We start from the raw sequence: 122,195 nt of genomic DNA, 5'->3' as shown, positions 1-122,195 counted from the left end.
GATTTCCTATCATACAGTGCTTACAGCAAGGGAAGGTGAGGCGCAAATTATTTGTCATTTACAGCAGATTAGAGTGCGCCTCCAGGTGAGGTGATGACAATACATGAGGCTGAGTTTTCAGTTTTTTCAATGTGGTTGTCCAGGCGACTAAGTTTTATAATAAAACATTTTATTAAAAAAAAATTGGAATCCTGTGATTACTTGCAGTATTAGTCACTGAGGTTATTATAGATCTACATCCCATATGTAGAAATAGACATGTGATGAATAACCACACATATTTCTGTGTCCTCTACTAAAATAAATACAATGGCCCGTGCCAAAGTGTTTATAAACCAGCAGGTAACTATTTCAGCCTCGCTTTAAGGCCGGATTCTGAACTCAAAAGATCAAAACCTGACACTATATATAAAATATTGGAGATTTTTTACCCATCAAACTCTCAAGTATCCCAGCTACAGTCCTGCAGCGGGTCAGGTACCCTGGGGGGGATTTTCAGGTGTGGGTATACCTGCGGGTTGCAGGTCGGGTTGCGGCTCTAATCTAAATTTCTCATCTTGTGTTATATTGTCTATATTTTACTCCTTTTAAAGTTTTACAAAACGTGTTTCTGTCCCTGCCCACTTTTGATGGTCACTTCCGGGTTGCAGCACCATTACTTCCTGTTTGATGGCGGTTGCGGGTCGGGTTGTTTATAAGGCAGGTTTGGGTCAGGTCCGGGTCTTAGAAATTGGCTCCAAGCAGGACTCTAATCCCAGCAGTTCACAAAGCCCTATTTTGTACTACAAACAGTACTACCAACGTCCTATGCACTTGTCACGTGTCCATAACAAAATGTCACAGCTGTAGGGGTCAGAGCTGTGGAGTCGGCAGCAATTTTGGGTGTCTGGAGTCAGTCGCCAAAAATGTACCAACTTCTAAAAACTGAACACTGAAAATAATCAGATCAGATTTAAAGGACAAGGAAAGTTAAAATAGAATAAGGCTAGAAATGCTGTATTTTGTGTACTAAATATAAACATGAACTTACTGCACCACAAGCCTAATCAAACAAATGATTTATGCTTTCAAATATGGCCACAGGGGGTCACCATCTTGTAACTTTGTTAAACATCTTTACAAGACCAAGACTGTGCACATGCTCAGTGTGGTCTGGGCTGCTTAGGGATCGTCCTACATTATCAAAACAGCACAAGTCAAATAATATCTGCCAGAAACCGATACAGCAAGTTTATAGTTTTTGTATTGTTTAATACAAACTTTCTCCAACTCTGCAGAACAAGTGGCTGCAGCAAAATAATCCTCCAAATAGAATCCCAGTTTATCTGTTTAAATCTGGCTCCATGATCTTTGTCCCTGCAGCTGGAGTTGGAAACAGTAAAGGGATGAAAAGGCAAAAATAAAATCCAATACAAATCTCTACACAGTCGCCGGCTGCTCTACAGGGAAACAAACAAAGCTGCTTGAGTTCTGAAAGTCTTGGAAGTAAGGCAGGGGCTCCCCCTGCTGTTCATAAGTATGATTGTTTCCCTGCAGAGCAGTTAGGGACCATCTGACAATTCCTATCCACAGCAGTAAATAAAGGGAGAATTTCACTGCATACAGTCAAGTTTCTTATAAAAACGGTACACTTTTTTAATTAAAGAATATTGGAGATAGATTTCTTTTTCATTAAAGAAAGTAAAAATGGGATTTTATTTTTTTGCCTTTACATGCCCTTTAAGAGCTTCTATGAAGGAGGATATGGCAGAAGTAATTCTGTTTCTAAGGACAATACTTTAGTTAATTTTGGATTGTATTTAACAGCTATTCTACAGCTATACGTCAGGTTCAATTAATTTTTTTTTTCTTCCGATTGTTTTTGGTTTATGTAGATTGATTTTGGTTTAGAATTACCATTATGATTTATATTTCTGAGCTTTGGCAGTGATAAAATACCTTGTAAGTTGTGTACTTAACTTCTATCAACATGGAAAATACATTAGTATATTACAGAAACAGTAACCAAAAAAGTAATTAACATATAATTTACTGTTAGCATGCACTGTATGTTTGCTTCAGAAACACTACTATAGTTTATATAAATAAGCTGCTGTGTAGCCATGGGGGCAGCCATTCAAAGCTGGAAAAAAGGAGAAAAGGCACAGGTTACATAATACATAACAGATAAGCTCTGTCCAATACAATGGTGTTTTATCTGTTATCTGCTAGATAACCTGTGTCTTTTCTCCTTTTTTCAGTCGGAGTCAAGAGTCGAAAGATTTATGTACAGACTCTACAGCCCTGGTAGGGGTAACAGTGGAGGTAGAACAGGTGCAGTCTGCAAGCACCCACCTTAAGCACCCACCTTACCCCCCACTGTGGAAATGGGAAAGGCTCTTGGTAGAAGCGGCTCCTCCACCATTTCTGTGTAATGAATGTTGCCACAGTCACCGAGTATGTTTGTAAGGCAAGAGTATACCCTGGGGCTGCACAAATGAAATGATCAAATACAGAATGAGATCTAATTTCTGGAAACCCTTCATCAAGAAAGCTCCAATAAGGATTCAGTATATTTTAGTTGGGATCAAGTACAAGTTACTGTTTTATTATTACAGGTATGGAATCAGTTATCCAAAAACCCATTATCCAGAAAGCTCCGAAGGCCATCAGCCATAGACTCTTACATGATTTTTTTATCAAAACAATCCAAATTTCTTATAATGATTTCCTTTTTCTCTGTAATAATAAAACAGTAGCTTGTACTTGATCCAAGCTAAGATATAATTAATCCTTATTGGAAGCAAAACCAGCATATTGGGTTTATTTAATGTTTACATGATTTTCTAGTAGACTTTATGAAGATCTAAATTACAGAAAGATCTGTTATCCAGAATACCCCAGGTCCTGATCATTTTGGATAACAGGTCCTATACCTGTACAGAGAAAAAAAAGGAAATTGTTTTAAAACATTTGATTTGATTAAAACAGACTCTATGGGAGGCGACCTTCCTGTAATTTGGAGGTCTCTGGATAACAGGTTTCTGCATATCCTTATATAATGCTAATGACAAATGTTGACATATACAATAAAAAGGAGGCAAATCTTCTTACTTTTTAAAAGGCTGATCAATTCAGTTGAATAAAAAAAATTCAATCAGATCGTTGTATGAGGCCTACGTAGAGGAACCCTGTGAACCTTCTGATGGAATTGTCTAACATTTCTGACTGATTGGCCTAAATGCCTCCTTACACTGGCCAATAAGCTGCCATGTTTGACCACTCTAGGTCAGGCTAAGATCTGTGCGGCTTTGGGAAGTGCACTTTCTATTACATAAAGCTAAAAACAACACAAAATAATAGAGAAAGCAAATCTTTAATTAGCTGCAACAAGGCTGGATAATCATATGGATGAAGTTTATGGTCTCTCAAGTCTATTTGCTGATCTTTTCTTCATTCTTTTATAAAGATACTCTTTCTTGTCTGTTTCTCCAATTTCATCCCCAGGGTCTGTATTTTCTCCCTCTTCGTCGCTGTCTGTGTGGTTCATTCCTGTCTCACTGTCCTTATTTTCTCCAGCCTCCAACTCCTCCCGTGCAAATATTTTGCGGAAAGTGTGGAGTTCCTCAGGAGAAACCCGAGCAACACGTGCCAAAAAGTCACTGTCAGAAAGTGCCATGACCTCCTTGAGCTTGGGGTTAGAGGTTGGGGAAACCCCCTTCTTATCAGGTGGGAGGAATCTTCCCAAGCGCTCCAGAAACTGATGCCGGACTCTGACCTCATCCAGTGACGTCTGGAATAGGCCGCATGTTATGATGTCTTTGTGGTTTGCACCCATCCGGAAATATACATACTGCAAAGGTAAAGAGCAAGTTGACTTTCCAGCTAGTTAGTGGCTTTCATGGGCAGATCCACATGTTTTAAGCAGAGCAGATATGACATTCCTCTTGTGGCCCCAACCTCAGAGGGGACACCTTGCCCATGAAACCCCCTGAAATAAATTACTTACACTGGGACAGTTCTTTGTTAAACTTGCAAAGAGTAAACGGGAAATGAAGAAAAAACGGCGGCTCCCCAGGCAAGTACCTCAGAATGGTTTACACAAGCCCAGGGCAGAATATTTTCTACCTCCTACAGCTTTAGCCTGTGACCCCCAATAGATGAACTGGTCTTTTAAGCTCCATTGCGTAAGCCTGTACCTTAGTTAGCGTATATCATGCAGCATCACAACTTGAAAATTTACTTTTCAATTGAATTTAGTTTTTACATTTCGGGCTAAACTACACAATTACAATAGATGTCAGAGATAACGTTTACAGGGACATAGGGGTTGTTACTCCTATATTTATATACTCAGGAAGAGAACATCCCAGCATGGAACCAATGTCAGCCATCCAGCCAATCCGTTGTACAATATGATCTGCTATATCTGTGACAGCAATACATCCCTATATGTTATGCATGTGGACACATATATGTTTGGCAGAGAATATTAAATGGAGAAACATTATATTTTGATTGCTCTAATCAGTGTCTAGTATATTGCTGCATTAGAACATTAATCTTCTTCCTAGTTCTTGTCATTTACCTGAAAAGCCTCTTCGAGGTAGCCGGGGTCATACGTCAGGGCTTCTGGGGAGAATCGGAGGATGTCGCACACCTGCTGAGCTGTGAATCGGCATTGCTGTCTGAGGCATTTAGCAGCTGCCAGGACATAGGAACGAGGAAGGGAGAGAAGAGCTGGGCATCTGGTGAGAGATCTCTGCAGGGACCCTTTAGAAAAATGATCAGTGCAACTACATGTTACATCAGCTCACTAAATTCTGTCTGTATATTCTGCTTTCACTACTGCTCACAGGCCACGGGGTGCAGTGAATGGGAGATATCACGTCACACAAACAAATAATGACATTTTTAGAAAGTGATAGGTGTCTGCTTTACTGATGGAACAGAATAAGTCACAGAATGATACTAGAGTAGTTACTCCCTCTTCTGATTGAACAAACACATTGCAGTAACAAAGAGCAGAAACTAATAGCGTTGGTGTTTTACTCAGCAATACAAATTATTGCCTGCAAGTAACATGATATTTAGAAGCATTCCAGTAACAGTCTATATATGATAACACTTCAATTAATAGAAACCTGTTCAATGGTATAGCCCTCTATCCACTGTACTGGGAAGAGCTATCTGCTTCACGTGCATTGTGCTGCTGCTGTACCTGTATAATATCCCAGGTCATGTAAACACACACACTTGTTGGGACTAGTAATGTGCGGGTCAAGAAACTGACCCTAACCTGCAAAATCTTAAATGGCACCCAGTCATAACCCAGCAAAATGTAGTCATTTTAAGACCCGCATCCAACCCATACACACATCTTCTCACTATGTGAGCAACTCTGGATCCAAAGCAGGGAATCTTCAGGAGGAGAGTACTTCCCCTATGTGACCTGCACCCAACACTAACCCGCAATGGTTAGTTAAATTTCAACCTGCCCAACTGGTGGTCAACACGCGGGTCACTGAAGGGTTTTGGGTTAACCCACAAATTGAGACTCATAGCTGTTGTTTTATCCTGCGTTGCAAACCCAAATGTTTCACTGCACAAAAGCAAAACAATTAACACAAGCAGTAAATTGCTTGGTAGAATTAAAATCCACAAATCCTGCCAAAAGGGTTGGAAGGGGACAATATTTACTTACCTTCTCCCAGCCCAAGGCTACGAAGATTATCAGCCCTGTCTCTGAGTTCTTTTACAGTTGTTTTCCGTAGCTCTTTACTTTCCTCCAACATCTTGAGTGTGGCCTGGGGAGTCAGTCCAATGAGGAGCAATTCTTTAGTGCAGGACACTATGTGCCGTGGGTCACCTCCCCTGGGTTTCAGAGCCAGGATTCTTTCTGCTTGCTCCTCATTAAACCCTACATCTAGAAGTTCCTGGGCGGCAACAGGAAGACCAGACAACGACAAGTGCCGTGAACCTAAGATGGAACTAGGCATAAAGCAGCGACGGAGAAAGAGGGAGACCTAGGAAGGCAACAAGGTATCAGTAAATAACAAAATTGTGCGAGGGAACAGCTGCCAATAGGAATACAGGTAAAAGGCAAGAAGGCAGCTCCATTACACATTAACAAGTAGGGAAACCATTACATTGGTTGTACCTTATGATGTCTATTCAGACCCTTCAGCCCTAGTTGTCAGCTTATCGTCCCATGTATACACCTTGCCCAACTGCCTCCCTGACAGAAATTTTGCCAAAAAACGGCCCGAGGAAAAGGTTTAAATATCCCGACGGGGGGAGGATCATATTAGCACAATGATGCGGTGCTTTCCTGACAGGCCAACCTGCGCTCCATCTGTAAGGAATTCTATGCTACCTATACTGAGACACAGTGTTGTTGGCTTCACGTAACATATAAGAACACCAAGAGAAGGAGAATGATTGCCAAAGAACAGGGTCACTCGTGTGCGAGTCTTACACTGCTTATTGTTATTTTAGGCGTGTAGACTGGCAACCTCTGGATTCTGGTAAATGCCTGGAGAGGTGCTATCTGGGCCTCTGTGTATTCCAAATTAAAGAGCTTTCTTTGAATTAAAGTCCTGACCTGCTTCTCTCTATGGCTTTCCTCGTTCTTTATCTTTTTCTTCTCCCCCAGGGGAACTCCACAAAGTAAACATAATTTCGAGCAACTTTGCAATATGCTGCTGATCTGTCTGACTACTTTGCTGAGCTGGCTGACTACTGTTACTTTGTATCAACAGCCACCTGTCCTCAGCCTGCATCCTCCAAACCCCACAATTCCCTGCACACGTGATTTCAATAAGGAAAGGAACATCCCAGTGCAATGCATTGTGGGTTATGTAGTTCCTGCATGCTGTCTGTAAGCTGTGGAGAAGTTGTTACAATTTGTAACATCAGTGTTTAGTCCCTCCTTCCCTGCCAGGATTTCAAATGATGCAGAAAGAGAAGAACTGCTAAACAGCTGGCTTTCAGCATAGCAAATTGCATTTATTTATACTTTTTGAAGAAACAGGTAACTGTGATGGGTATATTAGGGGTTTCTGTGTTATGTGGGCCTCTTTATCAAATTTTGAGCTGCAGCCCTTTAACCTTAAATTGTCTTTACATCAGGAGTCATTTTGTACATTGTCTTAGGTTTTCTTTACTGTAAAACTCACACTGGTCTTTAACTTTTACTGTTGTCTGCAAATAAATCATTTAAAATCAAAACCCTATGGATTCTTTCAGCTTAGGAGGGATGTTTTATTATAATTAAAGACCCTGTGCAAAATGACATTCACGAATTTCGAAGCTTTCTGGACAATGGATCCCATGTCACATGTCACACAGTAGTTCACAGGTGAATCAGTGAGCAGCACATTCCTTCATGCAACAAGGTCAATGCATCGCAAGTAGTCTATCTGCCACACACTGCAACTATTACATTCTGCTCAATGCAAACCGTGACCCCAGTGACTACTTGTCACTACAAAAGCCGCTCACGGCGACACATTGAGGACGAGAAGTAAGGTTGCACAAGCTCACCATGTTTCTCCTCCACACTTCCGCCTCCGCCGCGCAGGAAAGCGCCTCTGTGATGTCATCAACGTGCGACCGAGTGAGGAAAGGCACGTCACGTGATAGCTTCCCATAAACACAGGAAGAGAAGGTGTAAGTGGAGGAAGAGAGTTGAATGAAGGTGGGTGTCTGTGAGAAAGAATGTCACTGGGCTGTAGTCATTCACTCAGCTGGGCAGTCACAAGCACAATGGCTGTCAGTTAGGGGTTTATTTATTCAGGCTGTGTGCCCTGTTTAGTGTCTATAGCTTTACTATGTCTATATTAGGGGGTGGTGTATTTATACAGTTATTGGGTGTCATCCCTTGAGCGCAGGTAAGTGACAGCAGTCAGAACATGTGAATAAGTAAAAATGGAAACAGGGAGCAGCTACTGGGGGTTTGGGCTGCTACAGATTCCTAATCTATATGATTTAGTGTCTAATTCGTTGTTGAGCTTTAGTTCTCCTTTAATCCATAATACACTCGGCTCACCAATGGATCTTATTCGTCTTATAGTTTCCCTGCATTAAACTGATATTTATAATCCTGGTTCCTATTGAGGGCCGCAGATTATTTGTCTTGGCTTTCTGCCTCCTGAGAGTATCACGTTCAATGAATAATTCAAACAAAACGGAGCCATTTTTACGTTTAGTAAGTGTAATTATAACCATGCACATTACTACTGCTTATGACTTGTATTGTGACAATGACGTTTTGTCTTTACAGATATTAAAAACAGTACAAAGCAGTGCAGATATGGCAGAAGTGAGTATGTCATTCATCAAGCCAACATATATCATATCATATATGAACAATACATGTGTATATATTTGTATATTTAGTGCTACTAGTGTATGCAGTTCTGTACCTCAGAACAATTCATTAAAGGGGCTTCCAAACATTTTTTTTTTTACTTCAGTTTTCAGATTTCAGAGAAATAAAGACTTTTCTCAATTACCTGCCGTTATTTATTTTTTACCCTTTTTCCAAAATCTAAGTTTAATGTCCCTGTCTCTGTTTTTTGAGTCTGGCAGCTCAGTAATTCAGGCGCAGACTCTAAACTGTTAAAATTTTGCAACATTTAGTTTGAGACATTTCTCAGCAGCATCTCTGGAGTATTAGGAAATATTGTATCAGTTCTAACAGCTGCCTTTAATGAAACGCAGGAATTCTGCTCAGCAGGGACAAAGATAAGAAAATGTATCAATATAGAACAGTTTGGGGGGGGGGGTCTGCGACCCCCTGCCACAGCTGTTTTAGAAGGTGAAAAATGACACTTTACACGTCAATGTTAGAAAAACGGTCACAAATAGAAACTAGAAAGTAATTGGGAAAAAGTCGTTATTTCTGGTGATCTATCTGAAAACAACTTGTTGTTTGAAGGTGAACAACCACTTTAATAGATCAAACAGGGGTCAATACAGTAATAAATTCAAAAAATATGTTACCTTAAAGGAGAAGGAAATTATTTTGTGCTTGTGGGTGCCAAAAGTTAGGCACCCCCAAGTGATCATATTTACTTACCTGAAACCCCTGCACCGGCTCGGGGTTATACCAGTGGGCACCACAGAGCGTTCCTCTTCCGGCTTCTTCTTTCTTCTAGCGGCTGTGCATGCACTTTAATGAAGAATTCTGTTATTTCGTTCTGCTGTGCATGTGTCTGCCCTGGGAAATTTGAAGAATGACGATCACTTAGTGGTGCTCATTGGCAGAACCCCAGGTTGGTGCAGTTTTCTGCTGATAGGAGCACTAGCCCGGGTGAGTAAATATAACCACTTGGGGTGTCTTAATTTTTTTGCACCCCCCCCCCCCCGATGAACTGCATCAGTACTTTGGCTGCTAGATGGAACACTAATATTAAAGGAACTGCTCATTGCAAAAATAAAAACTGGATAAATAGATAGGCTAGATAGGATAGATATAAATGTTTCTAATATAGTTAGTTAGCCAAAAATGTAATGTATAAAGACTGGAGTGACTGGATGTGTAACATAATAGCCAGAACACTACTTCCCCTATGCAGCTTTCTAAGCTGTTACCAGTCCATAACCAAACAGTGACTAGAAAGGGGCCACATGGGACATAACTGTTCAGTTAATTTGCTTTTGATCCTGAACTGCGTGCTCAGGCTAACTGAACAATTTTGTCCCATGTGGCCCCCCTTCACGTCTCTGACTAATGTAAAGGAGGAAGTAGTGTTGTGACTATTATGTTAGACATCTGATCATTCCAGCCTCTACAGAACGTATTTATAACTATATTGAAAACATTTTTATTACTCAGACAGGATAGTTATTGTTACTTTTCTTGTCAATTGTATTTCTTTCTCTATTTACAAATAAAGGGGAAAGACATAAGCACAATACATTGTATTTATATTTGAAAAAACAAACGATTTTATTTTGCATAGCCTGTCTGTTTACCCAGTTTTATTTTTAATGACACCGCAGCATAAATCGAGTGCTCTCACCGGCTGTCTCTTCTCTTGATGATGTTTAGGAACTGGAGAATGAGTAAATAGGTTGAATCTGATAATATGATGATTTGCTGTGGGTTACAAAATTGATGTGAATATGATTTTGTATAACTCTACCATTTGTTTCATTGCTAGGAATTACGGAGGTTCCTATACAAGAAGCTAACAAGGTTGGTTACCAGTTTAGATTTAATTTTGGTTATTTCAATAAATTAAAACATTTAGACATTTGACTAGATTATAAGGGTAGTTTGCAGCTTGTTCTGAGATCAGAAAAGGCAGAATTCAAATGGGTTGTCTACTGCCCAGAAGCTTTAATTCAAGCTTTTTTTTATTGGCACACTGTCTCCGTCATGACCCACATTTATCTCCAGGTTTGGGGTCTCCGTACAGTTACCCCTCCTTTAATCAGCCTCTGGCCTTGATTCTGTTTGCTCCAAAAAAGGAAATACAAAATACCTGGACCTCTTCTTATCTGAAGGTTGGAATCCTGGTACTTTTGTCAAGGTGTTGGCCTTATAGACAACTGGAAAGTCTGCCTGTGATTGGCTGCAAGGTTAATGTAACTGTATCTAATCACAGAGGCAAACGTTCTCTATCATTGGCTGTAACTGAGGGATTGAGGGTCCTACAGTAGATCTGTGTGGCACATCTTATTTTTAACTCCTGAATAGCTTTTTGAGATTAAAGTGTCATTTGTTTTGTTTCAGAAGAATTAATGCACGAGCCTGTCGCATGCACAGAGCAGCCATTCTAACCAGGAATGATTGTGAATATCTGTAGAAATAAGTCAAATCAACTGGACTTGCTGTGTTTTTCTTGAAGACGTTTCACCAGTCATCCAACTGGCTTTCTCAATTCAGAGTAACTTGTAAATAGGATCTTTCTGGAATAAATACCCTGGAATGTTGCTCCAATCAGCATAATCTGTTTATCATAATCAGCGAGGAGTTAGGTGTTGATTGTATTAGCATGACTGGAGCTTTGAGGTGTTATTAAACCTTTCACTTATTTCTACAGATATACCATGACCTGGATGAATGAGAATCATCACAAGCAATTTCATAGTGAATTTCTCTTTTGCTCTTTCTCTATGTACATTTCATCCAGCCTGTAATGTGCAAATGATTGGCTGACTCATCCACTAAATACAGGCTTTACACTTATTTATTATCTGTTTGTAGTGTTGAAGGGCTCCATGCTATTGTTGTGTCAGACAGAGATGGGGTGCCAGTTATTAAAGGTAAGGCTGAGTGCACACAATGCTTTTCATGTGTTTTTTCTTCCCTTGTGTACTGTATAACAAACTGTAACGCCAACAAATTTAAAGGAAAACTATACCCCCAAAATGAACACTTAAGCAACAGATAGTTCATATCATATTAAGTGGCATATTAAAGAATCTTATCAAACTGGAATATGTATTTAAGTAAATATTGCCCTTTTACATCTCTTGCCTTGAACCACCATTTCGTGATGGTCTGTGTGCTGCCTCAGAGATCACCTGACCAGAAATACTACAACTCTAACTGTAACAGGAAGAAGTCTGGAAGCAAAAGACACAACTCTGTCTGTTAATTGGCTCATGTGACCTAACATGTATGGTTTGTTGGTATGTTTGGGAGTACAGTGAATCCTATGATCCCAGGGGGCGGCCCTTATTTTTTAAAATGGCAATTTTCTATTTATGATTACCCAATGGCACATACTACTAGAAAAGTATATTATTATGATAATGGTTTATTTACATGAAGCAGGATTTTACATATGAGCTGTTTTATGCAATATCTTTTAATAGACACCTACATTGTTTGGGGGGTATAGTTTTCCTTTAAGTGTTTTAAAATAATGAAATTATCATTTAGCGCAGGGGTCCCCAACCTTTTTTGGCCTGGGGACCAAAAAAGAGCCAATTTATTTTCCAAGGACTGGGGGGGGGGTCGGGAGCGGGGGTCGGGGAGGGGGTAGGGGGGGTTGGCGTCCAATTTGGGTGCACCCAAATGCGCTCATTGTTCGACGGCCCAGTTCAGGACTGTCCGCGGCCCGGTGGTTGGGGACCCCTGATATAGCGTTGCCCTGTACTGTTATTTGCTTCAGAAACACTACTATAGTTCATATAAACAAGCTGCTGTGTAGCAATGGCGGAAATTGAAATCTATATGTCACAGGTTAAATAGTGGATAACAGATAACACCATTATGTTCTACAGAGCTTATCTGCTATGTAACCTGAGCCTTTTCTTCTTTGAATGGCTGCCCCCATTGCTACACATCAGCTTATTTATATAAACAATAGTAGTGTTTCTGAAGCAAACACAGCAGTTGACATAAGATGTCAGCACATCATGTTTGGGGTTAAGAGAAAGCTGTAACATGTAGTGGTATCTTCATAAATGTAGATGCATTGAGCTGCACTTAGGTTATACCTGTCCAATCCTCTTATTTATCTCATAATGTCTGTGATCAAGGAAACCTTTGTTACTGATACCTTATCCCTAACGCACCAACACTTTATACAGTATATGAAAATGATACAAATGTTTTTATTTAATAAGTATGGCCAATTTATCTGCCAGAAACCAACTTTGCTTGTGATTTTTCTGTTCATCTCATTTCAGTTGCCAATGAGAATGCCCCTGAGCAGGCATTGAGACCCGCCTTCCTTTCTACATTTGCACTTGCCACCGACCAGGGCAGTAAACTTGGTCTCTCCAAAAATAAGAGCATCATCTGTTACTACAGCACATACCAGGTAATTGTTCATTTTCAGCAGGTCTAACCCAGGCTCCAGATTAACCTAGCGATCCTTGTCGATTGAGGAATGTGTGATCTAGTTGGCTACCGAATATGTGACTAGCATGTACAGAGTTTATGCATAAAAGGAACTGTACAACTACATGTTGATAATACCCTACACCAAATCTGAGCCTCCCTTATTTAGCCTGAATTACTTCTGTGTTCTTCTTTTGTTTGTTTTTCTTTATATAGGTTGTCCAGTTTAATCAACTGCCTCTGGTAGTAAGCTTCATAGCCAGCAGCAATGCCAATACAGGTAAATAGCCCATATTTTATTGCTGTGCACTGATTGCCATTACATATGTAAACATCTGTCTAAGCAAGGGCTATTGGGGTGCAAATTAAATTGTGCAACCCCAGTTGCAGGACCTACCAGCTTGCATACGACTGTTAGCTGGTGAGTCCCTAAAAGAAATTTGTAATTCCATAAAAAGGCTTATGGAGTACAGGTATGGGTTCTGTTATCCGGAAACGAATTATCCGGAAAGCTCCAAATTACGGAAAGACCATCTCCCATAGACTTAATTTTATTCAAATAATGCAATTTTTTTAATGATTTCCTTTTTCTCTGTAATAATAAAACAGTAGCTTGTACTTGATCCAAACTAAGAGATAATTAATCCCTATTGGAAGCAAAACCAGCCTATTGGGTTTATTTAATGTTTACATGATTTTCTAGTAGATTTCAGGTATGAAGATCCAAAAGTATGGAAAGATCCGTTACCCAGAAAACCCAGGTCCTGAGCATTCTGGATAACCAGTCCCATGCCTGTACCTGGAGCAAGAGTATCCTTATTGTACTATAATATCACAACATGTTGTACTGTTTATCAGAACATGTTTAAACAACGGTTTAGTTGCCCCATGTCTAGTGACCAAGAACAATCATATGTTTGCTTTTGTGTTGCTGCTACTCTCACTGCTGATTGGTTAGTACTAGGGATGCACCGAACCCACTATTTGGGAATCGGCTGAATCCCCGGTGAAATATTCGGCTGAATACCGAACTGAATCCTAATTTGCCTATGCAAATTAGGGGCAGAAAAGGAAAAAGTGGAAAAAATTCTTCTTTTGTGACGAAAAGTCACGTGATTTCCCTAGCCACCCCCCCAAATTTACATATGCAAATTAGGATTTGGTTGGACCAGGCACAAGGATTCGGCCGAATCCTGCTGAAAAAGGCCAAATCCTGAACCGAATCCTGGATTCGGTGCATCCCTAGCTTGTACAGGTTACAAGTTTTTACCTATTCATATGCAGTGAAACCTCAATTTTACATCCCCTGATTAAGTTTTCCCTCATTTTACATTGTTGTTTTGGGGTCCCATATATTATGCAGAATACATTTCCCTGATTTTTACATTTTCCTGGATTTTACACCAATTTTTTCTGGTCCCCTGAAAAATGTAAATTGGGGTTTCTACTTTACTACCCATATGTCCCTAAAGGCCTAAGCAATGGGTCCAATAATCAAAAGAAACCACAAAACGTTAGCTTTTGATATTCTAATAGCACTGCTGCAGAGTTTATGTAAATAATACTTAGGACAGAATATTACTTGGCATATTTCAGCCAGTCACTGCTGGTCCTTCACTCAAATGGCAGAACCTGTGTCAGCGATGGATTTGGCATTTTCAGCCCATAAATTCCCAGGACTGAGAAGAGCCAGTCCCAGCACTGTCACATATTTCCCATTTGAGTCAATTGCTTTGCTAAAATATTCTGCCATAGCACAAAGCTTGTCCCTGTCACTGCATAACCTCCTAAATATCATCTCCATTTTGATTTGTGCAGGGCTAATTCTCAGCTTAGAGAAAGAACTCGGCTCCTTGTTCAAAGAGCTTCGTCAGGCGGTGATCTCTTGATGTGGACCATCTCATGTCACACTTTTTTTTTGGAACTTAAAGTAGGAAAACAAGATGCAAAATATATTATTTTGTAAATGTTGCACATTTTCAGTATTCCCATAACTATGAAATTCTGCTTTCCCGTTTCTGCAAACTCCACTGTTTCTCCCTGCTCACTCCTAGCATTTGCCTCATGTACTTGTCATACAGCAGCTCATGCTTTAGCAGTGTATATATTATAGTACAGTACAGTATATATGACTAGTATATATGAATAGTGCAGGGCCCAGACTGCAGCCCTTTGTTTCAAGACTCTTCAAGGCTCTTTTGCTAATAAAGTGTAGTCATTCACAGAAACCTTCAGAATACTTCCCATTGGCACTTTGCGTTATTTTCTTTTTAAAGCAGTTACTTTCTCAAAACCCTGGCATGCTTCAGCTGAGAAACTTCAACTTTGCTCTTATTTGTAGGGGTGGTTTACTTTTACGTTAACTTTTATTTTGTTATAAAATGGTCAATTCTAAGCAACTTTTCAAATGGTCTTCATTTTTTTTATATAGTTTTGGAATTATTTGCCTTCTTCTGACACTTTCCAGCTTTTAAATGGGCTAAGCAAAATGCTCTGTAAAGCTACAAATATATTGTTATTGCTACTTTTTATTACTCATCTTTCTATTCAGGCCTCTCCTATTCATATTCCTGTTTCTTATTCAAATCAATGCATGGTTGCTAGGGGAATTTGGACCGGAAATTGGCTGAAATAAGCTAAATAAGTCAAAAGCTACAAATAAAAAACAATTGCAAATGGTTTTAGAATATCACTTTCTACATTATACTATGGGGGTTATTTATCAAAGTCCGAATTTCTCTTAATATATTTTCTGAAAAAAACTCAAGACCAAATCCGCACAGGTTTTTTGGGCTTATTTCTTAATACACTTTCCTGGAAATTTTGTTTGCAGGGAAAAATACGTGAAAAAAAGTTTCACAATTTTTTCGGATTTTTCACCTGAAAACTCAAGTATTTTGCCTAAAAACTCCAAAAACTTCAGGGTATTGCCAAAAACCCAGCAAACATCAAAAAACCATTGGGACTTCTCCCATTGACTTATATGCAACCTCGACAGGTCTGAGATGCCGGATTTTCTGATTCAGACTTATCCATCCTCGGGGTTTAATAAATTCCAAAAAAATGTGATTTTTTTTTAAAATTCCAGTTTTATCAAAAAAAATCACGAATTTTTCATGATTTTTGCATTCGGAATTTATTAAATGACCCCCTAAAAGTTAACTCAAAAGTGGAAACCCCCTTTAAGTAGAGTGACAGCTCTAGGGAGTCGTAATCAACTTGATCTCCACGTGTCGCTTGTCTGGATCACTTCTAATTGGCTGTTGTCATTGTATACATTGCGTTTAGGACACAGGCTTAAGAATTATTTTGAGGAAGGTATGAAAACCTTTATCATGTGAACTCATGAAGTTTATTATAATTGTATATTTCAATACTTTAATAAATGGGCACAAGGAGCAAGACCAACATCTGACTGATATTCTTGGCTTCTTTTGTTTTATATATATTTTTATATATATATATATAGATATAGATAGATAGATATAATTTTTTGACTGGGAGTCTAAGGAATCAGATACAACTGCCTATGTACAAATGTGTATGTTACATTAAACACGCCCAGGCAAAGATGATACAACAAACTATTCTGTATATTTCAATTTATACATAAAGCGCTATTCAAAAATTCATAAAAGCAGGCACAGATTGAGAATATAAGAGAGGAACAAGAGAAGGGAAAAGGTCAACTCATTTGAGGTGCACAAAATATTTGCTTGTAACGTATCAGTGTTACTGCTCACAGAGTAGCCCAACACATAGTTACAAACAATACACACACAGAGGCTGGAAAGTGTCTCTATTATATTATTATTATATGAACTGGCACGGATAATGATCGCGGAACAATAAATAGAATCTTATTAAACAGTAAACAAGGAGGATGGGCTGAAATCATGGGACCTCTTGTATAATAGTTAGGGATGCACCGAATCCAGACTTCGGTTTGTGATTCAGGCAAGATTTGGCCTTTTTCAGCAGGATTCGGGCGAATTCTTGTACCAGGCCCAACTAAATCTGAATTTGCATATGTAAATTGGGGGTGGGTAGGGAAATCATGTGACTTTTCATCACAAGAGAAGAATTTGTTCCCCTTTCCTGCTCCTAATTTGCTTAAACAAATAAGGTACTCGGCCGAATCCCAAATAGTGGATTCGGTGCATCCTTAGTAGTATAACTCCCTCCCAGGCAAAATTGTGTGACATGGAAAAAGAGAGTTTTTATTTGTCAAACTGTGACTTGATTTTCATAAAAGAGCCTTGGAAGGGATGTTCCATCTAATTTAACTTCTAATGTAAAATATTACAAACTAAAACAATCAAGTAGTCCTTGTAGAATAAATGTAACTTCATTTAACCAATGGACGGCACTTGTTCCTTCATATAAAACGGTTTATGTATAAAGTGGGTACAAATGTGGAACGCTGGGGTAATTTGCCCCTTTTCTTTTCCCCCCACCCACAATGCACTTTGCTGCACCCATCCTGACACTTTCAGCAGAAGCAGCAGTTTATCACCTTGCACCCGTCTTGTAAGGGGAGTGAATATGAGGAGCTCAAGGGCTTCCAGGACTCTCAGCCTGTGCCAGATATTCAATCTTGTGCCAAATGCAGGTGGCACTGCCATATGTCTGGGCACAAGTACAAGCAGCTTATTGAGAGGACTAGTTGCACAAGTCTGTCTCTAGAACATATTCCTGCCCATAGCAAATGGTCATGTGGTGGATTTGTAATAAGTTCAGATGCATCAGTGTAGTCAATACATATCTTGCTGGTTAGTACATTAATACTCTGACAACATGTGGATTTTATATGTGAATCCAATTTAAAGAGACTAGAAGGCAAATATTATGTAACTGTCAGTAATATTGTTATTTTGAACAACTCCAAAAGCTCCCCACGGCCGATCCACATTAACAAGTGCCTGTTAGTGCACATGAGACGGATTTGGGGCTTTTTTTAGTTGAAATTCATCCCATGTGCAGTAAATGCTCAATGATTACAGACGTTTAGCCACATCTGCATATAACTGGCACTAACTGTATATTCCCCAAGAGGAACTGAGAACTGGCAGTTAGTATCTTGAGTACATGGTCAGTGTATAGAACTAATGCTGAAACACAACCAGGCAGGGGCTGAGGAAAAGTGACATGGAAGCAGGCAAATGTAGATATACACAGAGAACAAATCCCCCCGTATTCACCCAAATGTTTGTCTGTGCAGTAATGGAATGTTTTGATTGGGCAGAGCGGCTGGAGTAAAGCAGAATATGCTGGTGGTACAGATCTTTCTCTTCCCTAGATTGGGGGACACCATATTCACCCAAATGTTTGTCTGTGCAGTAATGGAATGTTTGGATTAGTCAGAGGGGCCGGTGTAAAGCAGAATATGCTGGTGCTCAGATGTATTGTTGCTGCGGATTATAATAAAGAATATTACAGTAAAGCAACTTCAATATCTTATATAGGTCTATGCTGGGACCAGAATGACACAGATTAGATAACAATATACAAAATCTGTATCAACAGAATCTTTGTGAAATGCATCAAATTCCTTTAGCAGAAAAAATGGACCATAAAACCTGTGCCTAGATGTAACTCCTTAAAGTAAAACTACAAGAATGCAGTAAAGGAAAGATCTCTGATTTTGTGCAAGGTGGCCTAGTTATTGACAAATGACCTAGATTTTCTCCTTTTTGGTTTATACATTTGCAGCAGCTCCTAGAAATGTGTGTGATAGGAAGCAACTGATATCAGTCTGAATAATGTGCTGGAAAGTATTATTACTATTCCTGTGACAGCCAATTGTGCTTTGAATCAATAGGAGTCACAGATCACTTATAGGCAGTGGCCGCACAAGTGTAAGGATAACAACCTCCTGTCTTTCAGCTGTGGTTGAACTACAACATTTATAATCTATCAACAGCTGGAGGGTTACAGGTGGTCTATCCCTGCTTTAGAGATCCAGCAAAACCCTGGAGAAACCTAGCAATGTCCAAAGCATCAGGTACTATAGATTACCCAGTAAATTCTGGGTAGAGTTGTGTCTGGACCATATTTTTATAGTATCTTCCGCACATGACTTGTAAGATACAATGGCACATTTAGATCAGTTCAGCTTTCTATTCATTCAGGGTACATTTTACACAAGTCACTCTGGATTATTTTCAAATTCTTCTTTCCATTCACTTTTATAACTGTCTGGGCACAGCCCTGATCCATCATCATCTGTAAAATAAAATCAACAATGATCAGTTTATTGGACTCGTTACTGCTTGACTTCTGCTCTCCCCACCATGACCAGTGATTTTGCTATTGCTATTAGTGATGGGTTAGTCAAATGAGTTCTTGACAAGCAATTGTTCCCTGCAGCAAGTCACAGACAGGTATTGGGCTAAATTCACTGCCAGCCCAGTTGGGACCCCTGTCTAGTGATGAACGAATTTATTCTGCAGCCATGGATTCGAGGGCCAAAATTCTGAATTTCATCATGTGCAAATCTTTTTCGTTAAACCGCAGCGGAAAAATTATAGGCGAAAAAGTCGCCATAGGAAAAACTCATCTTGACTTTAATGCATTAGGACAAAGAAGTCGCCATAAGAAAAACGCCCATTGACTTTGATGCCTTAAGACAAAAAAACTTTGCTATAACAAAAACACCAATTAACTTTAATGCATTTGGAGAGAGAAATTTTCGCAGTTTCACAAATTTTTTGGCGAAGCAAAAGAGGACAGATTCGCTCATCACTACCCCTGTCCCAACCTAACAACTGATAGCGGACATGGCTTGCCTGTGGTTTTAATATACTTTTGCTTCACTCAAGGTGATGGGCAGGTTGGATACAGGTATAGAAATGAAAGCTGAATAAGTGTCGGCCTGCACAACACTAACAGCTAATACCACTCTCACTACATGAGAAACACACCGACTATAGGTCCCTATTATATAAATACACAACGTTGGGTCAGTTTTATTAGGAACCAATTAACCTGCCCGTATCAGGAGCCACAACTTGTCAGATATGTATTACATTTTGTGTCTGCTTAAAACAAATCCTTATTGTGTGACATCAGATCATAATTCAGGAAACAAATATCTAATGAATGTGTTGTCCAAACTGGGTTGCAGAATAAGAAGTGACTGGAAGAAGGATTGTCAGGTACAGATGCATAATCACCTTTGTGGGAGCTAGCAGGTGGATAGACCTCCTCCCACGTATACTCTGCCAGATTTATAGCTTGTGTCACCCATGGATCCCTGAGCAGTTCATCCAGAGTCATGCGCATTTCTGGGTCACGCTGTAGAAGACCAGATATCAGAATCTGCAGCTCTATAAGGGCAAAGATGGGAGTAGATTTAGATGAAATGCAAATAACACCAATTTAATTAAAACCTAAGCTTCAAAACAGAACAAAAAAACAGTAATTTTAAAATATTAGTAGAAATGGATGAACAATATTCGTTCCCGCGTGCAAGTAGTAATGCGTATTGTAGACCTTACAAACACTTTTTTTAGTTCAATTCTTTTCAGATTGTTCACCAGAAAGAAAACATATTTCAGTTGCTTTCCTCATGAACCTGTCTCTGGAGTCTCCGTCTGACAGCTCAGTAATTCAGGTGCAGAATCTGAACTGTTACAATTTGCTGCATTAGTTGATACATTTCTCAGCAGCATCTCTGGAGTATTAACAACTATTGTATCAATTCTAACATCAACTCACGTATCAACTTATGTATCGACTTCTCACAAATAGGAAATTGAAAGTAACTGGGGGAACAAAAAAAGTTTTTCTTCTAGTGGACTAGCTGAAAACAAATGAACTGAAAAAAAAAAAAAAAAAAAAGTGTTGAAATGTGAAATACCCCTTTAAAAAGAAAATGTGGTTATTGCCCTGGGCAGAATTCCAGAAGCCTCAACAAGGAATATTTCAAGTTCCTTCTAATGGGATTCCTGTTACCTTGTGATACATTCAATGGAGGGTTTAGTTCTGCTTCCAATATCTCTTCAACTTCACAGAAAGGATTTTCCCCAAACACGAGGGTGTACAAAGTCACACCGAGAGACCACATCTCCAGTTCTGGACCTGGGTACCTGCAACCAGCATCAGTCACAATGAGTGTAAGCGACTTCCTTAATCAAACGCACATATCATAAATCATCAGGAGAGCACAGAATGATCAGTCGTTGAACATCTCTGATCCACTGCTTAAAGGGATTCTGTCCGGTTTTTATTTCTAAATTACACTGTTTACACTGCCAATAATTCACTCTACAATATAAAATGTCATTCCTGAACCAGCAAGTGTATTTTTTAGTTGTAATATTAGTGTGTGGGCGCCATCTCATGTTATTTCCCTGGTCATGTGATTTCAGAAAGACCCTGCACTTTAGGATGGAACTGCTTTCTGACAGGCTGTTGTTTCTCCTACTCAATGTAACTGAATGAGTCTCAGTGGGACCTGGATTTTACTATTGAGTGCTGATCTTAGATCTACCAGGCAGCTGTTATCTTGTGTTAGGGAGTTGTTATCTGGTTACCTTCCCATTGTTCTGTTGTTAGGCTGCTGGGGGGGAGGGATGGGGTGATATCACTACAACTTGCAGTACAGCAGTAAAGAGTGACTGAAGTTTCAGAGCACAAGTCACATGACTGGGGGCAGCTAGGAAACCCCTTGTCAGATTTCAAAATTAAATAAATAAATAAAATAAATAAAAAAAATCTGTTTGCTCTTTTGAGAAACTGATTTCAATGCAAAACTATTAACCGATTAACTGTTTTAAAAATGTTTTTTCCCCATGACAGTATCCCTTTAAATGTGTCTAGTCGTATAGTTTAAAAGAAGGCCTCAAGGCCCAATGAGGATCTTATAGCCTCACCATGCTAATCATATACTTTTTAGGACTATCATTTTCATTTAGTTTGTCAACAACCATCAAATTATAGTTTGTAAGTAGGACTTACGGATTTCCCAGTAACACCTCTGGTGCACAGTATTCTGTGGTACCACAAAATGTGGAGAAGAGAGTTCCTGGATGTAAATGGGCAGCAGAGCCAAAATCAACCAGTTTTATACTAAAGTCTGGTGCAATAATGATGTTTTCATCCTTAATGTCCCGATGCAGAATATGTTGATTGTGGAGATGTCCCACTGCTGACACAAGCTGGAAATAATAGAAATATTACTAGAAAAGTAGGAAGTGTATTAGTTAGACAACCAGGGGTGCTTCGCCAATGAGGGGAATTGAGGCTGTCGCCTCAGGCGGCAGCACCCTACTAGGTACCAGGGGCAGCAAAAATGCTGCTCCTGGTACTTTAAGAGCGAATTTCCGGGGGAGGGGGGGCAGCAGCAACTGCTGCTGCCTCAGGCACCTATAGCACTGCCACAAAAGAACTAATGAGGTAAATGTATTCAATAGGTATGTTTTATTAACAAACCATTAAACAGGTTCTTCCCATGTATATGACATTAAAGGACACATAACCCCACCCCCCCCACCAACAAAAATTGAATCAGTCAACAGCCTCTTTGATTAAGGGGATGTTGCAGCCTTACTGTTAACCTTTTAATATCCAGAGTGGCAGGTATCCAAAGATTTCACTTAGAATTCAGTCTCCTCCTCTAACTCACTGTGCCCCTCCCTCAGGAATTTACTTTGGCTGTTGATTTAGGAGCATGCTCAGTTCTGCTCAGGTCAGATTACTAAACACACCCTCCAGTCTAACAGCCAATGACAGATAGCATTACTGTTTCACGCATAAACTCTGCTCTAGCAACCTATTATTTTTCTCCTAACCACCTCTCCTGAGCTCAGCTTAACCATTACAGTGCTCAACCCATGCAGAACTTTTTATCAAAGTATGTTGTACCTGTGTAAACCTGCATTCTGCATTGCATGTACTTTACAGCATACATGTCTCAATGTTACTGATGATGTGTCAGAGGGAAAATGGCCGCTGGGTGAAAGCTGCTATTTGTTTTAGGAACATGTGATGGCGCTAGCAAATGGACGGGGAATATGCAGTACAAATGTTGTGGCTTGGGTGGGGAAGATATGTCCAACTTATATACATGGTAGGAAAATGTAGGCTTTACATGTCCTTTAAATTTTAATGAATTATACTGTATAACGGAACCACTTCTGGAAATCAGGAGCAGCATATATAAACTATTTGCATTGTGTTACAGAGAAACAATTGTTTACAGATTAGGTATACAATACCTGTCGGAAAATGTAACTGGCTAGTGGCTCATCCAGATTGGGCTGACTGTCAATAAAGTCAAACAGGTCCAAAGCATCGCCATGAAGTTCCATTACAAGCTGGAAGAATATATCATTCTCAAACACGTCCACAACCTGAAAGAGACAAAAATGAGGGCATGCAGTATTGTTCTCCTTCCTCCATATTTAAAGCAAGAGAAGATCGTTCAGGATACACTTTGAGGCCTCAGTCTTTAGTCTACACTCACCCTGATAATATTTGGATGTTGTAACCGTGAGAGAATCGCAATTTCCTGGGTGACCCGTCCGAGTTCAGGATCCTGTACCCAGCAGTCATCAAGCACTCGGTCTTTGCGAATAAACTTTACAACAACCTAAGAAGAATATGAATGAAAACATACTAGTTGTTAATGTTAGTAGAATGGCATGATGCCCCCATATTAGCTCCTCTGAGGAAGGGATTCATGTGAAAGATAACAATTTTTCACCAAAGCTCTGTGTTATTTACTGGTGCTACATAAATACAAGTGTTATTGTTATAATTACACAGTTAAAGGGGTTGTTCAACTTTCAGTTAGCTTTTAGTATGAAGTAGAGAGTGTTATTCTGAGACAACTTGCAACTGGTTTTCATTTTTTTTTTTTTATTATTTGTGGTTTTGAGTTACTTAGCTTTTTATTCAGCAGCTCTCCAGTTTGCAATTTCAGCAATCCAATTGCTAGGGTGCAGATTACCCTAGCAACCATGCACTGATTTGAATAAGAGACTGGAATATGAATAGGAGAGGCCCGAATAGAAAGATGAGTAATAAAAAGTAGCAATAACAATATATTTGTAGCCTCACAGAGCATCTGTTTTTTAGATGGGGTCAGTGACCCTTATTTGAAAGCTGGAAAGAGTCAGAAGGAAAATAATTCAAAAACTATATAAAAAAAAAAAAATAATGAAGGCCAATTGAAAAGTCACTTAGAAATGGCCATTATATAACATACTATAAAGTTAACATACGGGTTAACCACCCCTTTTATATGACTATGAAGATTTTTTTTGAAGATCATCCAGGTCATGGTATATCTAGTATAGGTCAATCTAAAAACAACTGGACTTGCTGAGTAATCAATGAAGACGTTTCACTACTCATCCGAGCAGCTTCTTCAGTTCAACGGACTGGTGTGGGAACTGAAGAAGCTGCTCGGATGAGTAGTGAAACGTCTTCATTGATTACTCAGCAAGTCCAGTTGTTTTTAAAATTGACCTATACTAGAGACACCCCTTTTATATTTTGGAAGGGATACCAAAACTCTTCTAAGCACTGTTCTGGTTATGTTCCGATTATGTTCTGCCCAGGAAAGAATTTTAAAACATCAGATGACTTTTCTCACATCCTGAGCAGAGGAACATCAGAACATTTCTTGGTCTTCCAAACAAACTGTGGCAAAATTACTAAAGGGTGAAGTGACTAACGCAACGTCATTTCAGTACTTTGCTGATTATTAACGGTCGCTGGTGTAACTTCGCTAGCGTAGGAGATAGACTCTAGCGGTACTTTGCTCCCTAATGCCTGGCAAATTTGCGAACTGGCGAATGGACGTAACTATGCAAATTCACGAAGATGCGGATTTTACTGAACTTTACCTCTTGCGCCAGGACTTGCCTTCGCCACCTCAGACCAGGTGAAGTGCAATAGAGTAGATTGAAAAAATGTTTTCTATTTTTTGAAGAAGTCTTAAGTCCCAAAAAACGCTGGCGACTTCATTTTTCAGGTTGCTTCCCCCCTACATTTCCTAACATATGGCACATAAACTATACACTGGGATCATGTGTAGGGCAATATAACAACTCTATTTTATTTTATGCAGGTTTCCCGGGCTTGTGTAGTGTAATGTATTTGCTGCAATATATGCGTCCATTCAACTTTAAAGGAAAACTATACCCCCAAAATGAATACTTAAGCAACAGATAGTTTATATCAAATTGAATGACATATTAAAGAATCTTACCAAACTGGAATATATATTTACATAAATATTGCCCTTTTACATCTCTTGCCTTGAACCACCATTTCGTGACTCTATCTGTGCTGCCTCAGAGATCACCTGACCAGAAATACTACAACTCTAACAGGAAGAAGTGAGGAAGCAAAAGGCAGATCTCGGTCTGTTAATTGGCTCATGTGACCTTACATGTGGTTTGTATGTGTGCACAGTGAATCATACGATCCCAGGGGGCGGCCCTTATTTTTTAAAATGGCAATTTTCTATTTATGATTACCCAATGGCACATACTACTAAAAAGGTATATTATTATGATAATGGTTCATTTACATGAAGCAGGGTTTTACACATGAGCTGTTTTACTCAGTATCTTTTAATAGAGACCTACATTGTTTGGGGGGTATAGTTTTCCTTTAACTTCCCGCCGTATGCAAATTAGCCAATGCAATCGTAACTTTACTTTGCTTGCCGGAGTAACACCAGCGTTCGCAACCCTGGCGCAACTTCGGATTTTAGTGAATTATCATTGTCCTGGCGAATATACACCTGGCACAGTGAGCGAAGCGGTCGCTGGCGAGTTTTCAAAGGTTAGTGAATTTGCCCCACTGAATTCTCCCTCACAGTGCAGTTACAAACTGACCAGCAGGTGGCAATTCAATATATTCACTAGATAAATACAGCTTTGAAACAAAAAAAAAAAATAATAAAATTGCAAAAGTGAGTATTCTGAGCAATTTCACATTCACTTCTCTAAGCTTTATATTTCCTTTAAGAAGAACCATATATGTGGTGGGGACATCAAGAATTCTCATCATAAATATCACGATCACAGACCTGTAGAAACCTTTTTTGTAACAGAAATATTAAAATCATAATTACATTTTCTTTCAATATGCCAAAATCTTTGGGGGGCGCAGCACCCATTTAATGTGATCAAATCACCCATTTGATAGGATCAAGTAGACATAAATGAGAAAACGATACCAACCTCCTCTTTAGCGTTGTCCTTGCCACATGCAGACCACACAAACCCAAAAGCTCCTTTTCCTAGAGGGGAAAGGGTTTGGTATTTCAAGGCATACTGTCCATTGCAGGCACCCAGAATCTGGAGGTCCTGTAACTCTGTACAGTAACCTGCGCTGGCACTGTTACGGATCAGCTGTTGTAAAGAAAGGTCACAAAAAAGTCATATTTTAATCTTTGAAGACTTTAAACTTTTATTTTGCCCATTGCACAGTACACAGATCACTGTTTCTAGTGTTCTAGAACTAGGCATTTGTTTTTTCATAAACCAAATAAGAACACAGACTGAGAACAGTCAAGCCTCAAATCTCTTCATCTAAAAGGGGAACTATTGCGAAAATTAAAATCTAATATAAGCCTTCTCATACAGAAATGAGAAACTTTCTAAATATAATTAAATATTCTGCATTGTTTCTGAAATAATCAAGTTTAATGTCCCTATCCATCTCTCCGCATCTGTTTCTCTTCATTCTCTCTTCATGCATCAGTTGGGTGTCAGATATTCATTGGCAGTTAGATCCAATATATCTTATAGGGGGCTTCCTTTCCTAGCAGATCTATTAGAGCTCACTCAAATAATGGATTCCAGTACAAACAAAATGTAACAAAATAACTGCCTTTTGCACAAATCCTGCATGTAGAGAGACATGATGTCTGGTGATTTTAATAGAGTGAGCTTTAATACATAAGCTAGGAAAGGGAGCACCCTAAAAGATATACAGTCATATGAAAAAGTTTGGGAACCCCTCTTAATTCTTTGGAGTTTTGTTTATCATTGGCTGAGCTTTCAAAGTAGCAACTTCCTTTTAATATATAACATGCCTAATGGAAACCGTAGTATTTCAGCAGTGACATAACGTTTATTGGATTAACAGAAAATATGACAATTAGACAGGGGCATAAATGTTGGCACCCCAACAGAGATATTACATCATTACTTAGTTGAACCTCCTTTTGCAAATGTAACGGCCTCCAGACGCCTCCTATAGCCTTTGATGAGTGTCTGGATTCTGGATGGCGGTATTTTTGACCATTCGTCCATACAAAATCTCTCCAGTTCAGTTAAATTTAATGGCTGCCAAGCATGGACAGTCTGCTTCAAATAATCCCATCGATTTTCGATGATATTCAAGTGAGGGGACTGTGACGGCCATTCCAGAATATTGTACTTCTCCCTCTGCATAAATGTCTTTGTAGCTTTTGAAGTGTGTTTAGGGTCATTGTCTGGTTGGAATATCCAACCCCTGCGTAACTTCAGCTTTGTGACTGATGCTTGAACATTATCCTGAAGAATTTGTTGCTTTGGAGTCCCTGAACTAGCCCCACAGCATGATGGAACCTCCACCAAATTTGACAGTTGGTAGCAGGTGTTTTTCTTGGAATGCGCTGTTCTTCTTCCGCCATGCAAAGCGCTTTTTGTTATGACCAAATAACTAAATTTTTGTTTCATCAGTCCAAAGCTCTTTGCTCCAAAATTACGGTGGCTTGTATAAATGAGCTTTTGCATACAACAAGAGACTGTTTGTGGAGTGAGTGCAGAAAGGGCTTCTTTCTCATCACCCTGCCATACAGATGTTCTTTGTGCAAATTGTGCTGAATTGTAGAACGATGTACAGATACACCATCAGCAGCAAGATGTTCTTGCAGGTCTGTGGAGGTGATCTTTGGGTTGTCTGTAACCATTCTCACAATCCTCCGCATATGTCCTGGGTTTTACAGCAACTGTGCCTGTGACCTTCCATTTCCTGATTACATTCCTTACAGCTGAAACGGACAGTCTAAACCTCAGAGATAGCTTTTTGTAGCCTTCCCCTAAACCTTGATACTGAACTAGGGGAGATTGTGGATGCACACCTAAGGCCAATTTCAAAAAGTTTAAAGCCCTGTCTAAATGATTCAAGTAAATATGCAAGTGCATGTAATTTTGAAACAGGGTTTTTTTTGTTACAAAGTAATGATCATAATATTGATAAGCCACCATATAACGTCAAGGTAAACCCCCACATGGTGGTCCCTAACTTATTTATCTTTAGTCATAGTAAAAAAGGAATATTACCTCTCTGTGTAGTAACAATTCTTTATGTAAACATGGGAGGGGAGGATTTAGCACAGAGTTTGAAACCAAGGCACACGAGATGTTTATATTAAGAATTGGTACTACACAGAGAGGTAATATTCCTTTTTTACTATGATTAGAGATAAATAAGTTAGGGACCACCATGTGGGGTTTTACCTTGACGTGGTATGGTGGCTTATCAATATTATGATCATAACTTTGGAACAAAAAAACCCAGTTTCAAAATTACATGCACTTGCATATTTACTTGAATTATTTAGACAGGGCTTTAAACCTTTTGAAATTGGCCTCAGGTGTGCATCCACAACCCCCCCATAGTTAAACCTTGATACTGAACAATGTTTGTTTTCAGATATTTTGAGAGTTGCTTTAAGGATTCCATGCTGTCACTCTTCAGAGGAGAGTCAAACTTGCAATTGGTCACCTTAAATACCTTTTCTCATGATTGGACACACCTGCCTATGAAGTTCAAGGCTTAACAAGCTAATCCAACCAAGTTGGTGTTGCCAGTAATCGGTATTGAGCAGTTACATACATTCAAAGGGTACCCAAATTTTTGCACAGCCAGTTTTTCACATTTGATTTAATTTCATACAACTGAATACTGCTTTACTAAAAATCTTTGTTCACAAAACACCCCAGTACTCCTAGGAAATGAAAGACATACCACTGTTTTTTTTTTGTTGTTGTTGTTGAAAGTGGAGTAAATTATTATGCAGGCTGAGAGGGGTTCCCAAACTTGGATTATACATATGACACCCAACTACTGCATGAAGACAGAATGAGGAGAAACCAATGCGGAGAGAGGCATAGTGAAGATAAACTTGATTATTTCAGAAACAATGCAGAATATTTAATTGATTGTATTTAGAAAGTTTCTTATTTCAGTATGATGAAGCTTATAATGGCACACAAGTGGTTTCAAGCATTCTTCCTTGCTTAAAAAAAAATAAAAATAAACCCCTCCCCCCTTCTTCTTAGATGATTTCTGGGAAAATTTCAGTATGTGGAATCCCAACCTCATTTTGAGAAGGCCAGTATCCCTGCCACTAGATGTTTTGGGGGTTCTACACAATCCTGCCAGTTCTTTCACACTAACAAATTATACTTTAGTCAGGTTTTTTTTTGTTATGAAGAAGGAGGATCCATGCAGTCACAACACCACTAGCCTTGGGAGGTCAGACAATCGTCTATAAAAAGTTGGTGGTGAAGGCAAAGGAGACATGGCTCTACTCCTAACTGATTTGGACCTCAGGCCATTACATGTGGTGGGCAAAATACCAAAACATTGCTCCATGTGCCATGAGCCTAATAGCACAACTGCACTAAAGGGGATTTGATGAGGCCATGTTTACACTTTTGTAACAATATAATTTCTTTATTTGCCTAGGAGTCATGTCTGGTGTAAAGATACACAAGGGAACAATGAAGGACATTAAAGATAATTTGTCTCACCAAGTAGCATAGGAAATAATAATTACGATTTTGTTCATTCACAGAGAAGCAGATTGGGTAAAACTTAGTTATACTAAGTGATATATTAATCAGTTGTCCAAAAGTATTTATGAAATACAAACCTCTCCCAGGCTGCGCTCTGATTGTTCTAGAAGAGACTGAGAAGAGCTATTAAAACTGGATAGCAAAAGCCTGGTGCGAGCTATAGCGTCTCTCTGACTTTGCAGCAGATCTTTAGACACCCAAACATTAAACAGGTAGGAGCCAGCCGTCCTCTGCACGTCAAACTGAATGACTTGGAGGAGAGGACAATATTAATTATTGCACAAATGTTTATAAAATACAAAGTTCTTGTACAAAACTGAATTCATCCTGCACAGAATGTAACAAGGGGACTGGCAGTGCGGGCGACAAAACGACTGGAGTTTCCTTCCCACTGGAATGGATATTGATATGTTGGGAAAATATATGAATCACATAGTAGTTGAGGCAACTTTAGGCTACTAGGGAAAGCACTGGTGACTTGTATGTTTCCTCACTGGTGATTTATATTAACACTGGAGATAAAGTTTAGGCAATGCACCCCGGATGGCAAGTAACCAAATTCTTTTGGTCGTGGCAGGTGGTTTATTGATCTAACCTGTGCATCTCCATGTACACATCAAATTGGCATAAACCAAAGAGCAGAATAGGAATGGCCATCTAGGGTTCTGCAAATAATCCCTGTGGGCTTCTGTGTAACGGCAGCTTTGAAGTGTGCTTGGGGGGGGCAATAGAGGTGCAGCTCACCAGGGAGTACTCTAGTTTCACAAGGCCAACCACAAATATATAATATATTGCAATGGCACTATGGAAATTTTGTGGGGAATCTTACGTAGGGTAATTATTCTGTTATTAATTTTTAGGGATGCACAGAGTCCAGGATTCGGCCTTGTGCCTGGCCGAACCCTAATTTGCATATGTAAATTAAGGGTGGGTAGGGAAATCACGTGACGTTTCGTCACAAAAGAAGAATTTACCACTTTTTCCTTTCCTGCCCCTAATTTACATATGCATATTATCATTCGGATTCAGTTACGTATTCAGCATTCTGTTTGGTATTCGGGGGTATTCGGTGCATCCCTATTAAGTATTCTTTATAGCCTTGACATATTCCTCCAGCAATTTGCAGAGATTATACATTAAAGGGGAACTATCACAAAAGAAAATGGAATATATGTTTCATCATAATGAAATAACAAATTTTGTAAATACAAACAGTTAAATATTCTGCATCATTTCTGAAGTAATCAAGTTTCTCTTCACTAGCCCTCTCTCAACATCTGTTTCTCTTTATTCTCTCTTCATGCAGCTGTTGGGGGTCAGATATTCATTGACCGTTAGATCTAATATATCTTATATGGGGCTCCTTTCCTAGCAGATGTATTAGAGCTCATACAAATAACTAATTCCAGCACAAACAAAATCTAACAAAATAACCGACTTTTGCACAAATTCTGCATATAGAGAGACATGATGTCTGGTGATTTTAATAAAGTGACCTCTAAAACATCTTCTAGGCAAAAGGACCCCCCTATAAAATATATTGTATTGAATGGTCAATGAATATCTGACACCCAACTGCTTCATAAAGAGAGAATGAAGATAAACAGATGCTGAGAGAGGGATAGTGAAGATAAACTTTATTATTTCAGAAACGGTAGAGAATGTTTTATTGATTGTGTTTAGAAAGTTTCTTATTTCAGTATGCTGAAGCTAATTTTAATTTTCGCGATAGTCCCCCTTTAAGCTTCCTGTTGTGTGGGAGGAACCTAGAGTTCCTGGAGAAAAGCCACACAAGAACATAGAACTCCTTGCAGATATTGTTCTACCTGGAATCCCCCTCTAGATGTTCAAAATATGTCATACCAATTCTTAGCTTGGTCAAATAAAGGATAAAAAAAAATAAATAGATTTTATAATAAATAAATAAAATGTGCTTGCTTACAAAGTCTGGAGCCGTCTCGGTGGTAACAGCTGCCATTGAATATTCCTTCTTGTATTTCACCTCCAGCAAATGGGACTTGCAGCTCCTTGTGACTTAGGTCAGCAGATTCCATTTGCGAAGAATGGGCACTGTCATCTTTTACAGGCGTTGAAGTCACCTGAGATGGAGAGGACTCTTCTCTTGGAAGTCTGTTGTCTGCATCCAGTTCCTCGGCTCTACATGGTGATAGGCTGGGTGTTGGACTATTTCTATTGTATAGATTGACAGGGGATTCAGAACCTTTATCTGTGGACAATGGGCTCAGAACTGTATTAATAGGACATGAGGCAGCAGCTACTTTAGTTTGTGTCTTATCAGGAGAGCAAGAAGCATCAGATGTGCTTTGCGTTATATATTCAGAAAAGGACACAGCTGATACCGGACTGAGGGAAAAATCAATATGTAAGGGGCTAGTAGGTATGGTGTTTGCCCCTGCATTATTTGCGTGGACAGCTAATGTAGATTTTAAAACTGGGCTATGGTGGCATAGTGAAGGACTTGAGATATCAGAATTATTATTAGCAGAGGGTCTAGACTGAGCCACGTTTGTTTTATTCATAGTATGGGTGACGTCTTCGTGTAAAAACAGTGTTTCGTGATGGGGTGCATTATGACAGCCATTGCTCATGGAAATGGTCTCAGTTAGAAATGCTGGGTTATCTGGTAGACGGGTAACCTGCACTGTAATTGGAGGAGACACACCTAAACCATTAGGAGGCTGATGCTTGTCTTTTACAGAAGAATGAAATGGAGACATCACAGAACGGAAGGCTTTTTCTAACGTGGGAATATTGGAGTTGGTAAGCTTTTGGACTTCCTTCTTCTCCGTGTGGCTTCTGCTTAAGCTCAGAGTCCTCAAGCAGTGTGTTAGAGGTGTTATGCCAGATTCTAGATCGTGGTCATGTCCTGCATATTTTCTTCCCTCCCATGGCTCATCCTGTGTAGGGGTTCCAGGAGAAATGCAGCATGTAGGTACAGGCTGTAAGCAATATTCTGCTGGGGCTAAAGAAATTGCCTTTTCCTGGCTATTTCCTGATCTAGGATGAAACATTAAAATAATAAAAGCAATATTTTATATATTTTCCAATTTTCAAATCAAACTCTAAAGGAAAAATCGAGGAAGCAAGGTAAGGTGGAACCGCAATTCAGATTTTCCAGGTAGTGCCTTTATCAGAACTGCTGTGATAACAAGATTTTTGATACTCACCGTTAAATCTGTTTCTCTGTAGTCGAAAGGGGGACACAGGGAACGATGGGGTTAAGCTCCATCCTCCGGAGGCAGGACACTTGAATATTAATTTAAGTGGGCGTGGCCATCAGGCTTACCCCCACACACCATACAATCCTATTCAGTTTGTTCCAAAGCTGCGAACGGACCTTTAACTTGCACTTTAAACGCAACAGGTACAACAGATAACCGGAGGATTAAATGGAAAACAACAGTAGCTCGCCTAAGGGCGGGAAGCCCCGTGTCCCCCTTTCGACTACAGAGAAACAGATTTAACGGAGAGTATCAAAAATCTTGTTTTCTCTGTCGTCTTAGGGGGACACAGGGAATGATGGGGACTTAACAAAGCAGTCCCAACCACAGCGGGGTGGGATCGAGCTTATTTGAGTGTTTAACTTTTTAAGTACGGCTTGCCATGCCTTCCGCCCGAGTGAGGCCTCGGCAGAAACGAATGTGTCAACTTTATAGATTTTGTAAACGTGCCAACAGTCGACGTGGTAGCCGAACTGCAGATCTGTTTCAAGGAAACCGAGTTACATCATACCCCGGAAACTCCCACCGCTCTAATGGAGGGGTCCTTGATTCCCTCAGGCGGTGCGCTTCTCTTCGCACCGGGGTTTGATGGATTGACTCCTTCTATTCCATCTAGATTTGTATGCTTTTGAAACTGCCTGACCCCTGCGAGGGCCAATGGAATAATAAAAAGGGAGTGTAAGTTCTGAAGGATCTTGCCCGATTATTGTACTACCGTTGAGCCCTGACTACATCCAGCTTGTGTAGTTGGCGTTCCTTATCATTTTATGGTTCCGGACATAGGGAAGAACATGATCTCTAGTTTAGCGTGTTGATACCACCTTGGGAGAAACATGAACTGTGCATAGTACAGCTTTGTCTATATGGAGTATTAAGTACGAAGACTCCCATGACGAACACTAAGTTCAGACACTCTCCTGGTGGAAGATATTGCCATGAGGGACACCACCCTCCATGTTATACCTGTATCATCAACCAATCAGCTGTTTAAATGGTGAATCCAGCAAGGCTTCAAGCACCAAGTTGATGTTCTACACAGCGACCGGGTTGTGGAACGGAGGGGCGATGTGGGCTACTCCTTGTAAGATGAGCGTTCAACGTTCACATTCACCAATGCGACTGAAAACAGACTGACAGAGTCGCTACCTGAAGCTTGAGAGAGCTAAGTTTAAGTTCCAACTGTGGCCCTTGTTGTAAAAACAACTGTATCTGTGGAATGTCTGGTTCCAGGAAGGAAAATCAGATTCGTTACAACCTGTAATTATGAATGCCACCGACGAAATGATTTCGCTGATGAATGCTTGTGAGCTTTCAATCTAGTGGCAATAACCTCTTCTGTTAGTCCTCGACTCCACCAGATGGTTGCCTCAACAGCCATCCCATCAACCTGAATAGTCCAGGATTATGATGTAGTATTGGTCCCTGTTGTAGAAGGTTGTTCTGAACACCAGCCGGACCGGCTGTGACACTTAAAACTCCTAAAGAATGGTGAACCAAGTCCTCCGCGAACCGAGCGGAACTACAGTATAAAGACTGCTTAATCTTTAGAGGACCCGTGATAAGATGGGGATCTGGGAGAGAACATATGCTAGGTAGAAGTGCCAATGCTGTGCCATGGCGTCCACACTTCCTTTCGGAATAAAGGAAAACTTGCTACCTTGCAGTTGGAACTGGATGTCATAGATCTATGCTTGGCTGTCCCCAATGATCTCCGAGTTGAACGAATGCCTTTGGGTGATGCTCCCATTCCCCCAGATCTAGCCGATTCCGACTGAGGGATTCCGCTTTTATGTTGTACACACACGGGATGTATATTGTAGACAATCTGTCAAGATTGATCTCTGCCCAGTGCAGAATCTGTCTGACATCCGCCAGCATTCCTTTGACTTCACGTTCCTTGCTGCCGATTTATGTACGCCACTGTGACGTCATTGTGGCTCTGGAAGCATACCGGCTGTCCTGTGGGCCACTGCGTCCATTGGGCTAGCGGTAGTTTTCCGGAACTCGTTCCAGTATGTTTAATGACCATTGTCCGTGTGCAAGCATGTTAACATATTACACCTTAGCACTGGAGACTGATGTTTGTGGACATCACATTCCACTCTGGGATTGGCCATGTTCAAAATGTAGTGTCTAATCCACCACTGCAGCACCCCATTGTTGGTTGAGGAAGGTTAGAGGTCGAGAAGCGATCCCCCTTACTATGTCGCTAGACGCTAACTTGCAGTGGATTGAAATGTATGAGTACAAATGGAACTGCCTCCTATGGCAGACACCATTGTTTACAGCACTTGCATTGCCCTGTTTGTCGTCATCTTGTGGCTGATGAGTAAGAGCTGATTTGATCTGTGCTCAGATTGTCCCAGGGCAGGCTCACAGTCTGAGTTGTTGTGTCGAATCTAATCCTAGGACCGTCATCTTGTGACCGGAGCTAAAGTTGGATTTTTGACCATGTGATGGTCCAACCCTGAAGAATCGACATTGCTCCCTTCAGTTCTTCTTTGGCTCTCACTTCCGATCTGGCCTAGAGGAGAAGGTCGTCAAGTAAGTCATCATGGAGATACCCTGTAGTCTAAGTGTGGCCGATATCCCCTCCATTAACTTGGTGAATACCCTGGTAGTGGATGAAAGTCAGGGGTGCCACATGATAGTGCCTGTTCGAGAAGACGAAGCAAAAGTAACAGTGGCGAGGAGACCATCTTGTGACATGGAGATGTGCTACCTTGATGTCTAGAAACATCATTAGCTGTCCCTGCTTTATTCCTCAATCCCTGGGCGCAATGTCTCCTTTTTGTCGCCCCCTGAACATTATAATAGTTGAGACCCTTAAGGTCGAATGCTGGTCTGACTGCCCCGTCTTTCTAAGAGAATATAATTGAGTACACACTTGGGGATCTCTCTGCAGGAGGTACGGTTACAATTACCTTTGTACACTCCCCTCTTTCCATACATTCAAGGGAAGCTATATATTGGGAAGTGGTATAGTAGCTTTGCATACTGCATCCTCTTAATAAATGACCCCCAAATATTCTGCAGCGCTTTACAGAGATTATACATCATTCAAACAGATTTGTTTGTACCTGCTAGTTTGTAACTTCTTACTCCAAACATGCTTTATCCTGCATTTCTCCTCCTTTCACTCTCATGCTTCATAAAACATTTTTCACTACCTCCTCCATCAAATCCCAGTTCTATACAAATTTCAGCCTCTCTACTCTCCTCTCCTTCCCTCTCCACACACGAAGTTTATAAAGTACTCTGTTTAGCTATTCCACAAAACTCCTCCTTTTCATACAAACCAAGGATTTATAAATCCCACTCTCACTTAGTCTATCTTTCCTTTCTACTGCTGGCAGCTGGGGACATTTCCCCAAACCCTGGCCCTTACCCCATCCCAGTTATATCACGACCTCCTTCTCTCCGGAGCAAATTCAATCAGTACAGAACACTTACTCCTCTACCCAAAAACCCAGTTAATCTTTCATGTGCTCTCTGGAATGCCAGATCTGTTTGCAACAAACTCACCGCTATACACGACCATTTCATTGCAAATTGCTTTAACCTACTTGCGCTTACTGAAACCTGGCTCTCTCCTACTGACACTGCCTCACCTGCTGCCCTGTCCTATGGGGGCCTACACCTTACTCATACTCCCAGACCTGGTAACAGACCTGGAGGTGGGGTAGGTTTGCTTCTCTCTCCCCGCTGTACTTTTAAAGTTCTTCCACCTGTTCCCTCTTTATCATTCTCCTCATTTGAGGCTCACTGCATTAGGCTCTTTTCTCCTGTTTCACTCTGCATTGCTGTTATATATCGACCACCAGGACCAACTGCACAATTTCTGGACAACTTTGCAGCCTGGCTTCCTTACTTTCTTTCATCTAACATCCCATCCATCATATTAGGTGACTTTAATATACCCGTTAACAACATCAACAACTCTTCTGTCTCTAAACTTCTTTCACTAACCTCCTCCCTAGGCTTATCTTTGTGCTCAGACTCCCCCTCTCACTCCAATGGTAATGCTCTGGATCTCATATTTACCAGACTCTGTTCAACCTCCAATTTTACTAACTCCCCATTTCCCCTCTCTGATCACAATATGCTCACATTTCAACTCTCACTAACTCCCTCCTCACCCCCTGCTATTCCCCAAACACGTACTTACCGTGACTTGCAAGCTGTAGACGTGTCACATCTCTCTTCTTCCTTTGACTCTCTTCACTCTAATATCTCAGCCATCTCATGTCCTAATGTGGCTACCTCTGTCTACTATAGTACTCTCACCACTGCCCTAAATAGGCTTGCTCCTATAAAAACTAAACGTTTTTGACCCAAACCACTTCAACCTTGGCATACTGCTCATACAAAAGCGCTCCAAAGACACTCACGTGCACTTGAGCGTCGCTGGCGCAAATCCCGTTCAGAATCAGACTTTTGGAGCTACAAATCCGCCCTGCGCTCCTTTAACACCAGCCTCTTCCAAGCCAAACAAACATACTTTACTTCACTCATTAACTCCCTTTCTAAAAAACCAGCACAACTTTTCTCCACCTTTAACACTCTCCTTTCCCCTTCTCCACCCCCTCCATGCACATCTGTCTCTGCTCAAGATATTGCTGAGCACTTCAAAAACAAAATTGACACTATCAGAAGGGACATTACACTACTCAACCCCCCTAGACTTACACCACCCTCCCTCCACACTGCCCAGTCTCTACTGTGCTCCTTCACCCATCACTGATGAGGAAGTCTCAAAGCTTCTGGCCTCTTCTCACCTTACCACCTGCCCGCTTGATCCAATTCCCTCGAAACTTCTCCGCAATACCAATCCTTGTCTAATCAAAGCCTTAACTCACCTATTTAATCTTTCGCTCTCAACTGGACTGTTTCCTTCTCAACTAAAACATGCTCTTGTCACCCCCATTCTGAAAAAACCCTCTCTTGATCCCTCCAATCTTGACAACCTCCGACCTATCTCTCTGCTACCTTTCATCTCTAAACTACTTGAGCGCCTAGTCTACAACCGACTTACCTCATTCCTCTCTGACAATAACCTGCTGGACCCCCTACAATCTGGTTTTAAGCCACAACACTCCACGGAAACTGCCCTGACTCGACTAACTAATGACCTTTTAACCGCTAAAGCCAACAATCATTTCTCAATACTAATACTGCTTGACCTCTCAGCCGCATTTGACACTGTAGATCACCCTCTCCTCCTCCAGTCGCTTGGCCTTCGTGACACAGCCCTGTCCTGGTTCTCTTCTTACATCACCAATCGTTCCTTCAATGTCTCCTACAATGGAGTATCATCTTCTCCCCTACCTCTTTCTGTTGGAGTTCCTCAAGGCTCTGTCCTGGGACCATTACTATTCTCCCTCTATACTTCCTCCCTTGGCAAATTAATAAATTCGTATGGTTTCCACTACCACCTCTATGCTGACGATACTCAGATCTATCTCTCATCTCCTGATCTCAACCCAGAACTCCTAACTCGCGTCTCCTCCTGCCTGTCCGCTATCTCTACCTGGATGTCGCAACGCTACCTTAAATTAAACCTCTCTAAAACTGAAATGGTTCTCTTTCCTCCAAGAAACACCAGTAGCATCCCCGAAGTATCCATCATAGTTAACAATTCACTATCACCCCCTCTCCCCAGGCCCGGTGCCTTGGGGTTATCCTAGATTCTACCCTGTCATTCACTCCTCATATCCAGTCACTTATTAAATCATGTCACTTCCACCTAAGGAACATATCCAAAATACGATCATTTATCACCCAAGACGCTGCCATAATTCTTATTCACTCTCTCATCATATCGCGTCTAGACTACTGTAACTCTCTTTTAATTGGCCTCCCCCTCCAGAGACTGTCACCTCTCCAGTCCATAATGAACACTGCTGCGAGGCTCATACACCTCAGCAACCGCTCATCCTCTGCCTCGCCATTCTGTCAATCCCTGCACTGGCTTCCGTTACCTTTCAGAATCAAATTCAAATTAATGACACTGACTTTCAAAGCACTTCACAACTCTGCCCCACCCTACATCTCTGAACTCATCTCTATATACTCACCCACTCGCTTACTACGCTCCTCTACTGACCTGCTACTCAACTCTTCTCTCATTACCTCCTCACATGCTCGCATTCAAGACTTTGGAAGGGCTGCACCCCTCCTCTGGAACGCTCTCCCACGATCTGTCCGACTTTCTCCCAACCTTTCTGCTTTCAAAAAATCTCTGAAAACACACTTCTTTCGAGAAGCCTACCCTCACTCTGCTTAACTACCAAACGCAACACCACATACAACACCACATTTCTCACCCACTTACTTCGATCTTGCCCACTCCCACACCTTGTGTATTACTCCCTTCCCTTTAGACTGTATGCCTATGCATAGGGCCTTCCTCACCTCTTTGTACCTGTATTGATTGTGATGTTTGTTACTCCATATATTCTATGTATGTAATTCATGTGATGTAGTTGTATAATCACCGTTACTTTACAGTGCTACGCAATATGTTGGCGCTATATAAATACATGTTAATAATAATAATAATAATAATAATAATAATAAGCTAGTGCCCTTGGGACTGAGGAGATACCGGACATAAGGAATTACTTGAGTAGGATGGGAATAAAGTCCAGATGATAACCTCTCATTGATCCAGGTGTCAGGGGAATAATGGACCATATCTCTTGGGATCGTAGTATTTTTCCCCCGATCCATTCTGACGTCGGATGGAGTATCCAGTCAGGCTGAAGCGGCCTTCAGTGCTGAAGGCTTGTTACGCATCTTGTTGGTCTTCTATGGGGTAAGGTTCCTTCACATCCCTTGATTTGAAGGTGAGACCCTTGTGGAAGTTGCTCCCCCCTGTAACCTTTCACCTTGACCACAGAAAACAAGGTTTTCCTCTTTTGTTACTAGTGGCAGCTCTGCTCTTGTTTTGTGGGAGGAAGGTACTCTTTGTCCCCCGTTGCCTGGGAAAAAACTTTTCTCCAGCTCTCCCCAACTAACCGTTGGTCTTTGAAGGGGAGCTAATTTGGCGTCTTCTTAAGCTCTGATCTGCCTCCCAACTCTCGAGCCTCAGCTTAGTGCGTGCCGCCATGGATAATGCAGAAGTGCGTGCCATGGTTTGTGATTTAAATATGATGTCACAGTAATAACGTGATGCCTTCACATATTATTGTGTGGCAATAACAGGTCCTGTCGGGGAATCCCCTCTTGAGTGTCTTTGATAATGATTCAGACCATGCCTGTATTGTCTGAACACCCAAGCGGAAACTAGACAGGGGCGCAGAGTCAACCCCGCAGACATAGATAGCTCGTAGGAAAAACTCTCGTCTATCTGAAGAGTCCTTGAACACAGCTGCATCATGGACTGGCAGAGTGGTAAATTAGAAGCCTTGACAATGGCATAATTTGGTGAATCTCGTAGTCGCCTAAATATGCATTCAGGCGAGAACCATTCATCCGGAATAAAACGGAGTAATCATTCTTGTCCTGAGAAACAACTGTAGACTCGCATAACCTGCATTGCAATCCCTCTAGTACCCCATTAATGATGCTATTAATCTCATGGAGGTCATCTGCCCGCCTCCTGATGCTCATCTTCATCTGCGGATGAGAGACCAAAATACAACTTTGGTGCTTCAAGTTATTAGCAGTGGTGGGAGATGAACCCACAACCTTTTGGACCAGGTTTGGACCAAAGGCACGCGCTCTATTTCAATAATATTGAAAAGCTATTCAGAAGGCTCGTTCAACCTCTTAGGGGATGAGGGATGAAAAGGGTAATGACTCATCGGAGTTAGAAGGGTTAGGCAGTATCAGCCTTTTGCTCTGCCCGTTTGCACTAACCACTCTGTTAGTGGCCAAATAATCTAGGGCTTTCCGCAATTAATGCTCAACAGCAAGTAATGCCTGCAGAAGGGACAGAACTGGGAAGGCTACACTACCCAGAGAGGAGGGGGTGGTTCCCTTTGATCCAGCTGGATGCGGAACAGCTGGCACCCTCTGCTGACACTGATACAGGCCAATATTCCACCTGTGCAGCAGAGGGGACCTGCCACAGACCTACACGCTTTCCCAGTTTAGGAAGGTAATAGGTGCTAATTTTACCATCTGGAAGCCGGTTTCCCCTTATGCACAACTGCAGGAGTCCATCCTAAGTCGTGGGCAAAATGTCCGCTGGAACGCATAGTGCGTTCCACGGATGCGCGCCTGCGCACGAGCTCGTGCGGCAATTCCCGCTCAGGGAAAATGGCCGCCGGAGAAATGTCAGCTGGAACGCATAGTGCGTTCCACTGATGCACGCCCGCACATGCGTTCGTGCGGCAATTCCCGTGTACACTCCCCTCCTCAGGGAAAATGGCCGCCGAAGAAAATGGCCACAGGTGGAACGCATCCTGCGTTCCACTGAGCAGTCTGGCTTGTTTCCCAGTGCCTACCGACACGGGTCTTCTGCCTCAGGTGAGTGCACTAGAGCATGCTGTGCTCATTCTGAAAACAGACGCTGCTCTTCTATAGGTAGAGCTAGCCAGGGAAACCGTTCTGTGTCGCTCTTCCCCTTTGTTAGTCAGTTAGTATGAGGGACATAGAGGGGTGTGAGTGAGAAGGGGAAAAGGAGGGGGGAAAACCCCACAGACTTTTTGGCAATGTCCCTTAAGCAGGGCCCGTGCCACTTACCCCTCCACACTGGCCAGACCATCTGCCTTGAGGTAGACAATGCAGGAACCGTCTGGGTGGTTGTTATAGCCAATGCTAGAAATTTACCCCGGTGTGCTGCGCCTCGTAGGGGGTTAACCATGTCAAAAATAGGTAGCCCTATTTTGGGTATCACCCGGGTGTCAGCTAGCGCTGACCGTAGACTGTCTCTTGATGTCCATCCTCCCGTGAGCAGGACACTTAAAAAACTGAATAGGATTGTATGGTGTGTGGGGGTAAGCCTGATGGCCACGCCCACTTAAATTAATATTCAAGTGTCCTGCCTCCGGAGGATGGCGCTTAACCCCATCATTCCCTGTGTCCCCCTAAGACGACAGAGAAATGTATACAACAAACACTTTATGAGACCTCACTGCAATGATGACCAAAGAAAATTCCTACCTGGCTGATGAAGTTTGGGGAGTCTGTAGTATGCAACAGGCTGGAGGTTGAAGCCAGTTCACATCAGAAAGTAGATTATGAAATGCATCATGTTCATTGGACTTTTCTACAAGTACACATAGAAACATGTTCAGAAAATCACCCTTTTCGGTACTACTTTGACATACACTTGTCATATTGCCAAAGTTATTTATGGGCAGTTCCTCCTTATCCACAAAAAATGTTCAGAAATAAGCCTTTAGAGCAGAATAAAGTAATGAGCCCTTGCAGCAAGTGTGGCGTCTTTAACAGACATGGCCATTGTACATGCATGTGTACTTAGAAATCTCCTCAACACAGGTCAATAAGATCTGTTGCATCGTCCCCTCAAGACATAGCTTGCAGCTTATTGGTCAAGTCTCTTGTACTCATGACTGCTTGTTCAACCTCAATCCGGCCGAAAATTGCCTGTTTTGAAAATTCTGGCCAACAAGGACTGTATCGGCACGCTGATTTACTAGAATCAAGGATTAAATGTCTTTGTTTTCTGACCTTTAGTTGCATCACTGCTGATCATTTCACTGGATTCAGATCTGTCTCGGGTCTCACCCAGAGGAGTAAGCAGTGGTGAAGGCTCATCTCCTACACTCTTCATGTAATGATAGAATCCTGGTATTAAAAAAGTGATGTTCTGCCAGAAACACAAGAACCATATAGTTAGAAAAACACATGAAAATAATGTCAGTGAGCAGAAAAAAAAATGATAGCAGACAGTCTTCTACAATCAGATATATTAAAGGGATACTATCCCTTTTGTATGTTTCACTCATGGTTTCTCTTTACACTGTATGGAGTTTTGGAGTTTATCATGGGTTTGACGCTTGGTATTAAAATATTAATATTTTCCATTTGCTTTTTTTCTCTTTAACCTGCAGTTTTAGCTTTGCCTAATCAGCCATTGCCTCGTTTCAGGCTGTCCACAAGCTTTCTAAGCTCCCACACAGTATGCTGCAGATCAGGGCTAAGTTTGTCAAATGAGGGGTTTAATTAGACTTTTTATACCAGGGACAAGTGCCTGAGTTTTCTAATAGCCTGTACAGAGATACCAAAAGCTCATACTACCGTGTGCATTCCCCAATACAAAGTATAATTCTGCTGGAAAAACAAGGGACTTACAGTAAGCATGTCGCAGAAAAATATCTAGTTTCAGTTTAGTCTCACCTTCCCCAACAGCTGCGATTGTTCATATCCAAACAAAGAATTTGAGAAACTTCCATTCAGGCCCCGAATAGATCCATCAGGATACAGGGTGATAAGCCCATTAATTGAGGAAAGGATATTTAAGCTGGCACAGTATTCTTTCACATGGGAACCTGCATCAACAGAAGCTTCCGATAAATTCAGACTGAGAGGGAAATTGGCACCATCACGTGTTACACCGACTAGTCCCTGACATCTTAAATTCTGAAAGAAGGCAAAATCAGAATAAATCAATTATCACCCTTCACAATCTGAGTGGCTCTTAAAACATATTAATTGATCAGTAGTTGTGGCTCTTTTACATACATCTCACCCAGTTTTTATCTGAAAAAAAGCAGTATACTGAACCTTACAAGTTATTTATTTATTATTTTTTTTCAACTTCATCCAGATCACAGGGAAAAGCTACATGTTCAAACAAGCACAAATGCAGCAATTAGAATGTGGTAATACGATACTATAGAAGGTGAATGGTTGGCCAAACAGGTGAGCATTTACCAAATGGCCTGTGCACACAACAGAGTTCTGTATTCCATCGTTTTCAGAGGCAGGATCAAAGTAGTGAATTCTTGACTCTTCCTTCTCCCTCAATTCCTGGTGCTGCAGATCCCAAACTATTTTTAAGCTCCCCATGGACGCGACGATTCTTCTTGCCAAACGACCAATTTTTGAGAAGTCCGACCAATCCTTCGAAATTATCGTGCGGTTAGTGGGATTCGAACGATCGTACATCTTACGATTTTTCGGCCGACATCAGTCAGGAAATTGATCGGCCAGGTCAAAAAATCTTTGTCGGTCCCAGTGCAATCTATCTATGTTTGCAGGGCCAAGCAGGCAGCTACTCTTTGTTTTCCTGGCAAATTGGTCTTTTTAGTTGATGGTCAATTAGTTCCGAGAAAATCGTGGTCTCACGATGAGGATCGGATCTTTTAAAAATCTCAACATCTATGGCCAGCTTAACACTGCTATTCTGTCAAGCATCGCAAGACAAAACTAGAGTTAATTCCTTCATAGTGATGATAACTGACAAAGATTTTGGTACCTGTGGTATCTCTCTTCCTTGAGGTGGCATGTTAACAGTTGGCAGCAGATCTGTTATGTGCTGCCCCAACACCTCTTCAGGTTCCATATATCCATAGAGACGTGCACAGGTAGGATCACAGGACAGAATCCTTCCCTAAAACACAAAAGCATTTGTTATCGCCAGAATATCCAAAAACATGGTATTAAAGGAAAACTATACCTCCAGAATGAACACTAACCAACAGATAACATGATATGAACCAAGAGGCCTATTAAAGAATCTGCAGGTCTGACTGTAGCAGGTACAAGTGTGGGAGTAAAAGACAGAACTTTGTCCATTAATTGGCGGATGTGACCCAACATGTATGCCCCTGGTTCATGAGTGTGATCTGTGAACTGTATGGTCCCAGGGGGCAGCCCTTAGTACTTAAAATTGCCACTTTCTATTTAGGATTACCCATCAGCCCATACTACTCAGCAGAAAATATTTCCTAAATGGTGTGATTTGACCCTGCTCTAGCAGTGCAATGTGAGGAATTGTTTCACATCAGAAGCAGCCAAATTAGGGTTGCCATGGTCTGCAAAGAGAGGACATGAAAAAAGTGATTTGAGCTGGCACATAGTAATGCAATGATTAGTTTGCACATTGCATCAGAACCTATTAAATTAGATCACACTAGCGGAATTCACTAAGCAAGGCTGACAGTAAAATCAGATTGGGTTTGAAAAAAAAAAAAAATGATGTCTGTAATATAAAGTATGTCTGTAAGAAAAAGCAATAACCAGAACAAACTGGATACAATATTTTAACACACCAGGAAGGCTTAGGTTCTGTGTAGATGTAGCAGCAGGTAGTTCCATTTACTTGGGATTAAGTAAAATACAGAATGAGCAAAAGGTCCTTACAGAATTACAAATTGCTCGAGATCTACGTTTCTTTAGTAGACAAAGTACTGTGGCAGCCTTTTTAGCAAGTGTTATACAAAAGCCTGCTCTTTGAATTTGTGAGGAGGGTTCTGGCAATGGCTGCAGCCTTGCATGGAAATGGTGCTCCCTGAGGCCCTCAAAGGGAGGATCTCTAAGAATGGGCTATGTGTTTGGAAGTATAGATGTTTTCTTCAGAGATGAACAACACACCTTTTCTGTTTTAAGCTTCTACCAACTTAAACTAATATTTGTGCAGCAAAGTCTGCACTTCCTTTCAACATGTTTGCATTTCCATCATACCAGTTGGCTTTACAGAATTTCCCACCCAGTGATCACGCAGTGCAAAAACTCATGTTTACTGTGATTTACACACTTCAAGGATGAAGGGCCACTAGAATACCATTAATTACATTTCCCATGGTGTGTTTTTGGACAGAAAAAGTGTAATTCACTGGAGCATGGCAATCATTAACAATAGAGTCCAGTGTATACTCCTATACTACTATAAATGCCACACAACCATCTTCATTGACAGACTTCCTAGTAGTCTCTTGCAGCTGACTGGCATTTGAATATTTCCAGACAGCCACAAGGAACTACTAGGAAGTCACTGAAGATGGTGTTGTTGCACTCACAGGAATATAGTACAAGCTGGTGCATTTATCAGCCAAGAGGAGCACCAGTCTAAATTTAGCTAATGTATTCACTTTGCTGGGGGCGCTGAAGAACTGCCATCACCCAGTGAATTACACTTTCTTTGTACTTTACAAGGGATCGAAACCCCAACAAACACAAGTTATATAATACCTACCCACCAATTATTGTCAGCTGGAGCTGTGGCTTAAAGGGCACCTATCATAAATAAACCGAGATAATAGAGCCTGCACTCCAGTTTGGGTAAAAATCCCACCCACCCAACCCAAACATAAAAAGAAATGATTGTGTGGGTTCTATCAGCCTGCACCTGCAATGGGGGAAAGAATATGTACACACTGCAGACCAACAAGAACTTGGGAGGTGATGATTGCAAATGGTACATGACTTTGCATATAAACTGCCATCCTTTAATGTCAGCAATAATGTCTAAGGGCTCATCTTCACAGACAACTGCTGCAGAAGAATTCGGTATAATGCAGCTAAGCTGCTTGGCAAAATAACCTCCAGACTACTACAAAGACTTTAAGACTTCTGTGCAATGGAGCATTTGATTTGGTGGGAAATGCACACACATATGTCTTCTGCATTCTATTCTCTCTGGTCTTACATATTTTTTCCCCTGAGAAAGATCTTAAAGGGCACCTATCACAGCCAAAATCAAACACATATTAAGAATCTGACCAGCGCAAGCTAAACACATTTAATCAAACTACATATTTAGTTTTTTGAAAAAAACTGCAGGTTTTAAAAAATCACTTTCTCTGTCGTCTCAAGGGGGACACAGGGACAGATGGGGTTAAGCTCCACCCTCTAGGAGGCAGGACACTTAGAATAAAAAAGAAAGGGGCATGCCAAGACCATGGCTTAACCCAACCTAGTAATAAACCATTCAGTTTTTAAGTGTCCTGCTTCCAAGGAGGATGGACAAATTCATCTCAAGAATTATTTTGCCAGGATACTGGCAAATGAGGTGTTCATCAGGAACAGGGTTACCTGTATCCTTTGTGGTGTGCCTCCTACGTGGGATGCCCACCGGAGTCACTATCTAGCTTAAGCTATACCGACTTGTCTTCCAGGCATTCCTGCATTCCGTGATGGGAGAGCAGAGGGCCTAACCGGTGCGGCTAAAAATGTGAGTATGACCCGTCTAATGGGTTTCTCTCTGCTGGCTCTCCTTCCCCTTATCAGGAACTCTGTCTTTGCTTGACAGACGCCTTCCCTATACCTCCCCTCTGTTTGCACTGCTCCCTGCGGTTTCCTCTACTGGCCGGGGAAGGTGGTTCTGTGGCAGCGCAATTACTTCCTCCGCTATTTTCATTCTAAGGCGCACCATGCCTGCCTCGTGGTGCGGAAAAAAAGGGAGACGCGCCGTGCGTTCCAGCCCCATGCGTTCCGGCGCCATTTTGTTTTTTTGCGCTCTGGGTGGAACGCATGGCTAGGCGCGCTTTCTAGGAGGCGTTAACTTCCTCCGACTCCTCTCACGTTGCCTACTCCTCGCATCAGAGCACTTCAGGGAGGATTCTTCAGGGGGACCACAGCGCAGCGGACAAGCTCTCCCTACAGGACGCGCATAGGTTAACCCTTCGGTTACCAGATTATAGCGCATTGCAGCCCTTGTTTTTCTGACTCAAAGCAGAATTTCTACAACCATTCAGCAGGTACCACAGACACTGCTTCAATGGCAGAGGGTAAGTCAGGGGGACTTTTCCCAAGGGCTGGGGGGAGAGCACCAGCAAAAGCAGCAGCATAGATTACCTATTTAGCCTGCAAAAAATGCCAGACCAAAATCCAAGGAGGTCAAGGGGAGCCCCTCTGCAAATCTTGCAAAAAGGGGTTGTCTTCCGCTTCTGCCACGGTTGCCAATCCTGATCTTAGTGGCAACACTTCCCCAGCGGTCCCTTCTGGGTCCCCCAATCCAGAGGTTTCTCTTCCAGATCCCTCTCCTGGACCCTCTACGGAACCTCCAGCCCCTCTTTGGGCGCTTCAGCTTTCCCAGTCCTTAGCTTCTTTGCAGAATCTCCCTTCCATTGTAGATACTCTGGGTAAAGCTCTTGCCAAACTGGACCACAAATCCAGCGGCAAACGCAAGAGATCAGAGAAGTCTAAGGGGCACTCTAGTGTCCAGACCCCATCTGAGGACTCTGCTTCAGGAGGGGAATCCTCTCATTCCGAAGGTGAACTTCTCCCTTCCGAAGTTTCTTCGGAAGCAGGGGAGGACAATGAGGAGACCGCGGGCCGCGATGTTCAGCATGACATTGACCGTATTATTCAAGGGGTCATTGAGGTCCTTAAGGTCTCTCCTTCCTCGGAACAACAGTCTCAGACGTCCAGCCTGTTCAAGAGACAACACAAGTCTTCTCTCTGTTTTCCTTCCCATGAACAACTTATCAGCATTGTTCAAGACGAGTGGAATTTCCCTGAACGGAAATTTCAGGCTTCTCGGAAATTTTCGAAGTCCTATCCCTTTACTAGGGATCTGGTGGACAGGTGGTCAATGCCTCCGACTGTGGACGCCCCGGTTTCCAGACTGTCTAAATCCACGACGCTACCCGTTACCGACGCGGCAGCCTTTAAGGATCCATCTGACAGACGTCTTGAGGGTTTCCTTAAAGCGGTCTACTCTTCCGCAGGGTCGACCCTTCGCCCTGTTCTAGCGTCAGCCTGGGTGGCCAGAGCCATCCAGGCATGGGCTGAATCTCTCTTCTCCAATATTCAGGACGGCGTTCCCAGGGCCGACCTTATCGAATCCGTGCGTTCTATAGCAGAGGCATCCGCCTATCTGTCTGACGCCACCCTCGATACCGCACAGATCACAGCGCGTACCTCAGCTCTAGCTGTAGCGGCCCGTCGAACCCTGTGGCTTAAGAATTGGGCAGCCGACTCTAGCTCTAAGAAATCCCTTACTTCGCTCCCCTTCAAGGGACAACGACTGTTTGGTGAGGAACTTGAAAAAATCATTTCTCAGGCCACAGGGGGCAAGAGCACCTTTCTTCCTCAGTCTAAGAACAAGCCTTCCACACAGCCCCGCCGGTCCAGATTTTTTCGGGGTCAATCTACCCGATTTTCTAGAAGATACAGCCCTCCCAGACGCTCCAATTTTCGCTCCAAACAAGCAGACAAGGGACGTCCTTCATGGAAGACTAACAAATTCCACAACAAGACTTCTGCCGACAAGTCTGCCTCAGGCTGACGGGGCACCCCCTCCGGAATCGCGGCAGTCCTTAGGGGGCAGACTACTGCAATTCCGGGAGGTCTGGCTCCAGCATTCCTCCGATGCCTGGGTAAACGAGATCATATCAGAGGGTTATCATCTGGATTTCTCTTCCCCCCCCCCTCGGAAGTTCCTCATGTCCAGACTTCCTACCAATTCGGCCAAGGCTCTAGCCTTCCTGGACTGTGTCCACAAGATGGAGCAAAGTGGAGTAATCATCCCAGTGCCTCCTCCAGAGACATTCTCAGGGTTCTACTCCAATTTGTTTCTGGTCCCCAAACGGGACGGCTCCTTCCGACCGGTGTTGGATCTCAAGTTTCTCAACAAATTCATCAGATCGGTCAAATTGAAAATGGAAACCCTTCGCTCTGTGATACGGGGGATGGAACAAGATCAGTGGATGATGTCCTTGGACATCAAGGATGCCTACCTCCACGTACCAATTTGGCCACCTCATCACCGGTTCCTGCGGTTCGCCTTCAAGAATCGACATTAACAATTTGTGGCGCTCCCCTTCGGTCTTTCCTCAGCCCCCAGGGTCTTCACCAAGCTCATGGCGGTGTCCGCAGCAGCCCTACGTCTCCAGGGCATATCGGTGACGCCTTACTTGGACGATCTGCTCCTGAAGGCCAGGACGAAAGACAAGAGCGAACAGGATCTTCAGAAGGCCGTTTCTCTACTACAGGACTTCGGATGGACCATCAATTGAAAGAAGTCCAATCTCATTCCCAGTCACAGGATGACCTTTCTGGGTCTCGAGTTCAACACTCGTACGCAGAGAGTGAGTCTCCCCTCGGAGAAACAGGAGAAGATCCGAACTCAAGTGCAACTCTTACTTCGGACCTCCAGGCCCACCATTCCTCTACTTATGAAGGTTCTAGGACTCATGGTTTCTTCGATCGAAGCGGTCCCCTTCGCACAATTGCATCTTTGTCCGCTTCAATCCAACATTCTGACCACATGGAAAGGGGGACCCTTATCGCAGAGAATATCACTTCTCAGCTCGACACGGGAGTCTCTCCTTTGGTGGCTCAGACCATCCAGCCTGTCAGAGGGACAGTCCTGGGCGACTCCGGATTGGCTAGTGATAACCACGGATGCCAGCCTTCAGGGCTGGGGAGCAACGTGGGACAGTCGGTCCGCACAAGGTCTATGGTCTCCCGAGGAGTCCAAACTCTCCATCAACATACTGGAGCTAAGGGCGGTAAAACTCTCTCTCCGACACTGGTCACACATCCTCCAGGCCAAGGCTGTTCGGGTGCAGAGCGACAATTCCACAACCGTCGCATACATCAACAGACAGGGTGGAACCCGCAGCAAGGCCGCCTTGGCAGAAGTGCAACAGATTCTACTCTGGGCGGAGGCCAGTTCCGTAAGGCTTTCCGCCATTCACATCCCGGGAGTGGACAACACCAGGGCCGATTTTCTCAGTCAGCACCTCCTAGATCCAGGAGAGTGGGAGCTTCACCCGGAAACATTTGCGGAGATCGTCCGTCATTGGGGGGTTCCCGAGATCGATTTAATGGCGTCCAGAGTCCTTCGCAAGGTGCCCAACTTCTTCGCTCGCTCACGCGACCCTCTGGCAGTGGGCATAGATGCCATGACACAGACCTGGCACTTCGACCTCGCCTACGTCTTCCCTCCTCTTCCCATGCTTCCTCAGGTGCTAAAAAAGATCAGGCAGTCTCACGTCACCGCGATCGTGATAGCCCCTTTTTGGCCCCGGAGAACTTGGTTCTCGGATCTTCAGGAGATGTCCGTTGCACAACCTCTGCGACTGGTTCCGCGGACCGACCTGCTTCTTCAAGGCCCCATTGCTCATCACAATCCGGGCCTCTTCGCTTTGACGGGATGGCTGTTGAGGCCGCCATCTGGAGACGAAAGGGGATAGCGGAAGATGTTATCATCACCATGTTGAAGTCCCGCAAGGCTACTTCTTCCAAGGCCTATCACAGAGTTTGGCGTAACTACTGGACCTGGTGCAGGGAAACCGCCGTCCCCTCTGCTGATTCTTCCTTCATGGACTGTGTCATCCCTCGAGTTTTGTCCTTCCTTCAAAGGGGTTTGCAGTTGGGCCTGAAACTCAGCTCCTTGAAGGTACAGGTGTCAGCTCTCTCGGTGTTGCTTCAATCCTGTTTGGCCTTGGATGACTCAGTCCGTACTTTTCTCCAAGGAGTGGCTCATGTCGCCCCTCCTTTCCGCCCTCCGACTCCGAGTTGGGATCTCAATATTGTTCTGGATGCTCTCTTAGATCCTCCCTTTGAACCTCTAGCATCAGTTTCCGATGACTGGCTCACTCGGAAGGTGGTTTTTTCTTGTGCCGATCTCTTCTGCGAGACGAGTTTCGGAGCTCTGCGCACTATCCTGTGATCCGCCTTTCCTTGTTTTCCACAGAGACAAGGCCGTACTCCGCACGGTTCCGTCATTCCTACCCAAGGTGGTGACGTCCTTTCACATCAACCAGGAGATTGTGGTACCGTCCCTGTGTCCGGATCCCAAGAATGACAAGGAACGAAGACTTCATGGTTTGGATGTAGTCAGAGCGCTCCGGTGGTATCTGGACAGATCCAAGTCCTTCCGCCGTTCACAGTCCCTGTTCGTTCTGCCCACAGGGACTCGGAGGGGCTTGGCTGTGTCCAAGTCTTCTATTGCCCGATGGCTCCGGGAAACCATCGCGAAGGCCTATTTAGCCAAAGGTAAGTCGCCCCCAGAAGGTGTTCGAGCCCACTCTACAAGATCAGTGGGAGCTTCCTGGGCATGGCGCAACTCGGCCTCTTTGGACCAGATCTGCAGAGCGGCTACCTGGTCTTCTGTCCACACATTTACAAAATTCTATTGTCTCGACACGTTTTCCTCGGCCGAAGCCTCCTTTGGTCGTAAGGTGTTGCACTCTGTGGTGCAATAATGTGTCATTGTCTCGCTCCCTCCCTGCTTCTTTTGTTGGGGCTGCTTTGTTAAGTCCCCATCTGTCCCTGTGTCCCCCTTGAGACGACAGAGAAAACAGGATTTTTTGATACTCACCGTTAAATCTGTTTCTCTGTAGTCGATAAGGGGGACACAGGGCTTCCCGCCCTTCAGCGAGTTGGATCTATTGGTCCACAAGTGAAATGTTTTCCTGTTTACCAGTTCTGCAGTTTCTTGTTTATCTTTAGCAGTCGCTTTGGTACTAACTGAATGGTTTATTACTAGGTTGGGTTAAGCCATGGTCTTGGCACGCCCCTTTCTTTTTTATTCTAAGTGTCCTGCCTCCTAGAGGGTTGAGCTTAACCCCATCTGTCCCTGTGTCCCCCTTATCGACTACAGAGAAACAGATTTAACGGTGAGTATCAAAAAATCCTGTTTTCTTTGTCAAATGGGTTCTTTAACTGAGGGAATCCATACTGAGACTATAACATGCAAATTTCAGAAGCATGCTCAGATTGTAGCACTGCCTTGTGTATTCCACCAAGAATGTCTAGATTTAGTAAACTCCTCCACTAGAAGTATCAGGAGATTTCCCTATCTTGTCCCCTGCTGGTGATGTTATTATGCAAATGAAGGGCACACACTAACTTCCAGCAGGTGGCAGCACTACTGAACAGCAGCTAACACAGACGTTTGGCTGATTTGAAAATAGCTTAGAAGGGTTGCTAAGCAACCAAGGAATTTCAACTGAGCATGTGCAGGATTTCAGAGCTACAGTTGGCTGTGAAGATATAGGTAGGAGGAGCCTATATATAGATGTGGGGTAGATTGTAATACTCCAATAAAAACTGTTTATCACAATACCCGTGAGTGCTCTTAACTATTCTATCTATATCTATATCTATATAGTAAACAGACAATACTTACATCCTGTTGGAATGATACAGTAGCTGTGATTTGTTGCACAGTCTCTAGTAATAAAAGACATTGATTCTGTATTCTGCGTATCCACATACACAGTGTGACTGTCTCTCCACCACGACGCACAGCTTCAACCTGATTGCCCAAAAACAATATATTCACGTAGGTCAAAATTATAAAAAAATAAGCAGCTAAAGCATTACTTTACTGAAAACAGGAAATTGTTTATACATACCGTAATTTCTGTTTCCTGGTCACTCTCCATGGCAGCATTCACCAATGGGTTAACATCCCCGTGGGCCAGCGGACAGGACCTCCCCCAATAGTTCAAAAGGTTACACTTCCCTTCTCCCCTCAGTCTAATTATAAAGCTTGTCCTCAATGAGGGTGGGAAACTCCCTGGTGAATGCTGCCATGGAGAGTGACCAGGAAACAGAAATTACGGTATGTATAAACAATTTCCTGTTTTCCCATAGTCACCCATGGTCAGCATTCACCAATGGGAATTACCTAAGCTAAAATGAGGGGCGGGAATAATTGCATAACAGAAATTTTTATTCAACATAGTGTAATACAGATTGCAACACTTTTCTCCCAAATGCTGCTTCTTGGGAGGCCAATACATCTAATTTATAATGTTTCACAAACGTATTGATTGAAGACCACCTTGCTGATTTACAGATGCTGTCAGGCGACACCCCAGCCTCTGTAGCCCAGGAACTCGCCAACGCCCTGGTAGAGTGAGCCTTCAACCCTTTGGGAACCTTCCTGCCTGCCACATTGTAAGCCTTAGCGATGGCTGCAACAATCCAGGAACTGATGGTTCTCTTAGTTGGAGCTTGACCTTTCCTTGAACCGTTAGGAATTACAAACAGTTTGTCTGATTTTCTCCATGTCTTCGTCCTTTCCAAATAGATTTTAATGGCTCTCACTAAATCCAAAGTATGCCATACTACCTCTTCTTCTGACTTAGGATCTGGACAAAAGGACGGAAGAATCACCTCCAGATCTGAGTGAAACTTAGAAACGACTTTAGGTAAGAACCCAAATGCAGGTCTTAACACCACCTTGTCTTCAAATACCACTGTATGTGGCTCCGAGGCTGCTAAAGCAGACATTTCCCCTACTCTGCAAGCCGAGGTTATCGCCACTAGTAGGACTACTTTTAAAGTCATGTTCCATAATGAGGACTTTTGCAATGGCTCGAAAGGTGCTTTTGTTAATACTTTCAAGACAAAAGGAAGGTTCCATGGAGGAATAAAACTTTTCTTCATTGGTTTTATTCTTATTAGGGCATTAAAGAATCTCTTTACTAGAGGATCTTCTGCCCACGTATTACCAGTCAGGGCTGAGATTGCCGATATTTGACCTCTTAATGTACTTGATTGTAGATTTTTCTCATATCCTGAGAATAAAAAACTTACAACCATTGCAGAGGATGGAACCAAAGGATCTTCTCCTTTCCCTGCGACAAACTCCGCAAGCTTTCCCCACACCTTGTAATATTGAGAAGAAGTATTACTTTTCCTTGACTTCAATAACATATTTATAACTTCATCTGTAAGCGAGAGGCTCCTCAATCTTTCCCTCTCAACCGCCAGGCCATCAAAGATAAATGATTGTGCTCTTGTATCTGGATTGCTCCCTGCGACAACCATCCTGGGAAGTTCGGAATTATCATTGGTTCCTCTATTGCCAACTTCTGGAGAAGAGGAAACCAAGGCCTCCTGGGCCAATAGGGAATTATTGCGATTGCCTCTACTTTCTCTCTCTTTATCTTTTTCAATATCCTCCAGATTAAGGGAAATGGTGGGAAAACATAGATCAAGTCCTCCGACCACCTTTGGCTCAGGCCATCCACTGCATAAGTCCCTTTGCAAGGGAATCTTGAATAGAATTGGCGACATTTCTTGTTCTGTGGGGATGCCATGACATCTATCTTTGGCTGCCCCCACCTTCTTACGACTTCCTTGAAAATGTTTTCGTGTAGGCTCCATTCCCCTGGGTCTATCACTGTTCTGCTGAGGAAGTCTGCTTTTAGATTCTCTCGGCCTGGAAGGTGAATCGCCGTCAATCCTTCCAGCCAGCCTTCTGCCCATTGAAACAAGGGTTTTACTTCTTCCATCAGTGACATGCTTCTGGTGCCCCCTTGTTTCACCACATATGCCACTGCCGTGGTGTTGTCGGTTACAATCTTTACTTGTTTGTCTTTCAACAGGTGTGCAAAAGAAAAAAGAGATTGCTTTATGGCTCTCAACTCTAGAATGTTTGATGAAACATTTTCTCCTTTCCAGGTGCCTTGCACGTATTTTTCGCCTATGTGGGCTCCCCACCCCACGCTTGATGCATCGGTGGTTACCATCACCCACTCTGGCTCTTCTAAGGGCACCCCTATTGCCAGGTTCTGCCGACTGCACCACCAAGTTAAACTTGTTTTTATCTCTTGTGGCACCTCTATTTTCTTTTGTAAATGTAAGTGAGGATGTCTCACCTTCCTTAGCAGAAAATTCTGCAAGGGCCTTGTGTGCCATCTTGCCCACCTGACTATTTGACAGGTTGCCGACATGGTTCCCAACACTTTTAAACATTGTTGTACTGAGACACTCTTCTGCTTTCTGAATGTTCTTATCAGCTCTATCACCTTTCTTTGTCTCTCCACTGGAAGACTGACTAGATTTTGATCTGTCTGAAAAAGGGCCCCCAGATATTGAAGAATTTGTTTGAGGTCCAGATTGCTTTTTCCTTCGTTTACTACCCATCCGTGGGCTAGAAGAAATTCTTTCACTCTGTAAGTATGTATCCTGGCTTCGGATCTTGAGTTTGCCACCACCAGAATATCGTCTAGATAGTGATACACTGCCAAACCTTCTTTCCTGAGTTCTGCTATAAGTGTCACTAGCACCTTCGTAAAAACTCTTGGAGACTGGGATAGACCGAATGGTAGGCACCTGAACTGCACATGCAGATCTCCTACTGCAAATCTCATAAACTTCCTGTGCATGCTTGCCACTGGTATATGAAAATAAGCATCTCTCAGGTCTATGCTCGTCAGCCAATCGCCCACAGACACGGCTTGCATAATGGAGGCTAGAGACTCCATCTTGAATTTTCTGGCTCGCAAGAACTTGTTCACTCTTCTCATGTCGAGCACCGGTCTTAATGTTCCTGATGCCTTTTTTATCAGAAAAAGTCTTGAGTAAAGGCCCTTGAATTTTTCCTCTGGAGGAACTAGTTCTATCGCCTTTGACTCGAATAGCTGGTTCAAGTATTCTTGTACCACCTCTGCATTTTCGTTTCCTACTTTGAACACTGACTCGATGAAAAAATCTTTCCTGGGTACAGACTTGAATTCCAGTAGACATCCTGTCTCTATCACACCTTGCACCCAGGCATCTTGAATGGTTCTGGCCCAGACATGTGAGAACTTGGCTAATCTGCCTCCTACCATGCTCTGGGCCTTGCCACCTTCATTGCTGATTGGAAGTAGAAGGGGCTGAGGAGAAACCACTCGATCTTCTTGAGGTCCCCCTAGAGTTTTGACGTCCTGATCTCCACGAGGTTTGCCTAGAATATTCTCGCCCCGGCTTATATTGTCTGGAGCTTTTAAATGTTTTATCCCTAGCTTTTCCATAGCTGGGTTCATAACGGCCTTTCTTAGCTGGATTTTCTTGTGGGAGAAACACACTCTTGCCTCCAGATATTTTCTTTATGATAGCATCTAGCTTTTCACCGAATAACATTTCTCCTTCGAACGGTAGTTGGCATAGGTTAGATTTGGATGCAGTATCTGCTGCCCAAGATTTTAACCATAGTGCTCTCCTGGCTGCCACTGATAAGGCCATGGATCTAGCCGACAAATGCACGAGATCGATTGAAGCTTCCGACATAAACTCTGTCGCCATTTTACAATCTGATAGCATTTCCAATAGCTTTGGTCTCTTTACATTAGATGAAATTGCCTCACCAAGCTCGGACAGCCATACTTTTAACGCTCTAGATACTGAGGTTAGTGCAACCGCTGGCTTACAGGCTGCTCCTGCTGCTCCAAATGCCTTTCTCAGATTAAACTCCATCTTCTTTTCCATTGGTTCTCGAAATAATGCCCCATCATCTACTGGAAGGGTCGTCTTTTTGGCCAATCTAACTATGGCTGCATCTACTTTTGGTGGTGACTCCCAAAACTTCGACTCTTGTTCCTCAAAGGGGTATTTCTTATTGAATTTCCCCGCTGTTTGGGCTCTCTTTTCCGTCTTCTTCCATTCTGTCATGATAATCTCCTTGATGGAAGAATGCACAGGAAAACCTACCGCCTTCCTCCTTGAAGAGGGAAATAGCTTATCTGCTGAAGAGACTTTTGCCGATTCCACCGGAAAAGTCAGGGTTTGTCTGACTGCTTTTATCAGGGGATCAATAACAGCTATATCAAAAGTGGATTCTTCTTCTGATTCCACTTCTCCTTCCTCTGATCCCACCTGTGAAAAAGCTTCGGGATCTTCCGACAAATCTCCTTCTGAGACATCAGACAGTGATTCCATCTGTCTTGAATGTCTAGGTCTCTTTTTGGCATTCGATACTTCCTGGAATCCTTGAATAACTGCTTGTTTTATCACTGAAGCCAAGGACTCCGCAAACATCTGATTTTCCTGCGACATAGAAGTACCAGGTTCCTGACGTGCTTCTGCAGAAACTGAAGGCTTTTCAGGTGACTTTTCTTTTCTTCCTTCTGAGGCAGGAAGGCTGAACATAAATAACAATGTATTAAAATCAAGCCTGCTGTCCTGCATAATTATTCCACTCTCTTAAAACCTCACCTTTTCCCTCTGGGTTGAGAGGTTTTCCCCGTCATACCAGGTTCCATAGTTGAACTAGGTAAAGAGAGTAACATAATTCAGCAACTTTCCTTTTTTACAAAAAGGGGGTTTTTCCAGCTGAAAACTTACATAAAATATCACATACCTGTAACAAGTGCTCTTACTGCTCAGCATACACTGCTTGGCAAAATGGCACCCACAGGAAGTGTGGTCTCTTTAAATAGGGGGAGGTTGAACTCTGCCCCTATGAACTTTATCCCAGAGTGTAAGGGCCTTGCGCAACCTTGCGCCTGTATAAGCGCTACTTTTGCTTTACTTTTGGCGCCGCATCGTCCATTCAAACTTGCGCTGCCTTCCCTTATCCAAAATGGCCGCCCGGCCACTTCCGCCCTTACCTCCTGTCTTCCCCAGCTATGCGTCTCTCCATTACCAAGATGGCCGCCGGGAACTTGCACGCGGACATCATTTCCACTGCCCGCATGCTGCTATGCAAGTCTTCCGCGTCTCTTTCAGCGCGCACATCCCTGCACCGGCTTCCCCTAACCCATTCACAGGGAGGATCGCCGTGAGACAGCACACTGTCCCTCTGCTTACAGAAATCACCTGACCCGCAAGCGGGAGGAGAGATCTTGCTCCAGGTAAACTCGACCCTGCTAACCCCTGAAAGGGGAGCTTTTTAGGCATTTACCCTCCTGTTCCATAGTTAGTCTTCTTCCTATAAGATAATACTATCCACCGGCCCGGACAGGACAAAAAAGACTGAGGGGAGAAGGGAAGTGTAACCTTTTGAACTATTGGGGGAGGTCCTGTCCGCTGGCCCACGGGGATGTTAACCCATTGGTGAATGCTGACCATGGGTGACTATGGGAAATTGCTGCTCAACAATATAGTACCATTGCTATATTGGTACTATATTTCCCCAATATTCCCACCTTGGTCATTGCCCCAGCAAAATATTTAAACATGTTCAATTGAATGCTGGCCGACCTTTGGCCAGATATTGGTAGGGTAGGCCTGTTGGAGTCCCCCATACATGGGCAGATAAGCTGCCAACACAGACTGAAGGAGCCAAATCAACAGCCAATACCTTAACTTAGGTTGGGAAAAAACACGTCCATTGAGTTAAAGCTTTCATGTCTAAATAAAACCTACCAGCTTTAATTTGTTTCACAATCATTTATACACATTTAGCATTTCCCTTCTTGTGCCTGATCCTAAAACTGCACTCCACTGTTTTGAAGTTTACCAGCCTTAGATTTTTTGCTGAATATGGGACCCTAGCTTCCAGCATTTAGGAGAGCCCAGTCTTCTCTACTAACCTAATATTTACTGTGCCATGGGCTTCCATACAATCATTTGATGAACAATTCTAGTGAAGATATATCTTAGTCCTGCAAATCTTGTCATGACTTCAACAGAACCCCTTAATTTCCATTTATTAATTACATTTATGAAAAAATAATGTTTCTTTTAGGATCTTCTCCAACTATGAAAGAGTCAACAATAACAATAATAATAATAATCATCATTCTTTACAGATCTTCACTTCACATTGCTATCAAGTGCAAGCACAATACCCTGAGAGGTTGTAAATGTGAGGGAAGTAAAGTCACAATCACTTGAAGGTGCCAAAAAATTGGCACCCCAAATGATTGTAATCACTTAGCAGACACCCCGGGCAGGTGTTCCTGAAAACTGCCCCAGCCCACGGTTCTTCTCATTGAGTACCACGGAGTCATCATCTTCTTCTTTCTTTAATATCCTGGGGCAGCCACATGCACAGTAGAGTGAAAAATCTGGCTTTTTTGTTTAAGTTCAGCTTTCCACTCTACTGTGCACATGCACTCATGAGAACAAAGAAGAAATAGGAAGAGCATTGCTTTGTTGTGCTCGCTGGAAGAACCCAGGGCTGGTGCAGTTTTCTACCGATTCGGTATCAGGTAAGTGAATACAAATCACCGGGGAGTGCCCAAATTTTATAACCCCCCCCCCAGTAATAGTTGCCTTTCCTTCTCCTTTAACCTCTGGGCTTGATTTCACCAGACTTAGACTAGCCAAATAATTCAAGGAGCGTGCCTGCATTTTTCAGGGCCTTTTAAAACACAACACAGAATTTTATTGAATTACGTTAAGGCCACTTATGTGACTTTTATGAGGAAAACAATTACTTACTACTTCTCCAGGTACCCGTGAAAATCCATCAGCCTCCATAAGTTCATCCTGAAGTGCCTCAGAAACTCTGTGGCTGGATACAGGGATGATTTGAGAAAGACTCATTCCAATCAGTTCAGGACTGCTGTATTCAAACAGCCTGCAGGCTTTATCATTAGCCATTAAAATCTGCAAAAATATAAGCTATATTATTATGGTGTTATAGTGTCCTTTTTTTCTTCATACAATCCGGGTACCACAGTCCCTTATAAGCCAAGACCCAGATGGTTTGTGTGTACATATATTCATATTATACTTTTTGCACACTAAACCCTATTTGGTTAGAAAAATAATTAGTTTAAAGGATAAGTCCACAAAGAATTAGACTGGAACATAAACAGTTTATATATAATGAGATGACATTTCTTCAAAATTGTAATCCTTAAGCTTCAAATCAACACAAATCTTTGTCAAGCCCTTAAATGTTATCATAATCAGTTCTCGTGAGGATGCCCAGAAACCACAAAGAGCCCACCGAGCATGTACAGTATCCCCAAGACAAGGAAAAAGAACAGCCAAAAAAAGAAAGACATGGAGTTATGATGGAATGTGGCGTTAACTGTTAAAAGGCTACTGCAACGCAGGCTGCTAAAATTATTTTTTTTTATTCAGGTGTTTAAGTATTTACACTGAGTAACAGTACAATTATAGCAAATATACAGTCTTGTCATTGCATAGGTTTTATATTTAAGGAACAAACAACATTACAAGTATATGCATAGCAGTCAAAGAGAATATTAAGGTTGTACAGGTATGGGACTCATTATCCAGAATGCTTGAGACCTGGGGTTTTCCAGATAATGGATCTTTCTGTAATTTGAATCTTCATACTTTATGTCTACTAGAAAATCATGTAAACATTAAATAAGCCCAAAAGATTGGCTTTGCTTCCAATGAGGATTAATTATATCTTAGTTTGGCTTTGCTTCCAATGAGGATTGATTATATCTTAGTTTGGATCAAGTACAAGGTACGGTTTTATTATTACAGAGAAAAAGGAAATATAATTAAAAAATTTAAACTATTTGATTATAACGGAATCTATGAGAGAGGACCTTCCTGTAATTCAGAGCCTTCTAGATAATGGGTTTCTGGGTAACAATAACCATACCTGTACTGAAAAGTGAACCCCTATACCTGTATAACACACCCACTAGTAGACATGTTAAGGGGATTTAGAGAGCCACCCATCCCATATTTTAGTAAAGGTTATTTAATAATGTTTAAAAAATAGTTTTCCACTCCTTTTGTATGCATATTGTTCAAGTCTGCATGCCCCATTCATAGCCTATAACCAGGCTGCATGAGAAGGTGCGGTTTCTGATTTCCAATTAAGTCTACGGCCTTGAATAAAGCTTCTTGCCAGAGTGAAGTTCAGACACTGTGTTAACACCAAAAAGACACACTATGGGGTCCACTGTGACCTCCATACCCATCACTGTAGCTATAGAGCCCAGGATATTCAGTATTTATGTAATTTAGGACAGGTGCAGAGGCTTTACAGATGGGACCCAACACATTGCTTGCATCTGATGGAAAGCAGGGACACCTCCGGGTATATTTTGTGAAGTTTTTCTATAGTGTAGTAGGCCCTACGAATTAAGTAAAGTTGGAATGTAAAGTTTTTTTTTTTATATATAACTTTGAGGGCTATTAGAGCCTCTTTGCACTTAACATCTGTCAAATCACCTTGATCTTTTTCCCCAGAGAGTCTTACTATGCAAAGTAGAGAATATGCTTATAGAGAGTATATATTTTACATTTCCCTGGCACCAGTTTAACAAGTGATAATAGTGGATCCTCCTTTATGTTAAGGGGGGGGTTGCTTGTATTTACTTGTAAGGAACTGTTGCAGCCTATCGTATATTAACCATTGTGATGATGGTAAAGAATGCTGGCTTCAATTGGTTGTGAATGGGATCATTAAACCATTAAACCTTATCTTTAAACCTTATCCATTGACTTGGCGTGGCCTTTTTAGCAAGCCTCCAGACAACCACATTTTTCAAGAAGGGCCACAGATTCAGATACTCACTTCTGCGCCTTATTTTGCCCCATCAGTGTTCTCTAAGGTAGAGGTTCCCAGTGTGGGTCCCAAGAATCCATTTTGCATGGTGATGTAGCAGATATTAGCAGGATATCAGAGACCAGGGACAGACATAAGGCTGAATGCATCTGTTCACATGAGGCACCAAGCCACGCCCCTGCTAAAATACTTATACCTAATGGATATCTTCGCTAGTGTAGCGACTCATATGATGCTAATGGTGCCAGTTAACCAACAGAAATGGCTATGGGCATCCTGAGTCAGATACTACTGCTAACTACAGAATATAGACTATACCCCCCACATTTCCTGTACAAAGAGAGATATACGATGTCTCTCTAATCCTGTTGCAATTCCATTCATCACATCATCTGAGGATTTGCAAAACAGTCACCAACATAGATAGTTGCACAATAAGGGATCCAGTAATTTGGAAAGATCTGCTTACCTTACTATTATTGGTGCTGACCGTCAATACAGCTCTGTTTGAGCTGCGAACATAGGGAGGTAGAGACTGATTTGTATCATCCATTGATATTCCATTCGATTCGTGATTAGATCGGAGAAGAATGTGGCTGGTAGCAGCAGAAAGGCTGTAAGAGCTCCAATCGTCTCCTGCAAAGTAAAAAGGATATGCAAGTAAATTTCAGATTCCAAAGAGTTAATAACACAGTAAGGAAATTAAAAAAAAAAAAATACTTTTTGTGCCACAAAAAAAAATTGACCAGTTTCAGTTCATTTTTGTTACCAGTTAGACTTGCAGTATTCCATCGACTCTTGTCTCTTCCTCCGTGTCGTCTTTGTCTTGGACAAGGGATTTGAGGAAAAGACTTGCTGAGCGGAGAAAGTGAGCGCAAAGGAGAGGTGGGAGACTGCTGGAGAACGGAAGCAGCCATTTGGATGCAAATACGGTCTATCAAATAGAAAAAGAAATGTAGAATAAATAAGTGACATTTCCTAAACCTCATTGCAATATATCTATAGCAAAGAATTTTATCGGTTTTGCCAAAGAAAAATGATATCTTGGAAAATAAATAATGTTAAATGTCCACTGGTTTTTTAGCCTATGTGCTGTGAAGTGTCGCTGCTAAGTGAACACAGGTTAAGAGTGATATTCATTACATGCAGAAATATACCTCTGTTTGGGTATGCAGTATTTTCAGGTACCCCCTTCAAGTCTAAATGCCCTTAGACCTCATAAAATGGCTAATTTCTATGCCATCAGAAAAACTCAGACAGAATACAGAACTCGGCACCATGCAAGGGCACTCACTGAGCTCAATCATTTACTTCACCCATACGATGGCCAATTTTATCCAGTTAACATGCTTTTGGAGGGTGGAAGGAAACACACACACACAAACATGGGAGGAACATACAAAGTTCTCAAGAGTCTAGGCATGCAGTTTGGATTACTACAATCCATAAATTACTTTTCACTGTATAAGTTTACTGCAATAAGACAATCAGATAAACAGCCAAATTCCCTTTTACAGCACAACAGAGAACGATTAGACACCACATTAGCAATGTATCATATTTATCATGACTAATACACTGGTGCACAGTTAGTAGATGCACACAGATACTGAACAAGTGTCCTCCCACACAAGTGGCTACTATCATAAACATTTGCAACTACAGAAATCCATTCCCAGTATGATTTAATGGTGCTTGCCACATCTGTCCATACAGAAGGAACTTTTGCACTCGATGGCTGTAACTACATTACCACAATAATACAGCACCAGTTTTAATTTTCCCACTATATCCTATAGAGCTCATTTACAAACGTAAGTGTAAAAATGGAAGAAGAATTGAGCACAGTTTGACACTGCTCACAAAGGTACTTGCACATATACACAGGGCCAAATTAAACTTACAGGCACCTGAGGGCCAGTGCATAAGACTGCAATTTGGGGGAAGGAGTGGCCATTGGATGTTTAGATGGTAAAAATAAAAAAATCACAGGGAAAAAATAACCCAGCTGGCTGTCGGGACAAGTGGCTTGAGAAAAGGCCCTGTGTGGCCCGAAACGTTGCCATGTTTTGAAGTCTGCAATGAGCCAATAAAAGTCACTTTTTGCATTACCAAAACGGATTTGTGTGCTACAGCTATTTTGGACTTTGTTGTAACTGTGCTGGCTCTTCGCAGGGGGCCTTATATGCTGTTTAGCACCAGACACCTGAAAAGGTCTATGGAGTAGCAGGTGAGCGCTCTAATTTTTGTGTGGCAAAGAGTGTATTAGTGATGTGTGGGCCGGCCGGGTCGGGACCAACCACGCACTTTTCTTTGCAGGTGGCGAACCGTCAAATGCCGGCTTCCGACTTCGGTTTATAGAGGCTGCGCATGTTCGCCCGGCCCCTTTTGTGACGTCATCGGCAGGGTGGGTCGGCCTGGGTCTATAAAAGCCACCCGGAAGTCAAATGGGGGCGGGTGCAGGCTAAGGGAGGGCTTGTTAGGGTCAGGGAAATCCCAACCCACACATCACTAGAGTGCATGGTTCCTCAGCTCTACACATGCACAGTACAACAAGACTGTCAAGGGGAAGGGGACGGACTAAGGTCCTGTGTCTAGGCCAGAAATAGACTCAGATTCAGAAGAATTTGGCTGAATCAGAATCCTGCTGAAGAAAGCCGAATCCCGAATTTGGTGCATCTCTACTCATAATTGCACCAACACACACAACTTGCTTTCTGCACTTATATCGAGCAACGTGACAGCGCCATATAGTCCACTTAGTTATTTAGGGTTTTATTCAGCAGCCATTCAGTTTGCAATTACAGCAATCTGGTTGCTAGAGTACAAATTACCCTAGCAACCATGCATTTATATGAATGTGCCTGGAATATGAATAGGAGAGACCCTGAATAGAAAGAGGAGTAATAAACATTAGCAATAACTAACTAACAAACAACAAGTACATTTGTAGCCTTACAGAGCATTTGTTTGTGGATGTTTTTAGGTAGGCCTGTTAATCGGCTGACTTGTCCTGCATGTCCTAATAATTAGCAATTCAATAACATACTAAAAGCTAAGCACCCCTTTAATCTTGACAGCTACGATTGGCCCTTGTGACAGCAGCAATTCTGGAGTACTGGGGGGGGGCAACGCTGGAATACTGGGGGGGCAATGCTGCATTATGGTGAAACCATGGAATTAGCTGTAGAAATTGCACTTTGCTCCCTTTACTTGCAGAGAATATGAAATGACTATACAGAATGTTGCCTGAATCTAGTCCCGTATATCATAAGCCTCAGTTTTATTCACAGTCAGTCTCTCTTATTCTTTGCTGAAGCTCTAAGAAGTGACGCTGAATTTGCAGGGATTCTGGTCTAGAACAAGAGCGCGGATAGTTGGCAGTGGTTCAGATACATATGCACAGCCCTCTCCCCCTATTACTTGCATAAAGCAAATATCTTATATAACGCAGCTTTGTGGCTCTCAGCCTGACACGTGCGCTCTCTTAATCTCATCGCACACAAAGCGCAGCAGGGAAGAAGAGCAAAACAAGCTTAACCGGCACAAAGCTCTCCCTGGTGCGTGTGGTACTGCTCACAGTCCCTTGGCGCAATACATACATCTCCCTGGTTTCAGCAGTGACGGAGAGCCTTCTTCCTCACGGCTACATCTCACTCATCCCCAGCAGCTTCACACTGCTTATGTCATTCATGGCAGATCTTGACTCCAGTTTAGCGGAAAAGGCGGGACTACAGTTTTAAACATACCAACCAATCCGGTGTCCGGATCTACGTGACTGGTAGGCATAACATCCAATCATCATCAGGTCCATGTTGCCTGGAGGTGGCTACGCCTTCCTGTTACCCAGAAAAGAGCGGGCCAGTGGTTGCTATGGACGCCGGTTGTTTCCACAATATTGATTTGCTAGGAGAGTGTCCAGAAGGATTGTTAGTCCACTGTACTTTTGCAATTGAACGGCAGTTCCCAGCATCCACCTTTAGAGATTTTTTAGGGGGGAGGGGAGGGCTTGAGCATGCTATTTGTGCAGCAAAAGGGCTATTTATATTTATTTTAAAATTGTATTTCTGCACTGCTTGTTGTGAATCCTGAGAGATAGCCAAAGTTAGAACTCCAGCAAAGTTAGGCCTGTTAATCAGCTGGCTTGTCCTGCATTTCATAGTTTCCCAAGTCAGAACCATCAGTGCAGAGAATAGTGAGGGCCAGACATATTTGGTTTTCAGTTACAGGTATGGAATCTTTTATCCAGAATGCTCGGGACCTGGGGTTTTCCAGATAACGGATCTTACCGTAATTTTGATCTTCATACCTTGAGTCTACTAGAAAATCATGTGAACATTAAATAAACCCAATAGGCTGGTTTTGCCTCCCGTATGAATTAATTAATTCTAGTTAGGATCAAGTACAAAATACTGTTTTATTATTACAGAGAAAAAGGAAATAAATTATAAAAGATCTGGATCATTTGGATAAAATGGAGTCTACGAGAGACACCCATTCCATTATTCATAGCCAGTGTTGGACTGGGATGCCAGGGGCCCACCAGAAACCCTTGGGCCGTAGGCCCACTTTACAAACTATTATTCTCCTCTCTCATTCAACCTTTTTTTCTTCTACTCTTTTATCCCTACATACTATACTCGATTCTTCCATTATCAAGCCTCATAAAGAAATAGGGAATGATCATGAAATAGGCCTAATGGTTAGAAGCAAGAGGGCCCACTGACCTGGGCCCACTGGGAGTTTTCCTGGTATCCCTGTGGGCCAGTCCTACACTGTACATAGCTTTTGTAAGCTCATTTAAAAATCTCAGCTGTCAATCAAATATTGTCTGCCCCTTCTCTATGCCTTAGGCATAGAGGCGGGCAGACAATTACTTTCAGTATTATAATAGAAAGCAGGACAAATCCAAGGCAGTAGCTATGACTGCAAAGTGGGTTTATTGGGGAAAAATGCTTAATAAAAGCACTTTGCAGTCATAGCTACTGCCTTGGATTTGTCCTGCTTTCTATTATAATACTGACTGTATCAATTTGGGTGTGGACACAGGACAACTTGCAGGAGAATCCACCTACATGTACTAAAGGTGAGCTGCAGCCTATTTATAATTGATTTACCAGACAATTACTTTCACTTTCCATTCAGCACTTCCTAGAAGATGTCACTGCTCTCCAAACATTCCCCCGTTCTCTTCTCGTTTAATTTTGTAGCCAGGGCATGGGGTTGGACATCGGGTCCCCCATTATGGTGCACAAACAAGATTCTGAGATGATGCAAGGCTTGTCTTAATAACAGTGTCCACAAAATGGCTCCTGCATGCTATAATTATGAATTCCCAGACCAAAGGAAACACGATTCAAATAATTTAAATAATGTAATTAAAGTTTACTTTGCTTGACTTATGTGATGAAATAAGATTTTGAATATTTTTTTTGTGATGACGGGTCCCCTTTAAGGACGTGGCAAGGGAGTGATTTAATAGCGGGCCATTTTAATAAAATTCAGAATATATATTGTATATGAGACTATGTGGATCTACAATATATTCCTACATACAGTATATTCTGTACTGATGAAACAGCTTCAAAGCTGAACTTGTTGATCGTTCTGTCTGGAGCATGAAGTTCATATGTATATGTCATATGTACCTGGGCACAGGGGGTAAACCTCACTTATCTCCAGAACAAGGCAGCTATTTGTTCAACACACAAAGTTAATTGTTGGCATACAATTTAATGGTGTCTCACAAGCTTCTGCTAAAACTGCAGTGATATGCACTGGGATCTGGATAAGGAGGTGTGGGTAGCAAATGCAAATAAACAAATGATGCCCGTTATCCCAGTACCATGCATATTTAATGATTTTATCCTGGTCTGTAACATAAAATGACAAGATTACTCAGTCATAATAGGATATTTTTGCTTATGTCCAACATATCTATCTAGTACATGAATATGTTATGCAATGGCATTACTAGGGACCCACCTCAATAAAAGTGGGTGGGGGTTCTGAAAGGTGAATCACATGTCTTTACTGGGGGCCCATCTGACTGCAGTCACACTCTTTACATTTTCAGGCTCTGATTCTTGAAATGTATACCATTTATAGTATTTGTTAAGAATTAAATGGCACCTCCATAAAGTCTGGTTTCCCAATATATGAAGAGCATAGGCTTAGCTTTGTCCAAAGCTGGATCTCCCCATTGTGCCTATATTGAGCTGGGCCATCAGTGCCTTAAAGCATCTCTGTTCTTGGGCTACACATTGTGTGTCAACAATGTACTGTAAATGCAACTTAGGGTGTGAGTGCAACTTAAGGGGTCCAAGAAGACACTGGCACACAGAGGCTAGTAACAGCAGGGTTCAGTGTCTTCTTGGATCAATTGCTGAGGGGGGTGCCGATCCCTCCGACACCGTGCACCAGGCGTCGAATTGCTGAAGGCCAGGGTTGTGCGAGCAGGCTACTCTACATTGCAACTTAAGGGGGCCATACACAGGCCGATTAATGACGTATGATAATTGTCGGGTCTGTAGTATCAACAAGTCAATGGGGTCCTTCCCCAATGGGATTGTTAAACCTGCATAATGGTTATGTGGACAATTTTTAGACAGATATCAGTCGAACTGACCCATTGGTTGGCCCTATACACAGACTAATAAACGGAACAAGTCAGCAGCTTTTATCAGCCTGTGAATGGGTGCCTTAAGTCACACTCATGCCCTACCAGTATTATTGACACATTGGAGCAGTCAAAGAGCAGGGATACATTAATGTACTGGTGGTCCAGAGAAAAAACCCCCATTGGTGGGCCACCAGCAGCCAGTGGCGTAACTAGATATTACTGGGCCCCACAGCAAATTATTTTTCAGGCCCCCAAAATGTTTAGAGGTTGACTTGTTTCTCCAATATTTATTGAAATTGTATATGAATTAGGGCCTCATGGGGCCCCTATACCTCCTGGGCCCCCCTGCAGCCGCAGGGTCTGCTTCATCTACAGTTACGCCCCTGCCAGCAGCCCAAGCAACAAATGTGTGGTAGTGCTGGCCATACCACACGAAAAATAGTTTCTGTTTGTGCTGCCTGCAATAAAATCCCTACTCTGACTAAACTGAATACTCAAAGTTCTTTTGAGGTTCACAGCTATTTACAAAGTTTTGTTATTATGATTAATGGACCACCAACCACCATAAAAGTATAAGTTTGTGTTGGATAGTAGACCAAATCTTTATTGAAGAAGTTCAAAAAAATTACATTTCATTGTCAGCATACATTCTAAGAGTAAAACTGTATTCATTTGATATGGCCTATGTGCTCAAGGAGTTTTCCAAAAGAAAGGTGTCTTGCCATCCAAAGACCAATGTTTTGAGCAAGCTGTTTTACTCTTGGAAAGAACACTTTAATAAATGGTTAAAAGTAGCATTTAAATTTAAATAAGGTCCACCGGGGAATGGGGGGGTTAACATTAAATATTTCATCCACAATAACTTTTAAAAGATGGATGCCAATAGAAATGGTGTGGTACCCTGTAGCACACATAAATGCACGCCTACATATTACGTGAGAGGCAGGTATTGAGTGAGTGCACAAATGTAATGGCTTTTGTTTATAAGAGATCCAGTGTCTACACTAAAGCAGGGAGGGGCTCGCAATGCAGGAAGGCCTGAGATTCTTTGCATGCGTTCCTCTTCAGAAACAGCGACAGGGCGACGATCCATCATGCAACACTCGATTTCTCCTCTCTGGCTACCTCCTATAGAAGGCAGGGAGGAGAAATCAATCGACGCACGATGGATCGTCATCCTGTCACTGTTTCTGAAGAAGAGTGCATGCAGAGAATCGGTACGTAATTTCTTAATAAAAGCTTTGCAAATTAAAAGTATACAGTATACGAATATACAGTGAGACGACGTGGCTCCAGCTAGTATAAACAGCATTCTCACATAACTGTCTTTCTTGTCCAGATGAGTTAGTGAGAGGTGGAATACAGAAGATATGGCATCCTCAGTTGACCTGTTTGGCCGATATGCAAATTGTAGTGGGTCCAGTGAGCGGGGAGGGTGCTCTTGATGTGTGCCATCACAAGTCTCTCGAAGCATTTCATGATGACCGGGGTTAGTGCAACAGGGCGGTAGTCATTCAGGCAGGTCACTGAAGATTTCTTTGGCACTGGAATGATGGTGGTGGATGATCATCTGGCTTAGCGATGTGTTGAAAATGTCAGTGAAGACGTCAGCCAGCTGATCAGCACAGTCTCTGAGCACACGACCAGGAATGTTGTCTGGTCCTGCAGCCTTTTGTGGATAGACCTTGGTTCGCCTCACGTCAGCCGTGGGTAGACAGATGACTTGGTCGGTGAGAGGAGGAGGAGGCTTTCCTCACAGGCTCTTTGTTTAGCGCGTCAAACCGTGCGTAGAACTTGTTCAGTTCCTCTGGGAGTGTGGCGTCTTCGTCGCTACTGCTCCGCGCAGGCTTATACTGTATAACAGCCTGAATGCCTTGCCATAAATTGCGTGAGTCTTTTGAGTTGTCTAAATGATTTTGAATCTTCTGTGTGTACTCCTGCTTTGCTTGGCGGATGGTTTGAGAGAGGTTGGCCCTGGCTATTTTAAGAGCAACTCTGTCCCCTGATCGGAAAGCGGCATCTTTCTCTCTTAGTCGTGCACAAACCTTTGCTGTAAACCAGGGTTTTTCCTTGGCTCTCGTGGTGACAGTTTTGGAGACAGTAACATCCTCTATGCATTTGTTGATGTAGCAGGTCACAGAGTCTGTGTTCTCCTCCAAGTTGATGGAGCCGTTGTGGGTAGCAGCCTCCCTAAACATGTTCCAATCTGTGCACTCAAAACAGTCCTGAAGTGCTTCCACAGCTCCACTCGGCCAGACTGTGATGGTTTTTCTGTCTGGTTTTGTGCGTTTGAGCAGCGATGTGTATGTGGGTGATAACATCACTGTCCGGTGGTCAGAGGAACCTATGTGGGCGCGCAAAGGCTGTATAGGCGCCGCGCACAGATTTTAATAGATTTATCAGACAGCGTAAAGGCTGAAATGTGGATTTATTATAATAATAATTGATATGGCTATTGCTGATACACAGATACCGCTATCAACAGCTGGACACTTTTTTAGAAGGTAGAGCTGAGACTAGAATTTTACATATTTCTTGGTAGTAAATAGATAATTTTTCATCCAGCTGCAGGTAGACCAATCACTGCGACACTATGATTTGTTACAATGGGTTACTACCCAGGAACACCTTTGCCCAGTGTTGGTAAAAGTTAGATAAATAATTAAAGAGAATTCCAGCTTCCAAACACAAATTTGATAAAGAGGCCCACATAACACAGAAACCCCTAATATACCCATCACAGTTACCTGTTTCTTAAAAAAATATGAATAAATGCAATTTGCTATGCTGAAATTCAGCTGTTTAACAGTTCTTCTCTTTCTGCATCATTTGAAATCCTGGCAGGGAAGGAGGGACTAAACACTGATGTTACAAATTGTAACAACTTCTCCACAACTTACAGACAACATACAGGAACTACATAACCCACAATGCATTGCATTTCCTTATTGAAATCACGTCTGCAGGGAATTGTGGGGTTTGGAGGATGCAGCTGAGGACAGGTGGCTGTTGATACAAACAGGGGCATATTTATATTAAGTGCCTGTGCCTAGGGCGGCAGGTTTTGGGGGACGGCCCTCTGGTGATTTCCATGGGAAATCCTGTGAAAGAGCTGGGGGGTGAGGGGTAGGGGGCCGGACTGGTTGGCGGAAGTGATATCATGCGCGCACGTTGCATGGTGTCACGTCCGAGACGTCCGTGCAGGTAACGTCACGCGCCACATAGTGTGCAGGTTTAGGTCGAGTGCCTAGGGCAGCTAGGGTTGCCACCTTTTTTGGAAAAAAATACTGGCCTTCCTATATATTTAGATTTATCCCCTATTAATAACATTGGGGTCAACCATAATTTTTACCGGTCAGGCCGGTAAAATATCCTGGCCAGGTGGTAACCCTAGGGGCAGAATCAGACCTAAATAAGTCCTGGATACAAAGTAACAGTAGTCAGCCAGCTCAGCAAAGTAGTCAGACAGATCAGAAGGAGAGCAGGGGGCTGGGCTTAGGGAACTGTTCCAAAGCATTAAAAATCACGAAAAGTCTGTAAATTTTTTAATTGTTGTATATTGCAAAGTTGCTTGAAATTATGTTTACTTTTCAAAAAGCTTAAGTTATGTTTGTGCGGAGTTCCCCTTGAATACCCTAATCTATACAAAGTAAAATATGCCCTTTGCAAAGCTCATGTGTTCTCCCTTCAATACCAGCCACCACCTGAGGCCTCTGTAATACTGGAAGCATGAAATCGCTGAGGAATTGCATATACAGTTGGAGGATAGGCAATTATCCACCTACAGTAAACACACAGCATCACGTACCTGCGCTCTGCAGAGCAATAACTACTCTATGAATAGCTGGACAGCCTAGCAACCCAAACGCACCTACTCACGGGATGCGGACTCTACAGCTCTACTCTGATTGGTTGGGCGTTTCCTTGCGCTCTTCATTGATTGGGCGTACTTCGTGCTTCCGGAAAGTAGAGGAAGAAGAAATAATGGCGGATGAAGCAGGCGAGACTGACGTGCAAGAGATGGAAGGTATGATTGTCAGTAGTGTTACTGCAGCTGGGCCGCGGTCTTAATGTCCGCAACGGGCAAATACACCATGCGCTGTGTTGCACATTGTCCGTGTGGCTGTTTTGCTCGCGAGAGTAGATGGTGACTGTGGCGGGAGTTCCCAAATGAATAGGGACCTCGGGGTGACGGATAAAAGGTCTAGGGGAGACAGGGGACCTATGAGGCATATCAAGAGATTGAATGAGAAATGGGCTTTGACAATCCTCTAAGCCGCATTGCAGACACGTTCAGATCTTGTGTGAGGTGTAGTTCAGCTAGAGCTGGGGGCCCAGTCCTGATGTGTATGGTACAAATAGGAGACAAGGCATGGGGGGGGGGGGATGTAGAGATGATGAACTGCAGAGGCACATGAGAGGCCACACAGGAGACACTGCTGTATCCGCACTAATAACACGACTGATGTGCAATAAGCTGCCCGCAATGGAATGACACAGGGATATGGGACGGGCCCAGGTTCCCTCTGCTGCTTAATTTGTGTCTCAATAAATGACATGTTAATGAATCCATTCTTGGGCCATGAATCAGACTCCCAGACTTATTTTGTGTCCCTTTAAAAAAAAAAAAAAAAAAAAAATTAATTTACCCTCATGTCATGTCACGTGCATTGACTTAAAGGTGACGTTCACCTTCCAACACTTTTTCCCAATTCAGTTGGTTTCAGATTGTTCACCAAAAATAAAGACTTTTTACAATTGCTTTCCATTTTTTACTTTTTACCGGTTTTTCAAAATCGAAATTTAAAGTTGAATGTCCCCATCTCTGGTGTTTGAGTCTGGCAGCTCAGTAATTCAGCTGTGGATGCTGAACGGTTACAGTTTTGCAACATTTAGCTGATCCATTTCTCAGCAGCATCTGTGAAGTATTAGCAACTAGTGTATCAATTCTAACAGCTGCCTGTAATGAAACCCAAGAATTCTGCTCAGCAGGGACAAAGATAAGAAATGTATCAACTAAATTCTATCAATTTAGAACCGTTTACAGGGTCGGCGACCCCCTCCCAGAGCTGCTTCAGAAGGTGAAAAATGACACTTTAACACTTCAATATTAGAATTTAAATTTTCACATAGAAAGTAATTGGAAAAAGTCTTTATTTCTGGTGAACGATCTGAAATCAACTGAACTGAAAAAAGTGTTGGAAGGTGAACAACCCCTTTAAAGGAGAAATAAACCCTAAAAATGAATGTGGCTAAAAATGTCATATTTTATATTCAGACCTTATTGCACCAGCCTAAAGTTTCAGCTTCTCAATAGCAGCAATGATCCAGGACTTCAAACTTGTCACAGGGGGTCACCATCTTGGAAAGTGTCTGTGACACTCACATGCTCAGTGGGCTCTGAGCAGCTGTTGAGAAGCTAAGCTTAGGGGTCGTCACTAATTATCAAGCAGAAAATGAGGTTGGCCTGTAATATAAGCTGATGCCACAGGACTGATTATTATATTCTGATGCTAATTACACTAGTTTCTGTGCTGCCATGTAGTAGTATCTGTATTAATTACTAATCAGCCTTATATTGTGACATTTCTTTTCAATATGTACTGTATATTGTGAGTGGGTCCCTAAGCTCAGTAAGTGACAGCAGCACAGAGCATGTGCAGTGAATCAGCAGAAAAGAAGATGGGGAGCTACTGGGGCATCTTTGGAGACACAGAGCTTCCATGCTAAAGGGTTATGTTTGCCTTGAATAGGTACAGAAGCAAAAAACATAATGTACAACATTTCTGGCCTACTTCTTTAGTTAAGCTTTAGTTCCCCTTTAAAGGCAACCTTCACTTTTAGGATACAGATTTAATTTGCAAATGTATCGAGAGTTTTGATCAGTGACCGCTGTTTAAGGATAGTTGCTGTTTGGTGTAAGACTAAAGTTTTTTTTTTTGCAGTGGACAGAAGAAGAGAATCTGATGAATCTGCTGACGATGAAGCAAAGGAAAAACCCGATTGTACGGCTAGTGGGGTGAAGATTGATGAAGAGCGTCTAGGTATTTTTTACATCTTTTTCGTAGTAGTGTATTGGTTGTGAAATTATTTGCAGAATTGAAAGCACTTAAAGGGTTTGGTACACCTTTAAGTTAACCTTTAGTATGTTATACATTGACCAATTCTAAGCAGCATTTCAATTGGTTGTCATTATTTTATTTTTTTTAAAGTTTTTTAATTATTTGCCTTCTTCCTCTGACTCTTTCCAGGTTCAGATGGGGGTCACCGACCCATTAAAAAAAAAAAAATGCTCTGTAAGGCTACAAATTTATAGTTATTACTACTTTTTATTACTCCTCTTTCTATTCGGGGCTCTCCTATTCATATTCCAGTCTCTTATTCAAATCAGTGCATGGTTGCTAGGGTGATTTGGACCCTAGCAACCAGATTGCTGAAACGGCAAACTGGAGAGCTGCTGAATAACAAACTAAATAATTCAAAAACCACAAATAATAAAAAAAGAAAACCTATTGCAATGGTCTCATCATAATAAAAGCCAACTCAGAGGTGAAGCACCCGTTTAAAGTTCTCCCACGTTGAAATGTTTGGAATATGTGCTCTATGTTGTCAGACTATTTCATTTGGAAATGCATGGGTCTCTGCTTCCAAGTCACAGTCACTTGACCAGTTAGGTGCAGCCACACTTGCAGGTAATTCCAGTTATTTGAATGGGGGCAGTTTAAAGTATTTTATCCCCCTATCCTGGGACAGAATCAGTGCTATGGCCGTAACAATCAAAAACGAATTGAGGTATGCCTCCCTTATTTGAAGCTGAGGCTTCAAAACAGATGAGTAGTAGAACAACAAGTAACTCTTATTTATGAAGACTGCACAATTGTGAACCTGGGCAGTAACTCATGGCAGAAAATCAAATAGCTGGCAGGAAAAAGCTAGATTGGCTGCTACAGGTTACTGCTCAGAGGCATTTGCTTTGCTTCTCTTTAGAAGGGATGAGATATTAAATAAGTTGTACAGACATCTGTATTTCAAAGATTGCTTTACATGTTTGCTTTTTGCATTGCATCCCTTTAACAGTGACTGATTTTCTGTCTGGTCACATACAGCTGCAAAAACATGGCAAACTGGTGTTTAGATATTTTACATACGGGAATGGGACCTGTTATCCAGAATGCTCAGGATCTGGGATTTTTCTGATAACTGATCTTTCTGTAATCTTCATACCTTAAGTCTACTAGAAAATAATTAAGGGGCCCATTTACTTAGCTCAAGTGAAGGAATAGAGGAAAAAAACTTTGAATTTCGAATGGTTTTTTTTGGCTACATCGACCATCGAATGGGCTTCTTCGACCTTCAACTTCGAATCGAATGATTCGAACTAAAAATCGTTCGACTATTCGACCATTCGAAGTACTGTCTTTTTAAGAAAAAATTCGACCCCCTAGTTCGCCACCTAAAAGCTACCGAAGTCAATGTTAGTCTAAGGGGAAGGTCCCCATAGGCTTTCTAAGTATTTTTTGGTTGAAGAAAAATCGTTCGATAAATGGATTAAAATACTTCGAAGCGAACTTTAATCGTTTTTTCCTTCGATCGAACGAATTTCGCTAAATCCTTCGATATTCGAAGTAGAAGGATTTAACTTCGACCCTATGTAAATCTGCCCCTGAATAAACCAAATAGGCTGGTTTTGCTTCCAATAAGGATTCATTATATCTTAGTTGGGATCAAGTACAAAGTACTGTTTTATTATTACAGAGAAAATGGAAATTGTTTTTAAAAATTTGGATAAAATAGAGTTTATGGGAGCTGGCCTTTGCGTAATTCGGAGCTTTCTGGATAACTGGTTTCCGGATAATGGACCCCATACCTGTATTAGCTTAAAAGTGCACTTTGTATTTCATGAGTTCATCAGTTTAACTGAGACCTTTATGTTTAGGAGAGGCAGAAGTACCAGTGGACATGGAGACCATTAATCTGGATCCAGAAGCTGAGGTATTGGCAGCATTCTTCTTCTTCTTTTTAGCCTCACTTCAAGGGGTGGGAAACATGGAAACAGCTATACACGTGATATTTAATGCACACTTGTTTTATGGTTTCTGCAGGATGTTGATCTGAACCATTTCAAAATAGGGAAGATTCAAGGCTTTGAGATGCTCAAGAAAGTCAAGGTAAATGATTAAATAAGGTGCTTACACTAAACACTATGTGCTGTATCTTGCTATGGAAATGATATTCTATTTTAATACATCACATTGAATCTGTCCCAGTGTTCTGTTTTTGACTGAAAAGGAAGTATCTTATTTTCCTGAAAATATGCGCTATGCTAGGTTTTTAGGTTCAATTTATTATGCCTGGATTGTGTGATGTCCTAAGGGATATATGTGTCAGCCAAGCCTGTAATTACTTCCTAAGCACTTGGGATGTGCTAAATTACACCGGCCCATCTTGACGCATAAATGTGGTGGCATACGGTAATAAATGGTACCACAACCTAATTTGGATCCTGATAGCAGATTTTTCATCAGATCCATGAAAAGGAAGGAAACTAGTTTTCTGACCATTGTTCTGTCTGTGTAGACTCTCTGCCTGCGCCAGAACCTAATAAAGCTGATTGAAAATCTGGAACAATTAGTGACGCTGACTGAGCTGGACCTGTATGACAATCAGATCCGCAAGATAGGCAACCTGGAAACCCTGAGAGATCTCCAGTAAGTAATGTAAATCTTTGTCTATTAAGCTGTTCTTACGATGGCTGATCACTTCATAAAATAGCTTAGGGAGACAAGCAGTATAGCAAATAGTAGTATATAGTGTAGTATATTTACACCTTCTTTTTGTCTATTAAGCCTGCTTTCCAATCTCTCTTGTGCAGAATTTATGTACACAGCACGCTTATGTGGCTCGCAATCATAATAATATCAAATCACCATGTGTGGTCTCAATGGGTATTCCCGTGTTTTTACTATTAATCTGTGTCCAGCAACATAACTAGGTCTTGATCAGCATATATAGTTCACCCACACTCGCAGCCTTTGAGCACGAACGCTGCGAGTGCGGGTGAACTTTGGACTGGGGATTTTGCAATGCATGAAACTTTGCTACAATTCTACAATGGGGGACTATGTATGCTGATCAAGACCAAGTTATGTTGATGGGCACAGATTAATAGAAAACGCTTGTGAGTACCCATTGGGACGACACGTGGTGATTTGATATTATTATGTATGCGAGCCACATGAGCATCTAAATGAGTGTTTGGTAGAGCTGAACACACTTGGTCAAAACTAGGGATGCACCAAATTTACTATTATTATTATTATTATTATTATTATTATTAACATGTATTTATATAGCACCAACATATTGCGTAGCACTGTAAAGTAAATGTGATTATACAACTAAATCACATGAATTACATACAAAGAACATATGGAGTAACAAACATCACAATCAATACAGGTACAAAAAGGTGAGGAAAGCCCTATGCATAGGCATACAGTCTATAGGGAAGGGAGTAATACACAAGGTGTGGGAGTGGGCAAGATCGAAGTAAGTGGGTGAGAAATGTGGTACTGTATGCGGTGTTGCGTTTGGTAGTTAAGCAGAGTGAGGGTAGGCTTCTCGAAAGAAGTGCGTTTTCAGAGATTTCTTGAAAGCAGAAAGGTTGGGAGAAAGTCGGACAGACCGTAGGAGAGAGTTCCAGAGGAGGGGTGCAGCCCTTGCAAAGTCTTGAATGTGAGCATGTGAGGAGGTAATGAGAGCAGAGTTGAGTAGCAGGTCAGTAGAGAAGCATAGTAAGCGATTGGGTGAGTAGATAGAGATGAGTTCAGAGATGTAGGGTGGGGCAGAGTTATGAAGTGCTTTGAAAGTCAGTGTCATTAATTTGAATTTGATTCTGAAAGGTAACGGAAGCCAGTGCAGGGATTGACAGAATGGCGAGGCAGAGGAGGAGCGGTTGCTGAGGTGTATGAGCCTCGCAGCAGTGTTCATTATGGACTGGAGAGGTGACAGTCTCTGGAGGGGAAGGTCAATTTAAAGAGAGTTACAGTAGTCTAGACGCGATATGATGAGAGAGTGAATAAGAATTTTGGCAGCGTCTTGGGTGATAAATGATCGTATTTTGGATATGTTCCTTAGGTGGATGTGACATGATTTAATAAGTGACTGGATATGAGGAGTGAATGACAGGGCAGAATCTAGAATAACCCCAAGGCACCGGGCCTGGGGAGAGGGGGTAATAGTGGAATTGTTAACTATGATGGATACTTCGGGGATGTTACTGGTGTTAGTTGGAGGAAAGAGAACCATTTCAGTTTTAGAGAGGTTTAATTTAAGGTAGCGTTGCGACATCCAGGTAGAGATAGCGGACAGGCAGGAGGAGACGCGAGTTAGGAGTTCTGGGTTGAGATCAGGAGATGAGAGAGAGATCTGAGTATCATCAGCATAGAGGTGGTATTGGAAACCATATGAATTTATTAAATTTCCGATGGAGGAAGTATAGAGGGAGAATAGTAATGGTCCCAGGACAGAGCCTTGAGGAACTCCAACAGAAAGAGGATTCCGCCGAATCCCTGAATCCTTTGCGAAAGATTCAGCTGAATACCAAACCAAATCCGAATTTGCATATGCAAATTAGGGGTGGGAAGGGGAAAACATTTTTTACTTCCTACTTCGGCAGAATGCAGGCCGAATCCCGAACTGAATCCTGGATTCGGTGCATTCCTAGTCAAAATTCAGGTTTCCTGTTGACCTTGTCAACAAACTAAACCAGGACTGGATGGCCTGGGCTCTTTAGGTAGATGCTGCATTTGGGAGTTATTTGGGCAAGTCAGTCTAATGCAAAATTAGCCTTAGATTTCATTAAAAAAATATTAGCTTGTTTTCTCTCAGGGATTCTGGGAGTTAAGAATTCTGTAAAAGATTTTAATTTAAAGTATTGTTCCTAATGGTGTGAATGATATTGAGATGTTGGTATAATTACCCAAACTATATATCATCCAAGTCCCCAAAAAATATATATATATATATATATATATATATATATATATATATATATATATATATATATATATATATATATATATATATAATATATATATATAATATATATATATATATATATATATATATATATATATATATATATATATACCGTGTTACTGCTTTAGTCCTATGCTATACTTCTCAATGCTGTCTTTGCCATCATCATGCACTGAAATATACTGGTTTCTTATTCTGAGTTAATTCTCCACTTGCAGAATCCTGGACCTGTCTTTCAACCTCTTAAGGAGGATTGAAGGATTGGAGTCATTGTCTCAGCTGGAGCGCCTTTACCTTGTAAATAACAAGATCAGCCGCATTGAAAACCTTGGAAACCTAACAAAGCTCCGCTTGTTGGAACTGGGCTCTAACCGCCTGCGGGTGAGTGTATGGAACACTAGGGCTTTATACTTCTAATGAAACACTAATTATACTTTTAGCCAATTTGTGCAAAGGTGCTCACATACCTCTAGAAAGATCAAAAGATTTGAAGCTCTGAACCTCTTGTTCTCCAGTGTATGAACTGGCACCTCTTTTATACAAAATTTTTTATTTTTTTTATTCAAACTTATACAGTGAAACATACTGAAAAGATTGGCAGTGATTAGATACAGTGTGCTATATAATACAGAAGGTATTGGTCATTGATTTGAAGATAGGAAGCAAATTGAGACTTGGGTTTGATTTGGTATGGAGATCTACTAATTCCCATGTAAGTCTCAAGGGGCATTGGCAGTCTTAACTTCAGCAAGATTGAGAGTTACTGAGGCTCCCAGTCCAGATTCCGAACAGGGGCTCCAGATTTTAATCAAATTTTTTGCAACTACCTCTGGCCTCTGGTAAGTTTAATGATACTGCTACGTTTCTGTATGACATACAGAACTAGACTGACTATTACCTCATTATTTGCTTGCATCACAATAAAGTAAGTCCTACTGAAGTGGCCCAAGGTTCACCATTTACCGGGTCATAGGGAAAGAAGGTTTAACTGCCATAATGTCATCTGGGGGTGTTGCTGCCCCCCCCCACCCCATTGTGTAGCAACTTGTAATTTCTTACCTGCAATTTTCAGTGGTTACATAGTTAAATCGGGTTGAAAAAAGACAAAGTCTGTCAAGTTCAACCCCTCCAAATGAAAACCATCCATTCATACACCTACCCCTCCATACTTTCACATAAATTCTATATACCCATACCTATACTTACTATAGAGTTTAGTATCACAATAGCCTTTGATATTATGTCTGTCCAAAAAGTCATCCAAGTCACTGTTAAAGGAGAAACAAACCCTTAATAAAAAAAACCGTACCCTACATAGACACCCCCTCCCTCCCCCCCCAGCCTAGCTGCCCCCCGGGCAAATGCCCCTTACTCTTTACTTACCCCTCCGTGCAGATTCTCTCCAGCAGAGTTCACTGGCGCCATCTTCTTCTCTTCGGTAATCTTTGGAATGAGACTGGCAAATCGGTGCATGGGCAGTTGGAGCAATTTTATGCTTCGTGACAACTGTGTATGCGACGAAAATTGACGAAGCGCCGGTCTTATTCCGAAGATTACCGAAGCGGCTGAAGATGGCGCTTGTGAACTCCGATGGACAGAATCTGCACGGAGGGGTAAGTAAAGAGTTAGGGGCATTTGCCCGGGGGACAGCTAGGCTGGGGGGGAGGAGGGAGGGGTTGTCTATGAAGGGTAGGGGGTAGGGTTTTTTTTTATTAAGGGTTTGTTTCTGAATCAGCCATCACAAAATCACCCGGCAGTGCATTCCACAACCTCACTGTCCTGACTGTGAAGAACCCCCTACGTTGCTTCAAATGAAAGTTCTTTTCTTCTAGTCTAAAGGGGTGGCCTCTGGTACGGTGATCCACTTTATGGGTAAAAAGGTCCCCTGCTATTTGTCTATAATGTCCTCTAATGTACTTGTAAAATGTAATCATGTCCCCTCAGTGTGGTGGGTTAGTTCACTTGACACCTTATACCAGAATAAAAGGAAAGTAAAAATAGCACTCACTTAAAAGAGATATAAAGGTGAAAAATTACATTTTGAACTTCAGTATTAGAAAGATGGTCACAAATAGAAAGTAATCGTAGAATCTACACTTGGATGGTCCTGTCTCCTTGAGGACACTATTAAAACTCAATTTCTCTGGCTGACTTTGGCTGTATATTGATAGGGAGGAGTCAGAAAACAACTGAACTGAAAAAAGTGTTGGAAAATGAACAATCTCTTTAAAGGTATTATGGCAATCCATTTTTGGGGCCCATATTTAAGATTCATAGAAAAAACATCTGTCGCATATCTAGTGTATTGTAGTAATGAATACTGTCCCTGTGGCTTATTTGCAGGTGATTGAAAATCTGGATTCTCTGCGAGACCTCGACAGTCTCTTTCTTGGTAAAAATAAAATCACTAAACTCCAGAATTTGGAAACGATGACGAACCTTACTGTGCTGAGTGTGCAGGTAATTGATTTTCACTATCGGGCTAGTTGTACCTTCAGCAGATAACTAATAATTTAAAGGACTAATAACACCAAAATATGAAAGGGATTTCTGTACATACAAATATGATTTTGCTTATAATTTGTATAGAGAGATAACTTAATGCAGTATAATGCATATGTTGTCCCCTTTGCTTGGCACACTCTAGCAAGTCCATTTTAGTATTTAAAGGGCATGTAAAGGCAAAAAACATAAAATCCTATTTTTACTTTCTTTAATGAAAAAGAAACCTATCTCCAATATACTTTAGTTAAAAATGTGTACCGTTTTTATAAGAAACCTGACTGTATGCAGTAAAATTATTCCTTCATTTACTGCTGTGGATGGGAATTGTCAGACGGTCCCTAACTTCTCTGCAGTGAAACACACACTGAGCATGTGCACAGTCTTGGTCTTGCAAAGAAGTTTAACAAAGTAACAAGATGGTTACCCCCCCCTGTGGACAACTTTGAAAGCATAAATTATTTGTTTATTTAGGTTTGTGGTGCAGTAAGTTCATGTTTATGTTAAGTATACAAAATACAGCATTCCTAGCATTATTCTATTTTAGACTTTATTCCCCTTTATTAATGTCTCCTTTTACAAAGCGAGGTTGTCAAATTTCATTCTTTTAAACCTTTTTGCCCTAAATAATGTATAAAGCTTTGTCTTTTTATTACATCTACAGAGTAACCGCTTAACAAAAATTGAGGGTCTGCAAAATCTTGTGAACTTACGAGAACTGTATTTAAGTGACAATGGGATTCAAGTCATAGAGGGACTGGACAACAATGTAAGTTGCTGCTTGTGTAAGTGGCAAAGTCTGTAAATCTGTCACTGTATAGAAATATTCTGCCTAAATATTAAAGGGGTATTTCTGATTCCCTTTTCTCTGTACTTGTCCAGAACAAACTGACTACCTTGGATCTCGCTTCAAACAGGATCAAAAGAATTGAGAATATCAAACACTTAACAGAACTCCAGGAATTTTGGGTAAGCACATGTGAAGTTCTGTTGGATGTGCTCAAGTCATAGCCTGACATAAGAACCTTGCATCGGGTCAGGTACCCATGGAATACCCTTGATGTCCTGACAGGGGCAGTATATGTACGCCTTTTAGGTGCAGTCGGGGAGCTGGGATGTCCATTTGGGTGGGGGAAATTAAACAAATCAAAATGTAGTTCTTTACGGGGAAAACTGATACACTGTGTGCCACCACTTCTGGTTTTTGGAACACTCACACCGAGGGCGAAGGGTCTGCCAAAATAGATTTGCAAAGGTCTCTAGTTAGGTTGTGATATAGTACAGGTATGGAATCCGTTATCTGGAAAGCCATTATCCAGAAAGCTCCAAATTACGGAAAGGCCGTCTCCCATGGACTCCATTTTATCCAAATAATCCAATTTTTTAAAAGCTATTTCCTTTTTCTCTGTTATAATAAAACAGTACCTTGTACTTGATCCAAACTAAGATATAATTAATCCTTATTGGAAGCGAAACCAGCCTATTGGGCTTATTTAATATTTAAACGATTTTCAAGAAGATTTAAGGGACGAAGATCCAAATTACAGAAAGATTCCTTATCCGGAAACCCCCATTTCTGTTACATTTTATCTAATTTACTTTCTCTGTTTCCTTGCAGATGAATGATAACTTGGTAGAAAATTGGAGTGACTTAGAAGAGCTGAGTGGAGCCCCGGGCCTGCAAACAGTATACCTGGAGAGAAACCCTTTGCAGAAAGATGCGCAGTATAGGCGTAAAATAATGCTGGCCTTACCCTCCGTACGCCAGATTGATGCAACATTTGTCCGCTTCTGAGATGGTTTTGGGTATTCTACATCCCTCTCCTGATGTTGTTGCATCACATAAATAAGTGTATCTAAGGCAGCAGTGATGGGAACATCTGTTCCATGAAATGATTATTTGAAAGTTATTATGAGGGGCCCCAGGTTGCTCATGTCTGATGTAAAGGGTCCCCGATTTCTTCTTGTGATGCCTCATTCTCTTGTTATGCCATTATACACCATTGTCTTTGCTTGTCATGTCCTAAGACCAAGCCTATCTGCATTGCTATATCACTCCAAACTCAGAGCATATCATGTTGTACCTTTCCTTTATTGGCAATTTCCATCCTCCCCTGGCAGTTGTTGCTTTTATACAGATAATGTATTCATGTAGTTGGAATAACATCATTGAAATGCAGTAACAAATTAGCCAGTAGTTATTATGTGCTGCTAACAGCCGCTGGCTGGACTTGCCAGTTATTGTTACTGGGGGTGTTGCACAAAACCTTTTTCTGTAAAGTTGGTGCTGCAACCTGGACTGTTTATGCTTTAGGTGGCAAGTAGCATGCTAAAGAAACATAGAGATTCAATTACCTTGTGTTTCTTAAGATGAATGTGAAAGATTAATTAGTTCTGGCTGAGAGGATCCAGTACATGCACCAAATCAGGTCTGGGCTGAGCCCTTTTCAACAGCCGCAATGTAATTTCACACGAGTCTAGTAGGTGCATATAACGGACTTTATATATGTGTGCAAGTGTTCCTGTTAGTTCAAAGCCAAAATACTTTTTATTTTATTTGCAAATAAGGTTATCTATATATATACTATTGTTGCTCTTACCAGTGTCTATCCTGTCATTCATCTGATGGCACCAGGTATGTGTTGATGGGATAGTATACACCTTTATTCTACATGAGAAAAATAAATAGAACTTGTGCTGAAAATACTGGTTATCTGACTTTGCAAGAAACAGGGAGGTGTTCTGATGTCTCTGTGAAAAATCTATCCCCCATATGCAATAAAAGGCACTAAGTTTGCACAGGAGCAGTAACCCATAGCAACCAATAAGATCTTTGCTTTTAAACAGATGACCAGTAAATTCTACCTTCTGATTGGTTGCTATGGGTTACTGCTCCTGGGCAAACTTAGTGCCTTTTATTTTATTAGTTGAATATAGCATACTGAGTCTGGTCCTGTAAGACTGGTGATGTACTGTTTTTAGAAGGCAATTCCAATTATGTTCAGGGTTATTGCATTGAGTGTTCTACATCCCATGTGGTTTCCAGCACAGTGGGCAGCAATAGCTCATATTTGGCTCTTCATAGATTTCCAAAGGAATGCTCAATTTCCTAGATATAATAACCTGACCCTCACCGGCAGAAACGTACCATGTATGTCTTAAGAGGCAAATTCAAACATTTTGCCACCCATTGAACTGGAAACTGCATGGGTGTCGAAGTCTTGAATTTTCTCTGCATGCTATAGCCCTGACACATGCTGGTCTGTATTAGAGCAGAGACGCGTGGAGATTCAGTCGCCTGTTGACAAATCGCCTCTTCTTCGGGCGACTAATACCCCCAAACTGCCTCTCCGCCGGCTAGAATCTAAATTGCTGGCGGGATGGCACTCTGAAACTTCGGGCGACTAAGGAAAATGAATCGCCATCCCGCGACAATTTAGATTCTAGCCGGCAGAGAGATTAGTCCCCCGAAGAGGCAATTTGCCGCTGGGCGACTAATCTCTACGTTCGTCTCTCCCCCTAGAGCCAAGGTGTTGGGGAGTTTACAGTTCAAATCTGTGAACCAAAACTGCCTTAAAAGGAACCCTCAATATTTCATTACATTGTATCTTGTTAAATAAAAAAAAAATTAAGTTTTGCTACATTACACCTTTTCCAAAACTATTTTGTTCCCACTTAAATCACAAGTTTACTTTGCAGGATAATAAACAAGGAATGTAATATAACTTTATTGTTCTAATTAAACATGAATAATAAACAGTTGTGTTTACTTTGTTGAAATATCTTATAGTCCGCATTTGTCATCTTCCCCACTGCCTAGTCTATCCTGTCTACTACAGATTGGGCTGCCACCTGGCTAGTGTTTTACCAGCCTATTCTGTAAAATACCGGCCACATGTGGTATTATATTACACTCCCCTTTATACACCCAGAACCTTTTGCTTCCTTTCCCCTGCCCTCTTTTGTCATCATCCCACCCATTCGAGATAACAGACTACCCCTTTTGTTGCCCAGTAAATTAGATCTGAAAAGGTGGCAACCTTGGCTACAGACACCCCCAAGGGCAATGATACACAGAGATAAGTTGCCCAAGACAAATCTCTTCTGCAGTCAACTATTCTCCATATTCTTTCCCGCTGACAATATCGTGAATGACCAGTGGTAAAACATGTGGCACTTCATTTTTTGGAAGTTGCCTCAAGGGAAAACTGTGGGCAAGTTTGAAAAAACTAAGCACCGAGTGCGTTTTACCCAAGCCAATTTCTTTTATCACTGGTGGGAAAGCAGTTGGAAGAGATTAGTTGATCTTGTCTGTCATCCACCATATAAGGAGTGTTTTCCTGGAATGCGACTGCCGAGGGTCTTGACTTTTGTAGATTAAACACAAGGAAGTCCTGTGAACTGTAACTTGCGTTAGTAAGGCTGACTGTGCGCCTTTGAAAACTGCTTCTTTGGTAGGACTTTGCAAAAGATGAGCATCTGCTATAAAGGAGTGGTTCACCTTTAAAGGACCAGTAACATTTTTTTTTTATTAAAAAAATAAAAATTACAGCCTGTATATAATACTCACAACCTAATAGATATTTATTCACCCTCCTTTTAGCTGAAAAGTCCCCAGTAAAAACTCCCCTCCATGGTCGGACCTTTTAGTATGTTATAGAATGGCCAGTTCCAAGCAACTTTTTATCTAGTCATTATTTTTTAGAGTTTTTAAATTTGCTGTTTTCTTCTGACTCTTAGTAGCTTTCAAATAGGGGTCATTGACCCCCCCCCCCCATCTAAAAAAAATAAATAAAAAAAAACATCTGCAGAAGACTTGGAAATCAGGCAGCTCGTTGAAAATTTTTAACAGGCGCCTTTGGAGGCACCCAAACATCGGCCATTATTAGTGCTGAATCATCAGATACAGGTAGAATTCTATTGTTTCTGTATATCAGACGATTCATCTCTACACGTCTGTATTGAAAAAGAACGATCTTTCCTGTGACCAATGGTTGCAGGAAAGATAGTGATTGTTACATCTATTGCCATCTAACAGGGGTCCCAGATAATCCTTCCTAAAACAGGACACCTATAAATACCAATGCTGGGTTGATCAGTGCAATTCTTTACCATCTATCTGCATTGCTGATCTTCCAGTACAGCTGGATCAGGAATTAAACCCCACAGGAAGAGCCCCTGTGTAGCAGCACTAAATTCCTGAATATTTAAAGGGGTGGTCCACCTTTAAAGTAACTTATTAAGTTAAAGAACGGCCAGTTCTAAGCAACTTTTCAATTGGATTTCATTTTTTTTATAGTTATTTGCCCTTTTCATCGGTCTGTCTGCAGCTTTCAAATGGGCGTCGCCGACTCCCTTCTAAAAAACAAATGCTCTATAAGGCTACAAATGTATTGTTACTTTTTATTACTGATCCTTCTATTCCGGCTCTCTTATTCATATTCCAGTCTCTTATTCAAATCAGTGCGTGGTTGCTGGGGTAATTTGGACCCTAGCAAACAGATTGCTGAAATTGCAAACTGGAGAGCTGCTGAATAAAAAGCGAAATAACTCAAAAACCACAACTAATAAAAACAGATTGCAAATTGTCTCAGAATATCAATCTCTACATCATACTAAAAGTTAATTTAAAGGAACAAGCCCTTTAAGAGATAGTCAAATGTACTTAAAAGAGAATGCAATCAGTGTAGTAGTTTAGGCTGCAGAACAGAAACACTTTGCCAGGAATATCTAAACCTTTTTTACTGTTATGTATTTTACAATATGCATCAAAGTACAGGTATGGGACCAGTTATTCAGAATGCTCTGGAACCTGGGATTTTCTGGATAAGGGATCTTTACATAATTTGGATCACTCAAGTCTACTTAACTATTAATTGGATTGTTTTGCCTCCAATAAGGATTAATTAGATCTTAGTTGGGATCAAATACAAAGTTCTTATTTATTATTAGAGAAAAAGGACCTTTTTAAAAATTTGATTGCAGTGGAGTCTATGGGATATGGCTTTCCCATTATTCAGAGCTTTCTGGATAACTGGTTTCATTATATATTATTAGGGATGCACCAAAACCACTATTTTGGATTCCTTCGCTAAAGATTCGGCTGAATAACGACCCGTATCCTAATGTACATATGCAAATTAGGGGTGGGAAAACATTTTTTCTCTCGTTTTTTGACAAAAAATCATGTGATTTCCCTCCCTGCCCCTAATTTGTATATGCAAATTCAGGTTGGCCGGGCAGAAGGATACGGCCGAATCCGACTGAAAAAGGCCGAATCCTGGATTCAGTGCAACCCTATATATTATTCTACTCTGATGGTATCAAGCGTGACTGCAAAATCCATAAGCAGAATGTATTCCTGTGAAGGATATATAAAATACATTTTCAGTGATATTGACACACACACACACACACACACTTTTCATTCTTAAAAAAAAGGAAAACTCAGAGCAGGCTGGCTTTTAAAGGATGTTTATTTCCCGTCCTTTGTGTACAGGAAGTTGATACTGAGGCACAGTAAGAAGAAATGTCCAGGGGGGGGGAGGGGGCAAGGTGGCTGAGGAGAGGTCTGGAAAACCTGGAACTAATGTCACCCCCACCCAACCAGGACATTAAATGATCCCTTCCCCCGGCATCAGAGGTAAAGGGACAAGGGAAAGACTTAAAGAGTTGATGGGCAGCCATAAGCCAATCAGATGCCCAGTCAACACATGGAGGTTCTCCCATCTTCAGCAGATAGGGGTGCAAAAAGTCAGAATATTGGATTCTTCCACAGCTAGGAATATGATCAGCCATTTCGAGATAAAACCAGATTGAAGGATTGGAGAGACTAATATACTTCCCCCAACCTCTCATTTGTGCATATTCCCCCAAAATGGCTTCCTGGAAGTAAAGGGGTTACAGGGCTCCTCGCTATGAATTCTGATCTGGAGGAGGACAATCAAGCATTAAGACACAAGGCTTCCCCCCAATGCAGGGAGAAGGACTAGTGGGACTGTGCAGCCCTCAAAATGATCCTCACCTCACAGTTTAAAGCAGCATTTCATGCATGAATGTGGAACTTAATTATGACTGGACACAGCCAAGAAGTCTGACAAGAGTCAAAGAAAGGACACGCCAGCGTATATAGAAGTATGGGGCATGTCCGCTGCTGTAACCCATCTCAGGAACATTAACATGAATCCACAAGGCAATCTGGGTGAATGTGGCTCGATAGTGACTGCACACAAAACGTACCAAACATGGCAGATCATACACAAAATGGCAGTATAGCGACTTATGGAAAGAATGAGTGTGCATGGCTGGAGGTTGTATAGATACTTGGATTACGCACTGCAGGCGCAGTTTATACACTTCACATTCTAAAAATGAAATGCTGATTAACTCCTTGAAGTGAGAAACCAGAAACATTAAAATGTGCATGTCTGCACAGTAAACTGCATGATGGGTAAATAAGGGGATCCTAGGAGGCAGAGGGAAGGGTGGGCAGGGACAGGGAGATGACTGCGGCAAGTGAATCTGACACAGCGACAGAAGAGTTAATAGGAAGCAGACATGTCAGCTGGCAGTAGGCCTTTTCCGCCTCCATGTCTCTTGGGGCCCCATGGAGATGTTTTTTGGGTCACCGGAGCACCAAAGCTGGGGAAATCCTCTGAGCTGCTCATATCAGGAGCCTGGGAGAAAGAGAAGCCACGTGAGGATGATTCATAAGAATACATTGGAGAAATACCCGTCACAGCAGTAGGATGAAAATGAACCAAGATTTGCCCAGAAATAACCCTCGACCATCACATTGCAACAAACATGTACATAAACCTACTTCTGGGCCATGGATATTTCCCTACAGTACTGGTACACATGGTGCTCACCTTCTCATTGCTCCCTGTAGTCCACGGAGCATCTCTCACTACAAAGCCCTTGGATGCTTGTGGCTTGCCGTCTTCATGAGAGTGAGACTTCATATAGGATTGCATGGTTTCATTGTCCACAACATCAGACAGCTGAAAAGGAAAAGTCAGTTTGATTCAGTTTCCTGGGAACATATGGCACAGCCAAGATAAAACAACCCTTTAACCTCTCGTGTAAAGTTTATATTTTAAAAAGTTAAGAAAGATACACTTCAATGTATCCTTTATATTTGCCTTGCCTAAAAACCTTGCGCATCAGAGCACAAGTCACATGACTGGGGGCAGCTGGGAAACGGACAATATGTCTAGCCCCATTTCAGATTTCAAAATGAAATATTAAAAAAAAACAAAAAAAAACAAAAAACTGTTTGCTCTTTTGAGAAACTGATTTCAGTGCAGAATTCTGCTGGGGCAGCACTATTAACTGATGGAAAAAAAAAACCCTGTGACCATATCCCTTTAAGATAAACCTTGACATTTCTAGCAGCAGTGCAATAAAGGTGAATTGGTCTTGTCTTGAAAGATAAAAGTATCTGATACGGAGTGTAGATCTTGAACCCCTGACATGAAGCAAGATAAGGACATTTGTTTGGCAGAAAGGAAAACAGTCACATTAAGTAATAGGACCTTGATTGTTCCATGATCGCATAAAAAGGGACTAGAACTTTTACAGATGGAAACTACCGGTTTCCACAACTGCACTATTTTACTCAATCCAATATTTCTTACTGGCTTCAGGAATAAGACATTTTATTTTGCCAACAAAATCTTGTGCAAGAAAGAAAATTAATAAAAATAAATAAATAAAACAGATGCCTTCATAACCAAGATGATCTTAAAGGAGAAGGAGCAGAGTCACAAGACCCATCCACATTTGCACAGTTATTACTTACATATTCCTCTTCCAGGTTAAGCAAATGATCAATGGCTTCATCCACATCTTCTGGTTTTCCGGTGACGGTAACAAGGTTGGGATCAGGGGCTCCAGTTTGAGGGAAGCGAATGTCCACCTATAGTGACATCCGGAACAATGTCAGAGGTTGAACAGTAGAATCTGGTCAATCTTTAGCTTCACTATTTTCATCTATTCTAATAACTGATGCAATCAAATGGAAAAAGATTAGCCAAAAGAAAAAGGTTTGGGGTATGAGTTCAGTTGAATAGCTGGTATATTGAAAGGCAGCCTGGGTTGGGTTTGGGGACTAGTAGTTTAACAGGTAACACAGGTTGCCCATCACTGAAATATGTAATTTGTACAACAAGGGATAATAAATACTTAAAGTAACAGATCTCACCTTAAACTCATCCATGATTTTCCTTACAGCTTTGCCTCTAGCACCGATGATGCGAGCATGGACGCGGTGATCCAAAGTGATGTCCTCAGAAACCATCTGCTCCAGGTCTCCAACAATCCGCATAATGGCATCTCTAGCAGACTCAGTGTTTCGCTCATAGCCTGTGATGATAATCTGATCCTAAAGGTGGGAGGGAAGTAATTATTTCTAGGTCCTATTGAAAACAACTGAACAGGGATTGTACACCCAAACCCTTCTACATACATTTACTATGTTACAGAATGCCAGTTTTAGAGATTGTTGTGTATTTTATAGACACTATACGGATACTTGGATACATCTATAAAATACACAACAGAGATCTTACCTGGTTTTCATCATTCTTATCAGGAAACTGGATATTGACATCATGGTCAGAGCGAATCTGACTAATCACTGCTCCTTTACGACCAATGATCTTCGGGTGAAATTTGGGGTCAACAGGAACAGCCAACTTAAAACTGCGCAAAGCCTAGAAGAAAGAAAAAAAAAAGAGCAGATTTAGCACTTAAGCCCCTAAAGTCCAAAGCACATTACACAATTTAAAGCACATTCAGATTCCAAATTTCTACTGATCACAGGAGCAGCGCCATTGATCAGCGACATCAAATTATCACTCACCCTGTCTTCTTGCTCCGCCTGCAGTTCCCGCACTCGTTCTAAAAGTCCAGCCTTGGCACGATCTAGATTGGTAGACTGTCCTGTTACGGTGATTGTATCACATTGCTGCTCAGGGGACGGCACTTGGATGTTGACCTGAGATGATAAATGAAAATTTAATAACTTGCCGAGATATGTATGTGGTAGGTTACGCTAGCTTTAATATTCCACATTCTAGAGACAAACTTAATCAGCAGAAAGGATGGTGTTACAAGGTCCTGCCTAAAATTAGCTTATGGTTCTCAAATGAAGAGCCCACTTTGTATCTAGAGGTTAGCTACTCACCTCAAATTCATCCATCATCTTACGAATTCCACTTCCTTTCTGCCCAATTATGTAACGATGCAGATCAAATGGCACATCCACTTCAATGCTGACAGGGACAAGGGCCTATGGAGAAAACCAAAGAATTCGCTTTACTGCTTGGATATCCCCAAACCACTGCCTTCACACTTTCCAGATTGCACACCAGCACTTACGGTCACTGAAGTTAGCATATAATGCTCTTATAACAGTAGGTGCCATACAAATCACAAACATATTGTAGGATACATTTTAGCCCAGAGTGAAAGCTATTCCCCACAAGATCTGAGGGTGTTTTGGTCATGCTAGATGTTGCCTTTAAAATTTGCTTTTAAATACCTTAAGAGCATCACTGGCAGCATCACACTTCTCTTTGCGTCCAGAAATCAGAATGATGTCACACTTTTTGGGAGATTCGGGATCTGTTGACTTAGGCTCCATTCCTTCATCTCCATTCTCTTGTACAAGAGGCTCTGCATTAGGAGCTGAAGAAGCAAAAAACAAACAAAACAAAATATAAAACCGTCAGCATTTAGCAAAACAAAACAAAAAATACAGTCAATAGTTGAACAGTATGGGTCAGTCAAAAACTCACCTCCCTCAGGTTTTTCCTCACGGTCAGGAAATTTAATCTGCACTCCGAATTCACGAGTAATCTGCTGAACTCTAATTCCTTTGGGGCCCATGATGGAACGATGAAACCGCTGAGTAATCGGGCACTCAATAGTGACCTGAGCCTCCTGAATAAGACATAATATACAAATATACATCTACCATCAGTTTGAGTAGAGATGGCTTAAATGATATTAACATCCAAACAAAAGGGACAGGAGTAAGATAAATTGAAAAGTCCCGCACCAAGTCTTCAATTATATCCAGAATCCTCTTTTTAGCATCCTCCACGCATTCTTTAGCCCCTTTAAGTGTTACACGGTCACTCTGAACTCCCGATCGTGGGAAACTAACAATCACACCGCCAAATTCCTCTGCAATTTCTCTCAGGACTTGACCTCTGCGAATCACAAAGTGACGGTGGTGTTTTGGGTCCACAGACATTGAATCCTCAACAATGTTGTCCTAGGGAAATATAGATTGAGCCCATTAATATACAAAAAAAAAAATAAAAAATTATAAATCAATGCTATATTTAAGGGAAGTAATATCACAGCAGGTCATTCCATCTTTCAAGAAGCAAGTTGGTATTATGGAGTGAAAGTTGATGAAAGGAGGAGATGTTTAGTTTCCGACTCACCAGGCTTTTGATCAGGAGCTCCAACTCCTTTTGCGCCTCTTTCACAGACTCTTCAGTGCCCACAACAGTGATAAGTTGCTGGTCCTTGTCATCCGCAGTAGGGAAGATAATTCTAGCTCCAGTCTGGTCGCGTACTTTACGGATATTTCCTCCTCCTTTACCAATCAGGAACTTGTGGTATTCTGGTTTAGCTTTAAGCTCTGCAGTGAAGCTTTTTGTTTGCTGAAAGAAACCCCAACAATATATTTTACAATCATGGAATATTCCAGTGCTAACTAGGTCTTCAAAATATACACTGCCTACTGCTGGTTAGATTGACAGCATAACAAAATTATGTAATCAGATCTTACTTTCTCTTCGGCAAGCTGCAGTAACTGCTTCTTAGCCCTCTCCACATCTTGAACTGGTCCTCTGATGATCACTGTATCGCTCCCAGAACCCTCACTGGGGAAGTGGATGTGCACACCCCCACACTCCTCCATGATTGAGCGGATAAATCTGCCTTTAGCACCAATGAGGGAATTGTGCAATTTGGATGGAATGCTGACCTCCAACTCTGTGATGTTTGCCTGGATCAAACATAGTTGGGCAGAAAAAGGAATGTATACATCATCCTGTGTTTCTAGGTTAACAATATCCACAGTAAATTACAACTTCTGGCATCACATGATGAAGGACAAAGAGAGAAGCTTTATATTTAAGAATAGAATACTCACCAATTCTTTTTGAATGGCCAAGATTCTCTCTCTTGCAGCCTCACAGTTTGGTCTCTTCCCAGTGATCACAATCATTTCAGAGTTACTATTCTCAGCGGGGAGGTCAATTTTAGTGTTACATTCTTCACGAATCTAGAAGCAGACCACGAGATGGTTATAATATGTAGTTCTAGGATACACCGCCGAGCACTTACAGATAAAGGCTAGAATCACACCTTTTTAATATTGGCACCTCCCTTTCCAATGATATTCTTGTGGAACTGTTTAAAGATCGGCACAGAGATTGAAAAGCTGTTCTCAACCTAGAAGACAAGCATCAACATTAATGGACATATAATAGTGCAACGTTGGTGACAAGCAGTCAGACTATATGCAAAGAATAAGATACAAAGGGGTCTTGACGATGAGTCACATGATCAATATTCACTAAGCCCCTCCCTGCAATACCAAAGGTACAAAACTACTGAACAATGTATCATTAAACGTTTACATAGTAATGAAATAGTGGATATTTTATGCATAGCTAGGTAAAATGTCTTACTAGTTCTGACACCATCTTCTGTAAATACTTTGTACACTTTTCCACCTCATTCTTGGGCCCACGTAGCTGCACAATGTCACTTTTCTGAGTTGGGTCAGGGAAATTTATTATAACCTATGAAAAAAAAGAAAATATTTTTCAGGACACAAAGGGAATACGACATACATGTTTAGGGCACACTTAACAATAAAGCAACAACTGCAGAGAAATAACAGTTCAGTAACTAAAGGCAGTGCACAATGATACCTTTCTTTTGCATTTATCCACTGAAGAAATAAATGGTTGTAAATGTGGTAATAATCAGGGTAGATTAACCTGTAATTATGTATCAGTGTGAATAAACCAATTTACTTTTAAGCACCAATGTTTACTTTGCATACCAATTAAATGGGTAGTTAATTTGAGTTAACTTTTAGTATGTGAGGGGACCCCAGGACAGGGAAAAAAAATGAATGCTCTTTAAGGCTACAATGTTTGTCATTGTAACTTTTAATTAATCTTTCTTTTCAGGCCCTCTCCTATCCATATTCTAGTCTCATTCAAATGAGTTTCTGGTTGCTGGGTAATCTGGAACCTAGCAAACAGCTACTGAAATTTTAAGCGGTTGAGCAAAAAGCTAGATAATTAAAAGAAATCACAAATAAGAAAATGAAGACAAACTGCAACCTAAAAGTTATTTTAAAGGTGTACACCCCCTTTTAGAATACTCTACATTTACCCCTTTTATTGGTAAAGACTTGCCCAGTTCCCATATATAAGATAAGACTTAACTTACCTCTGGGAATTTTTCTCGGATCTCCCGGATGCGCTCACCCTTTTGGCCAATGATTGTCCGATGGAACTTTTGCTCAATGATTAAATCCTTTGTGCGCTCATTCTCCTACAAGAGCAACAATATAAGTTATGGGGAAAGAGGGATTTCATAAGAAAGTGAGAGGGTACAAGTTTCAACTCACCATACGTGATGCTAACTCCAAAAGATCTTTCTTTGCTTGTTGCACCCCCTGAGGGTCACCCTCAATTCGGATATGATTGCTCTTCTCACTGTCCTGGGGGATTCGGACAGACACTTTGTACTGTTCCTTAATCTTGTTAACTGCAATATGAAATAAAAAGTCACATATAAGCAATCAACCTAGTGGAGTCGACCACTCTTTGATCCCAGACCCATGAAGCCCATGATCCAGCCAGATCCCTACACTAAGGGGCCGATTCACTAAATTCGAGTGAAGGATTCGAAGTAAAAAAACTTCGAATTTCGAAGTATTTTTTGGGCTACTTCGACCATCGAATGGGCTACTTCGACCTTCGAATCGAAGGATTCGAACTAAAAATCTTTCGACAATTCGACCATTCGATAGTCGAAGTACTGTCTCTTTAAAAAAAACTTCGACCCCCTAGTTCGGCAGCTAAAAGCTACCGAAGTCAATGTTAGCCATAGGCTTTCCTAAGTTTTTTTGATCGAAGGATATTCCTTCGATCGTTGGATTAAAATCCTTCGATTCAAAGGATTTAATCGTTCGATCAAAGGAATAATCCTTCGAACGTACGATCGCAGTATTTGCGCTAAATCCTTCGACTTAAATATCCGAAGTCGAAGGATTTCAATTCCTAGTCGAATATTGAGGGTTAATTAACCCTCGATATTCGACCCTTAATGAATCAGCCCAAGGATGAAGACAAACAGAGCTACTAGTAGCAGCTACAATATGCCAAAGAATGGCCTGCCATAGGCAATACTGAGCCTCTGCTAAAACAAATGTAGTGTCTTAGCAAAGCCAATTATCACTAGTCTATTTTGTAGCCATGACCAGTAGCTGCTACTAGTAGTTCTGTGTGTCCTCACCCTAAAGTTTGGTGCAATCCTGGAGTGCTTTGTATTTAGCGCAATTTATTCTAACACCCAAAGTTCTTATTTATATATTAAGGTTAATGGTTTCTGGGCACTGGCAGGTGAGGTAAAGGAGATTTTTCTAAAGGATTATACTGTTTCTAGGAGTATCAAACATGGACACTCTGTTGAGGTATTATTGTTAATATGAATACAGAACAGGTTCAAAATAAAAGGAACCATTCTGATTTAAACCTGACTTTAAAGTGGACCTGTCACCCAGACACAAAAATCTGTACAATAATTAAACATGAAAACCAATTTTTATTTTTTATTAAAGCATTCATAGCTGTTGTAAACTCATTTAAAAATCTCAGCTGTTGATCAAATATTTTCTGCCCCTCCTCTATGCCCTGGGCATAGAGGCGGGGCAGACAATTACTTTCACTTTCCATTCAGCACTTCTGTAACTGCTCTCCACACATTCCCCCTTTCTCTTTACCATTTAATTGTGTAGCCAGTGCATGGGGATGGACATCGGGTCCCCCATTCTGGTGCACAAACAAGATTCTGAGATGATGCAAGGCTTGCTTAATAACAGTGTGCACAAAATGGCTGCTGCCTGCTGTAATTATGAATTCCCAGACTGAAGGAAACAAGATTCAAATAATTTATATAGTGTAATTAAAGTTCATTTTGCTTGACTAATGTGATAAAATAGGATTTTGAATAATTTTTGTTGGGTGACGGGTCCCCTTTAAAGCAAACTATAATGAACCCATTTTCCCCCACTGGATCTAAATGCGATGTTTGGCTTTTAAAACCTTCACTTACTTTTTGCACCACTCTTGCCAATAAGATGCCTATGGAAACGGTGATCAATGTTTATCTCTGCATAATCCATACGGGAAATCTGAATGGACCAAAAGAGGAAAAAAAGTTCAGGACTGAATGTGCACTGTGTGTCAAACAGCTTTTTGTTATGGAAAAGTGAACGCACTGAGCACAGTCAAAGCAGACAGCATATAAAGCTCAGGCACTGGTGCTGCCTAGGGTTCAGAAGATGATCAAAAAGAGAAAAAAAAGTTTACCAGGTCCTTGACTAGGGCTTCCAACTGTTGCTGAGCCACAGTTACATCCTCTGTAGGGCCTTCTAGAGATATTTTGTCTTCCCCTTCTGTAAACTCAATATGCACCTGAATAAGAAAGAATTGAATAAGAATAAAGGGGAAAAAAAGCATCGAAGTCCTGCATCTCACTGCATTTTATTTATAAACTTACCTTTGGTATTTGCTGTGTGATCTTTGCCAGGTTCTGTCCTTTTTTGCCAATGATAAACCGATGCAGCCATGAAGGAGCAGAGACGAAAGCCACTGTAAAGCTGTTTGCCTGAAAACAAGTATTTTACAATGGTTACTATAAATGTTACAACTTCCAATAAACAAGTCAGATTCTACGATGATTTTAAACCCTCCTCTGTGACACAATGAAGCAATTTTTACACATACTTGTCGGCATAAAATAGCTGCCCATGGTCTGCTGGGTTCTTAAAGCACAAATTTCTACAAGATAAATCATATCGTGACAGAATATTGAACATGTGCAAATGCAGTACTGTACTCACCTTGGCATACACTTCAGTAAGGGCTTGCCCCAGTTTTTCAGGCTCTCCACGTAGTATCACAGTCTCTGAGCTGCTATCACTTGGGGGAATCTCCACAGACACCCCAGTACGCTCCAGGATCTCTTGAAGATTATTGCCCTTGGGACCGATGACATACTTGTGCTGAGACTTCTTCACCTCTACAGCAATGCTGGTTGTTTTTTTCTTCTGCAAAGACAACAAAGAGTTAAACACCACCCTATTCCACATGACAAGTGGAGGAGACTTGCCAAATCATGCCCACGCCTCACCACTGTTTTAACTAAAAAGTGTTTTTGCACTTCTAAAATATCCAAAGGTACCTGGGTCACCTCTTGTTTTAGTCATAGCATGTTTGCCCTGTACCTGGTAAACCTTCAAAGTTACATTCTACCAAAACCAGTTACATTTAAAACAATTTAAGACTAGAGAAAAGGGACAACTAGATGCAACAGTCCTGTACATTTGGAACTTCTACAAAGTATGCATGTTTGTTAAATTGTGTAAAATAGAATTGTGTAAAACAGAAAACTTAAAAAAAAAACCTTCCCCACCTTTTCTTCATATATCTGCTTAATCCGTGCCACTGCCTGTGCCAGCTGTTCTTTCTCCCCTGTGCAAACAATCTCAGTCTTGTTCACACTAGGTGGAGGGATGTTAATCCTTGTTCCAGTCTCTTGCATTATTTCAGTCACCACTTTGTTGTAAGGTCCAGCAATAAAAGGATGGTAGGCCTTTTCAACTTCAAAACGCTCCACTGCTCTTTTATCCTGGTGAAAGAAATATTGTGCATTATTATTGCATTTTAAAAATACACTTATGGTATTTTGCAATGTTTAACACATTTCAAACGTTTTAAGATAATAGGGACAAAAAAAAACATTTGCCAGTGTACCGGAGAGGGGTAATTTAGTTGTAAGGAAACAGACATGGCAGGGGAGAATGGGATACAGAAGAAGCTGCATAGATGTCCCAGGGGTGAGCACTTATGAGGAGAGATTGTTAGAACGGTCATTGAATTTGTGGGGGAGGCTGTGGCTATGATTTGGGAAGGAAACGTGCTAGGGACTGAGATGAGCAGTGCTCCTCTGGCAGGCAAAACTCTTCATTGCAAATGTGGGTTTAAGTTTAAGAGTATTAAATATTTAAACTGGTGCTGTGTGTAAGAAGAGTTGTTCTTGTACGGCGTTTACATATTTAATCTAATTATACTGTATGTTGATTTGACCTTTTAAAAAGCCAAATCATTCTTGAAAAGATGCTACTGCCAAGTAATAAGATAACTATTGGCTTTTTTTTATTATTATTATTATACTCAGCCCTGACCACATATCGATTTAAAATGTGTATCCCCTTAAAGGAAAGGTCAACTCTCCTGCAAAAAAATGTTTTTGACTAATAAAAGAAAATATAATTCTGAGCAACTTTGCAATATACATTCATTCCAAATTGTCCATGGTTTTCAATGTATTTGTATATGTATTGCTATTGAAATCCGTGTTTGTCTGTCCCTGTCTAATTCTCTGCCCTGGAGACTCAGACTGTTGATACAATATAAGACAAGGCAGCTGATTTAAAGGCCTGTCTTTGCTGGGGGAACCAAGACTGTTGCAACATTGTTTAAAAAGTAACAACCAGGCGTAAGGCAAATGTTGCCTTCATCAATACTGTATTTGTTTTTAAAAATCACTGAAATATTTTAAACAATGTATATTGGAAAGTTGCTGATAATTAGGTTTTCTTTTATTGGGCAAATTTTTATTTTGGGGTTGACTTGCGTTTAAAAAGAGTGAGATAAGCAAAACACAAAGAGAGGGGCATTTGAGCGGCAGCACAAAACAAAAAAAGCATTTCTCGTTATATAAACTATATCTGATCCTACCCGTAAAATACTCTGTTTACCCACTTAAATGCTAAACAAGAGAGAAAAAAAGGGGGGGGGGCAAAAATTCTATACCTGCTCAGCAGAAATGAGGAGAATCTCGTGCCGTGCTTTTTCGATGCCCTCCTTAGTGCCAGTGATCTTAATCTGATTACTGGCTTCTTCAGGCCGGGGGATTTGAATCTTGGTGGCGGTTTTCAGTTCAAGGTCCTGTAACTTTTCTCCGTTCTTACCAATCACAAAGCGGTGGTGTTCCTTCGGGATAGCGACAGAAGCAGAAGCCTGAAATAGCAAAGTAATTGGCAGGTTGTTTTTGAGTAAAATTATCTATCAAGCTGGACGCAGATTTTTACAACATGACTGGAAGAATGCACATTTTCTTTTTATATCAGAAGCCTAAACACGAGCCTTTCGATTTTACCATTTAATGAAAAAGAATTCACAATGAACAGAGTATGTAATTACATCACAGACCTCATTCTTTGGCAGTGCATTAGTCTGGAAGGTCACACATGAGCATATACCTAACAGACAAATCTATGCAAGAGACTTTGGCAGTATACAGTTGGAATAGCCAAAGGAATCCTATCACGCAACAAAATTATGAACGGGCCTGTATTAAAACACATTTTGCGAGTGTAATTTAGTGAACCAAAAAATTTTTTTTAACACTTTTCTACTTGCCTTTTCCTTGGTGCACCAGTCTTCTAAGTGCAATAGCACAAAGAGTAATTTCTTGAGGCTTTCACCATCACATGTATTCCCTTGCTAAAAACTCACCCAAAATATCTACCATCATCTTCTTTTGTTAGCAAAGGAAATTATGCCAAATCAACAACATTTCCAATTCTTTACGGCTCATGGGGTAGTATTTCTGCCTTGCAGCACTAAAGGTCCTTAGCGCTATCCTCAACCAGATTGTCTTTTGTGTAGGTTTACTCGCACACTCCAGAAAACATACAGCTTGGTTAAATTGGATTCTAATAAAACGCATCACTGTGTAAATGCACTGGCGCTATATAAAAATAGCCAGGGAAAAACTCCAAGATTTTCCATTGCTCCAAGGCCAATGGCACATGGGAAGTTACATACATTCCTAAATATGTCATATATGAAAGCATACAGTATATAAATTTCCTAATATAGATATGGGACCTGTTATCCAGAATGCTCGGGACCTGCGGCTTTCCAATAATTAAGAGATAAATAAAGAGAATGCAATCCATGTAGTAGCCTAGGCTGCAGAACAGAAAATTTGCCTGGAATATATAAATCTTTTTACTGTAATGTATTTTACAATATGCATTTAAGTACAGGTATGGGACCAGTTATCCAGAATACTCGGGGAGTTTTCCGGATAACGGATCTTTCTTGAATTTGGATCTTCATACCTTAAAAGGGGGTGGTTCACCTTTAAGATAACTTATTATGTTCTATAATGGCAAATTCTAAGCAACTTTTCAATTGGTTTTCATTTATTTTTTATAGTTTTATAGTTATTTGCCTTCTTCTTCTGACTCTTTGCAGCTTTCAAATCAGCGTCGCTGACTCCCTTCAAAAAACTAATGCTCTGTAAGGCTACAAATGTATTGTTATTGCTACTTTTTATTACGGATCCTTCTATACAGGCCCTCTTTTATTCATATGGCAGTCTCTTATTCAACTCAATGCATGGTTGCTAGGGTAATTTGGGCCCTAGTTACCAGATCGTGTAAGATGCAAATTGAAGAGCTGCTGAATACAAAGCTAAATAACTCAAAAACCTTCAATAATAAAAAATGAATACCAATTGCAAGTTGTCTCAGAATATCATGGTCTACGTCATACTAAAAGCTCTCAAAAGATGAACAACCCATTTAAATCTAATAGAAAATCATTAAAATATATCCAAGAGGCTGGTTTTGCTTTCATTAAGGATTAATTAGATCTTAGTTTGTATTAAGTACAAGCTACGGTTTTATTATTACAGAGAAAAGGGAAAACCTTTAAGAATTTGAATTATTTGGATAAAATTGAGTCTATGGGAGACGACCTTTCCGTAATTTGAAGCTTTCTGGATAACCGGTTTACACATAATGGATACCATACCTGTATCTCGTACGGGTTTTAAACCAGTACATATTTGCATTTAAACAGACTAGGAGCTGCCATTAGGTTTACCATAGCTACAGCGCTGTCCATGTGTTTCTATTTGTACTGCTTGACTTCCTTGTGGACTATCAACATTTATATAGCGCCAGCTTATTTATAAGCGCTGTTCAAAGCTAGTTGCTAGCCTGATAAGATGTGCAATTGTTGCAAAAACCAAATATCAAAGGCAACGTTTTAAAAAGGACTGAGTTTGAGAGAACATTTAGAAAAAGCACCTGAGCCTGTGGATGAAACACACATCACTTAGTTAGTGTTGCGGTCAGCAGCAACAGCAGGTCAGAGATTTTAAGACGCTGGAAAACACAGGAGTCTAGTCTGTGCGCTATATTATATATATATATATATATATATATATATATATATATATATATATATATATATATATATATATATATATATATATATATATATATATATATATATATATATATATATATATATATATATATATATATATATATATATATATATTGCGCACAGACTAGACTCCTGTATATATATATATATATATATCAATCACTATAAATATGACGTGAGGTTATATCCGTGTGGCAGTGTTACGGAATCGCTAGACAATTCACCCATGACATTGCCACAAACAACAGCACAATATAATTTTACATGCCAGCATCACTCAAGCCCTCAATCTGACAGTTTAAATACTGCTGCCTCCTATCTATGTTTTGCTTCAAAGGAAAAAAAAAATCAGCTCAATCCCAAAATGTTAAACCTCAAGTACAAGAAGTGTGTGTGTGTTTTATTTTTCTTAAACCAGTATTCCAAGTTCCTAACTACTGCATGACATTAAGTTCAGGTCTTTTATTTAGGGCAGAGACACACCGGCAGATTCTGGGAGATTAGTCACCCAGCGACAAATCTCCTTCTTCGGGGCGACTAATCTCCACCGAACTACCTTCCCGCTGGCTAAAAAGTAAATTGCCGGTGGGGTGGCACTCTGTGCACTTTGTTTTCCGAAGTCGCCCGAAGTTTCCTCGTGAAGCAAACTTCGGAAAATGAAGCGCTCTGAGTGCCATCACGCCAGCGATTTACATTCTAGCCAGCAGGAAGGCAGGAGAAGGCAGTTTGGGGAGATTAGTTTCCGGCGACTAATCTCCCCGAATCAGTCCGTGTCTCTGCCCTTAAACAGGAATTGCAAATGCATTCGCTTCTACTACACAGAACACAGATCTGGTTAATCAGGAGAGTGGACACTATCAGGTTAAAAAAAAAAACTGCCTATCTCTGGACTTTATCCCCTGCCAGATAACACCTGCCCTTGAGCTCCATAGCAGAACAAAAAAACATAAATCAGAGTAGAATAGCCCAAAGGAACAAGAATGATCCATCCATGAACCCACCATTGACAGAACCAAAACAAAGGAAATTATATACATTAAACCTGCTGCATAACTAGTGAGGAAAAAACAGGGTCCTCCAAAAAGGTCTATGAATGGAAAACAAAAGGAATGAATTTGAGTACAGAAATTGCCTTCTCTCTTTTATACATTGGGGATACTGTGTGGGCCAAGAAATTCATTGGCTAAAACACCCACCTGGAGGAAAAGCCTCCCAAAGCCAGCGTGTAGGCAACACTTAGGGCTAGTCCACACGGGGAGATAGCCACGCGTTTGCGGTCGCGGCGACAAAGCGATCACGAGGTGATGCGCTTTTCAACAGTCGCCTGAAAAAGCCTGGCGAGGCATTTTCAGGCGACTGTTGAAAAGCGCATCGCCTCGTGTGGTTAGCACAGGCGTTTTTACATAGGCGCCCATACAAAACTGTCGCCTGCGCCGGTCGCGGCGCTTTGTCGCCGCGACCGCAAACGCGTGGCTATCTCCCCGTGTGGAATAGCCCTTAAATTACACATGTCCCAATCCACCTTCTGAGAACACGAATAAGACCACTCAGAGGCCCTTTTATCAAAGGTCGAATTTCAAATTCATGCAAATTTTTTTTTTTTTTAATTTGAATATACTCACAATTTGACTGGGAGGTTATTTAAGAAGAAATTCAAATGTCTAATATTTGAGCAAATGGTTCTGACCAGAAAATTTGAATCGTATTAGATTCGTTTTCTCCCGAAAAAAAAAAAAAAAAAACCTTGAATGTCAGGAAGGCTATTAACATCTCCAAATGGCTCAATGGACCTCTGCCATGGACTTGTATATGAACTCGGCAGGTGCCAAATATTCGAATTAGGACTTTTTCCATGGTCGAGTTGTGATAAATCTCACATTTGAATTTACATTTGAAAAGGGGGATTGAAATTTGATTGTGTGAATTTTGAAACTCGAAAATTCTAATTTACTAATCGGCTTCATAAAATTGCCCCACAGAGTATGGAGGGTGGTCAGTCAGGAGATCTCAGTTCCAAACTGCCAGAGGTCTATTTATCATGAAGTGTAAAAAAATAAAAATGAAAAAAAATGGAGTGATACTGGTGATGTTGCTCATAGAAAACAAAATCAAAGATCGGATTGGTTGCCAACTGTTGAAATCTAATTGCCGATTGGATGCTCTGGGCAACATCATCATCATCATCATCATCATTTATTTATATAGCGCTGTCAAGATACGCAGTGCTTTACTGCAGTTATAGCAAACAGGGAATAAATGGTGGATAACAGACAAGGATTACAGAGTACAATAGGGTTTACAAACTAAAAGGTTAGGGTACAATTGAGACATTAGGATTGTATAAACACTTTGTCATTTTTGATATAGCAATGATTAATTAAGGTACAACGAATAGGCCTCTTTAAACAGATGGGTCTTTAAGGAGCGCTTGAAAGTTTGGAAGGAAGGAGAAAGTCTGACAGCTTGTGGCAGAGAGTTCCAGAGAAAAGCAGAAGCCCGAGAGAAGTCTTGTAGACGAGAATGGGCAGAAGTGACCAGAGGAGAAGTGAGGCGAAGATCAGAAGCAGAGCGTAGGTTTCGTGAAGGAGTGTATTTGGAGATTAGAGATGAAATATAGGGAGGGGTTTCATTATTAAGGGCCTTGAATGTGAGTGTAAGTAATTTGAATTTGATTCTAGAAGAGATTGGGAGCCAGTGAAGGGACATACATATGGGAGCAGCTGATGTTGAGCGGCGAGCTAGATGAATGAGTCTAGCGGCCGCGTTTAGAACAGATTGGAGTTGTGAAAGGTGACTTGTTGGAATACCTGTGAGGAGTAAGTTGCAGTAATCATCCCCGGTAATGCTTCATTCCACTTTTTACACAGCATGATAAATAGTAGGGATTCAGTCTTTTTCCGCATTCGGACGAATCCTACTACCTGGCCGAATCCAAATCCTAATTTACATATGCAAATTAGGGGTGGGGAGGGAAATTGTGATTTTTTGTCACAAAACAAGTAAAAAAAGATTTCCCCTTCCCACCCCTAATTTGCATATGCATTTGCTAAGGATTCGGGGGTTCGGCCGAATCCAAAATAGTGGATTCGGTGCATCCCTAATAAATAGGCCACTCTCCTGTCATGTCGAAACCCCCCCCCCCCTCACACCACCCGTGGAACCTCTATTTTGCATCCCCTGTTTTGTGGTCCCACCTATTATGCATAATACATTTACCTCACTTTACACCATTTTTCTCTGGTCCCCTGAAAAACGTAAAATAGGGGTTCTACTGTAATTTCTTAATCCCAATTATGACAGTACTAGTACTACACGCAAAGGTCACCATGAGAATGCTAGTTTGGCTACTTCTGGAGGTCTACATGTTGCACATCTCTAAATGACAGAATTAAGATATAGACTAATAGTACGAGATAGCCATTGAGCTTTAAACAGGGCTAGCTTTAGCAGACTAATACAAATGCAAAGCATCTGGAAATACTGTTCACATTAATATATTTACAGCCCTTTGGGGTTGGCAGATGTTAACAGATCCCCAAGCAGGGCTGCTAAATTGATCTTCAGGGGCTCTCATTGCATCATCTCCACAAAAACACATTTCCCACTGCACCGAACCCTTGGAGACACCAGGAATGCACTAAACCCACAAGGATGCCAAGGTTACTGCTTTTTTTCCTGAAGTATAAACAGTCAAGTCACACACAAATCACTACCCTCTCACCTGGGTTTGCAGTCGAGTCACTATCTCTTTCCGTGCCTTCATTACAGAGTCGTGTTTTCCAGATACCATGATGGACAAGCCTTGATCTTTTGCCAGAGAAAGCTCCAGATGAGCCGCAGTCTTCTGCATGATGTCTAGGCAGATTTTGGCCTGCTCCCCCTCCCCAAACTGAGCCATGTCCTTGTACTTGCGCTCTTCTAGGGGAACATGGAACACCTAGATTGAGGTGAAAAATAAATTAATTAATTACAGTTGTCTACTAAAACCAAAACAGGACTACATTTCCCCTTCACAATAGAAGTTTATAGCTAGGAAGGCAAAAGTAATCAACTTGATTAACTTTGCCATTTCATTATATATACACACACACACACACACACACACACAACTATGTACCTAATCAGTAACCTGTTAAAAGAGAACTAAACCCTAAAACATAAATATGGCTAAAAATGCCATATTTTATACACTGGACTTGTTGCACCAGACTAAAGTTTCAGCTTCTCAATAGGCCTTCAAACTTGTACAGGACTTCAAACTTGTCAGAGGGGGTCACCATCTTGTCAATTGTCTGTGACACATGCTCAGTGGGCTCGGAGCAGCTGTTGAGAAGCTAAGCTTAGGGGTCATTGCAAATTATCAAGCAGAAAATGAGATTGGCCTGTAATATAAACTGATGCTTCAGGGCTGATGCTAGTTGCACTAGTTTCTGAGCTGCCATGTAGTAATTAACTGTATTAATTACTAATCAGCCTTATATTGTGATATTTATATTCTATGTATACTGTATATTGTGAGTCAGCCCATAAGCTCAGTAAGTGGCAGCAGCACAGAGCATGTACAGTGAATTGGCAGAAAAGGAGATGGGGAGCTACTGGGGCATCTTTGGAGACACATATTTTTACTGCTAAAGTGCTCTGGTTCCCTTGGGCTTGTACAGAAGCCCAAAACATAATGTACAACATTTCTGGCCTACTTTTTTTAGTTCTCCTTTAAGGCCTCTGACAGATGTATAACTGCCTGCTGGAAGGAGTATTATGGCCGCAGAGAGTCCTTTCTATGCCAGGATAGTTCAACTGCACCCTTCCAGTGCTTTTGCCCTAAACTCTTCAGCACCCCAGTGAAGTTAGGATCATTTATGGAAGTTATCCTTTCTAAACATGCTAAGCCAAACGGACCTGAACATGCAAACCAACAGACCTGAGTAATAATGGAAGACTTGATAGGCCGGATCTTGCTCCAAGCCCCAACAGGTTCAGCTTGAGTCTCATTTCCAACAGCTTTTTCTGGGAGGGGTGGGAATGCATCCTTGTAAGTAGGAGGGTCGGTCTCTTCCTCTGAGCCAATTGTTGCCACTACAATATGAAAACCAGAAATGTTAGCTCTATTGAGAACCAAGACACAATGAGAGTAGAATGTAAACGTGAAATTCCAATGACCTGCAACAGATGGATGAGTTAGCCCACTGCGATGCTCATCAAAGCTTTCCTGGGTAAGTACCGCCACCGAGCTCATTGTCCCACGCAAGTCCGTGTAACCACTGAAATAAAGGCACATTTAGGGAAGGCAAAACTAAATTTTAGCCCACAAATAACTGGGTAGCGCACATTGCATATTTACCAGCTAAAGGGTCAAAAGCCAGAAAGTCCGTCCGGTTTGCTGAACGCTTCTGTCAGCCTGCCAGCTTCTAAAATGAGAAAATCGTAAATCTACATTTAGAATACATCAGATCCGTTTATAAGTGGATAATACTAGAACACAGCTACCACCAATGAAACCAGCCTGGTACATCAGATTTATGTGAACTTCTGCACAAAAGTGAACAACTGTGCTTAAAGGAACAGTAACATCAAAAAATAAAAAAAGTGTGTTAAAGTAATAAAAATATAATGCATTGTTGCCCTGCACTGGTAAAACTGCTTTGTTTGCTTCAGAAACACTATGATTGTTTATATTAATGAGCTGCTGTGAAGCAATGGGGGCAGCCATTCAAAGGAGAAAAGGCTCAGGTTACACAGCAGATATCGGATAAGCTTTGAAGAACATAAGGGAGCTAGCACACGGGCAGATTTGGGGAGATTTAGTCGCCACAGATTTGGGGAGATTTAGTCGCCTGGCGACTAATCGCCTCTTCTGCGGGGCGGCAATCTCCCCATACTGCCTTCCCCTGCTATAATGAGAAAACACCAGCGCCAATGCACTCGCGGAATTCAATTTCTGAAGTGAGTGAGGCAACTTCAGGCGACTATAGAAAAAGCATCGCCGCGTGTGCATTAGCGCAGGCGACTTTTCCTTGCAACATATGGGGAAAACCGATGAGGCAATTCGGGGAGATAGTCGCTCAAAAGACAAGCAGGCGACAAAATCTCCCCGAATCTCCTCGTGTGGCCTTACCATAATGGTCTCTAAAAAAAATGCCTTGATCAAGCACATCTACCAGTATGACCTTGTGCACATGGGTGATCTTGATTCAAATCAAGGCAGGAGCAAGATTCCAATCTACTGACAGGGAGATAAGACTTCTGACACATCATACCTACAGTGTAGTGTATTATTCTAGTGTACTATTCATCTGCAATGCAAGACTAAAGGATGAGATGACAAATAGTCACCATGCATGAGAAGATGACTGCAGCTGACTCAGTCAGTTTGTATTGCCTCAGGCCACTAAAGCTACAGCATGTATTTAAATTGCCTGTGATTGCTTTATCCTTCAGTACCACATAGAACACTATTTAAATATTAAGCAAAACTATGGGCTGATTTAACCTCATTCCATACAAATAAAAACATTTGGAAGGGGGTAAAAACTGTGGTAAGTGTTGCAACAAGCTCACACATTACAGCAAATAAAGTACAAATACAAGCCACTTCCCTGGTACCTTCAGTTCGGAAATACTAGGCACATATGCTTCTAGAATCGTTAAAGGGGAAGTGAAATTTAAAATAGAATAAGGCTAGAAATGCTGTATTTTGTATACTAAACATAAACTTACTGCACCACAAGCCTAATCAAACAAATGATTAATGCTTTCAAAGTTGGCCACAGGGGGTCACCATCCTTTAACTTTGTTAAACATCTTTGCAAGACCAAGACTGTGCACATGCTCAGTGTGGTCTGGGCTGCTTAGGGATCGTCATTAATTATCAAAACAGGGAAACAAACTAAGTTTGTGCTTGAGTTCTGCATGGCTGGGAAGTAAGGCAGGGAGCTCCCCCTGCTGTTGATAAGTATGACCGTTTCCCTGCAGAGCAGTTAGGGATTTCTATCCACAGCAGTAAATGAAGGAATAATTTCACTGCATACAGTAAGGTTTCTTATAAAAACTGTACACATGTTTTAATTAAAGTCTATTGGAGATAGGTTTCTTTTTTTCTTAAAGAATCTCCCCGACCTTCCTTCCCCCTGCTATAATGAGAAAAACGCCTGCGCCAATGCATTTGTGGCGCTTTGATTTCCGAAGTCGCCCGAAGTTTCCTTGTTAGGCAACTTCGGAAATCGAAGTGCCGCGAGTGCATTGACGCAGGCGTTCTCATTATAGCAGGCGGAAGGCAGTTCGGGAAGATTGTTGCCCAGCAGAAGAGGCAACTTAATCTCCCCGAATCTGCCCCTGCCCTAAGTCTACTAGAAAATCATTTAAACGTGAAATAAACCCAATAGGCTGGTTTTGCTTCCAATACGGATTAATTATATCTTAAATTAGGATCAAGTACAAGGAAATCATTTTTAAAAATTTGGATTATTTGGATAACATTGAGCCTATGGGAGATGGCCTTTCTGAAATTCTGAGCTTTCTGGATAACGGGATTCTGCTTGCCCTCCCTATATGGGGATACAGTGCCACATATCCTAGTAGCGCTTTATAAATAGTTATATATACATACATTGAAACAAATACCCGAAGCTTCATGAAAGAAACAGGAGAAAACAACTTACAATGCACACAGTAGTGTGCATGGTTGAACCTACTACCTACATAAGTGATGGGCAAATAGATTTCCTTCAGATACTAAATTACAATTTTCATCACTTCCTACCCCAGAGCCTCACGGCAGAGCTCTATAGCATTGCTAATGGTGACACCATTAATGAGACTGAGTGCATGTAATGAATAAAGTATCTACTTCCAGTTAGTCCATAGCTTGCAACATCTCTGCTGAACTGCAGCTCCACCATTTCTACATGCAGGGGCTGTCTTGATGTGAAACAGATGCGAGCAGGCAGCTGACAATTCCTCCCCTTCTGCTCCTGATGTATTCATGCAATAACCGGTACAAGCTATTCAGACATCACAAATATTTACCAGTAATCCATACAAAATAAACAGAAACACCCAAATAAAATGTGAAGGAAATAATACTAATAAAAATGGGAAAGAATACTCTACATTTAAATAAGATAAAAAGTATAGTTATAGCCAGAGTTAAAGGGGTGGTTCATCTTTTAGTTAACTTTAAGTATGTTATAGAATGGATAATTCTAAGAAACTTTTCAATTGGCCTTCATTTTTTCTTTTGTAGTTTAATTATATGCCTTCTTCTTGTGACTCCTTTCAGCTTGCAAATGGGGGTCACTGACCCCATCTAAAAACAAATGCTCTGTAAGCCTACAAAATTATTGTTACAGCCTCAATGTATTACTCCTCTTTCTATTTAGGTCTCTCCTATTCATTTTCCCTAGCTCTTTTTCAAATCAATGCATAGTTGCTAGGGTAATTTGGACCCTAGCAACAGATTCCTAAAAATACAAAGTGGAGAGCTGCTGAATAAAAAGCTAAATTACTTAAAACCACAAATAAAAAATTAAAACCAATTGCAAATTGTCTCAGACAATTTAAAGGTGAACAACCCCTTTCATAAAATCTGGATAAACAAGTCAGTGTATCAAGAGTATTTATAGCCCTCAACGGGCACTGATAGGGACAAATGCAGATGTGCTTCTGTTTCTCTGGGGCAGGTGCAGTCTCGGGGGATCTCTGCAGGTTCTGCTCACAGAAGTCCCTCGCTCCTGCACAAAGATCAACAAATTCCATCTGCAGAACTCTATGCACAGGCTTGACCTGAAAGGAAACCTCTGGAACTGCTGGTGGACTGCCTGCTGGTAGCATCTTTTATTGTTGATAGGACAGAAGACAAAAGGTATAAAAAGGGAACAATTTGATGGACATTAAAACACGAGGCAAGAAACATGGAAACATTTTCAGGGCTGTAGACCAGCAGGCCTATCTTGCCCTTTAAAAAAACATCAGCATTTATTGCTAGAATGAATGATCAAGAAAGTGCCTAAAGCTCAAGCTGTCTAACTTGAAAGTTCCTTTTAGGGCAGCTACTCCCTCAGCACTCCTTATTTCTGGATATCTTAAAGGGGTTGTTCACCTTCGATCTAACTTTTAGTATGATATAGCGAGTGATATTCTGAGAAAATTCACAATTGGTTTTAATTTATTTTTGGATTTTGAGTTTTCTTTTTTTTTTTATTCCGCAGCTCTCTAGTTTACAATTTTAGCAACCTGGTTGCTAGACTACAAATTACCCTAGCAACCATGCATTGATTTGAAAAATAGACTGGGATATGAATAGGAGAGCGTCTGAATAGAAAGAGTAATAAAAAGTAGCAATAACAATCGATTTGTAGTCTTACAGAGCATTTGTATTTTAGATGGTGTCAGTACCTTCCATTTGAAAGGTGGAAAGCATCAGAAGAAGGTAAAGAAGTCAAAAATGATACAAAAATATAAGACCAATTGAAAAGTTGCTTAGAACGGACCATTCTATAACATACTAAAATTGAACTTAAAGGTGAACTTGCCCTTTAATCTGCATACTACTATACTCATGCATGCAATCGCTACTACTGCATTGCTCTATTCAGCAAACAGCTTTAGGGAAAGGGGCCAGTGCCTCACATCAGGGGCAAAGTCCCAATGCTGAATATAGTAAATAATCAACTAAAACTTAAGTTTCTCAGCAAGACTGCCAAAATACACCGTTTCTCAGAACACGGACAAAATATACAATTGCCATATATTCCAGTTTATAAATATTACACAGGAGAAAAATTCAAGATGCCCGTACACAGGTCAAAATGATTGCATTGCCATTATTGGACCAGGGTTGCTCAATATATTGATTAAGCTGAGAGCAAAAACCCTCATTTGTCTACGTATGCGTGGTCCATATCATGTTTAAATGGCTGCCCCCATGGCTACACAGCAGCTTGTTTATATAAACTATAGTAGTCTTTCTGAAGCAAACACACCAGTTGTACCAGCGCAGTACATCTTATTTGAATTACTTTAAGACAATTTAATTTGTCTGTGTTACTGAATAAATGAAGCACTGAAACCTATACAAAATATAGTTAAAGGAGAACTAAACCCAAATATGGCTATAAATTCTGTATTTTATATACGGAGCTTAATGCACCCGTCTAAAGGTTCAGCAGCCCTATAACAGTAATGGGCCTTTAAAACCGACACAGAGGGCCACCATATTTGATTTTGTCAGGACTGACACGCACATGCTCAGTGGGGTCTGGGCAGCTATTGTGAAGCATAGCTTTACTAATCATAATGTGCCACATTTCTATCTGACTTTGTTAAAGAGGTTGTTCACCTTCAAACACCTAATTGTTTTCAGATAGTTCACCAGGAATATAGACTTTTTCGAAATGCTTTCTATTTTCTATGTGTGACCGTTTTTCTAATAGTCAAGTGTAAAGTGTCATTTGTCACCTTCTAAAGCAGCTCTGGGGGGGGGGGGTCTCCGACCCTCTAAACTGATCTAAATTGATACATTTAGTGGTTACATTTCTTATCTTTGTCCCTGCTGTGCAGAGTTTCATTAAAGGCAGCTGTTAGAATTGATACAATAGTTGTTAACACTCAAGATGTTGCTGGGAAATGTATCAACTAAATGTTGCAAAATTGTAACAGCTCAGAGTTGCACCTGAATTACTGAGCTGTCAGACTCAAACACCAGAGACAGGGGAATTAAACTTTAAACTTAGATATTGAAAAAACAGTAAAAAATAAATAATGAACAGTAATTGAAAAAAGTCTATTTCTGGTGAACAATCTGAAAACAACTGAACTGACCATGTTTTCATATAACTGTGAAAAAATGGAGAGAGGGGGGAGCAAACAAATACTGCACCCAAAGGGGCGAGAATTGTTCCTTCTCTTTTGCACATCAGAGCAAATATTCTTTATGATCACTTTTAAAAATGTGTACACAGAGGTCGGCAGCTGAAAATAAGTACAGGTATGGGATCTGTTATCCAGAATGCTCAGGACCTGGGTTTTCTGGATAATTGATCTTTCCGTAATTTGGATCTTCACACCTTAAGTCTACTAGAAAATCATGTAAACATTAAACAAACCCAACATGCTGGTTTTGGTTACAATAAGGCTTAGTTATATCTTAGTTTGGATCAAGTACAATTTATGGTTTTAATTACAGTGAAAAAATAAATCATTTTAAAAAACTTGGGACTATTTGACTATAATGGAGTCTATGGGAGAAAGCCTTTGCGTAATTCTGAGCTTTCTGGATAATGGGTTTCTTAGTAATGGATACCCTACCTGTACAAACTTCCTTGCGCACACACACAGATATATAATAACACATACACAAATTTGCTAGCCAAACTTTAGCAGTTGCCATTAGAATGAACAAATACACATGAAAAACATAATTCATAAGATTTTAGATGTGCATGGCCGTGAATCGAGCCTGTGTACTATGACCTGCCCAGAAAAGAACTCTGTACTTGATGTATGGGAAGAGCGTTCCTCTAACAGGAAACTAGGAAAACGTGAGTTTAAGGGCAAGCGTGCATGGAGGTTAAAGGCCACATGCACCCGTGTAACAGCAGGGAATGTCGGCAGGTGGAGGAGTTGGTGGATCAGCCAGAAAACAGGGTTACAGCTGAAGTTTATGCTTAGCAGGGACAGGCCCCTCCATACTGCCACCTCAGCACAGCCTGTATTACCGGTATGGGGGAGGGGATAACTTAAAGGGCCAGCTCTCTGCCAGCTCAGCACAGACCAGAGAAAGCAGCAGTGCAGTCTGAACAAATCCAACTATTTATCTGCCTTTAAGAGTTTGTTAAATACAACAAAAACAGTTTCTTGTACAGGAATGCAAGACTTTATCAAAGTATCAAAAGTAAACACATTAAAGTCCAGGTATCCATTACAAGTACATCTAAAAAGATCCTTCTACTACATAAAGCAGTAGTAGCCAAGATTCCAGCCAAGCAAACAGAATTTACGGTAAGCTGAAAAGAAACCAGAGGTCACACAAACGTAACGATTACCCTGGGATTTTGGATCCGGATCTTTCTCATTTGTTTGTTTTACACTCTTCTCAACGTACTTATTCCAAGTAATGCCCAAAGCACCTTTACCATTACACTACTATTCCCAGTGATAAGCACGAGGCTGGTTCCGAGATCTTAAAGGCAAGATTGTTACCAAAAAGCAAATTGAAACACCAGCGGGAGAATTTCTAAAGAATACTGGAACTCCGCTACTGATGGTTTCAAGTATAGAATTGCCAAATCAGAAGTTGCTTTCTATTGACAATACAGATTGACTTTGATCTGAACCTTTGGAAAGGCCATCAGAGGAATACAAAATAGGAAAGTTCAATGAATATGCAGCATGAAAAGCTCAACCAAAATCACTCAAATGGCACCAGAGAAAAAAAAATCAGTTACAGCTTTTGGCTAACTGGCACAGATACATCTATGCTTTAGGGATGAATACAGAAGACTTCCAGCACAGAAAGATGCAAACCAACATGCAGTGTGACCCAACTATCCATACTGTATATTAGAATTAGCAGTGGTTATTACAAATGGGGCTGTATTGCTCAGCTACAGTAAATGTCAGCCCAACAAGTCGAGTCCCTTACTTGCCTATAAAATATACATATATGCCAGGTTAAGATTGTCCATAAATCTGTGGAATTACTTGTGTGCAGTATAGTGTAGTGGTATGCCCCACCGTGATAATGATCTTAGCACTAGATCTTTTTTCCAAGCTATGTAGGAATTTGAAAAGCATTAAGTTCAATTGAAGGTGCCTTTAGTAGCACATATGCAGTCAAAGGGGAAAACTTATATTTAACAGCCATACTATATATGATTTGCCAATCTGAAACCAAGAGTATGTTTCCCCTTAATCTCCTAAAACAACACAAGTATATATTTTAACAAATAAGAAAAACTGCCATCCTACTTTACTAATAAAATATTTGTGACTGCTGGATAACAATCAGCACTGCAGAGTGATCTAGATACTACAGGTATGTGATCTTTAATAGAGAATGACCATTCTTTGTATAAGGGTTGTTTTCTGTAATTAAGACTGCTTAAAATAAAAAACAAAATGCAATTCTATATAAACCCATTAGGATTTTTTTGCAACCAATAGACTCGTGCAGCTTGATTAGGACAAATCACAGGATACACTTTTATAATTAGAGGAAAAGAAAAATTATTTTTTAAACATTTATTTTATTGAAATGGACTTTATGGGAGATGGCCTTCCTGCAGCTCTAAGCTTTCTCAATAACAGATTTCCAGATAAGGGATCCCCCATACCTGTATTAGAGTATAGAATACTTTGACAGATAAGTAGAAACTAGATAATGACTACATTTCAGTCCCATGTATAAGATATGTTAGACTATAAAAGTTTAGTGATGTGAAGAAACCGTCGGGTGACAATCTAGAAAATGACCGGAAAGGGATTTGTATGTACCCCCGCCTAATCAAAACCTCTATAGCCTTCACTGTATACCATCAGAATTTTAATATAATCTGGCCCTTAAATGTGACGTGGAAAACAATCTGCCCACTTTATGGAAAAAGATGGACGTTGACCCAGAAGATTACCTATGCAGTGCTTGATATACACCTATAGCTGGGGAATGGATTAGGAAGATTTCACCTCCCCCTCAGCTAAGAGCTTACTCCTCCCTCCCTAGGCCTTTTCATGCCAACGTCACCACTTGAAACCGAAGTTAAACCTCTGCTTCTGGTTAGGTATAATGCTTAACACCTCATGTGCTGGTACATATAAAACAGCAAGGCAAACTAGTAAGCGGATAATGAAGGCTCCTGTTAAAGAAAAAAAAGTGCAACTGCCCGAGAGAGGTCAGCAATACTACATTGTCTCTTAGAATTTTTCAACCCTAAACAATTACACCCCCAACCACAACCCACTAAATGGATAGAAATCTGCGATTACTGGCAATTCCTAGAATATTTTGGGAGAAATGTAAGGAGAGCCTCATGTTTCTGAAACGCAACTCTGTATACATATCAGCCAACAAGTATTGCATCTAAAACTACGTTTACGATTCCCTACTAACCTTAAACCATTGGAAGGGATAGATACTGAGGCTCATTTACAAATGCTTTAATTAAAATTTGAACAGGGGCAGTAACCCTTAGCAACCCGAGCTTTAATTTCAAAGAAAACTCTTGAATTCAACTTGCTTACTGATCACTATGGATTACTGCACTCATGCAAATATGCCTAGTATTTGTAAATGAGCCCCAGTATCTGTAACTCTGGTTTAAGGTTAGTGGGGAAAGCCTACAATGTGTGTATTCAAATAATAAACATGGTTTTAAATGCCATCATAAATTAACCCCTGTGACTAAAGGAGGAAGTGAGGGTTTAGTAAAACCAAAAACATATGTGAAGTGTAAACGACGGTGAATTCACAGCTGCGCTTTCTATTGGTGGCCTATATCTTTACAACAAGGCAAAGGAGTTGTAGTCTTACAGTCATATAATGAAGCTACAATGATTATTACGAAACCCAGGGGAAATTTTTTCCCCAGGATTTAGAACATAGCTATTTCACAGTGGCCTGGCTTACATAAAACAATCAAGCTCAGGTCAATTGCAAGGTTGAAACTGCAACAAGGGCTCAGAAAACCCACAACCTCCCTGCTAAAACATTTAGACCAGCAGACAAAGGGTTAAAAGGGTATCTATCAGTCCATGAGACTGCTGCACACATCTTAAAGGGAATAATGCCCTGGTGTCAACAGAAATAATATAGAATGTTTGCAAAAAAAAAAAATGCTGTTGCACTCTAGGGACTTTTGCAGATAAAAAAAGAACTTTTTTTAAATCTACGTTTCGACCCTCACTGGGGTCTTTATCTCGGCACAGGGAGAGTCGAAACTGAAGCAAGATAAAATCTCAAAAGTTTAAAGGCCACTAAAGCAGCCATAATTAGTAAATGAATAAAGAAATAAATGTTGATCAGCTTCAAATAGTGGTCTTGTTAGAAAAGCCATCATGATTGATTAAATGAAGGGGGAGGCGAAATACTATTAAAGCAGCCATCTGAAAGCCAAGGCACTGCAGTTGTGTATGAACTACAAGTTCCAGCATTCCAGAGTATCCATAAGCTGACGCTACGTGCTGAGAGGGGCACTGCAGTCTGAGGTTGGAAACCACAGGGTTCCAGAAATCTTAAGGCTGGTGGGTGACAAAATAATTCCAAGTTTGCTCCCACTTCTCACAGCACGTATTCTATCCCCATTTTATTCCACGTAGGCAAGAGCCATTGCCCTCCCACTACCCACACATGTGACTCTCGCTCTTCCTACAGGTAAAATACTCATTTGAGTCTCTTATTAAAGATTCTTAGGTTCTCCCTCCCCCAAAACAACCGGTCTATCCCGGTGTCGCCTTATCCGCCAGTAAACACTCACTCCGTGTCCCGATCCGCTGACTGCCGGGGAAAGCAGCACCCGCCTCCTCAGCTTCTTATATAGAATGTGGCTAAACCTATCACTTAGAGCAACGTCATTGTCCGCGACACGTCAGCCTGGGGATGGGGAAAGATCGAAACGCAAGGGACAGGAAACGGAAATGCGTGTAGGGGAGGGGAGCCGGAAATGCGCCTTTTTTTTATGAAAACTTTATGGAGTTGGTGCAATGAGGAGCAAATGAATTTAAGGGATGTGTTATGGGATGGAATTTAGATGGAATTTAGATGGAATTTAGATGGAATTTAGATGGAATTTTAGATGGAATTTAGATGGAATTTAGATGGGCAGGACCCTAACAGTATCATTCCAGATGTGAACACATATCTGTTGATATTTTTTATGACAGCAGGAGTTCAATAGAGTTATGAATGCAGCAGGAGAAGGACGTGAGGTCATTTGCCACAGGAGCCACATCATCACATGGTCTCCTATTAGAAGAACAACGTGCAAATGGCACAATTCGTTGTATACTAGTTGTCAGGTAGAACTGGCAACAGTGTGACATTTTCACTTTTAGTATTGATATCCTCCTCCTTTTGGGAACCCCAGCCTTTCTGCACTGCCATGGATCTTTTTCAATTGGCAGGATCATAAAAATGAGTGAATCTTTACAAATTTGGCAACTAGGGTTGCCACCTTTTCTGGAAAAAGATATATATATATATATTTATCCCTATTTTCCTTATTAATAACATTGGGCATCATTTTTGCCGGGCAGCAACGCTATTGGCAACCGATATTCTGACTTCCAAGCCAGTGGTAATTGGGGTCTGTGGAGACATACCATGGAGGGGAGGTCCTTCCCTGGGTTGCCAGGTTTATATTTCAAAACCAGCCAAAGACTATCAGAAAAACTAGCCAAAAGCCATTTTAAAAGTAGCCCAAAAATAGTCCAATTGGTACACTAAAAAGAGGGCATTAATGTATAAAGTAAAACAATAAGGTTATCAAATCCAGACACATGGGGGCAGATTTATCAAGGGTCGAAGTGAATTCGAGGGAATTTTTCGAAGTAAAAAAATTAGAAATTCAAAGTAATTTTTTGGATACTTCAACCATCGGATAGGATGCTACGACTTCGAATTTACTTCGAATTCGAAGTAAAAATCATTAGACTATTCGACTAATCGATAATCAAAGTACTGTCTCTTTAAAAAAAAACAATACTTCGCCAAATTAAACCTGCCGAAGTGCTATGTTAGCCTATGGGGACCTTCTACAGCAAGTTTTTGAAGTCGAGGTAAAAATCTTACGATAAAATCGTTTGATTCGAAGGATTTAATCGTTCGATCGTTCGATTTTACTTCGCCTGCAGAATAGCCAAATTCGATGAAAAAAAGTTCGAATTCGATATTCGAAGTATTTTAATTCGATGGTCGAATTTTGAAGAATTTTTAACTTCGAAATTCGACTCTTGATAAATCTGCACCATAAAGTAGCCCAAAAATAGCCCGAATTGTACACTAAAAAAAGGGCATTCGTGTATAAAGTAAAACAATAAGGTTATCAAATCAATTAAGTGTCTGGAATTTTCCATACATTTTTCTACATTAAAAATGACATTTTTACAATTTCCCTGTAAGTTGGGACAGATTTCTATATTTATCTACCCATTTTTTTCATCACAAAAGACCTATGAGTGCGGATTTCTTTGCTATATATATATATATATATATATATACACATATATATATATATATATATATATATATATATATATATATATATATATATATATATATATAATCAATACAAAAGAGCCGCACTCCAAGGTCTTCTTTAAATAAAAATGAAAAAAACTTTTATTGATTCAACGTTTCGGCAACCACACGTGTGCCGTCTTCAGGAAGGTGAACAATACAAAATGGTGCTCGTGCTTATAAAGGGGTTAAAATGGCGCCAATTTACCATGGATGACGTCATCACTGGGTGTCAAACATGTCAGAAATCCCACCAGTGTCAGAAACAAATGTAATCCGGCTCCACAGTAAACATGGGAGCGAAAGTGTTGATCTAACATCATACATCAAGGTGTTCAAGTGAATAGTGACAAACAGACGTTCTGTTTGGTGCTTCCCACAACAGTGAACATCCATACTGATACCATTGCTTTAGTGTGAATAAAAGCAAAGAAAACATGCAGCATTCAGGATACGTTTACTCAATTAGCCCAGCAAATATGCAGGAAGGTACACTTACCCCAGCGGGACCCCAAGAGGAAGATGCTCACCACTCTGAGTTAACTCAGTGACTTGAAGGGGGGCCACATGGTACATTTCTGTTCAGTGAGTTTACAATTGATCCTCAGCATTCAGCTCAGATTCAAAAGCAACAGATATGACCCATGTGCCCCCCCCCAAGTCTCTGATTGGTTACTGCCTGGTAGCCAAGGTAACCAGTCAGTGTAAACCAAGAGAGCTGAAAAGCAGGAAGTAGTGTCCTGACTGACTTGTTATACATCAAATCACTCCAGCCTTTATATATTACATTTTTGGCTAACTAACTATATTAGAAACATTTTTTATTTTGCACAGCCTATCTATTTACCCAGTTTTTATTTTTACACTGAACAACTCCTTTAAGAACCTTACTGTATCTTGGATATCTTAAGGTGTATTTATTTTTATAGGTTTTTAGTTTTGTGTAGGACTAACAACATTTCTTTTGTAATAGCTATGCTTCTAAAAAAAAATCTGTCATTCAGGAATGCAATCAAAGTTTGTATAGTGGGGATGAATATCTCAAGATATTTGTAAATAGTGCTCCTCCCGCCATGCCTTTGCCGCCATTCACTTCTACCAGATGTTCCCAAACTGTGACGTGCATGACCTGAAAGGCAGATTTAGGGGCGCACAGCACCAGCATAGCAATGGGGGGCACGGTTATGAGGTTATGCCTCCCTGTAAAGTGTAGATCCTTGGGCTACAGATTTAGTTCTCCAAGTGGCTTGGCTTTGTGAGTGTGATCATGCTCTCAACGGAGATCTGAACTGTGAATGAGTCACGTGACACAGGCCTCTATAGCTAACACAATCACATTCTGTTCTTTTTACTGGCTAAATACTGGAAATCAAAGTGGACTTGAGCTGGAAAAGTTTGACATCCTTTGAGAAAGGATAACAATGCATAAGAATTATGATCTCAGCAGCTATATGCCCCTGAGGAAAGTGGTCAGAACTGTTGTTACCCTGATGCTGTAAGTGCAAGGAAATGTTACTTTAGTAAAAGTAGTCAAAGCTTTTATTTTATTTTTCCACCCCAAAATTAAGGAGGTAGAAAAAATGAATACAACCCAAAGTCCATTTGCTTTATAAATTAACAAAATACAGGTTTCCTTAATGTCCAACAGCAGCACACACTGAGATTTCCTCCCTCCCCCTAAGTAGGACCAATAGTCAAGCTTTAGAAGCCATAAGAACCCTCCCCTTCCCCCCTTCCATCATGTTTTTTTCTGTCCTACCTGGGACAGTGGGATATTTTTTCTTTTGTAGAAGGGCTCGGGAGTGAGCTATGGGACGTTCCAGGGAGCCAGCTTCGGGTGGTGGTCCTTGGGGAGGGTAGAGGACAGAGCTCCTGCCCCTCCACATTAGCTGACCGCATAGTAGGCGCACATACACAGACCGGCTTTCAGGAGGCGCACAACGATGACGTCATTGCACAGTGCAGGAGCGGCTGGTTTAAAAGGATAGTGTGTAGTGCATTAGGTGCCCATTAATGTGTTTGCAATACAAGCGGTCACGCTACAAACAAGGGCTGTGTTACCTGGAGAAGCAATTAAGGTATTGCTGGTCTTCTTATTGCCCAATATGTGTCCCAATATTACAAATCGCAAATATTGTTTTCATTTTTCTCTCTACAGATGTCCAGTCTGGAAACTAGACAGGGGAAAAAGCGGTCTAAGACCAGACATTTGGTCTGCAGACAATGTGATGTTCCACTCCCAGATAACTATGAGAGAGGTCGCTGTGAACCCTGCCTGGCTAAGACTAATGAAAACCCTCAATCTGCTGAAACTGCAATGAGTTGGTTTAAAGACTTTATTCAA

At 41.2% G+C, this 122,195-nt stretch overlaps 5 protein-coding genes across 7 annotated transcripts; 2 read left to right on the top strand and 3 right to left on the bottom strand.

Annotated features, from left to right (window-relative positions):
* Positions 1–3,336: 3,336 nt before the first annotated feature.
* On the bottom strand, positions 3,337–7,649 carry mterf4.L (mitochondrial transcription termination factor 4 L homeolog). Its single transcript, XM_018263866.2, has 4 exons — positions 7,525–7,649; positions 5,684–6,005; positions 4,568–4,752; positions 3,337–3,832 (listed from the first exon to the last, which is right to left on the bottom strand). The coding sequence occupies exons 1-4, from the start codon at positions 7,525–7,527 to the stop codon at positions 3,398–3,400; spliced, it is 945 nt and encodes a 314-aa protein (XP_018119355.1). The 5' UTR covers positions 7,528–7,649; the 3' UTR covers positions 3,337–3,397.
* Positions 7,630–16,192, top strand: lamtor3-like.L (late endosomal/lysosomal adaptor, MAPK and MTOR activator 3-like L homeolog). Of its 2 annotated transcripts, none has more exon segments than NM_001087407.1 (7): positions 7,630–7,678; positions 8,264–8,302; positions 10,149–10,183; positions 11,198–11,256; positions 12,631–12,764; positions 13,001–13,064; positions 14,603–16,192. In NM_001087407.1, coding segments are annotated over 6 exon segments (372 nt in total). In that variant the 5' UTR covers positions 7,630–7,678; positions 8,264–8,293; the 3' UTR covers positions 14,674–16,192.
* Positions 16,193–16,359: 167 nt separating this feature from the next.
* LOC108717095 (PAS domain-containing serine/threonine-protein kinase) lies at positions 16,360–65,629 on the bottom strand. 2 transcript variants are annotated; one of them, XM_018263865.2, is made up of 18 exons: positions 65,484–65,629; positions 62,651–62,815; positions 62,351–62,517; positions 59,817–59,984; positions 52,840–52,968; positions 44,233–44,367; positions 43,152–43,394; positions 42,483–42,621; positions 41,952–42,057; positions 31,541–32,616; positions 29,676–29,848; positions 25,987–26,157; positions 23,253–23,378; positions 23,005–23,139; positions 21,746–21,945; positions 20,741–20,874; positions 19,960–20,112; positions 16,360–19,009 (listed from the first exon to the last, which is right to left on the bottom strand). In XM_018263865.2, the coding sequence occupies exons 2-18, from the start codon at positions 62,796–62,798 to the stop codon at positions 18,933–18,935; spliced, it is 3,480 nt and encodes a 1,159-aa protein (XP_018119354.1). In that variant the 5' UTR covers positions 62,799–62,815; positions 65,484–65,629; the 3' UTR covers positions 16,360–18,932. The 2 variants fall into 2 exon arrangements, with proteins under 2 accessions (XP_018119354.1, XP_018119353.1); XM_018263864.2 differs by lacking the exon at positions 16,360–19,009 and having other exon boundaries at positions 19,294–20,112.
* Positions 65,630–72,370: 6,741 nt separating this feature from the next.
* On the top strand, positions 72,371–85,825 carry ppp1r7.L (protein phosphatase 1 regulatory subunit 7 L homeolog). The gene is made up of 10 exons (XM_018263863.2): positions 72,371–72,530; positions 74,449–74,547; positions 76,440–76,495; positions 76,606–76,671; positions 77,081–77,211; positions 79,762–79,924; positions 81,887–82,003; positions 82,710–82,814; positions 82,928–83,014; positions 83,664–85,825. The coding sequence occupies exons 1-10, from the start codon at positions 72,386–72,388 to the stop codon at positions 83,838–83,840; spliced, it is 1,146 nt and encodes a 381-aa protein (XP_018119352.1). The 5' UTR covers positions 72,371–72,385; the 3' UTR covers positions 83,841–85,825.
* Positions 85,826–88,503: 2,678 nt separating this feature from the next.
* Positions 88,504–118,249, bottom strand: hdlbp.L (high density lipoprotein binding protein (vigilin) L homeolog). The gene is made up of 28 exons (XM_018263862.1): positions 118,092–118,249; positions 107,966–108,032; positions 107,785–107,885; positions 107,546–107,700; positions 106,346–106,561; positions 100,192–100,398; positions 98,789–99,004; positions 98,217–98,423; positions 97,874–97,981; positions 97,684–97,788; positions 97,427–97,505; positions 95,718–95,857; positions 95,537–95,641; positions 94,762–94,875; positions 94,436–94,522; positions 94,221–94,352; positions 93,855–94,073; positions 93,505–93,726; positions 93,111–93,329; positions 92,848–92,992; positions 92,592–92,737; positions 92,235–92,339; positions 91,911–92,045; positions 91,618–91,761; positions 91,251–91,430; positions 90,849–90,965; positions 89,917–90,048; positions 88,504–89,721 (listed from the first exon to the last, which is right to left on the bottom strand). Exons 3-28 carry the CDS (start codon positions 107,858–107,860, stop codon positions 89,587–89,589), a joined length of 3,846 nt encoding a protein of 1,281 aa, XP_018119351.1. The 5' UTR covers positions 107,861–107,885; positions 107,966–108,032; positions 118,092–118,249; the 3' UTR covers positions 88,504–89,586.
* Positions 118,250–122,195: the final 3,946 nt, after the last annotated feature.

This window comes from Xenopus laevis, chromosome 5L (assembly GCF_017654675.1).
Source record: "Xenopus laevis strain J_2021 chromosome 5L, Xenopus_laevis_v10.1, whole genome shotgun sequence".
Classification (NCBI taxonomy): Eukaryota; Metazoa; Chordata; class Amphibia; order Anura; family Pipidae; genus Xenopus; species Xenopus laevis.
Note: the sequence above shows the minus strand (reverse complement) of the source record. Positions and strands in the feature narration are given on the sequence as shown.

What these genes read in the sequence shown, in the direction of transcription:
- mterf4.L (XM_018263866.2), bottom strand. An exon ending in TAGCCTTGGGCTGGGAGAAG is followed by an intron (nt 4,753 to 5,683) that starts GTAAGTAAATAT and finishes ATTTTTCTAAAG; the next exon opens with GGTCCCTGCAGAGATCTCTC. An exon ending in ACCTCGAAGAGGCTTTTCAG is followed by an intron (nt 3,833 to 4,567) that starts GTAAATGACAAG and finishes TTACCTTTGCAG; the next exon opens with TATGTATATTTCCGGATGGG.
- lamtor3-like.L (XM_018261683.2), top strand. An exon ending in TGGGGTGCCAGTTATTAAAG is followed by an intron (nt 11,257 to 12,630) that starts GTAAGGCTGAGT and finishes ATCTCATTTCAG; the next exon opens with TTGCCAATGAGAATGCCCCT. An exon ending in CAGCAGCAATGCCAATACAG is followed by an intron (nt 13,065 to 14,602) that starts GTAAATAGCCCA and finishes TGATTTGTGCAG; the next exon opens with GGCTAATTCTCAGCTTAGAG.
- LOC108717095 (XM_018263864.2), bottom strand. Translation starts at nt 62,798, where the DNA reads ATGGCTGCTTCCGTTCTCCAGCAGTCTCCCACCTCTCCTTTGCGCTCA. An exon ending in TCAGCACCAATAATAGTAAG is followed by an intron (nt 59,985 to 62,350) that starts GTAAGCAGATCT and finishes ATATTTTTGCAG; the next exon opens with ATTTTAATGGCTAATGATAA. An exon ending in AATCGCAGCTGTTGGGGAAG is followed by an intron (nt 42,622 to 43,151) that starts GTGAGACTAAAC and finishes TGTTTCTGGCAG; the next exon opens with AACATCACTTTTTTAATACC.
- ppp1r7.L (XM_018263863.2), top strand. Translation starts at nt 72,386, where the DNA reads ATGCGGACTCTACAGCTCTACTCTGATTGGTTGGGCGTTTCCTTGCGC. An exon ending in GATTGATGAAGAGCGTCTAG is followed by an intron (nt 74,548 to 76,439) that starts GTATTTTTTACA and finishes CTTTATGTTTAG; the next exon opens with GAGAGGCAGAAGTACCAGTG. An exon ending in GAAACCCTGAGAGATCTCCA is followed by an intron (nt 77,212 to 79,761) that starts GTAAGTAATGTA and finishes CTCCACTTGCAG; the next exon opens with AATCCTGGACCTGTCTTTCA.
- hdlbp.L (XM_018263862.1), bottom strand. Translation starts at nt 107,860, where the DNA reads ATGAGCTCGGTGGCGGTACTTACCCAGGAAAGCTTTGATGAGCATCGC. An exon ending in TGGCCATTCAAAAAGAATTG is followed by an intron (nt 94,074 to 94,220) that starts GTGAGTATTCTA and finishes TGTTTGATCCAG; the next exon opens with GCAAACATCACAGAGTTGGA. An exon ending in AGGCGGAGCAAGAAGACAGG is followed by an intron (nt 91,762 to 91,910) that starts GTGAGTGATAAT and finishes TCTTTCTTCTAG; the next exon opens with GCTTTGCGCAGTTTTAAGTT.